This window comes from Micropterus salmoides, unplaced genomic scaffold (genome assembly GCF_014851395.1).
Source record: "Micropterus salmoides isolate LMB-PRFRI ecotype aquatic unplaced genomic scaffold, ASM1485139v1 Ms_hic_scaffold_10, whole genome shotgun sequence".
Lineage (NCBI taxonomy): Eukaryota > Metazoa > Chordata > Actinopteri > Centrarchiformes > Centrarchidae > Micropterus > Micropterus salmoides.
The window spans coordinates 12,440,967-12,566,262 of NW_024040041.1; the positions used below are offsets into that span (position 1 = coordinate 12,440,967).

General features: G+C 40.6%; 7 protein-coding genes, 2 long non-coding RNA genes and 2 other non-coding genes across 18 annotated transcripts in view; 5 read left to right on the forward strand and 6 right to left on the reverse strand.

Moving 5' to 3' along the window:
• The window catches only part of LOC119886040 (protein FAM83G-like), a 14,829-nt gene extending 1,630 nt beyond the window's left edge, over window positions 1–13,199 (forward strand). The window contains exons 2-7 of one of the 5 annotated variants that reach the window (XR_005441422.1): window positions 217–384; window positions 5,435–5,559; window positions 6,009–9,348; window positions 9,491–9,523; window positions 10,288–10,348; window positions 11,127–11,259. Coding sequence is in view for 3 of the 5 variants with exons in the window: in XM_038696517.1 (XP_038552445.1) it covers window positions 217–384; window positions 5,435–5,559; window positions 6,009–9,348; window positions 11,127–11,732 (4,239 nt within the window). In the remaining 2 variants the exon portion in view is untranslated. Of the gene's footprint in view, window positions 1–216; window positions 385–5,434; window positions 5,560–6,008; window positions 9,349–9,490; window positions 10,349–11,126 lie in introns of all 5 variants that reach the window. The other 4 variants (XR_005441421.1, XM_038696526.1, XM_038696540.1 and 1 more) reach the window with 4 other exon arrangements.
• A 14,711-nt stretch (window positions 13,200–27,910) lies between these two features.
• On the reverse strand, window positions 27,911–45,066 carry LOC119886066 (sphingosine kinase 1). Its single transcript, XM_038696566.1, has 5 exons — window positions 44,499–45,066; window positions 35,760–35,909; window positions 33,377–33,471; window positions 32,496–32,611; window positions 27,911–31,435 (listed from the first exon to the last, which is right to left on the reverse strand). Exons 1-5 carry the CDS (start codon window positions 44,923–44,925, stop codon window positions 30,538–30,540), a joined length of 1,686 nt encoding a protein of 561 aa, XP_038552494.1. The 5' UTR covers window positions 44,926–45,066; the 3' UTR covers window positions 27,911–30,537.
• A 2,359-nt stretch (window positions 45,067–47,425) lies between these two features.
• Window positions 47,426–49,095, forward strand: LOC119886074. Of its 2 annotated transcripts, none has more exons than XR_005441427.1 (5): window positions 47,426–47,712; window positions 47,907–47,978; window positions 48,162–48,224; window positions 48,413–48,461; window positions 48,650–49,095. It is a non-coding gene; the product is annotated as an uncharacterized LOC119886074 (long non-coding RNA). The 2 variants fall into 2 exon arrangements; XR_005441426.1 differs by having other exon boundaries at window positions 47,426–47,559.
• LOC119896648 lies at window positions 48,266–48,339 on the forward strand. Its single transcript, XR_005443265.1, has one exon. It is a non-coding gene; the product is annotated as a small nucleolar RNA SNORD49 (small nucleolar RNA).
• On the forward strand, window positions 48,497–48,566 carry LOC119896646. The gene has a single exon (XR_005443264.1). It is a non-coding gene; the product is annotated as a small nucleolar RNA R38 (small nucleolar RNA).
• LOC119886071 (fas-binding factor 1 homolog) lies at window positions 48,751–60,103 on the reverse strand. Its single transcript, XM_038696580.1, has 31 exons — window positions 59,585–60,103; window positions 59,356–59,386; window positions 58,998–59,045; window positions 58,866–58,911; window positions 58,721–58,790; window positions 58,573–58,623; window positions 58,133–58,274; window positions 57,924–58,004; window positions 57,763–57,810; window positions 57,063–57,206; window positions 56,835–56,967; window positions 56,421–56,581; window positions 56,222–56,315; window positions 55,677–56,132; window positions 55,380–55,450; window positions 54,755–54,961; window positions 54,620–54,672; window positions 54,473–54,520; window positions 54,251–54,382; window positions 53,989–54,089; window positions 53,623–53,829; window positions 53,047–53,154; window positions 51,929–52,068; window positions 51,733–51,851; window positions 51,454–51,576; window positions 51,186–51,362; window positions 50,905–51,081; window positions 50,681–50,818; window positions 49,820–49,919; window positions 49,594–49,724; window positions 48,751–48,917 (listed from the first exon to the last, which is right to left on the reverse strand). The coding sequence occupies exons 1-31, from the start codon at window positions 59,585–59,587 to the stop codon at window positions 48,852–48,854; spliced, it is 3,606 nt and encodes a 1,201-aa protein (XP_038552508.1). The 5' UTR covers window positions 59,588–60,103; the 3' UTR covers window positions 48,751–48,851.
• A 1,600-nt stretch (window positions 60,104–61,703) lies between these two features.
• LOC119886080 lies at window positions 61,704–64,884 on the reverse strand. The gene is made up of 4 exons (XR_005441428.1): window positions 64,620–64,884; window positions 63,828–63,909; window positions 62,552–62,591; window positions 61,704–62,428 (listed from the first exon to the last, which is right to left on the reverse strand). It is a non-coding gene; the product is annotated as an uncharacterized LOC119886080 (long non-coding RNA).
• A 2,876-nt stretch (window positions 64,885–67,760) lies between these two features.
• On the reverse strand, window positions 67,761–72,749 carry LOC119886083 (cytoglobin-1-like). Its single transcript, XM_038696614.1, has 3 exons — window positions 72,428–72,749; window positions 68,883–69,114; window positions 67,761–68,503 (listed from the first exon to the last, which is right to left on the reverse strand). The coding sequence occupies exons 1-3, from the start codon at window positions 72,568–72,570 to the stop codon at window positions 68,339–68,341; spliced, it is 540 nt and encodes a 179-aa protein (XP_038552542.1). The 5' UTR covers window positions 72,571–72,749; the 3' UTR covers window positions 67,761–68,338.
• Window positions 72,750–75,146: 2,397 nt separating this feature from the next.
• Window positions 75,147–104,468, forward strand: LOC119886089 (phosphoribosyl pyrophosphate synthase-associated protein 1). 3 transcript variants are annotated; one of them, XM_038696635.1, is made up of 12 exons: window positions 75,147–75,563; window positions 75,927–75,979; window positions 77,688–77,754; window positions 77,933–78,105; window positions 78,224–78,339; window positions 78,460–78,515; window positions 79,150–79,295; window positions 80,135–80,176; window positions 82,257–82,327; window positions 83,188–83,334; window positions 84,232–84,413; window positions 102,432–104,468. In XM_038696635.1, exons 1-11 carry the CDS (start codon window positions 75,481–75,483, stop codon window positions 84,388–84,390), a joined length of 1,113 nt encoding a protein of 370 aa, XP_038552563.1. In that variant the 5' UTR covers window positions 75,147–75,480; the 3' UTR covers window positions 84,391–84,413; window positions 102,432–104,468. The 3 variants fall into 3 exon arrangements, with proteins under 3 accessions (XP_038552563.1, XP_038552554.1, XP_038552568.1); XM_038696626.1 differs by lacking the exon at window positions 102,432–104,468 and having other exon boundaries at window positions 84,232–86,307; XM_038696640.1 differs by lacking the exons at window positions 80,135–80,176; window positions 102,432–104,468 and having other exon boundaries at window positions 75,148–75,563; window positions 84,232–86,307.
• Window positions 88,170–90,281, reverse strand: rasd4 (rasd family member 4). Its single transcript, XM_038696641.1, has one exon. It carries the CDS (start codon window positions 90,113–90,115, stop codon window positions 89,492–89,494), a length of 624 nt encoding a protein of 207 aa, XP_038552569.1. The 5' UTR covers window positions 90,116–90,281; the 3' UTR covers window positions 88,170–89,491.
• Window positions 104,469–110,742: 6,274 nt separating the features above from the next.
• Window positions 110,743–114,585, reverse strand: LOC119886112. The gene is made up of 4 exons (XM_038696645.1): window positions 114,434–114,585; window positions 114,243–114,336; window positions 112,319–112,648; window positions 110,743–112,248 (listed from the first exon to the last, which is right to left on the reverse strand). The coding sequence occupies exons 1-4, from the start codon at window positions 114,434–114,436 to the stop codon at window positions 111,884–111,886; spliced, it is 792 nt and encodes a 263-aa protein (XP_038552573.1). The 5' UTR covers window positions 114,437–114,585; the 3' UTR covers window positions 110,743–111,883.
• Window positions 114,586–125,296: the final 10,711 nt, after the last annotated feature.

A 125,296-nucleotide genomic window follows, 5' to 3' on the forward strand; every position in this document is an offset into this window, starting at 1 on the left:
TTTACTTAAACCTGTGGAACAAGTTGAATCTTAGTGGTTTTGGCAGAAATAGGGTTTACATTTTGACTTCATGCCTGAGGCTTGATCCAACTGCATTGTAATAAAGTGTGTTTATGTATTTACTTATTTGCATTCATAATCTGTGCACTGGTATGTGTGCATTTGTGAAAGAGTTTTTTCCCGTGTGTGATGTTTGTTGTCTGTATTTGTCTCCAGGTAATAGCAGTCGTAATGGATGTTTTCACTGATGTTGACATCTTTAGAGATTTGCTCGATGCGGGTTTTAAGAGGAGGGTTTCTGTCTACATCCTGTTGGACCGTACAACACTACCTCATTTCCTGTCCATGTGTCAGAGGGCCAACATGCATGCTGGACACCTCAAGGTGAGCCACTTGATCCTTTTGCATAGCAGCCTGACATTTAGCATCAAGTATCAAAGAGCAAGGCTTGGCTGTACTTCAAAAATAAAACAAGTCTAAAAAATCTAAATCCACCATTCTTCACCTGGGGAGTCAGTATATGATTAGTTACTTGCATGGCAATATTCTCATTTATTTTTATAGTTCTTTTGCACAAGTGAGCACTGTATCCCGATGGTTAAAAACATTAACATCCATCCTGTGAGAATAATACCCAAATTTCATGGCACTCTGGCCAGTAATTGCCACGATAACCAGAATAATAAGCTAGCAGAAAATGAAAGTTCGTTATCAATTGTGTCAGGATAGAATGTTATAGTTCCTTCATAGAAAGTAGATGTTTTACTGATGGAGAGGGTTCTTTGACCATTGAATAGCAGGGGTGGGGGATTTCCAGATGTTCGGAAAATGCAGAGATGATCACCTCGTTTTGAGACTGGAAAAACATCTGTAAGGCACTGTTGTGTGTAACAAAATAAGTACAGATTATCTTGTGAAAGAACGACAAGCAATTGAAGTCAAGAGATGTTTGTTATGCAGGGATGAGTGAAAGCACATGCCATCTCTCACTTTCTCTATCTGTCTCTCTCTCACTCACACACACACTTAACCCGCAAACCCTTCCAGCTGGCACTGTACCATAGATTAATCTTTTACCTCCTTGTGTTTGCAGTCAGTGTTTTATTTCATAATTGGCTGGTTACCATAACACATTTTGGACATGTAGGGACGCATACAAGTGAGTTACAGGGAAAACTATATCTTCAGTGAATTGTATTCTTAAGACATAAAGCTGCCAAGCTGCCAAGCCATGATTGTTTTTACTCAGGTCAGCCAATATGAACATCTCAGGTGAACTGCAGTTGATAGGCATTTAATGGTTCGCATCAACTGTGCATTATTTGATAGGTGGAAGTCTGACTTGTTCGCCTCAGTGCTGCATTGTTTCTACTTCCTCCGGGGAGATCATTTAGAAAATCCACCATACAGCAGAGGCAGTGTTGGAAAAGTCCCACAGTGGCTCCCAATGTGCTTAACAAATTATGTTCAAAGTGATATTTAATGTTAGGGTATACTGTGGTTTAGATCTGTAGATGAGACACTGAAGATGCAGAAAGCTGTTAAGGGCCTCAAGAGATGTTAAGAAACACAGACGGACACAAGGTGTTTGCACATGGGGTGGGCACACAAGTGCAAATTGTGTGGACAGACATATTGACACTAACACACACACACACACAGATCATACAGATATACAAGAAGAGGCACACACTCCCCTCTGCCAGTTAATGCCTTGGAGGAATTATTAAAGTGGAACACAAAGGCAGTAACAGCCTGAAGGACTTCCAATACCATCTGTATCTGGATTACAAGCAGAGAATGTCACAGTCTCATGTGGCAGTTTGCACTTTATAAATATGAACATATGACATATAACTGAGGAGGCTGTTGGATGTTTTATTTTCATTGCAACTGCATCTGGCATTTTGTTGTTTTTACTTACATTTTTAGGGATGTCTCAATCACGTTTTCTTAATGCAATACAGCTGCATACATAGATACAGCTGCGCAGCGCACACGTAGCCTCAAGTTTCCCTACATTTAGTCAAATATTATAAAGCAGAATGCCTATGCATTAAGTAAACACAGCTTTCCTTTAAGGTTGCCCAAAACTGCCTGTGATAACAGATCCTTTAAGGGATCTGTTATCACAGGCAGCTTTGGGCAGGATTTTAGTTCACATGCAGTTGTCAACACGGCACAGGTGTACCACTCAGGCATCATGCACCTGCAGAAATACATGCAAAGCCATCATTGTTTTAACCCAAACCGACTCATATCACATACTGACGCTTGTTGTTACATGCTGTGTGTTAACTAATGGATCTTTTGTTTAAGTGGAGCTAAAGGAGGTGAGTTTGATAGCTGGCACACTTAGAGCACACTTGCCAAATGTTTTATGTATCCATATCTCCGTTATAAACTGCATGTGTGCTGGGGTCTGGCCTTTAGAGCACAGGAGAGATTTATTGTGATAAATCAAACACTGACACTTTGGTTCACTGGAGAGCAGCCTGTGGAGCAGATCCTATTCTGCCAAAGAAAACTGTATAACCATTTAAGTCTCTGACAGAAGCCTGTCACTGCGGTTATTATGTAGCATCCCAGAAAATGGGACAGCCCAGTGTACAGCTGTACAAGTGGCAGTTACGATCCAGAACTGTGACGAGCAGCTAACCCAAAATCTCACAAAGTGATGAGTCTGTTGGGGGGGGGCAAGCCGAGGCCACTGAATGAGTGGATGATTGGCAAGGAGAGTAGAAGGCATGTGTGACAGCTTGAAGACAGCTTGAGGTTTTACTGTGAGTGACACAAGGGAGTGTAGGTGGAGGAGTGGATAGACAGGCAGGGAGGAGGAGCTGATGAGTGGTGAGATGAGTATGTCAGCAAAGAGGTGCCACATTCTTCTTACTCCTCAGTTGTCTGAGGGGGTTTCTGGACAGGTTGCAACTCTAAAACACCCTTCACTCAGTCAGATGTGGACTGAGAGTATTTTTATAAAATGAACAAAACCATGAGTTGGGTTGAGGCTACAGTATGCTTTGTTATTAAAGCTTGTTTGGTGGTATTGTCACATAAAATCCTTTCTACGACAGCTGAAGCGCTCATCATCCAAAGTTTGCATACACACAGTAATGCAGCTTGCTGGTTTGATCTAATCAGTTTGCCAGAAGAATGTACCGAGGGAGAGAGAAAGTTAAGGGTGGATCCAAAGGAATGAGGAAAACAAGTGTTTCTACTGTGAGTCAAGCCACGCCAGGAATAATTTTCTTCATCAAGACAACTGGTTATATTCCCAGAGTTTTGGCAGGATAGGACTGACAGTTAATCGGACCAAACAGCAGAACCACACCTCACAGAATCTCTGCCTCTAGAAGATTTGCCCATTTAACTTTATATAATAAGAAACACAAACCAAAAACAGACAATATAGCCTCACTAAAGCTGTGACTTAAAACTTATTTTCACATTTCACATTGTAGCTCTAGCAGTTTTTGTTGCGTTGTTTTCAATCCCAGATTTCTTTTCACTTTTATTAACAGAATAAATTAACCCCATAAATAAGGCATATTATTTATTAACACCAAAGAGGTACCATTGGCTGATCACCAACATAAACGAAACGCCTTGTAAAAACCTACCACATGGTATGTACTGACTTCACAAGTTTACCACTCAAACACATAAATAACTGTGGACAAACAATGGATTATGGGATACCAAGGTCTGCAGTAGATGTCCTCCAAATTCAATTAAAAATGGGCATTTGTCTATGGCAGGAGCTTTTGAAATGTGGACTGAAAATGGTATGCAGTTTTTGTATTTTTGAGAATCATTAAGGATAGATATTGGTGAGCACGGCTGTAAAGAAATAAAAGAATACACAAGAAGTGAGTCAGAGGGAGAGAACTGACAAAAACTTGAAAGAGAAAGTGCTTGAGGTACCTTTCATGTGTAATCTCTTATCTGAAACACTGTTAGAGTCTTTTATGACTACAGCACCATAAACTGTACCACCCATGTGTTACCATGAATGTTAGTTAAATGTTAGCACTGCCTCTCAATAAAGATATCGTTGTAAAGCTATACAGACACACATGTAGGAAAATTTAGGAAACATTCTAAGTGGACAGAGGATTGACCTCTGCGGGACACCAGACTTAAATCTCAGGGACGCCTGATACGGAAGTATTTTTTTACAGTATACATGGTGTTTATTTCACAGTGCAAAATATGCAAGTTCCAACAAAAACTAACACAGATAAGTCTAGTAGGAGGATGGTGTGGTCCATGGCGTTTAATGCAGCACTCGAATCAAGTAAAGACAAGACAGAGATTAGATCAGAATCCATGGCCATTAAAAATAATCACAGTACTTACATTGGATGTGGTATGGGTAATTGCTCAGCAGTTTGAAAATGTGGAGTCATTTGCTGAAATTAAGGGCGGCGACAGTTGACTACAGCTGCTTGTTTATATGGGTAGATGCGCACATGAGAAACTTCATCATAGTTCAAGAAATTTGACTTAATTTGTTGTCATTATTATCTGTTTACCTAACATGTGCTTTACAGATGATATTGGGTCTCATTTCTGATATGTGCACATGCAAGGTTACCGTCGGATACATGACACATGCTCACCGGCCATTTTTGTGTTTACCACTTTGCGTATGTTGGGGAATAAGAATCATGCATCAGTTTAGTTGAATATTTTAATTATGACTATAACTGATGAAGATTAAATGGTGTTATTTTCACAGTTATTGAATACATTTGCCCATGCATTAGTAAATTAATGGTTTTAGATATTGTTGTTTATTAAAGGTAATTAAAGGTATTTTTAACGTATGCTGTTTTAATATGATATGCATTTAATTTAAAATTGTGTGTGTGTGTGTACATTTTGTAAGACAGCTGGGTCTTAATCATTTGTGCCTATTGTCTGAGGCATTTCAAAATTTATTTGCAACAAGTACAAACAAATTCATGTAAGAAAATATTGACGAATCACAGATTTGTGCCTATTTGGGAGCTTGTAAGCACACTTTCTTTAAGAATTGAAACACATTACAGTAAAAAAGGAATGGTCACCAAATAATTTTTTTTCTTTGTACGCTTGAACCTAGAGTGTTTGTTGTGATTGTATTTTCTGTATAAGTTTCCTGTTTTCTTGACTTATATATAGAATGTCGCAATGTTACGTGAAAGTACAAGATTAAGTCATCTGACATTGTTTTACAGCCTTATATATAACACAGGTTACAGATTATAAAGTGTGTGTGTGTGTGTGTGTGTGTGTGTGTGTGTGTGTGTGTGTGTGTGTGTGTGTGTGTGTGTGTGTGTGTGTGTGTGTGTGTGTGTGTGTGTGTGTGTGTGTGTGTGTGTGTGTGTGTGTGTGTGTGTGTGTGTGTGTGTGTGTGTGTGTGTGTGTGTCCATGTGTGTGTTGCAGCACCTTCGTGTACGCTGCACAGAAGGAGTGGAGTTCTACACTCGGTCCTCCACCAAGGTCAGAGGGCGAATGGGACACAGATTCATGTTTATTGACGGAGACAAAGCTGTGTCTGGGTCGTACAGGTCAGTGCACTTTGTGTGTGTGTGTGCGCGTGCGTGTGTTTGTCAGTGAGCGTGAGAAAGAGAGTAGCCGTGAAAGAAACAGAAAATATCTTTGTGCCCCACCTATCTTTGTTTTATGTGAGCGTGGCACAGATAAATAATGCACTGTAATGTTCAGTGGCATTCTCTACATACTAGACAAACGGGTTGTAAATGTATCCAATGCACAAGAGAAATAAACGCATGTACGGAGCAGTCCCAAAGTAACTGGACAATGACACGCTCACTTTTGGCTCAGATTAATTTGAGGAAGGTACCATGCACATCAGACGAACTGTGTAGGAATTGTAGTCTAAATTGTAGTTCAGTTATTGCTGTTTACTTGGCCTATATATATTTTCAATGAAGATGTGTTTGCTTTGTAATGTCCTGGTGTACTTTAAAGTTGTTTTTTGCTGTGTTTTCTTTAGTTTCACTTGGATGTCATCGCGGCTGGAGAGAAATCTCATCACTGTGGTTACAGGCCAGGCAGTGGAGGCCTTCGACAGGCTGTTTCGTTTCCTCTATGCGACCTCCAATTTGGTGGATGTCCGGCAGGTCGCCACGGAGCCTGAACCGGAAGTGGAGCCCCCCCCACAGCCAGCCGCAGTGACCCCTCCTTCTGCTGCTCTTGCTAGGAAACTATACAACCCCAAGTATGCCCTGGTTACTTTAGGCAACCCCAGTCCCACCCCTCCCGCTGGCCAAAACAGCACCAAAGAGACTCAAAATCCAGAGGTCCCAGAAACCAAGAAAAGGGGACGGAGGAGAGCTAGTAAGGAAGCAATAAAGGAGGCTCCCCCCATCCACCCTGGACTCACCAACCTTGAGAAAGCATGTTTGATGTCATATCTGCCCATCTGGCCAGAGCCTGACCCCCCCAGTGATGTAATTGGGTTCATTAACATTCGTGATTCCAGCAAACCAACTCAGTTCCACCTACAGAGATCTGAGATGTTTGAAACCAGCCAAGCGATCAGGTTTAGCAGTCCATTCAGTATGCCTAAGGAAACCCTGCCAGAGGTCGCCAAGCCCAGGAAGCCTACTGACAAACATGAGGAAATGAATAAACTCCAACCAGCACAAGACAACACCAAGGCTGAGGAGGTGGTGGTAGACAGAGCTCAGCCATCGCAACTCAATGCAGGGCCTGGTGACATTGAAAGTAAAACAGAGGCAGGTGAACACAAATCACCTGCATCTGGGCCTAAGTGTGAATCTGACACTACTAAGACTCTCAACACTGAGAATAAACTGCATTCCAACACACCCACCAACCAAGAAGCAAGCCACAACACCACGCCTCACCTCAATGCACACGCACCTCCCCAATCCAGCAGCAAAGCATCCGGTCCTAACGCTGGGAGGCCGTCACACACCACACAAACTGTCACCACACATCCTCAGCCCGACTCCCTCACTGGACTGAACACCAAAAAAGAAGCAGAAACTAGTTTAAGATTACAGAGTGCTGTTGTGCAAACCACACGCAAGCTGAAGCCAGACAGTACACAACCTGCACTACCGCGTGGTCCCACTAACTGGAACTCAAACACAGAACAACGCGCACAAACAAAGACGATGTTGCCACATTCAGATTCACACGCAGAGGCTGTTCACGTGCAGCCACAAAACTCCTCTGAAATGACTCTTAACACCCAGAATCCCACCGTCAACCACTACGTGTCCTCCTCCTCTACCTCTGCCATGTGCCCTCAGTTTGTCAGCTCTTCCTCTCTTTCTGAAAATAACCATGGCTCCATTACTACAAGCACAGCTACCAGTGCCTGTGCTCCTTCCTCCATCAGCTCTCCTCCTTCCCTTCCTCATCTTACCTCTTCTTCTACAACTCTTAATCCTCCCCTCCCTTCCGCCTCAGCATCCCCATCTTTGACCTCAACTCCCCCAATCCCTAAACCTCGTACCATACAGCTGGTCATCAAAGACGGCGTCATCAGCAATGAACAGAAGCTGCCGGAGTTCAGTGTTGTCCGGAGGCCTGCGACCAGCACAGGGGCGCTAGGGGTCCACAATGAGTCTGCTGTAGCAAACGTGGTGCAGACATTGCCTGAAAAAGACCTTGAGACTGTCCCCGAACTGCAGAACAACAGTGACAGGTCAACAGGAGCACAAAAAGATGCAGAGAACACAGGAAATATTGGAGAAGCTCCACAACAAAAACAGAGTGGGACTTCCCACGAGACCAAGAATGAGAAAGCAGTTGGACTACATGGTGACAGAGCAGGAATGCAAGTGGTTGCTGGAACCAACCTAGAAGCCCAGTCCGATGTTTTTATTTCTGATGCACCAAAGGCAGAGAGTGTCAATATTCAAGAAATAATTCCAGAAGATGTTGAGCCCAAGACTTTGAAGTCAATAGACTGCAAATCAACCCCACAGACAGACTGTGCCACCACAGTACAGACGGGGACCAAGGCCCCGGGTAGAGCTGTAACAGGCTATGAGTTGGCTGAAGTGCCAAATGAAAACGGTAAGAGTGTGACACAATGCAAAATATATCAAGCAAGAGCCCTTGAACTTCAGAGAATATCATATAGTGAATTGACTCCACATGATATAGGTATATTAGAGACTGTGGACTCTTCAAAAGCTCCATCACACACTCCTGTTTCTGCCACACGCAACCCATTCATATCAAAAAACAGTGCTGGTGAGAGCACACACACATCTGCTGCAAACACACACGGCCAGCAAGCTAATCCAAGTCTCACACCAGCACACTGCACAGACAGTATGCCAAATACTGCAAAACGTAACACACACAACGCCTTTCAAGAACAAATTCCTAAAGCACGGGGAAGCATGCACAAACCTGAAAAAACCCTGCACTTACATCTCTCCGACACACAATTGCCCGACTTGTTTCCACCCACGCCCGATGGAGAATCGCGACCGATCCCAGCTCTCACACGCACTCCAACTCCAGACGGATTTTTTCCACGCACGCCCACCCCAGACTCACGAATCCACACTCCAGATCCACGGTCATATACTCCAGACTTTCAAACGCCTACAGCTGACGTTAGCGAAGGGTATGTCTCTCCTCTCTCCACCACTTCAGAGGAGTATTATGAATGTAGCGACTCTCCTACCCACGAGTCTGTTTTTGATCAAGTGGCTTATCCCAACCACGGGACAATAGAAGATCATTTTAGCTTCACACACACAAATACTCCCAATGCTACAACAACAACTAGTCCTGCATACAATAACCATAGCACACAAGTTGCTAAATTAGGCACTGCAGACAAGAATACCTCTTGCAGTGAAGCACAGAGTTTGTCTGGGCCTTCTAGAGTCTCCTCTTCATCTTCTTTAGTTGAGAATGAAGTGAAAATTGGAGAGGAGGAAGAAACTGCAAATGAAAGAAATGGGGGGAATTTTGATGATGGCACAGAGAGGCGAGGCAGCGAGGAAACTAAGAGAGCAGCAAATCACTTTAAACAAGGAAAAGATTCGACAGGGGAAGTAGAAAAAAACAAGGAGAGCCAACCTCAAGCCCCCAAGAGAAAGAGGGCGCTAAACCAATCAGCAGTAGAGAAGCCAGTCGACGGAGTGACTCCAGGAGAATTAACCAGTGAAGGAGCAGAGCCAAAGCGATTGACCACAGTTGACCGTAATCCAAAAAAGCTTTCTGTGGAGGGTGAGACACCAGACAAAGAGAAGACAGTGGACCGGGTGGCTTTAGGACCCAGCGGCTTGGAGAGGAAAGAAATGCCCCTGTCAACTAGAGAGACAGAGGGACAGAAGGTATGAACAGTAAGGCAACAGAAGGTTTCATATTTATTTTCATAATAATTCCCGTCATCAAACAAAAATAACAATGCACCACCATTCAGGTTAATCTAACCAAGGTCATTTGTACTTTTTTAATTTTCTAATCATTTTGCAGTATTCTGTTCAGCGTACACCAGTGACATAAAGGGTAAGAACAGTTTATCTGTTTTTTGAGGGGACATGCTGTACATCTTTAAATGGCAATTTTTGTTTTTTTTAAACCTGGGCCTTATTTTCAAATATTTTGGAGTCGAATTAACTTGTCGGTACAAAAACTTTTGGAATCCGTGGAGTAGATGACGTTAGCCGTCAGCGGGCAAATCTGTCAAAATTACGTCCAAAAAAAGTGCTTCTATTTGCCACTGAAAGGCTCTGACCGTTATTCCAGGTGTCTGACAACATCACGGAAATGATCCGAGTAATACCCACTGACGCGCCTTGTTTTTAACCAGAAACAGATGTCTCGCTCAGAGACAGTTCTCACCATCTACTGCACAGATCTCGTTGAAAATGTTTTGAACCCACTAGTCATTTCGACTGAAAATTGAGCCCAGGTGTAAAAAATACCGAAATTACCCCTTCACTATATTTCATTAACTGTAGTCAAGTGGTGAAAGTAGTTTAACTGGGTTAGATGAAGAGAAAGTATTTTATCCCTCCTATTGGTGTTTCTTTGGTTAACCTTTATAGTTAGTGAGTCTCATCACGAAAGCGAGCTTGGATCTGTGTGTCTGACTATCTGTAAAATGGTGATTTATCGTTTTTGTAACATGTTAATAAGTTCTTTTTACAGGTGCTGGTAGATGAATATTGTTACAGCTGTTTTCCCATGTTTCCAGTCTTTGTGCTAAGCTAAAGTGACTGCCTGCTATCTGCGGTAGCTTCATATTAATTTCATTTCATTTCATACAGGCATGAGAGTGTTATCAATCTTCTCATCTAACTATAAATCATCAAATTGTCCTGGTCGGAGGTGAGACCTGGTGCAAAATTTCAGCTTAAGTCTGACGTGTCAGTGAGGTGTAACCACAATTAGCTCTGATCTGTTGATGCTCAGTCAGTTCCAAAGCCTGCTCGAACAGTCAAATTTAATAAAGTCAGTGTGTGCGTGTGCCTTTTTTAAATGCAATTTAGTGTCAAATGTTTGTGCATCTATCTTTTTATTGTGCAGTGTGCTATGCAAGTTTACCACTTCTGTTCTCGTGTGTGTATATCTAGGTCTCTCAAGTATGCATCACCAGAGCGTCACTAAGTTGAAACACACAACACTTTTTCATTATTGAACAAGGAAGACTGTGTGTGAATTAAAGTGACACACTTGTAATGAAGCGCTGTGCATGTTCACACTGAGTCAATATTAATGAACTGTAAAAGATTGATAGTGTAACATTTATTGGCATAGTTTATCTGAAAAGTCTATTGAAGCCAGTATAGTGTTGTTGGCATGTTTAAACTCAGTATGGTAATGTTAACAAAAGTGAAAACAAAGCCAATCTCACATTTGCACCCAAGTACCTCTCTTTTCCGTTTGCAACAAAGATTTCATGTCACTCGGCACTACATTTGTGAGTGTAAACATTTACACTCTATAGTTGATCAGTTGCCAGCATACTAATACTAACAGAAAACAATATGAGAAATTTGTGTTAATATATAATAATAATAAACCCTAATCAAATGTATTGATGCCTCATTATAATTACATTATACAGTCCTTCTGATCTCCATTTCCTGCTCTTTCTTTCGCCTAGCTTTTGCATACTCCTCCCAGACCTCCCCGAGGACAGCAGCAAGGCAGTAGAGCGACATCCCCTTCCCGACCATCCAGATCCCCTCGGCCCCTCTCAGGCCACCAGCTTTTGGGGTCTCGTCCCTGGGCAGGCCGTCAGCTGAACCAGGCAGAGAGCAAGGTTCTCCACTCTAGTTTCCAGGTCTTAGATAACACATCATCTCCTCGCAGACCGCCATCCAGACCACCTCCTCCAGTGGCAGTGGGCGCTGTCGGGTGTGCAGCTGGCCGGAAGAAGGCCGAAATTTCCCACAGCCAGCAGAGCCTCCTCTCTCGTCAGCCTCTAACAGCGCAGGGCAGGGCGAGAGCTGGACAGTCACTCAATCCTATCTCAAAACCCCAGTCCTCTGTTTTTCACACACACTCTAACATGCAACCTCATTCCCAGAACCAGACGGTGTCAGCGAGGGAGGCATACTGCCAGGAAGAAGGAAGGGCTCCATTTAGCTTCACTTTTAGCAGGCTGTACAGCCTCAAGGGCCTGAAGGACAAGATGAGCAAGCTGCCAGCACAGAGCAAGAGAGGCAGCACCAGCTCTCCGGTACAGGGACGTAAGAGCATGAGCTAGTCTGCTTACTCTTACTGTAATTACTGTAACATGTCAAGCCAAATTATATATATGTCTTTGAAAAAAAAAATACAAATTTACAGCATCTGTCCTGTTTATACAACAGCTCCTTTCTCACCCCAGGGTTACTTTTTACTAATGGCTTTAATGGATATTTGGACTTTGAACTTGTGTTGTTGACCTGCTCCTATCTTGTCTGATTGGAGACGCACTTCCACATAGCAGTTTTCAGTTTGAAACCACTTCTATGCACTATGCATTTGCTCATTGCTGGACCAGACCAAATGTGATTGGATAAGGGTTTTTTTCTTTTGGCCTCTCATTTCTAGAGATTCTTATTCATCTCAAACATTTGAAAGTCTATTCATGTTGAAAATCCAGCTGCCTGTCTGGAGGCTGGAGTTTTGTCCCATAGGAGGTCATGGCTGCCATGCTAAATTAATTGTTTGAATTAATGGAGTTTGTTTTGTCCCACATTTTCATGTGAGAATGTGGATGTTATGTGTTTAAATTATTCATATGACCAAACAAATTAAAATTCCAGAACATAAGTAAAGCATATATAAACCCAGAAGTTTTCCTTTTATATCTGGTCTTAAATAAGCTATAGCCTACATTTACTGTGGATTATTTTATTCAGAACGATTTCAAGGGAGATGTGGGAGATCAGATCTTTGACAGTAATCTGGCATCTCAGGGTGGTGCTGTGTGAATAAGAATTCAGGATAGTAAATCTACATATATATATATATTATATCTATATAATACACTGAATGAGTGAGCGTGATTTGTAAAAATGCAGGTTTAAAATAGGTACTATCACATAAAAGCCGTGAACCTATTTTTTTTTTTTTTTACATGAAAATGCACACATATACTGTATTTACAGATGTACTGTATTTTGTGTGACACGGATCAATGCTGAAAACTGCTGGAAGCTACAGACTCACTCTTCCAACATGGTGTTACAGGGATTTGCTGTTCATTACCACCACTTTACATTCTGGGAGCCAAAAAATGAGTAAATGTTAAAATGGTTAACCTAATGACAGGTAAATAAAATGAAAAACTGTTTGTATTTTGTTTATATGAGTTGTGTGGACTGTTTGTCCGATATTTGTATTATAACAAGCCTAGGTTTTCCTCGTCTGTGCATCACAAAGTGCTCATGATACAGTTGTGATTGTTAAAACTGTTGATGTAGAATTTTATCTTATTGTTTTAGATGTCTCAAAAATAGATTTTGGTTATTTTGTTTTCTTCAATTGTGTGCTGTACACCGAAAGACTAAAGCAGTTTGGTTATTGCCTTATTCTTTGTTTACACTGAATCCTATTTACATTCAAGATGCTGTTTTGCCTTGAAGAAAAAGTCACAGCGACTGTGCCCAAACACGGCCTGAGTTATCTGTAGAGACGAGCACAATAAACACCACACAGAATAAAGTTGTTGCTCTGAAGACAGATACAGATGTCCTGCAGATTATTATTAAAGTGCACGAGATGATGCCCTTGACTTGGTGCAGGACAAATAAACTTGTCGATGACATCAGGGACATGGCTGAATACATCATTTGTAAGTTGTTAAACAAAGCTGCAAATTAGAAAAGCTCCAGTCTGACAGTGGATTTGTGCACTTGCTGAATGTTTGTTTGCGTCTTTCTGCTAACCAGCTTTATTTGACTGCAGTCAATCCCCATATCAGTGTTTGGCTCTGTGAGTGTGTTCATGATGTTTTGGGTAGGATTTCCCAGTCTGTTCTTAAGCAAGGTATTTAGATGAAAACACATTTTATGCCAGTGCAAACTAGGACTGAATTCAAGTCTTCATTTAAAAAAAATTTAAAATATAGATATTACAAATCATGGATGGCTGACGTTTGGAGCTGTGAAAGGCTGCTCTGCACGCCAACTAAGATACTTGACATCATTGAAGCAGAAAAGGCGAAGATTAACTAAGCCTGGGATTTATCTCAGCGTAGAAATAGGCGAGTAGAGTTACTGTACAGACCCACTCTGTGGTTTTAGAAGCTTCAGTCATCTTTCACAACACGTTGCAATTCTGTAAATATCAGTTGTAATCCATGTCAGACACGGTGTTCTGTTGTGTTGTGAAGAAATTTCCAATAGTAAATAGTACATTCCAGATGATCTCAAAGGATATTTTTATCTGATGTTATGTAATATTCAGAGATGGAGCACAAAGGCTCCTGAGGTTGTGTGATTTGCATGAAAATCTGCAGCGGAGGTGAGATGATTTGTTTATTTTCACAGTAAAAAGAAGTGGGAGAGTTTTAATGCGTGAAAGGACGGCTGCAGTTTATGAGAAGTTGCTTCCGTGTGCCATAAAAGCTGGTGGCATGCAAGTAGAGACAAGGGATGCATCCGACACCTGACTGACTCATCTGAATTTGCATTTTTTAGGTAACAAGAGGAAGAGATATGGAAAGAGATAGGAGTGCAAAGACACAAACTGTACATGCACACACAACTCATTTTCACACACTATCTGCGAGAATACCTGGATGTTAGCTTGTTGGCTTCACTCCAAATAATTAAAAAACTAATTATCATTTTAACCTCTCTTAGCGAAATAAAACCAAATCATTTGTTGAGAATTTGATACATGGACTGGACAAAATAATGAAACACCTCATGCTGACAAATGCTACAATCAAAAAGATTTTTTGCTTTCTGGTGGATAGTTAGACAACAGGATCAACACCAGGGGTGATTTTAGACCATTTTCAGGGGTGCTGAAGCACCCCTAAAAAAAATAATTTATTATTATTTTTTGAAAATAATTTTTTTGTCCCCTAATTTTTGATTTTGGAGAAGTAAGAGAAGGGACAATCAATTAGCCTACAGTTTCATATGTTTTTTTTTTAATTAATTAATTAATTTTTTAAATTAAACGGTTTAATGTCCCTGAATACTGGCATCTTTCTAATGTTTACCTAATGATCCGCGACCGTGCTGGCCGAGTCAGTCTAGGGCATAGGAAAGCAAAATCCAACATGAGGTCTCATAGTTGTTTCCTTCTTTTCTCCTAGACACAAATGAGTTGCTTTTAATACCAAGATGAGACCAAAGGCCTTTTCTCCCACTTCTCAAATTCATCTCAGGAGAAACAACCATATAAAATGTCATTTATGTCTGTCTCTGATCAAAACAAGAGATCTCTAACTGATCTTAAATAAGTCTAATTTAAGTCTCCTGAACATTGGACCATGAGATCAGAGAAACAGCTCAAAGAAAACTCAACTATGACTCCTGGGATCTCATGATTCTTCTCAAATATGTCTCAGTTTTCTCATATTGGCCTCAGTCGCAAAAAACTCATTCACTCTGTCTTACTCTGATCAAAGGATGAGATCTCTACAGTATCTTAAATAACTGTAATTTCAGTCCAGAATATGGATCAGAAAAAAGCTCCAAGATATTTCTCAGTTTTGTCTTAGTGAACCCACTTAGGGGTTATTTTACTCAAGTACTTTACTTACGTCAAATTTTGAGGCTGAGTATTTTCTTTTTATGGGGGTTTGTACTTTTACTCCCCTTAATTTCAAATCCTTATTGTATTTATTGTTAATTATCTGTTACAAGTTACTGAGAAAAATTAAATAAATTTTGACATTGAAAATAATGCACTTTCAAATGTCATGTTTTCCAATTGGTTAAGGTCACAGCCAGCATAACTGGAACACCCAATACTTTGACATGATGTTTAGAGATCAATTCATTAAGGACCAAATGCACGCAAGAACTGAGATACAATATGTATCTGTCATACAGAATAGCACTTTTACTTTTGATCCTCAAATCCAGCTCAGGACCTCCAGCATGGTTCTCTAAGCACAGACAGTAATGTGATACAATCAAGCTCACGAACATCTCCCTAGAGCTTCCAACTGCTCTTTAGGAGCAATAAGTAAGACATTAATGAACTCAAAAAGATACAATGATGAGATCTCATCTGTTACTTTCATTTATCCTATTGTAATCTCAATTCAGTATCCATTTATCTTACCCAAGTCTCAAAACCTAAATCTCTCTTCATCTCATCCTTTTCTCCTAAGGGGTTTTAGGAGCAACAATTCAGATTGGAGTGATCTCAAAAAGATATACTATTGAGATCTTAGTGTTTTCTCAAGAGTTAAAGAAAAGACTATTCTGAGCAAAAGATTTTTCTTCTGGGAGGGCTGGGCCGAACTACTTTCAATATTGAGGGGGGGGGTGCGAGCAGCCCAACATACATACTCCAAAATAAAGATATTCATTAACAATTAAATAATACTGACAAATTAAACTCAATCAGCAACACAAAACTACTTCCTTAAAAGAGAAAGCAAGCATGTAACAAGATTTAACTGAAAATACAACAATGAACACTTAGTTTAGGGAAACACTTTTAACACCATCCCTCCTCCAAGGGAGTAAACACGAGCGCACAGCTCCACACTGCTGTCTGGTCCTAACTGTCCACCGAACCAACAGGGGTCATTTACACTTTACACATTTTGAAATGGCTGATTTTGTCCCCATCACTTTTTGAAAGCATTTGTTAAAAGTTTTCTAAAATATAATTTACAGCAAGAAATGTTAACTAGCAAATGAAAATGCTTTAAGAAAGACATGCAATGCAATACAGTATTCCTCATATAAAAACAGACATTTCCACCATAAATTGGAGCACAAAATGTCTCCAGAATGCAGGAAATTACCAGTTTAATGCAAAAATCTTCTGGGGGAGGACACCCAGACCCCCCACACGGATACTTCAGCATCAAATATTTTACCTAAACAGAGCTAAAAATCTTCTTGTCTTGTTCTTGTGCATCGTCACGTCTCATGACCCAAATGTATCATCAGCCCCTGATCTGAGCCCTTGTCCCCACCGCTTTTCAACACAAATTGACGCCCTTAACTGACCCGCTCCGCTCTGCGCTAGCTCCTGCCTAGTAGGCCTACTTATTGTCTTCACAAATTAGTGAACACTTTTGCAAGGGATTGTATGCATGCTACATTCTCATTAGGGGCTGAGCACCCCTAAAGGTCTGATCCTAGAATCGCCCCTGATCAACACCACACTCATATCTGTCCATTACATGTGAAGCTGCCAGTCGCCAGTTAGCTTAGCACAAGGACTGGAAACAGCAAACCTGGCTCTGACCAAAAGTAACAAAATCTGCGAACCATTTATTTAAACCGTACAGAAACTCAAGTGTAAAAATTGGTGGTTTTGTCAAAGCCAAGAAATAGCACATTATAACACTCCCACAGAAAGTCACAGATTTTATTCTTTTTTTACGGATTAAACAACAACTACCAAGGCTAGTTCCTGCTTCCAGTCTTTGTGCTAAGTGAACTGGCAGCTGGCTGTCGCTTTACATTTGTCATACAGACTTAAAAGTGGTATCAATCTTCTCTTTTAAGACATGAAACAGTGCTCCAAGAGACCAAAAAACTGCAGGTCATATTTATTATTATATATTTTGCAGATGCCAAAAATTACAATATGCTACATGTACTCTGTATCAACAAAGAAATGATGTGTGAATTTGATTTAGTGGTGGAACAAAAGAAAAAAAACATTTAGTCATATAGACATACAGATGAAATATGTTTTATGAATAGTTTTCTGGGTCACACATCCAGATTTTGAATGAGTCAGACAGTCAAACACACTCACACTCATATCATGCTGGGAGGAAGCAGGGGGAGAGAAGAGCGGTGATTGAGATGCAGAGTGCAGAGAGATAGAGAAGGAGAGAGAAACCGACATCCCTCGTTCTTATCTGAAGTGACTGAGAGGCAAACGGAGAGGAACAGAAACAAGCTGCAAATAAAGTAAGAGGCAGGGATAGATGGAGAGACAGGGATAGACAGCAAGAGACACGGGAACATCAAATCTGCAAAATAGACTTCAGCATCCACGGATAGGCTTCTTTACGAGTTCACCTTTCAACTTTTTATGTATGTTTTTTTTTAAGTAATCAAAATCCAATTGGTTTGTTAGTTGGACTAAGTGTGCTATGCAACAATGTATTAGTACACCTCACAGTACAACCTTCCCTGTCTGTGGCTGCCGGTCCTAAGTCCATTGGTTCCTACCGGATGTTAAACAAAGTTGTCATAAATAAATAGTTGCATTTCTTTTAAGGCAACGTAATTTCTTAAAACAGCTGGGCACTGTGGTTTTTAGCTAAAGCTTCTTAAACAGGAGGTATTAAACATTTGTTGAGGGCTACTTTGCGCCGTGGATTAATGCAGATTTGTTGCTCCACTGAGTATTTACAGCAGCAGGATTGTGTATGTCAGACTGACTCAAAATAAACAGTGGCCACATTTATGGTAATGAAGGACCATGTCACAATTCATTACTGATTTTGGTCTTTTCATGGACTTGTTGGCAATAAGGTAAAATATGGAATATCACTAACCTAATAATGATGTGTACAGTTTTAAAAAGCTGACATGCTTGTGGACACAAAACCCTGGGTGCCATGAGATTTGACTGAATTAACTGTGACAGAAACAAAAACACTTTATGATTGTTATATCTTGTCTTATCTGAGCTACAGGGTGGAGCCTGGATGGTATTTCGATGGGGCACGCTGTAGTGTGAATGTGTGCCAGACACAGGTAAGCTGTTTTGTCAAACAAGCCCCACGACGTTAACCGGAACTCAGCAGCAACGCTTCATTACCTCACCTCTCATCTCAAACATCATGCAAATCTCTTTACCCGTGGAGCACAAACACTCACACTAGCCTTCGTGGAAGTCTTGTGATGATGATTTTGTTTTTGTAGATGATTGGACTGTATGATAGTGGGGGCTCCATCCCAGAATAGCACACCACACACATTCACACACACACATTTAAATAGAAACCGTCCCCTCTCCCTCAGGCCATTTACATGGAGATGAGAGACTTGGTTACCAGGCGGACACATCAACACACAAAGACACACACACACACACACACACACAGAGGCATGTAGGGCTCATCATAACGTCCTCTATTCCACTGAGCCCTCCAAGCTCATCATAAACAATAATGCAGACTTCCATTCAGTCAGGGGTCGCAGTACAGACAAGCATATCACAATGAACATACAAATACTCGCACACACACACAAACACACACACACACACACACAAACACACACACACGCACACAAAGCAGTGACTCAGCCCTCTTTTGGGTCTCTCTGCTTTGTGGACAGCCCTTTGGGTCCTTCAACACACACACATGTAAATATAAAACATTGGTTGCCTTGTAGATGCCCAGATATGAGAGTGGTTTGTGTGTGTGTGCATGTGTGCACCTGCAGGAAGGTGGAGGTGGATTGGGTGTTTAGTCAAGACATCCTCTGATGTAAAGAATTTCCGACACATGACATGATTCATTCTTTAATTAGCGTGTTTTCATGCTCATTTGGTCCTCTGGGTAATGAAGTGTCCCATCAGCCTTTATGGACTTGATTAAAGACACACACGTGTCTGTTCAAATTTATTGATGTGACACTGTGTGATGATGGAGGATGAAGATATTTCATATTCATTTCTGGTCTCTTTACTACAGAAGCATCATTCGTGTGACAGAAGAAGAATGAAAAGCTGTGGTTCTTTAAACAGCAAGAGACCAGTTAATCTTATGGTTTCTGGAGTTTGAGAATACAGTAAAATACAACTTTTCTCAGCAGGGATTGTGTACACTAATCTATTTTTCCTGTGGAGTCAATACAATTGAAATGTTTCTGCTTGTTTTGCACTCGGTCTGCCACTGCTGTCTGACAGTAAGAAGAAAACAGGTTTGAGTGGAGGGTTGGCAAAGTAATCACATCCATTTCTTTTTAAAGCAGTTCATATAAATAATTTTTGGGGGGAAATTTTTTAACAGCATGATGGACAAAGACGTTGGAGGAGCAGCAACTAGTTGCAACTTCAGTGACATTCTGAATATTTTTAAAGTTCGTTTTTTAGGAAGTGATGATCAAATGTGTTGGAAAATTTAATAAAATGTGTTTCTTTTGCATTACTTGATGCAAAAACGGGACTGTAGTAGTATGTCATACTGATAACGCACTTTAGGCAAGGAAAGATATGAAAGACTGAATGCATATGTGAGTTATGTGCCTTCCACCCGGAGAGTCACATCTTAAACCGATAAAATACATGAAAGATTTAAAAGAATCCACACACAGACAGCTTGCAAAATGCTGATTACTTGTAGCCAGTAAAAGAACAGCTAGAGTATAGTCACAGCTGGTCCTTGGCTGTTGTGATCTGGTGGGAAGAAAGGTGGGACAGCAGAGACAGCAGAGACGCCACTGAAGCAGCATTAAAGGAAAGCAACCAAGAAACTAAAATTGGCGGCGGCAGCTTGCAGAAGCTGCGGGGCTCGCCCTGTTCCACAATTATATTGCTGTTATAACAGTTTCATCACCTGGCTGTAGGTGCAGTTTGTATGGTTTCCTCAGGGAGCACAAAACACAGAACAGCGTGGATTCAGACATTGACTTTAGAGACTTCATGAAACCTCAGTCCTCTGGGTGCCCTATAGTTTATAATACCACCTAGCATAGTGCCCAATAGACTTAGAGAAAGAATACATACGTGGCACTGGATCAGTCTCCCTATTTGGGTAATTAAAAAAATACAATGGATTTTTAATTAGTGTGACCAAGATGTACCTCACCCAGCTGAATTGTGTGTCTGGATCTGCGAGGATGAAGAGTGTGAGAGACAGTTCACACATTTCACAGGCCAGTCAGGTGCATGGGATTGTTTAGAGCCATCAGAGTTTGGTGCCAAAATTTGTTGTTTTGCTTTAAACGTTATATCTAAGGTTTTAATGTTGTTTTATGGCAGGGGAAAATTCCATTAAACCCTTGTTTTATACTAGAAAGGTATTAAAACTGAAATAATATTCCGTAATTTTAGTAGTTAGTAGCTATAACTTGTTTCAGACCAAATGATTTACAAAAAATACTGTTTATTCATTTTACAATATTGGAGCTTACACATTCATTATCTGGTGGGAATTAATCAGCTCAGTAATGCTCGCTAATACAGTCACTGAATTCAGAGGAAATAAACCTCAACTGACAGAAAGCAGGAGCCATGGGACTCAAGTCATGGTGACATTCTGCTAAATTTAAGTTGAGTTTATTAAGCATTAGAAAATTTGCTGTACCTATGGCTGCACATTGTTACCCTGGTGAAATCAAATATTATGTAAGTCATAATCTTAATTTATCTTAACTGAGATTACAGGGTGTGCTTATTGGCTTAAAACTAAAACACATATAGATTTTGAAAAAAAAAACACCAGGAGTCTACAGTTGAGTATGTCCCCTGTATTTTTTAGGCCCTCTCACTTTGCTCCATTCACCTACAACTGTAGACCTGGCTGTAGGTCGGGGCAGGGTACTGGACTGCCAGCCAGGCAGGCAACAGGTAGCTAGACTCCATTGAGATCAGGTAGACAGTAGGAGTGCAAGAGCATTGTGAGTGGTCGCCAACAGCTGTGGCTCAGGGCAGGCAGAAAACTGAAGAGAGAAGACAGAATCAGGACGCACTTTGTGCAGAATGTTATAGAAGCTTCACCTGTAATGCAGCAGGCATATGGGCTATCTGCAGGCTCAAATGCTGATAGTCTTCAACCTTTATCCCAACTGAACTTTGTTTGACATCAGTACAGTTTTCAGTTCATTGTAGCTTTGTAATCAAGAGGTCTCTGGCAGATCAGATTCATTGCAGATGGCCTTAGAAAATCAACTATTTGAAATAAGGATATTTTTTATTTCTACAAGGCTGGTAGATTTCATTGTGCATTAGAAAAGGTGGAATAGTTGAATATAAATCTGGTGTGAAAGTGAAAGGCATGAGATGCAAACAAGTCAACAGGTTAATTTATCAAACTGTGAAAGTTATAGGCTAGTCTCCAAGTAATGCTGCTCATGGAGAAGATATTTGATAGAGCAGAAACATTATTTCTTTACTGAAATTTTTGGATATATGAAATATAAAATGGATTTGTGCTCCAGTATTGATTGGAGACATTTCCTACATAGCAGATATGGGGCACACTTCAATTTGCACAAATCCATTCACCATATCTGATTTCTGTTTTTTTGTAAAATCAAGGTAATTGGGCCCTCTGCACATTAGGGGCTGTCCTGTGCCTGGCAGCTGGCTGTGTTTTGGAGCTGCAGTTGGAGGTTTGTACAATGAAGGAAACGCTTGTGCAAAACTCATATGTATATATATGATAAAAATCATATTAGTTACATTACAAACTGTAAACAGCTACGGACAGCACACCAGATACAGATAGTGACTGGTCCATGTTAACGCTGATTTGACTTCAGCCACACAAGAAAGCCTTCTTTTTGATGTAACTATTTCACCTCTTTTTCATTTAATAAATCTTGCAACCCTTTCTTTTGGCAAATTACAAATTGCAATAGTGTCTCCCTATTTAAGCACCCCCTTCCCCCAATAATAATTGTACAGTCCCCTAGTTTTTACATGCTAATATTTGCTAATTAGCACTAAAAGCAAACTATAGTTGAGGCTTATGGGAATTTCAATAGTTTGGCTGCTAGGAGGGCTAAAAATAGCACTATAGCAGGTGAGTTTTTGACCTTAAATACTTGACTTTATCTATTTGATCAGTCAGCATGGTTTGGTTTATTATGTTGAAGACTTTTCTGTCTAGAAAAATAACACTAGCTGTTGCTAAACAGCACTAAACACCATACTTGAAAATAATGCAATATAACAGCGCAGGACATCAACACAGTGGAAGACTCATTCAGTATGTTACAGTAACGTTATTCACTACGGTCTGACTGTTATACTAAAGTGTGGCAACAATCTTCAGTCTAGCTTTCTAAGCGTTTTTCTTTATCATCCAATGCATATTAGCCATGCTGACATTGCTGAGCCTCATTGTTTTACATTAGAGCCCCAGGGTGACTTGCACATCAGGGCTATACAATGTCACACTGACACTTTGTAGAGTGGGCCACACCTGATTTTAGATGATGTGTCCATTTTACAGCAGTATCATGTGTAACAGAGTCAAATATGTCATATGTAGTATTATAATTACACAGAATCTGTGCAAATTGTTATAACCTGCCATTTTAAGCCTCCAGAGTTAATATGTGGACCGTTTGAGACTTACCTTCTGTACCCCTTTGTTACGCTAATATATTCCTGTGTCACTTAATTTGTGTAGGATCTCAAGTTGCATGATCACAGTTGACTGGAGATGTACCTCTTTTGTAAGAAAAACAGAGATCTCCTCCAAAGATTTTCAGGTCTGGGCCTCCAAACACAACACTAGACACCACCGGTTACACCTGCACTGACATCTAGAAACTAGCTTGGGGCTAACTGGCACATTTTGAAAGGCACTTGAGATTGTATTGTTGTTTTATTGAAAGTGTGATGTTGTAAGATGATATTGCAAGTCCAGTCTCACAGCAGATGGGACATCCAAGCTTTGTAGGCTGCCCTGCAACCAATCAGGGAGACACACAGACAGGCAGACAGAGAGAGAACAGTGATTTTGGATCTGTTGAGGCAGAGCAGCAGGGAGGGTCCTGGAAAAGAAAAAAAAAAAGAGCTTAAGGTCACATACACACACAAAATTCTCTGGCACACTCCCTCCTCTGGCATGCAGCTGATTGTTGGAGTGGCATTTAATTAATCCTGTCAGAAAAGGTTAAGAAAAAGAAGAGAGAAGGGAGGGAACAAAATTAAAAACATTGACGGAGGGAGAAATTCTGTGAGGCGCTCCATTTGCCACTGAAAAACAATGAATTTCTCTAAAGCAATTTAGTTTAGCTTCACCCTGCAGACAGCTACATTTGGTATACCCGAACACGTATATGGACAAATATAAACTGTGTTTGCATGCCAAAGATAAAGGCAGTGATGGAGGTGTTATAAGCTTTCAGATATGTGATAAATCTGCAGCGTGGCATGAAATATCTACAGTTTGCTTTACATCAATTTGCAGCATTCCTGCAGCCACTTCAAATTCAACTCCAGGTCGTAAGGAAATAAGTGAATCCCTTTGCAACTATTATCAAACCCTTGAGCAAGGTATTCAACCCATGCAAAGAGGTACAGGAGAAGACTTGTGCAGGTGTGAATGTACAGTATGTCACAAGCCAAGGGAAGAAAAGGTTCTGCCCAGTGAGTCACTGAGGTTCAGCTGCACATCCTCAACACAGTACAGTGTGACTGAGTTGCATGGAGGTTATAAGAGAAAATATGCATCTTTTTTCACAGAGGATTTTACTGCTGCATTTACCACAAGATGACAATAACTCTGTGCCTGCAGGGTCTAAGAATAATGTCATTGATTTTGTATTTTATTTTCATCCTCTCACTGACGAAGAGCTGCACATGCGATGTGCATATCTGAAGACATTTGAGCCTGAGTGTCAAGACAGTAGTTTGCATTGTGACAGAATACCTTCTTCTGGAGGATCTGTGCTCTAATTATCCCACTCCTCCCCGTTGTGAAAATGGGACTTCATTGTTGTCCACTGTCATCGAAGTGGGATAAAACATGTAGGAGGCGGCAGACACTGGTGAGCAGAGGTGCTAAAGGTCATAGACATCCCGTGACCAATGTGTTAAAAATGGTACCATCTTGTTTATCGCTACACATATTTGAGCAGCAAGCAAGCCAACACAAGCAGCTTGGAGGTGACCATTGTGACTCATGTTTGGGGCTGTCAGTGACAGCGAGACGCAGAGCGACACAGCCAAGACAAAGACAGGACACAAAATAGTGATCTGTGGTTTCCTGTGGAACAATACTTCTGCAGCAACTGCTCAGGGCCACAAAATTAAACACACACATACAAGCAAGTCCCTACTCTGCTCTAATCACACTGAAACCCGTTACTACAAAGGCTATGTTGCCATCTGCAGGCCAAGTATATTGGATTCTTAGACCAGTAATGTGTAATTGGTTAACAGTTAATGAGAGTCGACTTAGCTAATGCAGTCTGACACAGCAATGAATCCTACCTTCCTGAATGTTGCAGAGAGGTGTCGATTCAACTTAATGGTCAATCTGATGCCCGTCCTTTTAGCACCACAAAACCACAGCCTCTGAAATGTTTAACTTTTAAGTGAACTATAGGGTGCAAAATCTCGCAATTCTGGCACTTCAACATGTCAGTGCATAAGGTAGGAAAGTAGGTTTGATTTCAGACAAAGCCTCTGTCCCCCTCTGGCGGAGGAAGAGGTGAGGTGCACTATGGTGATCACAATCACAGCCCACTGTCCTCAGAGACGTTGTTCACACCTGTGCCGCCATCCGGCTCCCTCTTAACCTATTCTTAGCTCCACCAGTCAGTTATTTAACTGATCAGAATTTTAAATATATAATAAAAATCTGAAATTCTTTATTAATAAGGTGTTTTGATGCTTTCAGAACACAGCCTCATGTCTCTCAGTAGGTTTGTGCTCTAATTTAGCAATTCTCAACTGTAGTTTTCAACTACTTTACTTGCAAGTGTGTTATGATACTAGGCATAGTACTCACTAAAATGCCACCTGTGTACATTTCTATCATTATATTCATTTTCCAACTATTATCTTCCATCTCTGGCTCCGGTGAATACACATATTCCCCCAGCCATCAGTTTGTGGCCAGTCTGTTATGAGTCTCCTTGTGTTTGTACCCCCCCCCCGTTGCTATGGTACTATTCACACAAGTATGTGGTAATATTTCACCACTCATAGTACACCAAATGCAACAGATCATCAAAAAAGGCCTTTTTTATCACAACTATAAGTACAGCTGACATTGACTGAGTACAACAACAATGTGTAGAAATTCATGTTTCACATTGAAACACATTATGTTCATACAAAGTACATGCGTAACTCTGACTATGATTTTCTTTTGTATTGTTAAATTACCTTTTACTGCACTATGCTCATTGTCCTCGATTGATCATCGCTGAAACATTTGCCTAACATGCATGTATGTATTGTTTATATTTGCCTGATATGTTCACATCCAAAACTTCAGAATCATCACTCTAAGTCATGAGATTTTTTATGGCCTCAGTAGGATTCAAACACACAACCTTAGTGCTAGTAGCTTAGTGCTGTAACAAACAGAGCCACAAAGGACCACTGCAATGGTTACAGTACGTACAATACTGTAAAATACACTACATGATTACCATCCACAATTACTTTGCTAATTTCATGTGGTGGAAAACTCAGTTGGTAACCATATATTGTAAAAGGGGCTGTGAACACTACAAATTCCTTTCAACATGGGGCAGAATAGACAGTTCAACCTGGACAGGTCGCCAGTCCATCGCAGGGTGCCAAGTCCAAACAGACTGAGCTAATACAGCCCCAAAACATTGTGATTCTCATTACACTCTGTAATGAGCCTTTCTGGGGGTTGTAACAAATCTTAAAAACCTATGAAATGAATTGGTATTTGATGAGAGAAGCACAAAAAGAAGCAACTTTTCTATATGAATATTTTATTGGTCTTTAAAAAAAAAAAAAAAAAAATTACATGAAAATAAAAGAAGATGATTGACACCTGGTGGTCAACAGCCAGTTCAGTGAATCTAATAACAATCATAGATGGATGTTAAAACCCAGGCAACCCCTCTTCCACAAAGCTTCACAGATCATACAGAATTTAAAATAGAGAATCAGTCTAGACTCTCAGTGTTTGTATTGCACCCTGTACAGAGCTTGGAGCAGCCTCAGCGTAACACTGATCCATACTAATGAACCTGTCATTCACAATGCTAAAATGTGAGAATCATGTGGTAAAGAATTTGTTTCTTCTAAAAGTTTTTTCCCTCCCTGTGCACCACCTATCTGCTGTCTTGGGTAATGGCTAAGGCACTATCTGGACAAACTTCTTTTTTTTAGCTATTTGCACTTACTTCATAGTGAAAAGCTGCAAATACGTGGCATACCTTTTCCAAAATGGTTACATCATGATTTTAAACAAACATGGACAGTATAACACATTCAACCAAACCATGTGGATCCCCTGATCTACTGCACTAAAATATATCACTACATGAATAGAACATTCATCGCCTCTCTGAAAATCCTGTTATTTTTTCAGGCTTTTGATTAATTGTGTGGATATAATAGCAAGACACATATGTTCTTAGAGGATCATATAAACATCATTGGGATTCCCAGGCCAATAAGATTCACAGCCTCAGAGAAGTTTGTCTCATTTCAGTTCATACTCTGTGACACAGCTTTCTTAAAACTTTATAAAACGCCACAACAGTACTAACAAAGACAAATATTAACCTTTGTGTTTTATTAAAAACTGCTGTTAGATTAAAGCAGTGAGTGGAATAAATGATTTAACAGTATAGTACCTTAAGTTAACAGTAGTGTAACAAAGCCCCACAACAAGATGTTGCCAATGATTAGTATTTGCAGCTGTGTAAATGTCACTGACGATAAATTACAATAAGCTGGATGTTCCATTAATGATGTCAGCTCAGCTTTATGTAGTAAGACTAATCCATTCATCACTGTAAATATAAAAATCAGAAACGAGGTGGCAAGTTGACGAGGTGGCGTTGATTAACATAAGGAAATATTCAAGGATAAAACCTTCTCTCCGCGTCATTCAGTGAGTAATACTGTATATGAGAGGTTCCAGCAGAGGGACCCCTCACTCCAGATATCTGCAGCCATGACAAGGCTTTTGCATAGCTTATCTCTCTACTTGTGAGATGCACATTATACATTTAGTAATGAACAGTGCATGTGGGCAGCTGCTATTTCATGAGTGCAGCCTGCAGAACATCATAATGCATTCAAAGCACCTGGATAGCTTTGCTGAGGATACAGTAATGATAGAAGGTACAGTGTGTTGTACATGAGTTGTAGCTATGATGATACAGACAGCAAATGTAATATGCAAATATGTAAAATCAAGTTATAGGCAAAAAGTCGGCACTGTAGTTAAGATGGAAGAGGTCTACTTCAAGTACATTACAGTTCATTCAGGGACTGTACGAAATTGATTGAGGCTCGGTCAGAAAAGGGGTTATGTCTTTTTCATTTTGGCTTTGTGCATCATAATGGTGTGTTTTGCAATGTGTAGAGATTGAAGAACAAAATCTCTCTTTGTATCTGGGCTTTATTTTCCACCATACAATCAACTAATAGGGCCGATATGTCATTTTTGAGAAGCTGAATGAAGTAGTTTTTAGTGACTGACTGAAAGGATCTCTGCAGGGAGTGGGTCATTTTTTTCTTCCACATGTAGGCCTAAGCACCAGAACTACAGTAAAGCTAAACGTGTTGCAGGGCTTCCAGTGATGAATGTGTGGATTCTACTGGAGTCTGTCCCTCTCTGCAGGGTAGCTAATGTGAGCTAGCATGTGACTGCATATTTCAGTTCAGCAGGAGGTTAATTAGTGTGCAGACTTTTCTGCTGTATCTTTGCTGAAACTGATACGTAAAGTGGACTGTCAGGTCTCTGATTAGTTTGAAGCATACTGACAGTACTGACAGTCCATAGCTGTATGACAACCTGTATGTATGTGCACAATGAAACCGGCCTTTCAGGTGGTGCTGTTTTTTTTTTTATCATTAACGCTCAGGTATCTTGTACTACTTGTAATGGTGTGCTATCTTGGCTCCTTCGAAAAAGAGATCTTAATCTCAAGGGACTTCCGGTTTATGGTTTAGTCTGTTGCAAAAAAATTGATCAAAATGGTGAATTGGGCACAAGCTAAAACTAAATAAATCCTCCACACCACAGTCATTTTCGTACAGTCCCTAAAGAGATCTTCCCTCTGTTTGCGTTATGTGAAGAAATTGTTAATATTTATGCTCCTTCCAGCAGAAGCCAAATGCTTTCCTTCCTTCACAACCTCCAGAACAAGCAGCAGAAAAATAATGTGCGCTATCAGCTGATTGCATTCACTGTATTGTGCTCTGGATGACAGCAACATATTCTTCAAAACCTTAAAAGTTTATAATCAGCATTTCTTTGAACCCCATTAGCCTGTCAACATTCTAGTTTTCACTTTCAGCATAAGTGGTTTTGTTTTTAGCAGATGCATCAGCATGCATACAGCATGATCTCTTTTACCCTTTTGACATTGCTTTTTTTTTTCTAAATGAAGAATATGATTTGTTTTTAAGGTCAGGAAAGACAGCTCACTCTCAAAATGATGATATTGCGCTGCTACATACCTGTGGGTATAATAGTTATGGTGCGGCCATCGTGACCTGGTGTGTATGTGTGAGAGTGTGTGTATGTGTGTGTGTATATGCGTGTGTGGCACAGATGATAACGCTAACATTTGCATTCTCCTCTGCTCCGGCGCACTAATGCTCACCACAGCGCCAGCAAACCAGTGGAAAAGGCCACACAGCGGAGCAGAGCACTTGATTCCCTCCAGCTCCCATTGATCGCATGCCTCTCAATATGCAGCGCTGACTAATCCAGTCTGAAACCATGCTGCTCTCTCCACTTTAGTGAGATTCAACCAATCTTGAGCTTTGAAACTCAATTAAAAGCTTTCATATGATTAAAAAAAACAACAACTCTCCAACTCTATCTTGCACGCTTTTGCAGGCGTAAAGCTTAATATTAAGGACACATTAGGCGCGAATGGCTTATTAACTGAGGGAGGGAGCGAGAGTACAATCTCAAGATGGGAAGAGGAGAAGGGATCATGAGTACAGTAGCGGCCCATGCCCCTCCTCCTCACTAAGTGCTGCAGAGATGCAAGGGAATGTGTGTGTGTATGTGAGAGCTGTGCGTGGGATGAGGATGAGTATGGGGAAAAGAAAGCGAGAGTGTGTATTTACATGTGGGTATCTACAGTTTGTTGATGGTTGCAGATGAAGCAGGGTAAGAGAACAGCCAGGACAGGAAATGGATCGGCTGGTGGTGGAGGTATCCTAGGTAACCTCAGCTGGCAAGGTCTCTCTCTGCTCCACCAACACTTCATGCATTATCAGCTGGAGGAAGTTTTCACACACAGAAAGCAGAAAGGCGGGTTCAATTCACTGGTTACTAATGCTTAGATCTAGTGTTGTTCAGGTTTGTTTTAATATAAGCTATGCAAAGATTAAGGATTTTTCAATATTAAATCCCTGGGGGATTTATATCTCCTCAGTTAAGAAAGCTCTTCTTTACCAAGCTGAGGGGGGAGGCGATGCTGTCAGAGCAGTTGCCCAGGAGGGAGATTGCCGACCCAGCGTAATACAGTGGGACAAGGGGCGTGGTTTCACGAGGAGCCTACCAGGACGGGAAAATGTGCTTCTCTTCACGTGTCATGCTTATGAGGTCAGACAGCAGAGTGCACAATGCACTCCTCCGCTACTGCACCACGCCGCTATGTGCCAAAGCTCCTCATGCAAAATCTCACACATATACACACTTGAGTGCACACAAACATATATAAAGATCTCTATGGCATATGCACACACATACACACACACACACACACACACACACACACACACACACAATCCCACCCCATTTCTCTAAGCTGGGACCAGCCAGCAGCAAGAACCATCCATTGCTTTGACCCTGAATCAAACACAGAGAGAAAGAGGAGACCATAAAAATAGGACAAGCTGTTTCTGTAGAAAAATAGAGGAATTTCCAGAGGCTGATAAAATGTCTTTGGCACTTCTGAAAACACAGCATATATAAAGAAATCGACACTGAGTCTAAAAAGCCAAACTAGAAAGCTCTACAGTCAAAAAAGGATTAAGATAATCCATGTTCATCCGCATATGAGTCTGGCCAGTCCGGGGTGGATTTGAGCCTGAACAGGCCCGTATCCCACCATCTCGCCATCCACAGTGATCATGCCTTGTGCAGAGATGGGCTCCAGCCGCAGGGCCTTCACCTTCTCGTACACCAGGTGGGGGCAGCCGCAAGCCAAATGGGCGCCCTTCTCCATGGCAAGGAAAAGGCGAAGGAGGGCAGGACGGGAGATTCCTGCTGTCACATAGAACAGATGAATCAGCCCGTCGTCTGCCATTGCACCAGGGACTGTCCACAGGTCCTCAGCCAGGTGGGACTGGTAAATAGCTAGCACCAAGACAAAGTCCTCCTCCTTGACCACCGTCCAGCTCTCTGGGACTGGCTGGTCCAGGCCAGGAAGCAAAGAGTCCTCTGGTGCTCTGGTTTTGCCATCACTCTGGGTCTCAAGTCTCTTGGTGGTGATAGCGTTGTTGGAGGAGTTGGTGATGGTGTTGTGGTTGGAATTTGTGCTGTTGTGCTTGTGGTGGGAGTTCGGGTTTGGCGAAGTGTTGGGGATGAGCTGGCAGGGAAGGGAGGAGCAGAGTGAGGGGTGCTGAGGCGTAGAGGGAGGGTTGTTTCCTTTTGGAAGTGTTGGCTCCTCCTTAAAAGGCAGATACGCTAACCTGCCCTGATAGACTCTCAGAGAGGCCAGACGCACCAGGGTGCCCATTAGGAAGCGGATTGCTCCAACATGGCGGTACTTCTCACTCTCAATGTCAACGTCAGCCACGAAGCCCCAGGCCAGGGAGAGGAAGGAGAAGAGGCGCTGCTGAGAGGACAGGTGGATCGACACCAGGTCCAGGGAGCCAACCAGACCTTTGCAGAGCATGAAACCACAGCTCAGTAGCAGCTCCTCGTTCCACACCGGAGGCGACCTGAGAGATGGTTACACACATTAAGAGTTAGAAGCAATTATAGCATGGCACAACATCACGTGAGCGTGTTATGGATTACTGTTGCTATGCAATAAAAACAACAGTCTGTGAAGATTCTCAGTCATCCAGGTAATAGTTATTCAAGGAAGGCTACTATCAAGGATAACTGGACTTCTGGCAATCTGTCCAGTGGTTGTCAGGACATTTCAATATTGACTACAAATGTCAACTTGTTGTTGTGGTCCTGCAGTATGTCGTCCCCCCCCCCCTTTGATTAGACAAACTTATATGTTGCAATAGAGTAAAATAGTTAAAAAATAAAATAGTTTGTTTCTTTTATCAGTGATTGTAGAGGATGTCTTCATTGATCACAACTTGATTACATATCAGATAGATATTATGGAGATGATAGATTCTGTAAATGTTGGATAATGTGAGTGTTTTGCCTAATGTGAAAACTGTAATCCGTCTTTTACAGTATACTGTAGAATACTACTGTCAATACTTTGAAGGTGATTTGAAACATGTATCTTGCATTGTTTGTTATTTGATTGACTGTGTGGCTTAAATGAAAGACTGGCTGTGTGATGACATTGGAGTTTTGTAAGAGTTGTGAAATTTTACCACATACTTGCGATAATAGTACAAAAGCGATAAAAAACCCCACTATAAATGCCTGTTTTTTGTTTTGGTCATGCCCACAGCCAACCAACAGATGGAGATGATACCCTGGCCATGTGCTGGGTCAACCGGTTTCACAGCTGCACTTTGGACTATAATCACTCAAATGTGCATACTCACGTACGAGTTTCTAAATCCATTACATCATTCCCTTGAGAGTTATCAGCAGTCTGAAATGACCACTGCTGCACAGCGAAGCAGTTCTAGTCTGCTCCCCTGTCCCTCCTCCCTCCTGAAGAACGAAGCCCAGTCAGCCTTTGGCATAATTACACAGAAAGGAGATAAATCGTTCTTTTTTCGGCTGAGGAATTTTCTTCTTTGCTCTTCTTTTGTACTGTTGGTCCATGCATTTAAATGACTCATTAATGGACTGACTTACTGTGAGTAGTGGTTGACAGAGGCAGCCAGGGCGTTGCCTGAGCCACCAGGTAGAATACCCAGAGGGGTCTGGATGGCCTCTTGCCAATCCTCCCGCTCCATCAGACCATTTATCACCTGAATGAACAAGAAAAAATACAAAAACAGAAGTAGAGCATTATCTTAAATAGAAAGTAGTATGTATGGTGGTACTAGGGAACCTGAAACCACACTGGCTCAAGATTCATAGATATACATAATAAAGTTCAGCATGAAGAAAAGCATCCACACAGTGGCCAAGGTATTTTTTAATATTTGTCCGTCATCTTTAAAAACAACTAAAAACAGTGAAGCATTCACAGAACAAAAATACGGATACAGAGATTTTAGGTGCTACAATCACAGGCACTGTGCTCTTTTGTCATGTACAAAAGTACTAATTAAATTTTTGCAGGCCTAATCTGAAAACTTCTTAAAATAGAAACAGGGGTGAGAAGGTTTATATAATTTCCACCTGTGATTGTTTGACAAGTGGAATTTTTTAAATGCCCAAAAAACAGATCAAGTTAAGAAATGAAGTGAAATACAATACACATTATTATGTATTTCATTTTAATATACGTAATGACAGTGTCATCATTTATTACTATTACTTTGCATTTTATCTTTAATAATGGAATTTTATTGTGATGTGTATTCTTCTAGCCACATTAAAATCAGATGCCAGTACAGAAAACAAAGTGTATTGTATATCAGTGTTGTCCAGCAGAGAGCATCATAGTGCTGCCAAATAAAAAGCACCGTCATTAGTTTTTATGAGGAGGTGCAATGGAGCTTTGTCTTTTTAAGAAGGAGATACATCATCAATGCCAAAATTTAAATAATTGGGTTAGGTCAAAGCACCTCAAACAGCAGCCCATCTCCAGACATGATAACTAGGGCGTCCCACTGTGACAGGTCTGCGTTCCTCACCAATTCCCGTGCATGGTTCTGGTGCTCTGAAAGAGGAAGTGGAAAGAGAGAGAGAAAAATAAGAGAGATCAGAAAAATAAAAACAAGGGAAAGGGCAGAGAAAGAGAGATGCGGCCTTCATCGCCAGCCTCTGGGGTAGAATCAGGGAGATTAGCCAGAAAAAGAGAGCACATTAGCCCATCCAGTGGCTACTCAACAGCTCCAAGGCAGCTTAGCCGCCCTGCAAACATCTGTGACTGACAAATATCTGCATGTGTGTATGTGCATTCACTGGATGCATGTGCGTGTTCAGTATGTGCGTCTGTGTGTGTGTTGGTTAATGTGCTGGCGGAAACCGAGCTATTTGTTCAGCCTAGTTTTATTGGCAGCATCCTTGAGTGGGTCCCTCTGCAAGGGGCCTCTGTGGGCTCCTCCCGCCAGCATTAAAGTCTGCAGTCCTACCAGCTGAGACTCCCCAGTGTAGTGCTGTGTGTTTGTGTTTGTGCGTGTGTGTGTGGAAGAGACAGCTTTACAGAGAGAGAGAGAGAGAGAGAGAGAGAGGCAGGCAGACAACAGAGAAGTTAGTAAGTATTGATGCACTATCATCATGAAGGAAATGTTTTTCTGCCCAGCTCAAGTATTGAGCGAGGACAGTAGTGAAATAAAAACAAATACCCTCTCCTTCCCTTTCATTCGGTCCAACCTCCACCTGTCCCCCTACACTCTCCCAGGCCCCTCTCTCTCTCCCTGCGGTGCTCCCCATGTAGCTGCTGTTTGTTTGCAAGGTGCTGAGGCTGGAGGCAGTGATGCAGCGCTGTGGTGACAGACAGAGGCAGAGGGAGTAACGGCAATGCACAGCTGACTCAGCACTTTATACCTGCCGTGGCTCGGGCTGATGCTTTACTTCCCAGGCACTTCCTTATTTAAGGGGTCATAAGCAGCAATTCTGGCTGAAAACCTGTAATCACCTCTGTCAAGGCAATACATAAATACACACTTGAAATATTGGTCAAATTCTGGTTGTTTCACTTCAAAAGCAGCATTTTCCTTCTTTTGTCACACTCTTCTGACTTCTTCTGAGGTCAACCAGGGTAAAGATGAAGCTTGGTGCACTGGATGCTTCATACAGTATGTAAAAGGTACACTCTGACACAAGAGGTGCTTCTAATGGTACTTGTCCTTCCTCAGGCAGAGGCTGTGTCATACATTCATCAAGGAGCTGCGTGCTGGGTAAATAGGGTTGCGGCAGTTAATCCACTCATAGGCACTTCTGAATGGCTACCGTATCTGATCCCGACCCATATTCTCCCGGGTCAACTTCAGTAATTATGCTGTGCCTTTTTTCATCACCGTCCATCTGCTGACCTTCCTTTAAGCCCCAGGAGTCGGCACCAAGAGCTTGCATGCGCGTCAGCACTCTTTCTCAAATAAACAAACACACTCCCTCCTTTTCCTCTGACTTGGCTGTCATATTCTGTCTCACTTGGTGCTGTATCAGAGATCGAACTGATGCACTGCCAAGCTGACGCTGGAAGAGACGGCTATTTCTTACCTTTCAAATTGTTGGTCCTGTCAAATGGGGTTTGGGTTTGAGTGGAGGGCGGGTGGTAGGTTAAAGACTCACTGATTTTTGTCTTTTGACATTAAAGCTTATCCCTGTTTCCCAGCTGCTCGTTGGTATTCAGAAATAGGGCACTTGGAGTTCAGAGCCTCTGAAGACATTAACAAACGCATGACATTGTTTAAGGTCACAAAAAGCCACCGGCAACTCATACAGAATGGGAAATAGCTGGGGAGACTTAAACGAGAAAGTGTTCATGTACTCAATGTGCCTGCAGTGTGTGTGTATCTGTGCGCGTTTCTACTTATTGAACACATGGCCTGTGAATTTTTGATTACACAAATAATGCATCATAACGTGGCAAAAGTTTATGCCAAGTTAAGTGTGCTCAAGTGCCTGCAGTGTGTGTGTTTTTCATGTTTTTATATCCCTTGGGGGACTTTAACCTGAATGCACACTGACTGATGGGGACTCATGTTACTTTGGGGACAAAAATGTAGGTGCCCGTGGGTAGAGACTGCTTTTTGAGGGTTTGGTTTTAGGATTCAGACAGGGTTAGGTTTAAGAGTTAAGGTTAGGCATGTAGTTGTGATGATAAGGTTATGGTAAGGGTATATGGAATGCTTTATGTCAATGAGATGTCACCATGGGGATAGAAGAACAAACGTGTATATGTGAGTGTGTGTGCGTAAAGTGGCAGGCCTCTGTTTGATGTCAGCGTGACCTTGAGAAGAGTGAGTGCTAAATGCAACGGTCAGTATGAATGCTACTGACCTGTGATGATAAGTGTGTAGGGAACGGCGGCCTCAGTGAGCATGCCCTGTACGTGGCCGGTGAAGAGCTGCAGAGCCTGGCCGCGACCGCTGTGAGGGTTCACAAGTATCATGAATCTGCACGGCCGACGCACCTCTGCGTACACCACACCTGAGGCAGGCAGAGAGAGGTGGATGTGAGCGAAGGCAAGGATAGAGATGAAGCACGATGACAAGAGGAGCTTCTTCTCATGCATGATAAGATATTTCAAAGACAGGCTCGTCCCTCGGAGGGAAAAAAGAGAGTGAAACAGTAAAGTCACAGGCTGTGGCAGCATTCAGATAGACAATGCTTAATGTTAATGTGACATGCTACTTCCTTCAAGGAGGGAGTTGCTTCTCAGTCAGGATCATACCGATTACTGATAGCAATTCTGTGTAATTTTTTTTAACCCCCATCAGGAAATCCTCCTGTTCCTTATGACTCTCAAGGGAAGCAATGGCGTGACCACACTTTATTACCCAAGGGTTGGGAGGGATTCAGCATCTTGCCTCAGCATTTTTGCAGAAAAGATGCTTTACTACGACTTACCCAGCTTCCTGCGTTTATGAAGAGCATCATTTTAATAATTATATATATAAAAAACAAAAGGAGAGCAGGTATTAAGACAGAAATAAACCGGGGAGGAAAATTGGGTTTAGATAACTGATACCACTTTAATGTCTGTATGCTAAATATGTAGCTACAGCCAGCAGCTGGTTGGCTTAGCAGGAAACAGGGGGTAAAATGCTAGCCTGGTTCCGGCCTAAAGTAACAAAATCCACCTACCAGCACCTCTAAAGCTTACAAAGCCCCTAAGGGGACATGGGTGAAAAAAAACCACACTTCTCTTGCCCACCAGAAAGTATGTGGTGCTCATAAAAAAGTATCTGTACACAAGATATGATCTGGTGCTCACGAGAAAGTATGTGGTGCTCACGATCTTGTGCACACCAGATAGTATCTCATGTGCACCAGATACTTTGCACCAGATTTTTGTTTGTTTGTTTTGACCATGTCCTCTTAGGGTCTCTGTAAAAGGTAAAAGTTCATTAATTAACAGGTGCCAGGCAAACAGTGACTCCAGGAACAAGAAATAGTGACCCCCATAAAATAGCAAATTGTTGTTTTTACACTTTGGTTTTTGTTTGAAGATATTAAGTATTAAAAAGTGCTTAAAGGTGCTAGTAAGCAGGGTATTTATTTTTTTTTTTACCACTGTAAAGAGCCAATGCGAGCTGTTTTTCCCGTTTCCTCTCTTTTGCTAAGCTAAGATAACTGGATGTTAGCTGTACATATGCTACATATTTACCATATTTACCATACAAGAGAGAGGTATCGATCTCCTCGTCTCTCAACAAAAAGGCAAATAAGTGTAATGTAAACTATTGCTTTAAGGGAAAAGGAGAGAAATGCATATTAATTCAAATCTGTGTGTGAAGATGATGTGATATGGGGGCGGCTGTAGCTCAAGTGGTTGAGTAGTGGTTTGATAAAACATGCTAAATTGTAATGTAATGTAATGAAGATCCAGTTATCTTATTGCATTAATAGCTAGCACATTACATGATATTTGCCTTAATGAGTTATTTGTTCCATCTTATAAAGTTCTTATTCATTTTCAATAGGCTACGTAATCATGAGGGAGGATCAGGTTCAGCCACTTCACTGTACAGGCTGCTGCTGAAAGGGTTTGCAGCATTTTTAAAGTGAAGTCGGGGAGAAGCTTCCTCTAGAGGTGGACTTTTCAGCAGACGCCCTTGACCTTTAAAGCAGACACCAACTCACCAGAGACCGTATCAAATGAATTAGAGAGGACAAAAAGTAATATCCATTTTGGGGTGTGGAGGACAGAAACTTCAGTATCAGTTTACACCAGAATTATTTGGTTGAAGGTGATGCTGTCTTTGCTATCAAACAGACACAATTCCCAGAAGCATAAAATATGACAGAGGGTTAAATTGCACCACCTCTTGCTTATAATGTAAATTAATCAAAAAAGAAACCAGATGCCGTATTTTCCAGTACTGTGACCTGTGATGCTGTCGCAGCCAACCTCTACCTCATTTGGCCCGTGATGATAGGACACGGCAGAGGTACAAAAATATCTCAGAGACAGTGGTGCGAACCCACCAGGAAGAGTGAGGTGAGAGTGTGAAAACAAACAGGCACACGCCAAACTCTGCCTCCATTCAACCACACAGGGTTACCATTGTTTTATTTACGTGTATCAGACCACAATGTGGCTTTCAGATACAAAAGGTCCTTTCTACATTTCCAGAATATAGTGGAAAGAGCTTTGGATTCCAGTTTTACACTCAAGTGTGCAGAGCTGAATCACATAGCCTTACTAAACCCACAGACACAAGTGAAAATGCCAAACCTAAAGTTGCAATCCTCATTCCTCAAAACAACTACAGATCTGGAAGTCATGATCCCCAAAGCACAGGTGGTAGGGAAATATTTTTATGTCTGGTCCAGCACCTTCACTAGCCTGCATGGTTCCAGACCCCTGAATCACTGCACACATCTCAAGTTTTTGTCAGCGATTCAAACAGAATAATGAATAATGAAGTGATGAGTCTGATTACCATGCTACAGCTTCAGACCCCCTGTACTCTGAAGGGCGGCACTGAAATCACTTGTCACGCAAGGGAATCTACTTAAATAACAATAAGAACTCCTTTGCTCTTTGTGTTGTAATTAGGAAACATAATCACAATTTAAGAAATGGTTTTATTGTGATTATTTAGATAATGTCAATTAAATGATTAGTCAGCTGACAGAAAAATCTATAATTGGTTAAAGGTTAAATGTAGGTTAAACTTAGTACCTCTCACTATAATGCAATACAATTCAACAAACTAAAGCCTCTAAAATGATCATAATGTCAAATCAACTGCACTCTAAAACAGTTGGAAAAAACCCTTAACATGACTTTCATCAGGGGAGGATTTATTGCAGAACTGTTGTATTAGGCTGAAATAGTTTTAGCTAGGTGTACCTAATAAACTAAATATTGCATACACAATTTCATTTAAACTATTATTCTCACAAAGTAAGTAATAAAGGCAATTAAAATCTACCTGGAGATTATTAATGATAATTCCTTTTGCATAGGATGTTTGCTTCTTATTAGGAGACAACAACATCCCCGGCTCCTCCAGACTGCATGTCGAGTCCTTGGGCAAGATACTGAACCTCGAAATACCCCTGGTGGTTGTTGCACCAGTGTATGGATGTGTGTGAATGGTAGTTTGTGTTTGAGCAGGGTATGTATGTTTGTGATTGGTGAATGCGATGTAGGCGCTATACGGAGCATTTACATTAGTCAACTGTTGATAACTTCAGTAATCACATTACAGTTACTAATAACAAAATCATCGCGCTACTTGCGAACTGGTTATTGAACTATCCGCTTAAGGAGGAGAGATAAATAAATCAAACGTCCCTTTACACGCGTGTTTGCTTAACACTTTCCCGACCTAACTTTTGACTTCAGCGCCAGTTCATGAGGACGCAGAAATGGCAGGGCTGCTAAAGACGTCTTTCGAGGGGTGGAGGTATTAATTCATATTGTTTCGCAAAAGGACAGCGATACCCTCTAGTGCGCCTGTGGCGAGGCTCTTCAGCCTGGGCAGTCTTGTGCTGATTGTGAGGAGGAACAGGTTGTCTGACTAACGATTTGAGAGACTTCTGATCAGGGTGCGACCTACGGGGGAGCCTGGGGGAGCTTGGCACCCCTTAATAAGACATCAGCTCTCCTAAAAACACGATTTGTGATATTTTGAGGGGTCTCTAAAATATCGACAGCATGCTTTATTGACATTAATATCTATATTTCTCTATCATCATGGATCATGCGGAGCGACAGACTTCATCCAGCCAGATTACTGAGGGGTTGTGTCGCTAGTAAATGTTTCCAATATAATTCTTAGCATTTTAGTACTGTACTCTAGCCTTGTTCTTCTCTTTACAAATGTTGGGCTGATGTTTTTGGAATTTGTTGTCAGCTTTGTAGTATTAAAGAGCATAAAAGAGAGATCCTATGTATGTCCTCATTATAATAAGGATTTGTGTTGATCTGAGCATATATGAGGTGTAACTTTATATTGGTATTGTGCATCACAGGTGATGTTATGCAGTAATCCAAAAGTAATGTAACTAATAGTGTAACTAGTAACTTTCAGCAGTGAGTAATCTAGTAAAGTAAGGCATTATTTAAAAAAAAAAAAGTAACTACTAATGTGTAATCCATTACTTTTTTGAGTAACTACCCTAACACTGCTGTCATAAGACTTTATATGCAGATTATAAACGGCATATAAAGTCAAAGCGCAAGTGTTTCGTCTTCAATATGCACTGTCAAACAGTGCATGACTATAGTTTAGTGGTTCCCAAACTGCGGGCTGAGGCCACCATAAAGGCCCACAAGATTGATCTGCGGGGTCACGAGATTATTAACAGGAAAGGAAACAGGCAAAAAGGCATGTTCCTGCAACACAAAATTATATTTTTTCAAACATTCCTATAATCTTCGCCTTTTTCTTGTGAATTAATGAATATTTTTACATTTTCAGGCCACTAAAAATAGAATAAAGGGAAAAAAATCACTCTTTGCATATGGGCATATGCAAGCGCTAATGTGGGGTCACAAATACACATTGCATTGTTTTGAGGAATCAGAAGTAGGGCTGGCGCAATAACCGCAAAATTAAAATACCGTGCTTTGCTTAAGGCTACCGCAGAGGATGGCAAGCACCACAACAACCGCAATGTTCATACACTTCAGTGTGTGTTAAATTAAGAAAGTAGTGCTTCAAAAGTTCCACAACTGTAACAAGCTCTGTAACGGTTCAAGGACGGATCGCCATGGGCTGTACGTGACCCGACTTCAAACTTGGAAGCTGTAAGTCTTGCCGTGTTTTGTCTTGTTTTACTGTTTGTTTTAAAGGTTAGCTAACTTGGCGTTAGCGTTTTCCCACGGGTAATGTGGCTAGCAGGCTCGGCAATGTTGGACTAACACTGTCATCCTGAGGGACATTCAAGAGAAACTGTGAACTGTAAGCCTCATTTGAAGCTCACTAACTAACGAGCATAGTGTGTTGGATGCCTGCAGCTGTTGTTAATGTTGCCTTCTGTGGAAATTTAGTTATAACGTTACAACAGCTCAGTGGTTAACTGTGAATAGCCCATTCTGCTCTGCACCGGTGTGTACATGTGTGTTGCTGCGGTATGTAAATTGACTTGATAGACATGCCATGAAGGTAACGATATAGCTAACATTATGTGTTTACAAGACACGGTCAGACTACAAAAATGAGTTTTTTAATTGGCAATGTTGTTGAGCACCCAATAGCTAGCTTGATCCGACCATAAAGCTACTGTTAGCGGCTCGCTGTGCAGTGAGGTGAGATCCACAGACACTCTTACTATGCTATATGGCACCAAATTACTTAATTGATGAAAAATGCGATAATACCGCACTGTTGAGCCCCAACATAATACCGCGCGGGAAATTACTTCACCGCAACAGTATTATCTGAAGCCAAACGAGTTTGGTAACCACTGTTTAAATGATGAATGAAACCAAAAGACTCCCAATGTCATGGCAGCTTATTCCTTTTCATTCATTTATGATTCATTATCCTTTATTTTTCAATGCGCTGCCCCCAATTTCTGTCTCTGAAAATGGCTTTTTCCCCAGACGTTCCTGCTGAACTGTGTCTGTCTGTGTGTGTGTGTGACAGGAAGATAGATGTAGGGTATGAGGGTGAATGTAAAATCTCTCTGCGATGTGAAGTCTAACACCAGCAAGCAAACTTTGGCCTGCAATGTGTGTATTTCATAGTTACAAGTGGGTAAACTCTCTCTCTCTCACACACACACACACACACACACACACAGCATAGGCAGCCAGGCGACAGGCAGAATCAGTGCTAACAAGTGCTGAGCTGACAGATATCATCACTGTGCTGATAGTTAAAAAGTGCTAAATACTGACGCAATGTACCTTCAGTATCTTATACTGCATCACAGGTGGTACTTGTTAGACGACAACATTTAAGATAACTATCGGAGCAGAAACAAACACAGTATTCGCTGAAAGCCGTCTTGTTCTGGAGTAACTCTATCTCCAGACTGATTGCCGTGTCTGCAAGCAAGCTGCATTCCAAGGTTGGGTGACCGTTTGCCGGAGAGGGGGGGAGGAGGTCTAAAGAGTATAGACACAACTGCCCACTGAGGCTGGGGTGGGATGGTGCCCGGGGGGTGGGGGTTGGGGGTGTTGACAGGCCATCACATCTTTGTGTCACGGAGCAGGAGACGAAGGCTCCGGAGGGACCGATATGCTGGACAGGGTGAGAGGTCGCCGGTGATGCATTTTAGCTCTTCCTCGCTGAGGAAGCAACGCCGGCTTCAGCAGAGCCTTGGGGAGGAGAGATAGCATGCTGCCAGACACATACCTGACCCTGCGGCTGCTGAGAAACAGTCACTTTTGTGGCAGCTGTGCAGACCGCAGCTCTTTCCTCCCTTCCTTCTCTTTTGCATAACCCCACATGTTACCCCGAGGGATCATGCTCACATTTGCACGGGAGTAGCTTGTAGGAATTTGCTCATTTTAAGGGTGCACAGAGACACAGAAGTTTAGGGAAAAAATCAAGACAACCGAATAGAACCAACCAATCGCAAATCAAATCAAAATAATGCAAAGTTCTTGCACGTATAAATGTTAAATCTGAAACTGGCCTCCTGCTAGATGTTTGAAAAGCAAAAAAAAAAAATTCAGCCGGTAGCAATGAAGGCAGCCACTAGCAGAACAAGTCAGAACAAGTACTGTAGCAGACCATTAGCATGTGCAGGAATGTATCGCAGTGTGGGTGCTTCATACATTTCATTCATTCCAATAAACCTGCAGTGAGAATAAAAACCCTGTGAGACTATCAGAGACTTCAATACCCAAACCAAATTAGAAATTGGAGTTACAACCTCAGTGTAAACTATAGCCTACCTTCACATATTAAATTTCATGTTTATCCACTGTGTACTTCAGTGAAAGCGCCTCACAGTGATAGCTCTCTGACTGATTACCAATCTTGAGCTCGCAATTGCACTTTTAATCCAACCTTTCCATCTGCAATGCCAGATGAGATGACATGCAATTAACGCAGGGGGTAAATACACTACAAGGGATTAGCGAATCTCACTGACTTTCATACACCCTCTACGGCGAGGCAGCAAAGCGGCAATTCTGCTGCATCTGTTACCACAACATTATTCATTTAAACCACATAATATATTCAGTTAAATACTGTATTATTGGCTGGCTGGGTTTCTGGGAGGCTAAAACAAGCTTATAAATTAATGATCTCATCACATCGTCGCTGAGACGCTCTGTTCAAATGAAGTGAAGTGGCAAAAAAACATCTGGGTTGTGAACATGCTAAACTGTTAGATCTGGTTCATTAGTATGTATGATCTGAATATCTCCAAAGCTGAAGCACTTTGATGAGTCCGGTAAGAGGGCAGTGATGTGAGGGACCATCTGCCTGCCAGCCTGCCTGGCATACAGGGTTGAAACCAGAACTCCTGCTGGCTGCAGCTGGCTCCCAGTCCCTCTCTCTCTCTTTTATTCACCTCTCTGTGTTTGCAGTGTACACCTGGAGGCTGCTACCAGAGGGGCTCCTTATCCTGCTATACTAACACTTGCCTCCATCTTTGGCAACCAGCATTCCAAATTAGTCACTGTCAAGTCAAACATCTGCCTCCTCTTTGAACTGCTCCGGTTGCCCCAGGAGTGCATGCCTCCGTTGTATTATAAACAGTTCAATATTTCTATAAAGGATATTTCCGGATGTGACATGGCTGATTCAGAGTTTGCACCCTATAGTTGATAAACAGAATCATCAGTTGGGGACCCAAACAGCTTTGTCGCATCATCAGCAGGTATCACCACCTCCTCCCAAATGAGTGACAAGGGGTAATCAGTGGCATAAACACTTCACATATTATGTTCATGTTAACTCATTGATGGAGCACAGGGAACCTAATGAGATTGGAAGACAAAGGAACCCGAGGACAGTCTGCATTTTAAACAGAGCGAGACATGATGAGACCTAATTAGATGAAGCAGGACGAAAAACAGGCTTTGTTTTGATGTGATTTTTCCACTCGTCAACAAAAAATCCTCAGTGGGAATTTACCAAGCAGGAATAATGAAGCCTGTGCAGTGGCTACACTCTCTGCTGACAGAGGATCAGTGGAAAATCTAACTACTTAAGCGATCAGTTCTGTGAGTCTGTGTGTGTGTGATAACTGTAGGCTCCAGATCCCAGAATCATCAGGGCTGTTTGGATGAATGAGCAGCTGTAATTGCTGCTTGCAGGTAGATCACCTTTCAGGGGAGGTAGAGCAGGTTACTGAGAGCAGATGGAATGTGCGCGCCCTCTCTGCCAAACCTGTTTGTGGCGATATGAAGGTGTATTGCTTATAGGTTAGTCTTTGACTTTGTCATTTAAAAAAAAGGAAGTGAAAGCACTGCTATGACCATCAGAATATTCAGGTTCCACTGTGGTACTGAGCTTATTGTACACTTTTTCATATTCACATTAACATAATATTTGATATTCTTCTTTTGTTACAGGCCTGTAGTTTTTGTAGGATAAAGTTGCATGTTCATTTTTCAGGCTTCACATTGTGACCCATGTATCCCATAGTGCTCACCGTCTCTCCGGGGCGCCTGCAGCACGGAGGCGTCTCTGATGGCACAAGCCCACCTCTCAGCCTCCTGGAGGTTGGCGAGCGGGTCCTGGACCAGCGCGACCCGAAAGCACTGCTCCACTCTCTGCCGGGCCACCCCGGCGCTCATCCAGCGCCTCTTGAACGGGTAGAAATAGGCTGTAAAGTAGGCGCCGACGTCCGCGCTATCCGGCCCTCTGTACGCCCGGCAGCCGATACAGTCGGTCAAGTTAAAAACCACCTTCGTCCGGCCGGGTGACGAGGAGATCCTCTGGATGGTCAGGGCGCTCTCCGTCAAGCTCACCGAGTACCGGACCCTGTCGTTAAGCAGGTCGGTGAACTCCCCGTACAGGACACCCACGAACCCGTTCCGCTGGCGGGATGGGTCCGGTTCAGAGGCGTCTTTCTCCATCCCAGAGTGCGACGCGTCCCGCAGGCCGGTGTGCGGATGGCGGTGCGGAGCAGACTCTGATCCTCAGCCTGCTGTGGGACCCTTTGAGTGTGGAAACAGCAGCTTTCCTAGTTCAGAGTCTCTCCCTAGTGACTGAAAGGGGGAATGGCAGTGATAGAGCCAGAGGGGGGCGCAGCCGACTGTCTCCAATACTTAAGCTACTCTGCTCTCTGATTTGGGCCCTACTTAGCCTACATGTAAAACCAGATAATCTAGAATATTTTTACTAGCCTACAAAACTAGTTTGTCAATTTCAAGCCTATGCATAGAGCAATTTATTATTTCTGAATTCCTGAAAGTGCACCTATGGGCTACTTTTTTATGCAAGGTTCTTACAAAGCATGGCTCGCCATTTTGATGTAGGCTGGGCCTAACCTTAACTCAGTTGACACAAAACTATTTTTCAGTGACATTGAAGACCCAGATTCTTTAGCCAGGTCCTGCTTTCAATCCCAAATGTCCCCAAAATGTTTTTAAGTTTTTAAACAGATTTTTTTTAAACGTTATATTTCTATAGCCCACTTGATATTATGTAGGCTATTAGTCTGCACTCTCTATTGATGTGGCTGCCTGTTTCCTGTGACAATTTATTACACAATTTGGGTGGTTAGCATACAAGCTATTTGAATTTCGTTCATAAATCTTAAAAAGATCTTAACCTACTCTATACATGTGAAGTAGATTAATAGCCTACATAACAGCAAGAAAATGTCCTGTTTTAAAAAATGTTGGCTAAATTTAATTTTAAACTAAATAGGCCTATATTAATTTTGATAGGCCTACATTAGGCCTATTACATACATGTTTGTATAGCTATCATTCATATCTACAATCTAGCAGTCATTCAAATTGTAGCCTATACCCTTGTATTTAAATCAAGCTGAAGCATTTGTCATTTATCTTACCTCTTGCTTTTTGGGGTCAAATTATTGTTTGACACTGACTACAACCACACATATGATGTCACAGGAATCATGTCATGTGACTTTGGTCATGTAATTCCCCAGCATGGTCTTAGCATCAGTTGCTTGGACTTACACTTTTCAGGGTAGAAGTACAAGTACTGTTTTCTCATGCTGTCCCATGATGTCCCAATATCTGAATTCACCCTATAGAACAGTTCAACAAATATTCCATTCACTTACACATTTGATATTGAACTATAAGCTACCATCTTAAAATCTAGATTTATTTGACTTGACTCCCACAAACCTTTCCTTCTTCTTGTCAGGATGCGTTCTGCTGCAGGACACCAACCAGTAGGCCTATTTGTTAGAAAATTACGAGAGCTTAATGTCTGATGATGACATTCAGTTTTTAAAAATGCATTAGGCGTGAAAGGTCACTCTTGACCTTGAAAAATAGTAGTTTGACTAAACAATCTTAACTCAAAGTCCACTATAGCTTTATCAGGTGTATCCCCCGTTTGCAGGTGAAGACCATGAGACGTGATTGATTGTGATTGTAATTGGGCCTTGAGTTGAGACTGTTTTGTAAAACTACATTAAGAGTTGCTTCTTTGTTTATATAATAAAACTCCACGAGTTACCTCTCAGGATGTTTTCTTACACATGATGCCACAAAACAAAACTTATTGGCTATTGCCTGAGATCCCTACTTTGTCCATTTTTGATGGGGACTGCATGGTAGCTACTGGTGCTCTTGCTATATAACTGAAGAGTTATGTGTCCACAAATGTTTTTGTAATTGGCATCTCTTATTTTGTCAAATAAGTTATTTCCCTTTCATTGGTTTGTTGTATTTTGCCCAGGCTATGCGGATATCTATCACTGACAGTCTGTGTCCCCTAAACATCCTCCAGAAGACATCAGAAATTTTCAAATTATTTCTTGAATGTGATCCCAATTATTAACCTCAGTTATCATATTTTTCATCAGTTTCGAGGCTAAGTGCACATCTCAGCATACATTATTATAATTCATCCATGGATTTACATGTCACACCCTAAAGCATTGAAATAAACATGCTCTGCCCTCTTCAACTGTGTGTATCGACTGGAGCTATTTATCTTTTTGATACACACATCTGACATTGTATTTATGACACCAGACAATAGTTGAGATTGAGGTGGAATAATATAATGTTATTGATCAAACTTGATATGATTGTCTGACATCTTTATGGCTACTTGTTTATGGATAAGTCTGACATTAGCCTACAACAAAGAATTAACACACCATTCACTATTCTGCGTGTCGTTTTCCTAGGCTACAATCTAAAAGCAATTTAAACATTACATATTATTTTATATATTTTGCTGTACGTGTCGAATTGCAGTTCTTACAATCACGTATATCTTATTTGTTGTTAAATTATAGTTAAATTTGGTGTATTTTCACAATTTAATTGAAAATATAAGTTGAACTTTAACCACACCCAGTCAGCAATCACGTGGGATGTGACGTTAACAACGTTTAAAAGGGTTCTCACGCGAGATTTTCAGTCTTGATCTCTTTGGTTGGCGGTACGGTAGACGTGAGCAGGGAGGCTCCAGCTGCATCATGCCGTTTTCACATGTAGCGATGCATTCGTGTATAAATATGGACTTTACTACAGATGAGCCGCCATGAACAGGTAAGGATTGGATGACTGGTTGATGTAACGTGAGGAAACTTGGAGGCAGTAGCATGTGAACTGTACCAGCCCGCTAGCAGTTAGCTATCCTTGTTAGTCAAGCAAACACGTGGATGAAGACTACGTCGGGCAAAAGCTACAACTGGATTTTAAGTAGGTGATTTTGGAAAACTAGAGGACATGCATTAAATCCATTGCTACACAGTAACATGGGTAACGTTTAAACAAGTTCAAATTGTACTTGCGTCGTGGTTTGAGAGGGACTGACAGGAACGTGGCCTAAGTTAACTTTATTTCCGGCTGTGTTTAATTACAAATCTGTGCAACTTAATATATTTACTTTACAGGCAGATTTGGCTGTTGTGGAATGAGGATATTTTCCTGCCAAAAAAGGGCTGAGCTTTTCGTCGTAATGAAAGGTAACGTTAAAACTGACAAATGCAATAGCTTCTTTTCCCGACTCTCTGAACTGCATATGATGAGTTTGTTATCCCTGTCTGAAAACACAAATGTGGAAACCAATGATATCTGAGCCGCAGCAGACTGATGTGCGGAGTCGCAAGCTGCTGATGAACTACCACTAATGTGATGTGGCCTTGCAGGTTCACGGTTCTTCTGTGCTGCTTGACTCTTCACTGTCGAAAGGGAGGAGACATGGTGAAGAGGTTTGTACCCCCCTGCTTCTTATGATCCACGTTGCTACTGATTCAGTGACGAAAACTGCTGCATAGGAAGTGCCGTCTGATGCGACAACTGACGATGGCAATAGCTTTTCTGAGAAATGCTGTCAAACTATTTTGGCTTCTGGTGTGCATAAACGGAACTTGATGTAGATGTCAAATTCTTCCTACAGGGCTTATCTGCAATGCAAGACGGCACAAGGCTGCAGAGAAGTTGAACAGGTAAAGGTTGTAAGACTGTCAGTTGATGATTAAAGTCAAGCCATTGATGATACAAGTTATCCCTGTCTGAACATAAGTGTGGAGTCATGGTAACCTGAGGCTTGACGGGACCACTATAGCTTTAAGTGACATATCAGTTTGCATTCAAGTGGTTAAAAAGTACTAACTACTTCTTTTACTACTTGCAGATGACTTCAGTGGAGAAGTGGACACCACACAGCTTGGATCATCCAGAAGTCTGGCGCCACAGTATATTAAATACAGCACATCTGTCTGATTAAACCATGAGTGATCTAAAAAATGTTTATTAAAATTCCAGCATCATGGCACATGATAAGTAACATGAATCCTACTGGGAGCACCCAGCATGCGTTAGTCTATGCTGAAGGATCATCTGTAAGATTTCTTCTTCAAATTGTCTAAGAAGAACTGTTCTTCTTGGAGGTATTCACGGTCCTGTGGGCAGGAGAAGAAAGTGATTGGCACCAGAAAGTTGAACTGTAATATGTTCCTGAAAATATTAAATGTACTAGCAGACTTTAAGTATTGGGGGGGGGGGGTGTAATTGTGAGTGAGCCGCATGTTACTGTAATTAGCCTCTTTAAATTTTTACATTAAAGCCTCAAACAACCTCCTTGTGTTTACTATGTGAAGTGAATAACATTCATGTAAGGGCCATAATGGCTTAAAACAATTGAACATCTGGTTTCATACTTTTACTCCAGAGATGAAAATCAACCTTTAATATGAAAGAACTAATGATTTGACACTGATCAAATGTAATCACTTATCAGGATTTTTCAAACCTTTTTGGCCTTGTCTCAGTTCCATTACCATCTCAAAAGTATTGCAATTAGTCACGTGTATTTAAGAATCCAGAAAAAAATTTAACACTGCGACAGTTTATAGATGTAAGGATTATTGCAAACCACTGATGCCTGTGAAGATGGTGGTCCTGTGCTTATACAGTGTGATTCAATGTGTCTGAATTGGAGCAGGATAGTTCTCTATTGTAAAATGCATTGGTCATACACTAGTCAAAATTACTTTTGGAACTTTACTAGAAACATCACTTGTTATGTGACTTGACTATTTCCTATTGCTTCAGCATAAAGGTGTCTTCCCTGGTTACCTTTTGTGCAGTGTACTTCCACAGAGCCAGACTAGCCTGAAGAGCCATGGACTGAGAGTTGGGAAAAGAAGTAGGAGTGGGAATACTCAAGGTCGACGCCAGCTCAGGGTTTGGCAACACTGAACCTACATCTACAGATAACAAAATCTGTGATATATGCACTTTAAACAACATTAGATGAGTTTATTTTGTATGAGTAACTTTGTTGAATGATAGATTTTCTCACCTGGTAAAAGGGGTGGAATCACTTGTGGTAAAGAGGTAATTGGAGGATCTTGCCTCAGCCTCTCTGTCTCCTTCTGCAGGTGATTTAACTGCATTTGCTCCTGTAACAAGAAGTGTTTCGATATCACACTAGAGGTGCTCCGATTGGGATTTATTTTGGGCCGATTGCTGAAAGCAGTATCGGCCGATACAGATTCACTGGGTCTATTTGGAGCCTTTTATTTATCATGTAGAATTAAACAGTATACTTTATATTTATTTAATTGGTCCTAAAAACAATGTATTAAGTGTTAAAGTTAACAGATGATAAAGTATAAAGTATCATGAAATGACAGCTGTTTATTTTATTGCCAGGAAACATGGGCAACAAATTCCGCTCAATCTGTGTTAGACTTAAACCATAGCAGCCTTTGCCTGGTTACTGTGAACATCTTATAGCGTAACAAATATAGCTTTACTGAGGAATAAATTACAAAAACACAACAAACAGCATCTTTATAAATTTACTACAACTATAGACTGCAATAAAACTATTTAGGAGATAAAGGAGCACAGGCATCATGAGTCGATGATAAACCCTTGTTAATCCCTTCTTGTCTGAGAAGGACTTTAGTGCTAGCTAGCTTTGAAACCCTAACAGACCGCGTAGTGAAACATTTTAGCTGCCGTTGAAAATTTGTCTGGTGAGTATTGCATCATCTGATCGGCTTTTCTTATCGGCCTTTTTAGCGACCACCGGTCAAACTAATTAAAGCTATTATCGGCCGATTATGATCGGTGACCGATGGATCATAGCACCCTTACATCAAACAGTTACTATTTCTGTAATGTCTTGTCAGGTAGAAGCAATACACACACGCACCTGGAGGAGTCGTTGTTCCTGCTGCCTCAGACGCTCTGTCTGCATATGGATATTTCTGAGCCTCGTCTCATGCTCAGCCTCCACACGCTTTGCCTCGTGCAACGCTCGTTCTCCTTCTTCGTGCTTCTCTGCAGCAAGCTGCGAAGAACATGGCGTGGTCAAAACCCACATATTACACATTGTTTACTCCACAACATGCAGGGATCTGTGTGGTTTGGATTTACCTTGCTGAAGGCCTCCACCTCCTGGGCTCGTGTCTTGAGTCTCATGGCTGTGCTGCTGATTCTCTCTTTCTCTCTCTCCAGATCGTCTCTCAGTCTTTCCAGAGTCTCTCTCTCCTGTGCCACAGCCATCTCCTTTTGTTTCAGCTCTGCAGTATGAAGCTTTAGGTCAGCTTGTTCCTACAACAGAAACAGATAGAAAAATACATTTATTTTGGGGTCATAGTAGCATTTAAAACAAAGCAAGACTATCAGAATCGCTCTTTTTCAGTAGTGAAGGTCACCTGTGCCAGACTGATGATTGATCCCTCTCTCTTCTCCAAGAGGCTGCTGACTTCCCGTTCAGCCCTCTCATGCCTCTGCTTCTCCAGAGTGTGGAAGTGGGCCCACTCAGCTGCCAGCTTCCTCCTCTCCTCTGCACAATGCTGCATCACTGACTTCTGCTCCTCCAGTAATGCGCTCTGATGGGAACACAGGCAGGAGAGGTGAGAAGCGGGGGTGGGGGGTGGGGGTGGAATCGAGATGGAGCACTTGGACATTCATCAGCCTCACCTTCGCCCTTTCCAGCTCCTCTCTTTCCACAGTGATCTGCATGCTGAGGGCACGCCGCTCTTCCTCCAGGCCTCTTTGGGTGGATTCTGCCTTGGCCTGCTCGGCCGTCATCTTCCAGCGTTCCTGTGGCATAGAAAAAAGAATTTGTATTTTCAATCTTTGAGGGGAAAAGCATCAGTTTTTATTTCAGGTGTTTGTATGTATGCACGTGTGCTGTACTGCTATGTCAAAGCAAATGCTGCTATCCAAAAAACATGTCATCTTTATTTTTACCCCGACCTTCTCAAGCTGTCTCTGTTGCTCATTGAGCTGAGTGTCCATCCTGGAAATTATTTCCTTGAGGTAAGCTCTCTCCTCTGCCATGGCTTTCTGCTGCTGGGCCAGACGGTCCTGCATCACTGAAACGTACATTTAGTTAATGACCTTAACCCACTTATAACGTGTGTGTGTGTGTGTGTGTGTGTTTTGGAGGTACTTCGAAGTTGCTCGTCTCTGTGCCGTGCCCCCTGCTCCAGGCCGTGAGCTGTGTGTTCATGTGTGCTCTCCACCCGAGAAGAAAGCTCCCCCAGCTGAGAGGAGAACTGCTCCATCTGCTCAATCACCACAGTGAGAGACCTGTACAAAAAACACAGACAAACTAGTTGGTATTTCAAAAATCTCTGAAACCTGACCAAGACTGGTCTGTTGAAAACATTGAAAATCTGTTTGGATACAGAAAATCAGCAATAAAAAAAGAACAACTCCAGGCTGACTTTTAAAGTTGGGAGTGCGGGACATTTACATATAAATGAACGTCCTCAAGTTCACACAATGCTGATTAAGCCAGGTAAATCTCTCTTTATTTCGCAGTATTCCAGAGATTTAAAAAAATCTTGTGTCTGTGGCGACATTCCCTCACTGGTGCACTGGTAGTGATGTGTTTAACACATACACTGTATGGTTTAACATCAACCAGCAATGACTGGTTTGCCAGAGCGAAGAGATGAGCAACTGTAGTGACGGAGACGGCTACAGCAACTAGGGGAATGGCACAGCCTATGGCAGAAAAACCCAAGAAGTGTCCAAAAAAGCTTCTGATGCTCCACATAAAAAGTTGAGTTGAAGGATAACAGTCAAAAACAGTGAGGACAAACACAGATAACCATTGCTGTAGCTGTTCCTCGTGCTGGGGAAGAGGAAGGACTGAGGACAGACACTGATGTCGAGTTACTGCTCCAAGACAGGTTGGCATTTGTAACATATTTGGAGTAGGCTACGTAGCTATCACATTTACTCTACCTAAATAATGGATTATTGTCGTGGAAATGTGGACAGTTATCTGTATTTTTGTAACTATTTCTGAAGACGAGCCTGAGGCAAGCACTCGTCGACCGTATTTGTGTAATTACTGTCGCTGCCAGAAGGGGAGCCAAAAGTTCAGAACTGCAGGTTTAAATAGAATAAAAACATTAAGCTACTTTCTGCCTTTGCAGTGTATCATGGTAATATCAGCACTGAAACTGGTATTTCACACAAAAACACAGTACAGTTTACAGGAATATAATTTACTCGTATAATTGTAAACAGGACTGGTGCTCTTTGAAAACAACTTACCTGGTCTGAGATGTTGCGCTGGTAACTGCATCAATCTCTTCATCTTTTAATTTCTTCAGCCTCCGGACCTGGTCCTCGTGGTCTTTCTTCATCTCCAAGATAGATTTCCTTGAAGGCAAAATACACCAAATATATGATAAGCCTTATTACTTATCATAACATTTAATGTGCTCATTCTGAGACTTCCTGAGTTATTTTATTAACTTATCTGAATACTGTAGTTTAGTAAAACCCAGAGCAGGTCTTTTGACATCGCTCCATGTTCCAGATTTGAGGGGATTTTGTGTATTACTCAGATAAATAACTGTAAACCTGATGTGCGGAAACAAACTGCATTTTATAATATAAAAGAATAAGCCGGGTGATCTGATTGGTCTAAAACATGTTTGGATACGTTTTGTTAACTCATTGTTGTGTTGCTGTGTCTTGTGGTGCCTATGGAACTATTATTTTGTATGTAAATTACTTTAATGATTACCTTTCAGTCAGTACATGCGTTTGCAACTGATGCGGTATCTGCTATTGCGATTGTTACACAATCAATCTCTTACTACAGAAAAGGCCTCCCTGGCGTACCTCTGGAGGTCTCTGAGTCTCTCCACCTCGCGGTCTCTGTCTTGCTGGGCCTGGGCCAGTTTACGCTGGTACTGAGCCTGCAGCTCTGCGCATTCCTGCTCAGCTGATCGTGTTACTGCGGCCAGGCGTTCTGTTAGGTCTTCACACTCCTTCCGCGCTTGTGTGTCCCTCTGTGCTGCAGATTCCTCAAGCAGCTTCACACGAGCTCTGGGCGTGCACAGAAAACACTTATAGTGAGTGTGTTAAGCAAACAGACACACACATGCTGCTTTCAGTGCAGGGAATTGTGCATAATGTATGTTCAACATGATGCACGTGTGCACTACACATATATATGTATGTGTGTGTTGTCTATGAATGAACTACTTGTGTGCGTTCTCCATAAGCTCCATATCCTCTTTATGCCTCTGCTTGACATTCTCTAGCAACGTTTGGCTTTGGTCTCGCTCCAGCTGCAGGGTCTTCACCTGTGCAAAAACATATAGGAGTTTCGGGCTGCGCAGGTACATGGAGGTAACACAGGAAGGAAAGTTGAGGCAGCAGGTAAGGCTACTATTCCTTACTGAAAATACAGCCGATGTCCGGTTCTTATGTTTCCCCTTTCGTCTCTAATACAACATTAATGTACCTGTCCCTCCAGCTGGATGATGCGAGCCTGTAAAGCTTGATAGTCTCCAGGTTGCTGCTCTATCTGTTTGAGTCTCTGCAGGACCCCTGCATCCCCGACGCCCCCGATGCCCAGCAACTGAGCCTGCATCATCTTTGGGGGAAAAGTGAGCAAGTCAAGAGCAAACAAGGTGATAATGTGTTCTTTTATTTTGAATAAATCTGCAAGTAGAGACTTCCTTACCTGCTGTTGCAAAAGCAGCTGCTGCAGACTGTCTGCTGAAAGTGTCACCTTTTCAGAGGATATGGAAGGGATTTAAAAACAACAAAAAAAGGCATATTATGATATCTGACCGATCATGACAACCGTATTACAGAAAAGCACATATACCTGTTGTGGGACAGCAGTTGATGTACTTTGCGTTTGGTTTTGCTGTGGAACTGCTGGAAAGAAAACAACCCATGAGTAACAGTCATTTTAGAAAATGCAACTGTATCTAAATTGACATCAGATAGGATTACCTACACCACACTGAGCCAGACAGTATAGTAGACATAGGGTTGAGCAATGGCAGCTGTTGGGGGGTTTCATCCGGAGCCTGACTGGGCTCTCGTAGCATGCTGGATCCCTTATTGGATGGTAAGTGGTGGGGTTGGGACTGAGCCTGGGGCTGGGTGTGGCTAACGCTAGCAGCAGAGGCAGGCAATGGGTCGGTAACTTGAGGAGTGCAATCTGAGGGATGAGAGGAACTTTCAACAGTTTGTTCAAGGTCTACTTTAGCAGGGAGAGCAGTTGGTGAGGAGGATGCAGAGGTGGAGGGGAGGTAAGGGTGGTGGGTGGTGGACGTGTACTCGGAAACAACAGAAGGGGATTGTGGTGGAGTTGAGTGGTAGATGGGAATGGTATCTGTACCAGAGCAGGGGTAGAATGTGAGTTAATGATTTGCTAAGATTATGAGCACGGCGTAAGTCTTGTAAGTGCATACCATCCTGCATGGTGTGTTTAATCTGTTGAGAGGCTAAAAGAAAGGAAGGCTTCTACTGTAAATGGGCCAGGGAGGGATGTGGCTTTGAACAAGCATGGTTGTGCTATATGAATTCAAATATAACTGAAGAGTAGTTATTTGGATGGATCATTGTGTGTTAAATACCTTGCATGGTCCTCTTCTCGATGACAGGAGTGGAGTGTGCAGTGGGGCTGGGCTGTCCAAGAAAAGTGTTGCTACACAAAACAGAAGGAGTGAAGTCACTTAGAGTACGTGGGTTTAATGGATTTACACAACACCTTACCAAGTGTCCTTAACAAACATAACAGTGTCCTTTCTGTCCCCAGGAGCTTGTGAAGTGACTTGTGTACTGAAAACAAGAGCAAGGTATTATTCAATACTGAGAAGTGTCTGTCAGTGTGTCATTGTATTTCTTTCTGCTTTGTGTAGCTTGCACAGTACCTAATATTGGACTCCAGGTCCACTTCTTCTCCCAGGCCTAAAGAGTCTTCCTGCTTGGACCTTTTTGCCTCCGTGTTCGACACCGACAGAGCCTTCCTCCTGCTCAGAGCTCCTGCTAACCAGTCACCCTTCTCTTCCTCTTCTCTCTTCTGGCTTTTAGAGACGTCTGGCTTGGTTTGTTTGGTAATATTATCAGTTGGCGCAGGGGTGTTTGCTGCCACTTTTAAAGCAGATGTGCCCTGACTAGTCAGAGAGAGTCTTCTCTCTAATGAAGGAGAGGACGAAGCCTTTGGGGACTCTGCTGAAGTCTTGGTCTCTTTGGTATTACCCTCTAGCAAGGTATGGTCGTCGTTTGTCTTGAGGCCTAGCCAGTCAGCAGAGTTGTGACGTCGAGTAGGGGTGGTGGGTTTTGGTTTCTTCTCTGGGGTAGAGGAACTGACATCCTCTGTAGAAAATCTGATGTCAAGAAAATAAATCTAGTGTTCAATTTACAATGGTAGGCAAAAAGCTTGCTGTAAAACACCAAGATTGGTCTTTACACACACCTGACAGACTGTCTGCGGGACTGGCGCCCTTCAGGCGTAGATACCAGAGTGGGCTGATAGGAGCCAAATGTAAGGTCATCTTCTACCAGTGGTTCTGATAAATATGAATGGGAACACAATTAGTTTTTAAATATATTACACTCTTTTAAAATGGTACTTGCTCATACTTGCTGAGCAGAAAACCATGATGCGCTGTTACCTTTCACACTAGAGGTCTTCTCTTGTTGCTGCTTCTCTTGAGACTGAGGCCGCTCCTTCCTCTCGCCCGTCGGAGGTCGCTCCAGAAGACGAGGCGAAGTCAAACTCTCCAGAATCTCATCTAGTCTAGTACGAGCTCTCTGAGGGGGCTCACTCCTGAGGCTACACATAACAGAGGAAAAGGGAACAGGGACAGGGTGTTCTGCATGTCATGGAAAGTTTTGCAAAAAAAGGCAAAGAGAAAAATGAATAGATAGAAAAAAATCGCTTTGTAAAACATTGCCCAAGTCTGGCTTTGTTTGTAGCTGCATCCCAAAACTCAAAGGCACTAAGGTAGTAATTATTTATCATTTGAGCACTATAAATAAGGACAACAATATGAATGGGGCGGTAAAAGTGAAGACAGAGCTGTTACCTTTCCTTGTTGGACCAAAGCATAGTCTCTTTTTTCTTGGGGTTGTTTTTATCACTGTCAAATCCGAGTGCATCCATTAGGTCATCCTTATCATCATCAAATGTAAGATCACCTCGTGTCTTTGCTGCCTTAGCTGATGAACAAGGAATAAACACACACACACACACACATTACCTAAGTGTTTTTTTAAGTTTGAAAATAAAGACTTGTGGATAATTTAACGCTCACGTGTTTCAGTCTTTAGGACAGGAGATGCGGAGGGAGATAGCGCTGATTTTTCAGGTTTAGCCCGCTGTGTGCTGGATTTAGATTCGGGCTTGGTTTCATCTGGAAGCAAGTCATCAAGTAGATCAGCCAGTGGGTCGCCTAGATCTGCAGAGGAAATTATATTCTTTACTCTACTTATACTGTTTTTGGACACGAGACAGTGAAGCAGTAAATGATTAAGAGGCATCTTACACGGTCTGACTACATGTTTAAAATAACGCATACAAACATTTTTTACACATCTTCAAATACATTACAATTATTTATGTTTATACACTAAGAATTCAGTGACAGGCATTTTTATATCCTGTATGTAAATGGAGTGGACAAAATATTTTATTATATATAATATTAGATAAATTTAGGACAGTGAGCTCTACAAATACAGGATTTATTGGAGGGCTGTTGAATTGTGTTGCATTAGATTGCACAAGTGTAGCAAGGACTGAGTAACTCCATATATGGTAATACACTGACTGGATAGTTATCATTAGGTGTTGGGGTCTCTAAAAAGCAAATCTACCTCTAGATTTGTACATTTGTGTGGGTTTTCCAACTATTGTCACTTTTTGTAGTGCACGCCTCTCCTGTTCAAACTACTCACAGACCCGCATTGAAACCACCCACTGCGATTATTTGACTACAAGTAAAAGTAATATACCTTTAGTGTGAGGTGTCTGACCAACACCTTCCTCATCACCACCACTGTCTAAATCAATGCAGCAGATTGAGGAAAAACAAAACAAAGCTATCAGTAAACCACTGTTGAGTTGGATAAAGCTACTGTGTCAGAGAGGGGTGGGAAAAGGAGGGCTCACTCACCAGAGACGGTGAACTTCCTGTAGTTAGGTGCAGTGGACGAAGGTGCAGAGTTTGGCTTCTTTCCTCCAGTGGTGGGTTCATCTGAGTGAAGTGGTGGGAGACACAGCTCTCTCTGAATGCTGCTGTTTTTGTAAACTTCAAAAGCCGAAAACAACGTGAAGCTAATAATGAGAAAAAAACTTATGCAAGAACACTCTGCGCTGAATTACCTGCTCCCTCTGGATTTACATTACTTTCTAACAAGGAACAGTTTCTCTTTTGCCCCTCATTACCAACTGGCTTTGTTTGTGCAGGAGCGGAACTAGGCTTTTTCTTTGATGCAAAAAGGTCAGCATCCATATCATCCATGTCCTGTACACGGACAGACAGAAAAACAACAGGCACTGTGAGTGGATCCATGAACATTTACAGAACACTACAAAGCTGAACTTTGTCTAGTGGGTGGCGATGGCGCAATGGATAAGACACATGCCTTTGGGTTCAATTCCCCACTGTGACCCATCTACCAATGTGTCCCTGAGCAAGACACACCCCTAGTTGCTCCAGAGGCGTGCGACCTCTGACGTATATAGCAATTGTAAGTTGCTTTGGATAAAAGCATCTGCTAAATTAATAAATGTATACATTTCCACAGTTTATAGTGACCTACCTTCATGTTCTTCAGTATGTCACTGGGATCTGCTGCTGAGACATCAGAGTCCTTGGACAGAAAAGAAAATATCAGACACAAATTACGCTAAGAAATATGAAGTTAAGCATGTATCTTTGTGCCCCTTTCCAAACGTCTGTCTACATACCTCAGTGTCTCCACCATCCCTATTTACCTCCTCTGCCAGCATACTGAAGATGTTATCAGTTGCAGAAGAGCTGGAGAGGAAAATGTAATGTAACTCACAACATTTATAGTTGGTGGCATGTAACTCTTGAAGTCCTCACACTCACCGATTCAGTGGCCCACCCCGAGTTGCTTTCCCTCTTACTGGGTGTTCTGGTGAGTAAATTGTTGAGAGAAACTTTCAAAGTGACACCATATTGATAATTATAATAGTTGTTGGTTTAAAACTGCACACTTACTTTTATCATCAAATAAGCTGTCCAGCAAATCTTCATCTCCGAATGAACCTGAGGAAAACCACACTTTTACACAAGCTTGGCACTCTTCCACTTATTACACTTTAAGTTGCCTTGGCTCCATTCTGAATATACTGCTACCAGGTCTTCTGCCAAATTATGTTTTTCTGTATTACTTGTATTTGTAGCATTACTACATTGCATATCTTGGTTGTAAATTTAAATCTGTTTCTCTGCTATTGTCTCTCTGCTCTGGTGGAGGGACCTAATGCTGTACAGACTGTAAGAGACAAACTTAACTAAATACTGCAGTATGTGAAACTATGGCGTACAGAATCCATATAACACTTGAGGAGCTTACTTTTTGATGGTTTGCCCTTCAGCTTTGAAGCCTGTAAATAACAGTGAAATATAATAAGTTCTTTTACAGCTGGAGGAGAATAATAATGAGTCAGATACTGGGTCCACTGCAAAGAGCAAACCAGCGGTTCAATGTCACACATAACTAACATGACTCATCCATGCCTTTAAATTTTTCTAGAATCCTGTTAAAAACATGAAATATTGATACTGGCACCAGTTCGACTCACCATGTTGATTCTCTCCTGGGCGCGTTAGTAGCTAGCTAACTTAGCTAACGTTAAATCTTATTAACGTTAGGCGTCCCCAGTCTCCAATGGTAACCACTCTGTTCACCAGGTGAGCGCTCATGTTAAGGACACAACACACGGTTGTAATTACTTAATATAGCTACAGAATCTATTGTTTCATGCTTTAATACAGTCATGTGTAGTCGCGACGTTTAGCAAATTGTTTACTTGAAGTAGGTTAACAATGAAACGAATCACACCGCCTCTAACTTAATCTAACTAACGTTACACGGTTAAGGCAGCGCACACCGACATGGCTGTTCGTTAGCCATGTTGCACAGCTAAGCTATTTCAATCTTCTAACACAAACTGTGTGGTTATCATTATAAAGTATAAAAGCTTTAAGCTCCACATAAAGCAAAAGGCAAATGAGACGCATATATCTTTGGGAGATTCACTGCAGCACTAACGTTAACACACAGTACCAACAGGCGCGAGACAGACGTTTCCTATTTACATCCCGCAGTGCATTGTGGGTGATGTAGTTCTTTTAGGTTTTTTTTTCCGGATTGCAATTATGATTTATAAAGGTATGAGTGGAGTAGTTTTGTTTTAGCGTACCCTTTAATGAAATATGTTTCAGAAAAGGAGTTTGTTTTGGGTTAATTATGAAATTCCTTATGTTTGACTTCCCTTGACATATGCTGACTGGCCACTTTATTAGGTACATCTGTTCAATTGCTTGTTAACACAAATAGCTCACCAGCCAATCACATGGCAGCAACTCAATGCATTTAGGCAGGAAGACGTGGTCAAGACAACTTGCTGAAGTTCAAACCAAGCATCAGAATGCGGAATAAAGGGGATTTAAGTGACTTTGAACGTGGCATGGTTGTCAGAGCCAGACGGGCTGGTCTTAGGATTTCAGAACCTGCTGATCTACTCGGATTTTCACACACAACCATCTCTAGTGTTTACAGAGAATGATCTGAAAAAGAGAAAATATCCAGTGAGAGGCAGTTGTGTGGGACAATGCCTTGTTGATGTTAGAAGTCAGAAGAGAATGGGCCGACTGGTTTGAGATGGCAGAAAGGTAATAGTAACTCAAATAACCTAGTTATGCAGAATACTATCTCTGAATGCACAACACGTTGAATCTTGAAGCAGATGGGCGACAGCAGCAGAAGACCACACCGGGTGCCATTCCTGTCAGCAAAGAACAGGAAACTGAGGCTACAATTCAGATGGTAGGGTCAGAATTTGGCGTAAACAACATGAAAGCATGGATCCATCCTGCCTTGTATCTATGGTTCAGGATGGTGGTGTGTGGGGGAGGTTTTTTTTCTGGCACACTTTTGGCCCGTTAGTACCAACTGAGCATCGTGTAAATGCGACAGCCAACCTGAGTATTGTTGCTGACCGTGGCCATCCCTTACTGACCACAATGACTCTCACTGACTTTCACTCTCTACTCCAGTGGCCTCCACCGTCTCAATCCAATAGAGAACCTTTGGGATGTGGTTGCTGCGTGATGCTATCATGTTAATATGGAAGAAAGTCTCGGAGAAATGTTTCCAACACCTTGTTGTTTGTCATTAGGTAGTATGTCATTAAGAATTGAGGCAGTTCTGAAGGCAAAAGGGGGTGCAAACCTGGCACTAGCAAGGTGTACCTAATAAAGTGGCCGGTGAGCATATACCTGGTTGCTCTGGTTACCAAATGGTTTTACCACCAGGTGGCATCAGAGCCTAGAACATTGGCCGAAGCAAATCAGTTACAACAAATAATCTGATGAGCTGAATAATTTATCTTCTGAGGTCTATGTTTAATTCAGTCAGGTCTAGGTCTGATGTTGCACATTTAATCAGCACAGTAAGCACATTGCTCAAAGTTAGGTTTATAACACAGACAAGCCTTTCCCTGCTCCTCCATCATCAGAAAATATAGCTTTGTTCCACGACCACAATGAACAAGCAAACAACCTCTGTTTAAAACCTGTGGAATATTTTGTTCCCTTGTTGGTGTATTGGTTCAATGGGGAGTTGTTAGGATCTTTATGCATTCTCTGTCATGACAAATTTGTGCAGACAAGAAAATAAATGCTTCACTGATGTTATTATAAGAAAAACGAACACCCTTTTAATAAGTCATCAGCAAATCAAACAGTTAATATTCGTCGACATTCAGAAGCACACAAATGCATTTAATTGCTTTATTTAATCAGTATGCTTCCCCTAAAAACAAAACATTTTAAGGGGTAATGGTTCTACCTGCCACATACAGTACACTGCTTGACTTTAGCCCCTTTTCCAAGAGAAATTAGGTCACTTATGAGATATTAAGGGAAGCAACTCTTTAAAATACACCCAGTCATAGCTCATCTTGTCCTCATACATACATTTAACATAAATCCTTACATATTTCAAAAGTGAGCAAAACAGAAAATCAAAGAATTGATTGTGGCTGTTACTTTATGTGGAGGCACAGAACATGTTTTATCACTTTAAACCCTGATCGTTTCTGTTCTGAAACAGAAAAAATATTCAGTTTCCAACATGAATACACAGCATTTGTCAGGTGTCATCTTCCAAACTGGAGTTCACTCAGTTGCTGTTTCCCTTTAATGAGAACATCTGCAGGACAGATAGCGGAGCCATGATCAAAACAGGCCTCATTGTTTTTATAGCTCGTTTAAAAAAAAAAAAGAGAAGCTGGTGGGAGTCTTGGGGTAAGCTGTGACGTGTAGATAAATCAGAATCTGATCAATGAAAGAAAACAACAAACAGATGTCTGGAAATCTCTCCTGTAGTATCCGAGGGAAATAAGTCTTGTCAGCTGAGGCCACTGAAAAAAAAGAAGACAAAACAGATCAGGGTTTGATGCTTTAACGTTGTGAAGGAAATACACATTTGTGGTCCTTTTGTTTTGTTTTGTTGTGGCTCTTACAGGTCAAACGACAGAGCTCACCATATTTGAGATGGGGGCCTCCTTGGGTCTTTGTTGGTGTCTGCAGGGGAGGGGGGGAGCACAAAGGGAAGTAAAAGCTGACATGCAAAGTCATGAATGATGTAGGGAAATAATCATTAAAAAAAGAACAAATCACCCTGACTCAGCTGAAAACACTTGCCTCCGTTAAAATGGTTCAAATAAAAAGTGAAAGATAACACATTAAAGACCTGTGACCACCTCCATGCAGCGTCTAGGTGTTAGTTTATTACTCATTAAATTTTTTTTTACTGCTGCATTAAACAGTACAGTTAGTAGGGAGGTAATGTATTTATAATAACCCTCCAAAGTGATGATGGATTGTTGTTCTGCCTCTGAATCATTTAGTATTAGCAGTGTACCAGTGAATACCTAAAAGCTAAATGTGGGGCATGCATCTTAGCTTTTAATGCCTCTGTGGGTCTGTAACATGCTCCACTGCTCCACTTTCTCCCCTTGTCTGGAGCCCCCTCTGTAAAGCGCACACACACACACACCACCTCCACATAACTGTCAATGTCTCTTTGTTAGCTGTTTTCCTGTTTCTTTTTCACCCACTGTGATGCTCAGTTTTTTTGTTTATAAGCTGTATTTTGAATTTACAACTTGACAATTGATGATACATATATACTTTTCTATGCTATTGCTTTTCAGAACTTGTAAATTTAGCATTAGCCTAAATGTTTTCTAAAATATTGCCAAAAATACAAACACTGCTAGCATCAATTACGTTTTACGTTCAAGGTGAATGGTAAAGTTTGCATTCTTAAAGGTGTACTCCACTGATTAATCAGTTTATTCGTCATCAGGAGTATCACTGTAAAAACAGCTGTATAATGTCCTCTATGGCTCTGTAGGAGCTTTGTAAAGTCTGAGAAAAAGACCATGATGTTGGCATCAGGGTTATCTCACCTCAGCCCAGTGTCCCTGGAAGTTATCTCAGTGTTGGACAATTTTGCAATTTTTGCTATTTTGCTGGCTGTTACATCATCCTTTCAGGAACCTTTCTAAGAATGTACAGTTACATATCAATTCTATTTTAAAACTGAGTGCATGGAGTTGGGAAGACATGTGTTTTCCAGGCAGGGAGCTCTTACATAAAGTTGCACCAATAGAATTAAAAAGTGCCACCGTTTTGGAGCTAACTAGCTAGCTAGCTAATACAAAATTACAGGAGTACCCCTTTACGGCCATATTGCAGGCTCCATCCACTCAGCCGGTTTTCATAGACATGACATGATTGTTTGTGTGTCTTTACCCTGCAGTGTTGTCATTTTGGGGTTTCTGCTGCTCCATTGCTCTTCATGTGTGGCACGTCTTTCTCAGTAGCCACTTTCTGCCTGTGATGGTGATAAAGAACAAAACACTCCATTTTAAATGGCCCTTTTATCACCACAGTGCCTTTGTGAACACATAGTCATCTGGAAACGGTTTGGTAAATGATGTGAACTCATTCAATATAAATTGAGCTTTTGCTGTTTATTGGCTCATAATTGTGTACGCTAACTGTTGCCATGCTTGTGGTGCTGTAGCCACACGGTATTGTTTGCCATTGCAGTGTGAGTGGCTAAGCAGGGCCAGGGGGGCTGAGAAAATTGCACTTTGCATCAATTAGCAGCCATGAACTTAAGAGCTCTGATGCTTTGGCCTCCTTTTATCTCTCCGTAAAAAAACTGGAATGCAATGTTGTTATGTATCGAGCCACTTAATACACACACTGCTGTTCAGGGCAAACCTACTCACAAGAAACGATTTCAAATCACTGGTCCGCATGTGTCCCACCCTACCTCCCTCACTCCCTCACTCTCCCACTCATGAATTAGACATTCTGTGTTTGTGCGTGTTCATATTTGTTGTCTGAGTATTTTATGTGTTTTTAATTCTTTTCCCATGAGCCTCAAGCTGTTAAATGTGTCTTTTTTTGTCAGGCACTGGAAAGAGTAGCCTGAATCTCTTATTTCTGTTTCATGACTGAAAATACAGACAGATTCTCTACTGACCACTATTCTGTGCCTGCTAAAAATCACAAGAGTTGATGATCAGTACTCACGGTTTGATTTTGTTGGAGAATCTCTGCCACAGGATGAAAGCGATGGTGGTGAGGACCATCATAGTGGTACACATGGTCCTACCCCCTGCCTTTGGGACTGATGATAGTTTAGAGCACTGAGAATTCTCGTCCCATTGAAAGGCTTGAATGGTAAAAGGCAGAGTTTGTGGTGTAACAATCTGACTATTCCCGTCTTTCCTCTTGGCTCTCACTCATGATTGGGGAGATTAGCTCAGAGGATTAGCTAGGATCAAGGAGGGGGGTGGATCTCGCTGGCAGGACTAGTAGGTAAACAGAGCATGCTGTGTGTTTCTATTCCGAAAACAACCCACCTCGCCACCATGTCGTAAACACAGGAAGCCAAATCAACCTCGATGTTTTTACTGCATTGGTTTACAGGATTAACACATACCAATCAAATTACCGTATTTGGATAAAACGAATTCACAGAAGTGAAATATAATATATATATACATATATACATGTATGTATTATATACAATATTTTATGAAAATAGAGTGCAGAGTGGATCACTGGTATAAATAGGGACTTTCAGCAGCTGAGCCACTTACTTACACTATCTCACAAAAGTGAGAACACCCTCACATATTTGCAAATATTTAATTACGGTATGTCTTTTCATGTGACAACACTGAAGAAATGACACATTGCTACAATGTAAAGTAGTGAGTGTACAGCTTGTATAACAGTGTAAATTTGCTGTACCCTCAAAATAACACATCACAAAGCCATTAAAACTGCTGGCAACAAAAGTGAGTACACCCCTAAGTGAAAATGACCAAATTGTGCTCAGTTAGCCATTTTCCCTTCTCAGTCTCATGTGACTTGTTAGTGTTACAAGGTCTTGGGTGTGAATGGGGAGCAGGTGTGTTAAATTTGGTGTTATCGCTCTCATGGTGCTTTCAGACCAAAAGCAAAGCGAGTGTTTGGGGCGGTGAATTTACATACAAAGACAATGCAAAGCGATTTCCTGTCGGGCGGCGTGAAGCGACGCGAAGGTGGCAGGGCCGGCAACGTGTGAGTTGAAAATATTCAACTCAAGCGAGAAAGTCGCATGACGCTGAGTCGTGATAGCTTGTCAGTGTTGAGATTGTCGTACGTCACCAACGGCTTCAGAGCGATGTGTGGAAAGGGCCGGGCAGGGCGGGCGATTGAAAATCTGCTGGCCGGCTGAGAGCTGCTAAACTTGGGGGAGAGTAGCAGGGAGCAACGCTGCAACCTTTGGACAAATAAACAGCCCTAGTCGGACTTGATTATGCTCAAACAACTACACCATTTACTTGCAGGAGGAGCTAAATTAGCTTTTTACTTAACTTTTTGGGATTACAACGTTGATTTATCTTCACTGGAGCTTCTCAGCAGCTAGCTTCCGTGCACCTCCGGTTCCAGTGTTGTTGTTAGCGTCGTTAGCTCTGTCGGACTACGACTTCATATTTATATAAAAAACGGACAAAACTGGACATTGCTGGGAGAAAAGAAAGCGAGGAGGTTGAACTACCTGGTGAGTTCAGAAAACATGTGTCTGTAACTTTATTCCAGCTATCATTGTACTTTACTGTGACCAAGTTAGCATAGAATAGCCCTGATCGATCCAAACTCCATTCAGACAACAAACATTTTAGAAGTTGTTGTCCTGCTGTCTTGCTGACAGACCTGACAAAGCATGAATTCATGTTTAACAAATCTGCATGATGTTGTAGTTATTTCGGCATCAGTTTAATCCGTTTATTGCTATTTAATCACAGCAAAATGTTTGCTTTGGGTTCATACAGCTGTAGTAATGGCAAGTTGTGTTTATTCACATTATCACGTTAAAATCGCCTTCTCGTGCTGTGTGTGAACACTTGCAGCGAATGTAGTCACGCGAGGAAAGTGTTGCGAGGAGAAGATTTGCGTTTGGTCTGAATGCCGCATCACACTCCTCATACTGGTCACTGGAAGTTCAACATGGCACCTCATGCCAAGACTATACAGCGGTTCAACAGGACAGGTTCCACTCAGAACAGGCCTCGCTATGGTCGACCAAAGAAGTTGAGTGCACATGCTCAGTCTCAAATCCAGAGGTTGTCTTTGGGAAATAGACATATGAGTGCTGCCAGCATTGCTGCAGGGGTTGAAGGGGTGAGGGGTCAGCCTGTCAGTGCTCAGACCATACGCTGCACACTGCATCAAATTGGTCTGCATGGCTGTCCTCCCAGAAGCAAGCCTCTTCAAAAGATGATGCACATGAAAGCCCGCAAACAGTTTGCTGAAGACAAGCAGACATGGATTACTGGAACCATGTCCTGTGGTCTGACGAGACCAAGATAAACTTATTTGGTTCAGATGGCGTCAATCGTGTGTGGCGGCAACCAGGTGAGGAGTACAAAGACAAGTGTGTCTTGCCTACACTCAAGCATGGTGGTGTGAGTGTCCTGGTCTGGGGCTGCATGAGTGCTGCCGGCACTGGGGAGCTACATTTACTGTGACATACTGAAGCAGACATACTGGAGACTGGCTGCAGGGCAGTATTCCAACCTTGATAACAACCCCAAACACACCTCTAAGACAACCACTGCCTTGCTAAAGAAGCTGAGGGTAAAGGTGATGGACTGGCCACGCTTCTCTGCAGACCTAAACCCTATTGAGCATTTGGCATCTTCAAACGGAAGGTGGAGGAGCGCTAGCTCTCTAACATCCATCCGGCTTCTGATGTCGTCATGGAGGAGTGGAAGAGGACTCCAGTGGCAACCTGTGAAGCTCTGGTGAACTCCATACCCAAGAGGGTTAAGGCAGTGCTGGAAAATATTGACAAATTTGGAGATTTTCACTTATGGGTATACTCACTTTTGTTGCCAGCAGTTTAGACATTAATGGCTTTGTGATGTGTTATTTTGAGGGTACAGCAAATTTACACTGTTATACAAGCTGTACACTCACTACTTTACATTGTAGCAAAGTGTCATTTCTTCCAAAAAAGATTTAATCAAATATTTACAAACATGTGAGGGGTGTACTCACTTTTGTGAGACATTGTACATACCACTGCTGACTCAAGAAGAGAATAAGGAGCAGTAGGCCAAGGGAGAGAAAAGAAAGGTCTAACGTGGAAACACGTTCATAGCAGAAATGCAGCGGAAGCAGATTTGATTATTATTTTTATTTCAAAATGTTGTTAAATGCAGATACAAAGGTAAGTGTCATAATGGAAAAAATGTAAAACCATCACAATTAACAGCTTAAAACCTAAACATGCCTTGTTTAATATCATAAACGGGGACACAATGGATACAGACTGATACAAGGAAATATCAGAAAAACACATCTCGAAAGATTTATTTTTACTTGGCAGTTTTCAGATATAGCCTATACATTCGGTAGAAGGCACATCCAAGTCATGTGTGACCTCTCTGTGATTTTTGGGTTTACTTTTGCATTTTATTCCTCTTTGCTCTCTCCTTTAAATGGTTTACAAGAGTGTAAAAAACAAGGGTAGCTTTGTTTTTTCTGTCCCCCTCTTTCTCACAAACACACACGCACACACACCCACACATACCCACACAATTAACCCTAAAAAGGGTGAGGTACCTGTTCTTATTTAGAGTGTATGTTCCATGGCCCATGATTACATTAAACTGTATTCCCTCTCCTGGAAGGCCATGGCCTAAAAATGAGAACTCTCTGGGTGTTCATGGTCCACTAAACCCAGACTAAAAGCTTCACACAGCTGAGGTTGAGAGCTTAGTCCAGCCCACTTCCTCATAGACAGCCGTGATGCTGCAGTAGACTGTAGCCAAGAGTTTGGTCCACGCCGCGGCCACCTCTGCGGTCACAACCTCTGGAAACTCTTCTCCTAGGACTTCCAGTATCACACCACTAAGGATCTGATCAAGACACAACAAAACACAATATTAAAGACACCTATGTCCATTAAAGGAATACTTATTTATTATAATACTTTTTTACTTATTATGGGAATTTTTTTGCACAGAGTTAGATGAGAAGATAGATACCACTCCCATTTCTGTACGGTAAATATGAAGTCAGCTTAGCTTAGCTAAAGACTGGAAAAAAGGGGGAAACAGCCCGGCTAGCGCTGCCCAAAGATAACAGAATCTGCCTAACAGCACCTCTGAAGTGACATTGTTTCTTGTTTGACGTGTCTCAGCTTCCAACAGTTTCCAGCCTGTGCCCAGGCTTCCTCCCTTTTTTACTGGATTGTCTGGATCCAGTAACTGAGTGAGTTATTCACAGACACTTTACCTTAAAGTACACAGGCTCCACCTTGTGTCGGAGTGCATGGGCCTTGCCCACCAGCTTCAGCACTGAGGCCACCTTGTCTGAGTTGTCAAGGTTCTCCACCAGTGTATTTATGGCATTCATGACTCTGTGAGCATGATTCCTAAGCTGAACACTCCTTTCCAGATCTTCCGGGTCCTCGATATGCTTGAACTTGCTGAAGTACTGCTTGGATGAGGGGAAGTTCACAAACAGCCTGCAAAGGAGGAGAGTTAGACTAAATGAAAGGTATGAGTATGAGCAGCTTCTGAGAAGCTCCGATAATCTTGTGGCCCTTCAGCCTGCACAAGGTTCGATCCTGCAAACCCACGTTAATTTTGGTAAGATACCATAAGTAAATATCTGGGGGGCAAATATATTTGGGACAAAGTGGTCAAAGGATTTTCATTAGATTTTACTGCTGATTCTATTCATGTAGTTTTTATGTCCCGGCGACCAGTGAAAGTGCAATTCTGGCTCTCTCCCCATTCATTCATAGGAGCCTGGTCTTGTTAGTCTGAAATAGCTGCCCGGAGGCGTTGCCAAGATGGCGGCCGAGTGGCATGACTTGCCCAGAAGGACTTTGGATACATGTACACAGAGTTACTTACTACCATTATTATTGTAACATGGAGGTTGTGATGTTACCAAATTGCCATGACTTTTTGTACTTACTCTTTTCTCTGTCTTTTTATCTGGCCAACAACACAAAGTGTTGAAACTTTCCCTCCCTCCGGAGAGTTGTGTGTGGGTCAGTCACTAAAGGGGGAAAGCAGGCAGTGGATCAAACCACTATGAAGCAAGGGAAAATGTTTCTATACTTAAAACACACTTTCAGTGCCCCATTTGCGTTTGTATTGTTATTTACTACTTACATAGACATAGTTATTTTAAGTATAAATCATTATATTATTTAATGATTTTTTAAGGGGGGGGGGGGGGGGGGTCCCCCACGATTTCTGCCAATGGTGCTGACATGAGAGGACTGCATATTTTACCTTTAAATGTTTGCTTTAATCTAACATCTAGGCACTGTGTGGCTGTGTGTACTCCAAATATTTGAAAATAATTTTAAAAGTGAAGGAAAAAACATCTATCAGCAGAAAAAACATGATGCAAAATGGCTGAATAACTCGACGTACATTTAAAATGTAAAAGTGTGATAGTTTTGTGGTCCACTTATCATTTCATTTCACTTGGGCATTATTGGCATGGGAAACCGACATTCACATAACTTATCTTTGCCATTGTTGTTATGTTGAAAAGATATGGCATAAATAATATCTTCTATGTGGTTTCCTTTGGCACAAATATTATATTATTCACTTTTTTGTTAAAGTTTCAGGTCTAGATTTTGATGTTTCTTTGCACATCCTGACTCACACTGTGCTCTTTCTAAAAGCAAATAATCATCTCAAAGACATTTTCTTTGATTTCTATCCCTGTTCACCCCCAGAGAGGTGTCATAGAGAATTAGCAACCGCCACCCAACCCACCCCACCCCCACATCCCAACCTCTCACACAGTCTGGGAAGAGGGCCAAAGCATCTGCTTGCTGGCTATCTGATCCTGATATCCCATCTCCCTTTTTTCTGCAACAACTAACACAAAAAGGAATATTTTCCTGTTAGCTCTGAAGCATATGGGTAGATATTAGAGTTTCAATTGTAAATTTAGATATCTGAAAAAGAATGAGGATAGAAGGTGCTGTCTTAATCTCTCAGCTCTGGATGGAGTGCCTTGGCAAATACAGGGAAAAAAAGTATTCCTAGTTTCATTGCAAACTAATGAGGAACCGTGGTGTTTAATCTTTCTCTCTTATAATTGCATGACCTGTGGTTGCATATAAATAGCCTCATTAGTATTTTATATGGTCATTGGACTTAATCCTTCCTTATCTTTTCTTCAAGACTTACTGAAGAGGATAGAAAGTTTCTAATTTTAGAGACAGTGCCATAATTTGTTACTATGGATCTTATCTGTTGCCCCAAAGACAGTTAGTTTAGAGGATTAAATTTGACGGTGAGGTTCAGCAGCATGGCAGGACTGGCTTTTACTGCTAAAAGAAGAATTTATCATGGCCATGCTTATCAATCAATCCCCATTCCTAAAATTCCTGAAGCTTATGGGGTATTTGTGAAGGAATGTAGAGGAAATAAATAAGGGGAAATGAAATGAAATTCAGTTAAGTTTCAACATGTTTATCATAGAAGTAAATCCTACTAGTAATAATATTATGTGAAAGTATAGATTATTTTACTGACGGTTACTACAAAAGTATATTGCCCTGTGTGTTTTCACCTCCTGCAATCACACCGGATTATAAAGGCAGTGAATCTCATCAAACTTGAAAGACCGTCAAAGCCTTCATACCTTTTGGAACACTCTGTTTCAGAGAGATAACAACAGTGACTATAACAACTATAGGAATCCAACAGGACTGCATTCTCACCATAAATGTTTAAATGACTAATGAAAAATATTAAACCCCCATAGTAATTCACTTTGCGATAAAACTCTCTCATCCCTTGATTTCAGAGAAAAGAGGGTCTCTTTAAAGGTCTCACAGCCAATGATGGAGTCAAGCTGCGATAGGTTGCCCGGCTCTCTATACAGGCATTCAAAACATGACCTGCCCTAGGGGAGGAAACCCTCTGAGTGCCAAATGTGTCTGACTGATGGATTATAATGTTTATTCTCTTCCTCTAACTATCTGATAAACAGGATTTAGAAAAAGGAGGAGAGGTGAGAATATCACATGCAAACACATGACTGTCTTTGCTCCTTTGGACAGACTGGAAACTTGTAAAGTCAACCAGATCATTAAAACGAAACATCTACTGCGTTCTGAGAGAGGTTAATCCCACAGTCTGGAATCTGACTTAAGTTTGGTTAGATCAGTGGTTCTCAAACTTTTTTTTTAAGCCAAAAAAAGGTTCAAGCCCCTGACTTCAGCAAAATTGGATTTCATTTTATTAATCATTAACATTGGTTATTGATATAAAACAAAAGATTCAGGTTAGACTACCCTTGCTTGCATCAGAGCCCTTTTATTCTTCCACATCAATCACATTCTTGCAACTTTAGATCTGCTCACGGTGGCCCAGCCCCCAGTTTAAGAACCTTGGGGGTTAGATAAATAGCATCAGAAAGCATTATGGGCCCAGCAGGTGCAGTTATATTACTGAGGGGAAAAAGACAAAATGCAAATGTGACCTTGTCAGCAATGAACTAATGGAAGATACGGAAATCAGGAGAAAATTGATGAAAAGTCTTGAAACAGGAATTATGTACTATGCATACAGTTTTGTGTGACTAATAAAAAGAGAGCTGTGTGCAATACATAGGTTAACTAATGGTGATAAATATTAAAATACATCAGATACACGTCTTCGCCCTTCTAATTATACATTTGTCACCTCTCTAGCACTGCTTTTCTGTCAGAATGATATAAATATCTTCTCAATTGTATGCTCAACCTGCGTTTAACACTTTAAACATAAAACAGGAGTACTACTAAAAAGATATACCTTACTAGTATGGTCACCCCAACATCATCACAGTTCTGGTAGACTTTTGCCCAGGAGTCCTGAATCATCACCCTCTCCTTGTCAGTCAGAGGGCTTGGTCGCTCCAGGAGGTCCACCTCTCCCTCTCCCTGCATCCTCTCCATTTGGGAACACAGTTGTGCAAAGCTGAGAACGTGCAGAAGTCGAGGCCGGTGAGAGTATCCCCTCCTTCAAAATAAAAACACTTTATTTATGTCTTTGAGAGCCAAAAATTCGGTTTCCTTTCCACTCTTTGCCCAGTGAGAATCTTTGGTCTTCACCTCTCTGTGTGAGTGTGAGTGAAGAACAGGCTGAAAAAAACACAAGAAACTCACGCACTGAATGAGGAGGAGCCTCTGTCCTCTCTTTTTTACGCTCTCCCTTCCCTCCCTCCCTCTCTTTCTTTTCCCCTCTACCCACCTCACCTTTGTAGGTGGCATTTGATGAAAACATGATGAGATAGGAAACAAATCCTTATTAAGAGAGTCAGGTGCAACGTGTGAGCATGGATGTGATGTAAGATTATGATGTTAAAATAAGATAAAGGAGCCCACTCTGACCTTTTACCTCCATCGTCACCATTTAAGACTATCCAAGAGATTAACCTGTGATGATATTGAGTTTCTCACAAAGCCCTGCCGACATAAATGTAAAAACACTTTGCTGGCTGAAAATTAAACAACATGACGTCCATCAGAAATAGGGCAGCCCATCTATTCATTTACAAACCTGTCCTTCTAACAAGATAAAGGTTATATCAGGTTATATCACTGTTTTCAGTCTATTTTTCATTACTTCACTTTTTTCATTACATGCACACACTTTCAAGAGACCTACACAGCTCTCACTGCACTTTTTCAAATGCATACATCTCCCACCTTTGTTAAGGCAGGGAGTTATCAGCAAGAAGCCACCTCCTGCTGGTGTTGGGACAGCTGAACACAAGAATGTTCCAATTCAAGTTCCATATGGGTTGGGTGAACAGGGCCAATTAGCCAGGAATCTGTGACCTGGCTGTGAAAGGAGGGGGGCATAGGAGCATTGGAAAGATATCAGATAACAGCAACTGAGATTAGGGGTTGTTTACTGCTTTACCTGAGAAGTACAATGTACATTAGGTGCCGAGAATGTACAAACCATGTTAAACATTGACAGAGTCCTTTACAGTATACCATTGACAATGAAGTTGGTGAAAAGTAGGCCTACTTAAGATAGACAGATCTCTTACTGTGTCTCTACAGCAGTACAGCAGAGTTATAGCCAGTTATTATACCAGCTGGTGACATTTTAAATAATATTAATACTTTGGTTAAAGGTATTATTCAAGTCCATCTCAGGCACAATTAAAAACAACAGAATCAGAGTTCATTGCACAGCTTTACGATTATCAAACAAACTGCTCAAGGATTAGATAGGTAGGGTCAGATTTGGTTGTAGTGGATCAGACAAACCATAGCTTGGTCAATGATTGTAGAGCTACATCTTGTGCTCTACTTGCTTCTACAGAGGAACCCAGATACATTTTGTAACGTTTCATGATTATTTCTGCTATCCAAACCCACACTGGAAAACTCAGACTCTAGCTCATATGAATAATGTTATACCTTTATAACCCACTCTCTTCAGAAAAAACATGATCTCATGATGTTACCTCCAAAGCATAGACTGTAAAGACATGTAACTTCTGCTCAACTCCAGGGCTAATGAGTAACGACATCTAGTGGACTGTTGGAGTAATACTGCTTTTCAGGTTTCAGAATCCGTTCTACGCATGCGCATAACTGCCGCCTGATCTGTACCACTCATTTTTACATTTCATAATAAAGTCCAGTAGAAAAAAATTGAATGATGAAAGGAACCACTGATTAAACGGTCAAACAGAAAGAAATTTTAGGTGAATGACATGTGGGCGGTTTATGTAAATTATTTATAGAATGTCATTTATTAACTAGCCTACCTATAAGAAAGCTGCTCTGCCAAAAACTGAAAGCAAACACCATGCATAGCTACAATTGCCTAACACAGTGGTTCTCAAAAAAACATTTTTTGTCACTTCAGAAGCCAAAAAAAGTTCATGTCCGCCAACCCCAACAAAAGTGGATTCAATTTTTATCAATCATTTAACAATTTTAGGCGATTGAAATAAACTACATTCAATTTAGCAAAATAGCCCTGCTAACATCAGACAACTTTTGTTTCTTTATGTCACCATATGAATCATATTCATGCTACTTTAGCTCTGCTCAACATCTAAGACCCCCTGAAGTAGCCCTCCCCAGGAGGGGCCTGCCCCCCAGTTTGAGAACCACTGGACATCAGATTGGCTGATTAATCCACCAGATTTTATCTCATCTAATCACACTTAAAAAAAACATTAATCCACGAAACTCCTGCGAAGATTTAGATGACAGTATATCAGGTTATAAACAAATGTCGTTATTTCACATAAACGCCATTTCTCAAGTTCATGCCTTTTTATATACAGTCTATGGTTAATGTTTATTATTCGGTGTTTTAGGGCAGCTAGTTCCATTCAGTTTTATCGCAACGGATGTATAGCACGTTATGTGTCATTATGATAGGACTTACAAGCTGTGTATTATTTTCAGCCCTGACCATAGACTGCATATAAGATCCTGACCGCACGCTCACTATCATTGCTCTCAGCCATATGTTCCGCAAAGCGTAGCCAGTAAGATTGACCAAAGCTGGATTCCGTAGTGTAGACAGTGTTTAGGCTTTAGTGCAAGCCTAAATGACAGATGTCAGCAATTTGTCCGAGAACAATAGGATAAATTGGTAAAATAAAGACAGTAATAACGGTTTGTTTTGTAGTTCTGCTGTAGCTAAGTTTATTTCGCACACTTAATAAGGTCATTTCGTGCAAGCACACCTAGCAGGTTAGTGTGTGCTAGGTAGCTAGCTTGCTTGCTTGTTAGCTAAAGACAACGTCACAAGAAGAAAATCAGAAACAAACGCAGTGATCGGTTGATAAAAAGGTGCCGTCTGGGAAATAAACCACCGAGAGTGCCAGAATGAATGTCGCTAAAAGTGGTTATCGCGTCTTTTCAGCAAACTCCTCCGTAGCATGCACAGAACTGGCCAAGAAGATAACAGAGTAAGCACAATGTTGCGTTTCTGTCATTGTTGAAGTTCACGTCTATGTTGTTCTCATATACGGGGCCAAGCACAAAGATGCATGCATAGAAAGCATATTAGACAGTCAATGACCAGCAACTATTTTTACCACTACGACAAATAATAATTGGTTATTATGTAACATAGGACATAAACATTTGTTTTGTGACTGCTATCAACACCACGGACACTGAGCACCGAGGAAAGCTTGTAGCTATTTGTGCCAACGAGAGTCTTTCTGTTATGAATGAATGACTGAATGAATGAGTGATGTGCTAAATGTCTCATATGGTTTGTGTGTTTGGAACAATCCTAGCTGTAATTTTGTGCTCTTGTTTCACAGACGGCTGGGAGTTGAACTGGGGAAGTCTGTGGTCTTTCAGGAGTCTAACAGAGGTGAGGAGAATATTATGGCTTTTTAGGTAAAAGTATTAATGTTACCAACAAAGGGGAATTTTAATTTTTGCTTTGGCTTATTCTAAATGAACATGTCTGACATTTCACTGGCTACCCTTCAAAACAATCTTTATGACATGACTCATTTTTATAAAGAAATGTTCTCCTGTGTTGGGTTAAAGTAAACAACCCAACGGCTGTTCAGCTGTGAATGAACCCCACACAACCAGTTTGAACCAGCATGAGCAACCCAACAGTGTGTTTACAGAAACAACCCATCACTTTGTGAGTGATTTTTGACATTATTGCCTAGGTTACAGCCCCCATCCTTTGCACAAGGACTGTTTGAGTCACACCGAACTTCTGCGCCGAACTGTTCACATCTTATGTTGACGAAATGGAGTTCATTAAAAGAAAGTTCATTTAAAAAGACAAATTCAGGATTTTGTTGGTGGATTTTATTAGGGCGCTGAGGCCATAAAATATGATGACAGACATTTGAAGCTTTGTTCGAAAAGCTCAACAGAAGCTTCGAATGTATAAACAGAAAGACATTTGGTACAGCCCTACAATTTATTAAACTAGTTGTCAGGACATATTATTAAGATGTGCTTAGTGGACACTGCATTATAAACAGCATGACTTGTAACATTTAATTAATTTACTTTAATTGTAGTTGTCAGATCACTTCACTATTTTGGGGATTTTGAAATTTAAAGGGGCAAACAGGCACTGTATTGGCTCACATGTGCCCATCCATCCCATAACCCTCCAAGGCAGAGCATAGCTTATTTGTTATGTTGAGATACCTGAGATTGTACCTTCCATATGCATAATAATAAAAAAATTCTATATATAGTTCCCTCAATATTGTATATCTACAGTACCGGAGGCTGCAGTTTCAGGACCCCCACAATCCTTGGCTGCAGTTCTAGGGCTGTAGTTCTTTTTTGACAGTGCCATCTAGTGGATTAGTGGTGGTACCACACAGCAACATGTAGGAGGTTAACCCTGTCTGCTAGCACATCAGCTGTGGGGTTAACCGGTCAACATGCATATAATCAATGACTTAGGTTAAGGCACACACCCTGTGATGGTTAGGGTAAGGGTAATTGGCTTTGTGGGGCTGTCAAAAGTAACATAGCTATCTAGCCAGCCAGCCAGCCAGCTAGCTGGCAGTATCACAGTAAACAAGGGTCCTACAAATGCTGTTCCAGTCCTAGGATTGCGGTCCTGAAAGTGCAGCCTCCGGTACTGCAGCTACATACTAAGTTTCCTGGTCCACCATGACCTTTTCATCCGTAGCTCTAAGCCAGCAGAGGGTAGAAAAGAGAGCATGCGTCATTTATATGGGGGTGATGCTGGTACTGCAGCCACTTTGCAATAGTGTCTTCCATGAAAACTGACTGACATGACTGAGGGAAATAAGTAATTTTATTTGCTATTTGAAGTGGGAGACTTCTAACTGTACATATGGAAAGATCACTTTCTCAAATACAGGGTGGAGGCTTTTAAGTAATCTTGCTAAGAGCCAGTGTTGGTTATTGTATCAGTCAACGTCAGTATTTAATGAGGAGTGGTGTGTGCACTGTGAAGGTTTACAGTGACCGAAAAGGTGGGGATTGTCATTAAAATAAGAAAGCAATGAAATTAAGATGCAGCTTTGCTAAGTTTGCTGATTGTGTCCACATATTTTCCTTCACAATAGAAACTAGAGTTGATGTGAAGGAGTCAGTTCGTGGACAAACTATCTTCATCATCCAGACTATACCACGGTGAGTAAAAAAAGGCATTTGTCATTTGCATTTCAACAGGAATTAAAATAACAGTATAATGAGTGAGTTCAGTGGAAATTCACCACCTGCAGGTAAGCTGTTGTTACACACTTTTTTAATATTATCACTAACTAAAGTGTACATGTCCTTTTTTATTCTCTTTTTTTAATGCAAAAAGAGATGTCAACACAGCCATCATGGAGCTTCTGGTTATGGCCTACGCCCTCAAGACGTCTTGTGCAAAGAACATCATTGGAGTCATCCCTTACTTTCCATACAGCAAACAGTGCAAGATGAGAAAGAGGGGCTCGATAGTGAGCAAGTTGTTAGCTTCAATGTTAGCAAAAGCAGGTAAATAGTACAAAATTAATTTCACACTGTGTTTAACTTAACTGATTTGTTAAGTCCCTTTATCCGTCAATTGTTCAGTGTTAAGTGCATGCTACTTATCTGTCTTTTAACCCAAAAGGATTAACACACATCATCACCATGGACCTGCATCAGAAGGAGATCCAGGGCTTCTTCAGCTTTCCAGTGGACAACTTGCGTGCCTCCCCTTTCTTAATTCAGTACATCCAAGAAGAGGTGATAGTTGCATTTGAATGTCTGCTATATGTGTTTTTAGTAAAAGTGCTAGTAACCCCACAAATCCAAAAATCTCAATCTGATAGACACGTTGACATCTGTTTTCCTTCATCCTGTCAGATTCCTGATTACAGAAATGCCATCATTGTGGCAAAGTCTCCATCAGCAGCTAAGAGGTAACTGATGGATAAAAAAACAACTCTGCTAGTCTTGAAAGAAATACATTATGCCAGGACTATTCTATCATACAAATGCTTTGATAAAGCAGTGGCAAGAGTCAGTGCAGACATAAGAGAAGAGGTGGAGCTTTCAGGCAGTTGGTACTGCAACAAAGCCACTTAAAACAGTCATATCTTAGTCATATATAATAGTCTGCAATTCTTTCCCAATTAATTTATTTGGGTCTTTGAACAGATGGAAATATCTCATAATACTGGTTGGTGAAAGTAGCTTATATATGACAGCTGTTGTTATTAACATCTGCATGCCCTGCTTTTACAGAGCCTTTAAAAACACAAGTACATCTGAAAAATAGTTTTCAAATTTCAAAGTTTATTTTTTGTGACTTTTATTATCTCAGAGAGAAGTTTTTTTTTTCTTGTAAATTTACCACTTTAATCTCAGACACTGAGTTTTTACCCCTCTGAATACTACCCCCTCCCTTTGCTCCGTATTTGTTTTTGGTTTTTTTTTACCTACAATGGCCCTAATACATGGTTGTACATTTGCAATGTATGTGACTAAATATGGGTGCACAGGAAAATGTAAATGATAAAGGCTCTTTCTTTTTTTTTCTCCTTTATTTTCTAGGGCTCAGTCCTACGCAGAACGCCTGCGTTTGGGTCTAGCTGTTATTCACGGCGAGGCTCAGTGTTCAGAGTCTGACATGGCTGATGGAAGACACTCCCCACCATGTGTACGTAACACCACAGGACACACAGGGCTGGAGCTTCCTTGTAAGAACACCCGTTTTTGTTGTGCTGTGTTGATGTTTTTCAGGTTTTCTTTGCAGATTTGTAGGTCCAATGTTTCTGTCAGTTGGATTATTATTTGTCACACCATGGTCAGTTTCAGCAAGACATTTCCTATTATTTCTGCTAGTTTAAGTACTTGCCTACATTCATAATATAAATCCTGCCAACAACCTAATACAGCTCTTATTTGTGTTGACCTGTTTCGAGCTCATGATTCTGCTGTTTCTCACTCATACCATCAACCATTCTCCAGGAGATAGATTTTTGTGTTACTGCATGTTTTAATTCCACAGATACACTACTTCTGTTCATGTGCATCCTCTGCAAGCTGTAACTCCTAATGTACAAAGAGTCACGTGCTTAACAAACATAGTCATACTCCCTGCCTGTTCCTTGATTAGAGAATAATTATTGTTTGTGAAAAATCCTATGTGACTCTGGCATATAGTTTTCAACAGTGTTAATTCCTGGTAAGGGCGTTTCAAAGGTTCACTCTGAGAAAATATCAAATGATTGTGTCATTGGCAAATGACTCCTATTTGCGTCCAGTATTCACTTTATGATTTAGTAAAAATATTTATATTATTGTGTTTCTACTCTCACCCTTGACTTAAAAAATCCTCCATTGGACAAGAACTCAAACGGCTTCAGCTGTGAGAAGACTTGGTTTTAAATTTTAACACAATGAGTCTGATTTGTTGATGTGAAATTTAAAAATTTCTGTCAACTTGGCGAGAGGATTTTCCAAGTCTTGGCATCATGTGTGTCATGTCAAATATTTGTGCATTTGTGTTAACGTGGTGTTTATTTGTTGGTAATAGCAGGCAAACAACAAGCTCCGTTCCCTGGCATAGAGCTCCCAAGTACGACCGTAAAAACATAACTTACATCTGACTATAAAATGATTCCTCTTCAAATAGCTCCTCGATTCGTGCATGTGTAGATAAAGGGTTTGTGTTGCATCTTGTGAAAATACAGTCTGGATTCGGGGGGGCGGTGGAGTTGGACAATGGGCAAACTGATTGTTAGTGCACAAACAATCTGCATTGACAAAAACCTTTTCAGGCCAATCAGCTGCATTGTGCTCTATACTATATGATATTTGCATGGCATGTTTGACTTTGAAAAAGCAGCTCTAGTGTTTAATGCACCTTTCTAAGATTCCAGACAGCTAGTATTACAAGATGGCCAAACCTTTGTTTTGATGTGTTTCTTATTTAATTTTGAAATTCATACATCAAACCCAGAACCATGGCATTTTTTCCCACATTTTATTTCTTCCTTAAATATCTGGACTCATCTTGCCAATCTACACATGGTGCACCCATATTAAACCCGCTCTTAGAAACCTGATGAACATTTGGTCATAAGTGCATGCGACGATGAGAGTATAGCATGCTTTTGAAAGATAACATGTAATGATGGGAAGAAACATTACAAATGGAATGGTTGGCATGTTTAGGCATTAAATTCAAACAACCCAAATCAAAGTTTTAGTTTGCTACTTAAGTGATAAAACCATGCTTAAAAGCAGAACTTCTTTTATCAACAATAATCTTTAGTGTAGTATTACGCTTTTATCTCTACCCTTTAAGCTAATCATCATCATCATGATTATTGGGTTTTATTGACAACTTTCATCATTAATACATTTCTAATTAATGTCTGACCCAACATTTCACATGTAGCTTGTTGCAGTACCTCAGCAAGCTGTGAAAACAACACATTTTTGAGAAGTGTGTGTGTCCTGCTAACAACATGGCTTTTGCTGTTTCTGGTTGATAGTGATAAAAGTCTGAATGCGACTCTGCCAGGTTTTCTGATGCTGTGGGACTTACGGTATTCAGCAAAGTGTTCTGCAAGGCATGCTCCATCTTTCTTTGCTTCTTTATATTTTTTCCCTCACAATCGGCTTGGCTAGCCGATTGTTCACCAGTTGATTGTTTCTTTATACCCTTTGAATGACTACATTTACATGCACAACAATACCTAAAATGCAGCTGTGTTTTTTCTTAAAATAATTATGTCAGACAATGTATTTAATGGGTAGTCATTTAAAAACGCTACATGGAATCTAATCCCAGTCTAATTTTAATGCTTAATAACACATCATTCACACCACGCACTACACATTTAACACATTATGTCTGACACAAGGTAGCACACTTTCATGTTGCCTTTAACATGTTTTCATGTTTCTCTGTAACCTTTTGTTGTAACAGTGATGGACAACAGCCTACCTCAGAAGTACACACAGTGACAAATGAAATCGCTTAGATGTGAATAATTAAATTATGTATTATTTGCTGTGTGATAAAGGTTTGAAAAATGCAGCTGTTGCATCTCCTCCGAGATGTATTCTGATTATTGTGCGCATGTAAAAGTAGTCGCTGGCAGCAGTGATGTTCGACTGAGGAATGACCCCAGAACATTGGCAAGTGTGAATGAAGGAACCCTCATCAGTGCTTGTCAGCCACTGTTGTCCTGTGTGAAATAAGATTGTGTGGTGCATATTGGTTCATATGCAGACTGCTGCTGTATGCCTGCCACAGCCTGGGCCTGAGGTTGTGTCCAGGCAGTTGTGCGTTGCCTTCTGATTGGGTATCCTGGGCAGAAAACCCTAGGAATTTGATTTTGCATGGCATGTGCTGTACTAAGTTTGGTGTTTCAGTTTAATCTCATAGGTAGGGGTAGGTGGTGTACAATGGGGGGGAAAATCTGACTTTTAATCACCATGTCAAATTTAACACTGCATTTTATTACTCAATTTCTACACATCATCCAATAACAACCCCATAATTCTGGTTGCAGATTTGTCTAAAAAACATTTTCTCAACCCATTTTGCCCAATCTACTGAGATTTGTTTTTGATTAGGTCAAATGCAGTGCACATAACCACCTCGAAGTGCCCTGTCATGTAACCAGTTCCACTTTCCTTTGCAGTAATGATGGCCAAGGAGAAACCTCCCATCACTGTAGTCGGAGACGTGGGAGGGAGAATAGCCATTATTGTGGTATGATGCTCTGGATGCTCTTTCTGCAGCCTATATAGCTGCTATTGATAATTACTCTTTCATGGCTCTCATTTACAGCGTGTCAAGTTTATTTATATAGCACATTTCATATGACAAGCGTCTAATCAGTGTGTTTAAATAAAAAGGTCATAAATATGTAAAACCACAAGATAAGAAGGTATTGCAATAAAAAGGAATAAGATCTTATTAAGAAATTATTATTATTATTATTATTATTAAAAAGGTAATAATACTGATTCTAAAATAAGTTGTCAGTTACTTAATACTCTGGCTGGTTTCGAAGCATTTCAAGTTGTCTGCAATTTTAAGTGTTAAATAATTTACTGTACTACCCATGTAAATGCCTCATGGTTTTAAAAATATAACTGGCAAATGTGAACTGAAGTATTCATGCTTTCTGAGTTACATGTTCACTCCTTAAAAGTGAAACCTTTTCAGTCTTATGTGTTAAAAGTGTAATTCATGAGCAATAAAACAAACCGATGCTTCGTTCAGTGAACAGAGAGGATTTGCTGCTACAGCCTAATTACTTATACAGCCTGGTATAGCCAGTAGCTCATGGTGGCTAATGTTGGCTAACATAGGCACACTTTAGATGGATATTCCTGTGTAACAGACATTATTGACTCAATTCACTGACTTGTTGTTTTGGCATTATTTTTTATCCCATAATTCACATTTGTGTTCATATGTCCATCCTGCCATTATCCTAAGCTCCTGAATTATACTGTAAGGGCAGCCAACACATTAGCTACACCGTGACAGAGAAATTAATTATTATTAAGAGAAGGAGAGGGGGTGTAATTGTTACAGATTGTATTTTTATTTTCTTCTTCCAGGATGACATTATAGATGATGTAGGAGACTTTGTTGCAGCTGCAGAGATCCTGAAAGAAAGAGGAGCCTATAAAATCTACATCATGGCCACACACGGCCTACTGTCTGCTGATGCTCCACGCCTCATAGAGGAATCTGCCATTGATGAGGTGAGGACACCTAAACTTGTTGTTTTCATGAATGCCGGTCTCTTCTCGTATTTCAGTTTGGTCAGTAAAACTAGGCATTGTTGAGTAGGAATGAATGTCAAACCTATCAAATATCAATCTGCTGAAGGAGAAGTAACAAGGGAAGACCTGCCAAATTGAAGAACTTATTTGAAGCCAGCATGAAACAAGTTTTATTCATTAGTTCTCATACATTCTTTATAAGCAAAATGTAAAGGAGAGTACTTCCTCCTAATGGAAGGTTTTTTAGCTGAATTTCTATGGCATCAAAGTTGTAACTGGAACAAAAAAAGGATCATTATATCCAGCGAGTTGCATTTCTGTAAACTGTTGGTTTCAATTTTCATTTCCTCATTGCTTTTCAGGGTTCAGAAAACAATGGAAACAGTCTAGTCTATATATAGTTTTATTGTAGAACATTTGTAAGTTTATACTATTTGTTTTATTTTGAACATATTAACATATTTCTTGCAACCCCAGTTTGTTTCTGATACGTACCGGGGCAGGCATTGGGTGGCTTAATTTAGCTCTTCTCTGCCAAATCTGGTGTGTTGGAGCTCACTCAGTGTGGATTAAAAAGGTCTAACATCAGTTTTAAGCCATCTGAGGTTTCTAGACAATTTGGAAGCCATGAGCAACAGTAGCCACTGAGAGTTCACAGGTCAACCAGGTGAAGGAGGCAGAAAATACATGTTGCCCAAAGAAAAGTGTGCACGTTTACGCACTAGTTTTAATAAAGCAGCACTGTCTTGAGTTCCCTTACGTCCAAATCTTCGGTGACTGTCTGAGAAGAAACTGCACTGGTAAACTGCTTTTTCTTTTAAGTAGAAAATGTCTCATTAAATTTAGTAACAGTCTTTGTGGTTATTCGACCCTCAGGTGGTGGTGACTAACACAGTTCCCCATGAAGTACAGAAGCTACAGTGTCCCAAAATCAAGACTGTGGATGTCAGCATGATATTGGCCGAAGCCATCCGCCGCATCCATAATGGAGAGTCCATGGCCTACTTGTTCCGCAACATCACCGTGGACGACTAGACAGTCAGATAGTGAGAGCTGAGGTGGGTGTGACAGTGACTGAGGGCAGGTGCACTTCTTCCCAGTGCTGTAAAAACATGCAGATGTCATGTTCCATATCTTGTGTATGTCAGGATTACATCCTAATTAATTTAAAGAAACTCTTAAGAATAACTCTTAAGTTATTTAACGTGTTATCAACAGTTGTAAAAATGTATTTCTTCTGTTAATGGGTTGTGTTGTTTCTAACCGCATTGACAAGACTGGACAAACTCTTTATATGGTGCCCAAACAAGCAGCTTTTTTTTGCACCATTTGTGGTAGTGTTTGGTAAAATGTCCTATTCTTCTTCTGGGTGTCACACAAGAAGTTTCTCAACATCTGCAACACCAGAAATTAAGGGATTTTTCTAATGCATATATCAGGGGGTCAGTTAAACAACATTATGTATTTTCCTACTTATCTTTAGTATTGTCTAGACGAGAAGAGGATGGAGGCATTTAGGTTGCTAAATGAATGGATTGAAAAACTGAAATGTGGGGTTCAGAATATTGACAAATAAAACTTGAAATGTTCACAGTGAAGTCTGTGGATTATCCTGAGTATATAAAAGATTTGAATGCCACAAATAAAATTCCACTCACTTCCACTCTATTGCACCTGTAGCAGACGCCTAAGCTTTATTATGATTTTTTTAACTTGTTATTTGGCTGAACTGACCCTTTTAAGATACTATAATTCTCTAGCAGTAGACAGAACATACCTAGACATATACCTAGGCTGATGGTGACTGTTATTGACAGTTACATCTAGTGTATGAATGACAGACCATCATAGTTTTAGCTAATTAACTACAAACCATGAATACTAAACACTGCTGGTGACTGTTTTTCAAGGCGGAGCATAGCTTTTCTTCATGTATTTGTTTTTCTAAGCAGTCAGTGGTTTTTGTTCATTTCAGTTTGCTGTGTTTGCAGGAACCTACCTTTTGTTACATTTATAATCACAGCGAAACCTCCTGCTGGGTTTTCCATTTTGTCAGCTACAGTATTATCTGGGGATGTGACCGAGCTTATGTGTTGTAGTTGTCGAGTTATTCACATTTTGCTCAAGTTGCCCCTCTGAGTTAGGATTTTGGACAGTATGGATGCATGTATGCAATTCTTTAGATCAACTAACATTGAAGTCTTGAAACTTGAGTAGTGTACCAGCGCTTGAATGTACCAGATAAGTGGACTTTGAATTGATCCATGCTTTAGATGCATTATTTTACAATGACAACTTTGACATAATCCAATATGGCAGGCTACTTCAGTTGTTTTTTTGTACGGGTGGCGGCCTGGAAGGTAGGACAGGTGCACTGGAAAGAAATGGCCAGCATTAATGTGAAATGTACGCATTTCATAGTAAATTGGCAAAAACACCAGTTTGTGATGTTGGTCTATGAATTGCTGTGTTGTCATTGGAACATGTGCATCCTTTGGTGCTTTGAGCAAAAGTGTTGCTTGAGGGAAAGTAGTGTATTTCTATGCTGATTGAGCCTTTTGCTCAGGGAAATATACTTAATAATAAGCCAATGCACAATTATTTGTTCTCGTGTTTTTGATGCTTTGTTCCTGTTTCACATGTTGAGAAAAGTTTGTCGAGAATGTCTTCCATGCAGCAGGTTTGTACTTCTTTCCGTTTTACCATTTAGTTGTGTTTGTCCTGATGGATGGGCATTTGACAGCTAGATGCACACGCTAGTGTTGTACCAAATGCTGTTGCTGTGCTGGCTAAAACTGTATCTGTCTGTAAGCGTATTTCATGATGTCTTCTCTGTATTCACTGATTTGTCTGTGACGTTGAGGGCGTGTCATTTAGAAACTTAAACCCTGCTGTCAAGCTCTATGGCATTTGTCAATGTGTGTGAAAATAAAGCAGTTTCATCCTCTTGTGCCTTGTCTCTACAAAATGAGGAATCATATTGAGCTTTGGTTATGGACTTATGGGAACAAGACTGCAGTAAAGTCAGATTTTATGAAGTTTTAATATGAATTAGGGACCTTTTTCTGTCTTAAATTATTCTCTCCTAAACCAGTCTAAATTAAATTGTATATATTTTGCATGAACTTGAAAACAGACATTTTAAATGTTAAATGCACTGAGTGGACATGCTGTACTGTATTATATGATCATATGTCTTTATTTTTGACACCCACATAATAAGAATACAGCCTAATATAAAATATAGATATAGAATATTTAAGATTTCAGAACAATTCACGGTCGAAATGTTTCATTTCAGTGCATTTGTGGATCTTTTCCTCTTCCTGTTGGCTGCTGTGAATCAAGTTGCTCTGCTTGTTGTGTCAAGCTCTCTATGCACACTGGTATCTGCAGATACTTGATAAAGTGATAAGCTGGCAATTATCAATGACAGTCAAAGGCAAAAGAAACAGTAAAATACTGAATTGGTGTATGAAAAGGCTTACCTTTAACTCTGATGTGCAGCACTACAGTAAATCTGGTTTAAAATGCAGTGTAAAACAGAATCATTCAGCTGTTTTTTAGTTGTTTGCCTGTCTTAAGCCAGTCCGTACATGAAGCACTTGATGTAGTGACAGTCAGAGATCCTATACTTGTTCAAAACTTCTCAGGTATCTGTAGAACACTGAGGAGCTTTGACCAAGTCTAGGAGCAGAGACAAACACAGAATTGTAAGCTGTCATTTGGTTTCAATAAGTCTGTGAAACAAATCTGTTGACTACATTTGTACGCGTGGTATCAAATAGTTATTTGAAAGCCTGTCTGCAAGTGATACCCGTCCTCACTACAGCCTGAACGGAAAGCACCTGAGCTTTCCAAAAAAAAAAAAAAAAGATGGTCTGATGTCTCTCTTCGTTATCCGTGTGCCACAAAGACGAGATTGCATGTCGCTGTGGACCGGCTCTGATGACCGCTGTGAGTTTAAACAGTACACAAAGAGGAACCAGAGATCTGATAATCATAGGTCACTTCCTCGTCTGATTCTGGGGAAACAATGCACCGTCTCTGAACATGTTTGGAAAGGGGAAGCATACCTTTTTCTCTCTGGGCCTTAACAGTCAGGATTTCTTGTTAACAATACATATGAAGGGCTATTAGGGAATCAAAATGAACCCAGAGGCCTGAATACTTTAATTGTGCGATTGTAAGTGCTTCAATCTGCAGCCCTACTACAACTTCCCACACTGCGGTTTCACATAGGATCCAGAAGGCCAACATTTTGCAGTGTATTGCTGAGGTTGCACTAGGATGTAGCCTGTTGATCAGAAAATGTCGTCAGCATTGGTTAACGTGGTTTTTAACTGTTTGTAATTCCGACTTAAATCTTGCCTCGCCTGCTTGGTTGGAATAAAAACCTGCAGACTCTCTTCCCTCATTAAACTGTGTTGTGGTTGTGTCTGCACTGAACAGACATAAGTCACAAGACTTGAAAAACTGCTGAAACACACTGCAAATGAGGTACATTACACAGCATACGTCCAACATTTTCAGTTGCTAATTTCACTATAAATTAACTTTTAGGGCCACATAGCCTGTGTTTTTTTTCTTTTCTTTGTGTATTGTCGCAGGCAGTGGAGACAGAAGTTGATAAGGCATTTACAGGTTGTTATGTTCCATTATAATGTCACTGTTGAAACCCTCGTTTGAAAAGACCTGCTTTCTCATATTGACCGACAGAGAGGATTCAGCAAACATTGACCACCAGAGGGCAGTGCAACACAGAACAGAGAGATCACGGCATTTATTTTGTGTGGGCGCGACACAGCAAAGCGTTAAGTCCATATCTTTATTTCACTAGGATAAAGATGCAGCTTTCCAGGGAGTGTTTGGTACATTTAGTAGAATCAACACCAATCACTTAAAATGCAGACAGGTCATCCAAGTTCTTCTTTTTCAGTCTTTTGAAAACTTACATTTCTGGTTAGACCAGCACTGTTCTCAAGAACAGATTTTGACAATTAGTCAACACAATACAGTTTTGGAGTGGAAAATACAGTCATTTAATATTACATTCAAATAACAGATGTCTCCAATTGCTGTGACAGAAGAACTAAAAATTTAAAAACTCTTTCTAAAGTTTTCTAAATACCTACTAGAAGTTTACAACGTTAGTTCCACATGTAATATTGTCATTATTTCTTTAGCGGAAGCTTCTCTTTTTAACTTAGATGAATACATTATGTATGTAAATCTGACGAATATCATAACTGCTCCATGAGACAACACTTCATTCTTGTCTCTTCTTTCATGTATCAGTCAGATCAGTAAAAATGACAAAATAACCTGAAGAGATTGATAATGAATGTGTGGAGAGTGAATGAGAAAAGCAGTGGGACTATAGGAGTATAAGTATAGGAAAATGGCTTTATTTACCTTGAAAAAAGCACTGAATAAGATCACCAGACATCACCTTGGTCTGTTATGGTAAAAAGAAAATACCATTTGAATTGAATTACAAAATAAAGTTGGTTATAAACTAAAGCTTACTCGCATAAAAAAAGAGAATGTATTAGCCAAAGACAGAAAGAGAAAGAAACACCTACAGTTTCCAATTTAAGTTCTGCTTCTATTGTTCACTTTATTCATATTATGTAAACAGTCTTTTTGCATAAATAATCATCACAAACTTATTGCACTTTTTCAAGACCATCAACGCAAATAACCTAAAAAGAAATATCACATATACATTTGACTGAAAACTGAGCTTGTAGTGGATAAAGATACATAAAGCTGCTTCTACGCTGTCACAACTTATTACATCTTTTTTTTTTTGACATTCCCAGAAAGTCGTTTTCCCCCCGTCTGTTCCACAAACACTTGTTCAACAACATTCTTTCACGTGTTGAAGGTGGTGTCCTTCTTCATTTCAGCGTCTTTTTGCTTCCAGTGTTGTTGTGGGGTTTGATGTTTTCAAGCCCGATGAGGAAATACAACTCTTAGTCTTTCATTAGAGTCTTGACACATTTAACACTGTCTCTTGGTTTGTGTCTCCGCATCACCAAAGTCCTTTCAGTCTCTTTCTCCCTGTCTCTTGTGGGCATGTCTTCATGTTTTGTTTTTTTGGTGGCGTTGCCTTCTGAGCAGCTCCACATCATTATGAGATGAGGCAGCTGTTGGTCTTGTTCAAAGGGGGTCTTTTTTTGATCTCCTTGGGGAAGGTCTCTCGTCTCCGGTACAGCACAGGACTGAGCCAACTGGGCAGGTTGGCCTGCTTGAGCAGCTCCCTGAAAGCTTCAAGCACGTTGATGTTTTCTTTGGCGGAGGACTCCAGGTAGCTTTGGTTCCAGTCCATCTCCACAGTGGACAGCACGTCCTCGCTGGACACCCGACGCTCACTTAGACGGTCTATCTTGTTGCCTATCACCACAATTGGCGTGTACTTGTCCTCTTTGACCTCCAGGATCTCCTCTCGCAGACTCTTGACCGCCTCCAGGGATTCCGGGTCATCCACGGCGTAGACCAGGGCAAAGGCATCGCTGTTCTGAATGGACAGCTTACGCATGGCAGGGAAGGAGTAGCTGCCACTGGTGTCCATGATGTTGATGGTGACTTTGACACCCCCCACCTCGTACTCCTTCCTGTGGAGCTCCTCCACTGTGCGCCGGTGCTTGGGCTCAAAGGTGTTTTTGAGGAAGCGCTGGATGAGGGCTGTCTTCCCCACTCCAGCTGCTCCCAAAAACACGAGACGCACGTCTGTCTTCTTCACTTGAAGAGACATGATGACTTTCTGCTCAAATAATCTGTCTTCTGTTTCTGCTGCTTTTCTGTAATTCTCTTCTCCTTTGCCTGCGGATCCTTGACTAAAACCAGTTTTGATGTCAGTGGTGGAGCTGGATGTGTTGAAGAGGACGATGACAGCAGATGCATGTTCAGTGTCAGGCTGCACTCTGTATTTATGTTCACACACGGTAACCTGCCCTTCCCCCTCCTGCTCCCAGCCTATCCGGAGTATCTCCCTCTCTCTGTCTCTGAACTTACAGAAGCCAATTGCAGACACTCATGCAAATCAAGCAGAGTCAGAGAGTTTATGTAAAAAAACAAAACAAAAATCAACTGAGGAAAAGACAGTTCATTGTAAAAAGAGGTTTGGAGATACACATCTTATTAGAAGTATTTCAGTTTAAACACTTATGCACAATCAATCGTGTTTGTGTTGAGTCCAGTCATTTTGTTTGAAAGACATAAATGCTCTTGCAGTCATTTTGGTAGTCATCCCAGACTGTTTTTTTTTTTTTTTTAAATATATAATCGATACCAACGTAGTCACTTTAAAGCACGATTATAAATACTTATATTACTACACTTTGCAAGAGATAGAAAATAAAATCTAATTCATTATTACAAATTATGTCTTATTGTTTCTGCACACACGTCAGGTGTTCTGTTGAAGAATTGCACAGTTTTGAACATGTTTAACAGAACGGTTTTCATTAGCATGGGTTGATTACAATAAAGGTGTAGGTTTGCTGCAATAGCCTCAGGAAGGCTGAATAACAACAACAACATAAGGTTATGGGTCCATATAGCGTTCTTTTTCTCTGGCAGAAAAGCACTGGCAGCCCACTGGGGAGAGCTGGGATGAAGTGATTGTGTGGTGAGAGATAGTAAACCTAAGGCCACTGTTTAAAAATCAAAGAATACATGTAATAATCAGAACACTCACATAAGAATGTAGCACTAGCAGAGCGCTTAACATCTTTTGACTTTATGAGCGATTCTCTGTTAAAATCAGCAGGGGGAGGTTTGCAGCTCTCTCTCTATCTCAATTCAATTTAGAGGGCTTTATAGGCACGAAAGGTGCAAGGTTGCCAAAGCATCAAAATATAATTTGTCCAAATGTATGGACAGCACACAATAACAGCTTTGGTGTCTGATTGAACAACACCCTCTCTCTCTCAGAGCTGTCCATTGTTCTGAAACAACAGCCAAGCAATAGTCACATGTATAATTTGACGTAGCGCCTTGAGGCCACATCTTAATGATCTAATATGACTTCACTCCCACAGGTGATGCAAATGAGTTTGCTCAAATATTGGTACAGAGAGTTCTGTACTCCCAAAATTTTGGTAGGGACCGTCCATAGCCTAAGGACAAACCTACACCCTTGGATAACAACCTATTTTAACAAAACAAACACATAGTACGTAGTGCATGTGTTACTGACTCTTCTATTGCGTTAAAATCATGTAATGTCTGAAAAAGAGTGTGTTCACTTCCATTGTCTTCACTGTGCTGCTAAGATTCAGATGTCCATTGTGTGGGAGGCATCATGGTTTTCACTCAGACAAAGTAGAAAAATCATATGTAAAATTACAGTAATCATTTTCATACTCGGATCTCTCACATGCTCTGTGGGCCCAGACTTTGTCACTTGTTGCTATGATACCACAGCATCCGTTACAGGTTTATGAGTAGAGATGTGCACCTTATTAGTGCTGTCAAACGTTAGTCCAACTGTTCACACTAGACAGCGGTAATGGCCAGTAACAAGGGAATAATAGGCTAATTAGGCAAATTTAAAGCACATTGCGTGTCAGCATATTTGATTGGCTTAACACAGAGTATGTTATTTAGAATAATGAACACATTTTATTGTCGCTATCTCAAAGGTTTTTCTTGTACCTCATGTACATTATATATAATATTCAACTGCAGGCCAACCAACGTTTTTTCTCTCTTGGCCTGGTCACTTTAGATTGGACCATATTTGTGCCAGGATTGTTTGTTTAAACTGATGACATACCCATGTGTGAGTATCTGTGTTTGTTATGTTAGATGTGTGTAAATCGTATTTTCTGCTGAGGAAAAAATCATTCTTCTTTTGCAGCAATGCAGCAGAGAATAAATGTATGCTCTAATCACAAAGAGGGGATTTCCTGGCCTCTTTCGCTCTGTAGAGACAAAATGGTCTGAAGCTAAAGCTCAAGGCCCCTAAGCAATTCAAATTCATTAAACGCAGGAGGAAGACAGTGCCAGCATGGGAGCGTATATATAGTATATTTAATTTTGCACAAACTGCTCATTCTTATTGGTGTAGTTTACAGGTTATTACAAATAAAATGTAGACTGAGAATGAGAGAAGCATGAATGTAATGTGTTTTTAAAGCAGCTATAATTGATTTCTTTAGGCCAGAACAATCTGTGAACACTACACTGCCATTTGGTGCTTGGCAGCCATAGACTATAGTAGTACAGTTTGTATTTAGAGAGGTTCTTTTTCTGGAAACAGCTGCCTGCTGTGGCTGAAAACAAGGCTGATGTGAGACTGAACCAAAACATTAAACTTGCAGGCCGTAATATCAGTGAGCTGAACTTGCGACTGTAAACGACAGCACGACGCAGTAAAGAATCTCTAACCCTCTGAAATGAAATGAGCGCTCATAAATAACTGTAATTGTATTCTCAAATTTGCTTTCAGAAAGCTATCGTAGGGGAAGCACTGATGTCTCTTAATGACCAATGCCAGTTCAGTTGTTTTGCATACAATCTAACTATTTAAGTTCATACACCGGAAACAAACCGAACCCTATTCTCTCTTACTATATTAATGTAGTCTCGGTGAGAGATTATCATGTCCTGATAGTTTCATGAATAAATTTTATTTATACATGTGTGTTTAGAGAGTTTTTTCAACAGCAGGCTTTATCCTGTGTTGGGCTGCTGGTCACTCTCTCTGGCTCAGAGGTGTTAGTCTGTGATGATGACTGGCTGTGTTAAAGGGAGGAACAAGCTGTTCTCAAAGCACACAGTCTTTTATTTGGTTACAGAGGAGGGAAACCTGGCACTTTGCTGATCCAGTACGATTTTTGCACACTGCTTAATGTGGATTTATTATGCTCATTTTTAGCTTTATATCTTTATTCTGGGATTCCACTAGAGTAGCTTTGCATGATTCACAGCTCATAAAAAATCTTATTTATATTATAATTGATTAGCCACTTTCCGTGAGATTTACTGAACAAACATCCAAAAACTGTAAGAGTATTCCTGAGCAGAGTAGTCACGCATAGTCAGACCTATCTCCACACTTTGCTAGCTGTGCTAGCTCTGGGAGAAAGTCTTATGAGCAGAGCTGTCGAATACTGTGACAGACTGAGAGGGTGGATGGACACATCCATGTACTTTTACTTGTGGATGTGTTGTGCCTGGAGAGACGACTGTATATGGTCATCCCTGCCTAGCTAATTAGAATAAACACGTTGGAAACCTAATATTCAGAGCTGTCTGAAGCCGGAGCCCTTTTCACATTGATTACCGTTACATAGGTTTACCTCATTATTTCAAACTTTGGCCACATTTAGTATGAACATCTGACATTGTGACAAAATATATATGATAGACGATAAGGAAAAACATAATGTCCTCTTTAAGTTACAACAGTCTTTGATATGCCATAGGAGTAGTATTATAGTTGGTGGAATGCCAATAATAACATGCAGTCGGTGGATAAGAAAGTCATATATTATGAGTACAGCATGTGTTTATTTAGCAGGGTGTGTTTGTTCGAGCTGCAGCCCGGCCTGTCAGTCACACAGTCATGTCATGTTTCATTAAGTGTGACAAGGAGAACATTTAGCCCTGTCACACTGTTGTGTGACAGCAACAGTGCCAGCGATGTGATCTCAGGACAAAAGGTCATGGGTCTATCCTTGGGAATTTGAAAGTTTACATTGCAAGCACGAACTTAGAGTACAAAACAAACAATGTCATAATAGTCATTAATATGAGAGTCTGGGACTGTTTCTTCTGTTGCATAAGTAAACAAGGATGTACTATAAGCTGTAATACAGGCTGACCTAGAAACACTGCACCATGCTGTAAAGTCTTTTGATCTTTACAGCTGAGCTAGGTGGACAATTTAGTTCTGCACTCCTGTGGAGGGTGTGATGAAGTCTGATCAGACACAGAATCTGTACACTGTGTATGCCCATGGAGTAAATGTGTTGCCTCTGTAGGCTAATCCCATTAAATTGAGATATAAAGCAGAATGGCCTGCGACCCTGTACGCAGGATAAGCGGTTGACGATGGATGGATGGATGGATGGAAAGCAGAATGGAAGTTTTTTGCTTTTGAGTGCAATTTGTTCTTATTTATCGTTCTTGCAATTATGTCTAACATCTTACAACCAGTGATCTACTTTGGCAGGTTTGGCAAGTGTGGATACACATTGGGTTTGTATTATTTCAGAATTTTAGCCTTAAGTCACAACTCCACTGCACATGTGGCTATTGTCTACTTTTGTCAGTGTCTCTCCACAGAGAGGTATATGCAAACTGAAAATTAGTCCTAATAAATCCAGAACATTTCTGTTAATGTCTCAACTTGTTCTCATATTTTTATTCAACTACTTCTTCTTCTTCTTCTTCTTCTTCTTCTTCTTGTTATTGTTATTACAGACACCTTTTTACATGCATGTCAAAAAGCACAGACCTGAAAACTCACCTCAGCCTGCTAACACCAGCCCACTCATTTCTTATCCTTCCTCTTAATCCCTCCTTTTCATTCAGTGGATTTGTGACTTTAGACGGTGCACACGCAGACCGCTCACACAAGTGTGTATTCAAACCTCCTTCCTTCTGTAGTTTGGCTACAGGTCCCCTGAAATTGTACTTTGGATCTGGAACATCATGTCCTGGATAATGACAGGTGTGGTGGTGGTGGTGGGGGCAGGAACAACAGCAGCAGTGGTAACTGGTCTCATTACACCTCGCTGCAATAGAAGGTGTTCTCTCTGTTTGAGGAACCATTAGTCATTGTGAGTTAAAAGGCTCTACCTGTGTGTGTATAGTTTAAGAAACAAACACCAGCTCTTTCACACACTTATCCAGTGTTTTGTGCCTGAATCCTTTTTTTAAATTCTCTTTTATGTATTTTTACCCAGAATATTTCTTAAAGTATTGAATCAGCAGCAACCAATAGAGCATAGTCTCCTCTTTCATCTTTCTTTTTCTGGGTCAACAGATATCTAACAAAACCACATTGGCAGTTTCTTTTCTGTGAAAAGTGACTGAAGCAGAATCTTTGTATACATCAGAGGTCCGCAGTGCCGAATGGCCCAGCGAGAACATTCATTCTGAACATCCCATGATGAAGCTAAAAACATTTTGGACTGGTTGTATGCAGCCTTTGTTATGCAACCTGTGGCCATGGAAGGGGGAGGGCTGCTAAGTTCACTTCATTGGCTCCCAGTGCATGTCAGATCAGACTTCTCAGTTGGCTAACCATTTCATTAAACCTTATGTCTCATCCCATGCTCTATTGTCAGTCCCCAGAGTTAAAAAGAAGTCAGCTTGCTGCATGGATTTTTACTATCGAGCCCTTTTCTCTGGAATAATCTTCCTGCTGACATCAGACAGTCTGACTCTGTTCTTTAAATCCAAACTGAAATCCAATATTTTTGCCATTAGTACTTTTCCTTCATACTTCAGGCCTTGTACCTGTTCCCAATTTACTACTTGCGGGTCGGTCACAGTCGCAATGAATCAATTAACATTAGTTCTTATAGTCCAAGTTAAACAGTCTGCAATGTATTTTGTATGTATGTATGTATGTATGTATGTATAAATGTCCTCAGTCATGCTTTGACACAGAATTAACAATATGCCACGCCCCTGACACACTGGGCAGGGTGCACTTGATTGCAATCTGGGCCCCGCCAAAATATAGCACCAAGAGAGTTTTCCACTTCCTCAAAGAGCACTACAGAGTTTATGTGCTCCTTTGTGCTCATTACTACAAGGTTAATAGATCCCATGCCTTCTCAGTTGTCAAAAACATCAGGGAGCAGTCTGCAGCAAGCATCTTTTTTCATTTGAACAGTAGTTTGCTGGTTTCTGTCTGAAAGCTAGATGGTTCACTGCTTGGTTTTTTAGTAAAAGGGGTTGTGTACGCAGGAGTTGCTATAATAAACCTATAAAAGAAGACAAGGCCTGCTTCTCTGCACACAAACGACACCTCCAGCGTCATTATCTTTTTAAATAAATGTTATTATATAGTAGAGTACAGCTAACTCTCCCCCAGTGAATGGACATTATTATGCTGTAACTGAATGTTAGAGACGGAGACCCAGAGGGCAGCAAATACAACTCAAAATTGAGAATATCATATCAGAGTGACTGCAAAGACTTTTTCCTCTGCAAAAATTCCCTGGAGTGTGAACTCAGAGTTGTTGCTGCTGATATTTATATATAAATTTTTTTTTTTTACTTGACCCAATTTCACATTTCAAACTTTTCCACATTTCCACACAGAAGTTTACACAGAACCTTTTTGCCCTCCAGTTTTTCATATGGCTTACCAGTGTTAGTAATTTAGTATGTCTGTGTACGGGCTAACTGCAGACTGTGGGGTTGTGTTAGGTGAAGTCCACGTAACCTAATAGACAGCCAAGTTACACTCACATGTTAAGATTAAATAAAACAAGGCAAACATCCTCATGAAAGCTACACCTCCGCTCATTTAGTTATAATGGGGTGATAAATTGACCGTGCGCTAAACTCTGTCCCCCTCACACATTGCCCACCTCTACCTGTGTGTTAGGGCTACCTCGCTTGCATGTGTGGTGTCCACAGACGGCGCTGCTGCTGCGGCACTGCTGCTGCCAGCCCTATCTTGCTACATTGAGTTTGCCTTTGATAAATACAATAAAAACCTTGTTAACAAATGAAGGGATTCTGTCCGCAGAAACACTAGAGGCCTTTTAATCTGAAACGGATCCTGGAGGTACTTTTTTATAGCTTTGATGTCTGTGTCTGTGATATTTCACAGACAACTGCGCACTTTCAACTGCGCGCTTCACAGAAAAAATAGACGAGACTAAGGGGGCTACGCTAGGCTAGTGATATTGGTCCTTGAATCTGGACCACCATTACCGGAAACACATAAACTGACATAATGTTTTAAAATTAATTTAAATGTTAATTTATTCTGAAGCGTAAATGTTCCGTACTTGTACAGCGCATTTCTAGTCTTTTCGACCACTCAAAGCGTTTTTTACACTACATCTGCATTCATCATTCACACACTGAGCCTAAGGGCTCAAACAGAAACTAACATTCACACAGATTCATACACTGGCAGAACAGCCAGTTCAGAACAGGGGCAATTCAGGGTTCAGTATCTTGCCCAAGGACACTTCGACATGCAGCCTGGGGGAGCCAGGATTGAACCAACCTTCCGATTAACAGCCAACCCGCTCTACCTCCTGAGCCACAGCCGCCCCGATAAGTGGCTGTGGCTGTGCGATAAGGCAGCACTAAGCTGCATATCATGCCTGGTAGTTTACCCTGCCTTTTGATTACCACCTCCAGTCAAACAATAGTGTCCATTTTAATTATTATGATAAAGTTAAACTTAATTTTCACTCTACACCAGACTGAAATTAAATTATCTCCAGGTGTCCCAAGAAAATAGTCATTTATCCTTGCATGTACTGTAGTTCACAGTGAAAATAAGCTGTTGAATCCATAAGTTTTCTTTTCAGCTTCGTCTCTGCACATGGACATGTATGAAACGGTGTGACAGCGCATGTAAATGAAATCAGCATAGAATTAGCATAAAATAAGCTGCTAGGAGGGAAGCTGGAGATCGGGGAGAACAACCTCTGCTGCTGTGACATATAGATGACCTACCCCTGCCGCTTTGTGTTGCTTATCGGACTCTCGCAAATGTTTCACATCCACAGAGATGAAATAACAGAGAGAGAGAGAGAGTCACATTATTTATATTCATAATGTTTTCTGGACACTAAATTATAGCTTTGTACGTGTTCAGGGGAGCAGGTGTGGGACTGACTGATATGTGTTGTTTACAAAGCCATGGATGTTCTGCTCCCCTGAACACATAAAAAACCAAAAATTTTGTGTCCATAAAACATTCTAAACATAAATAATTAAAATTGAAAATATGAATTTGAGATTTTGAATGTTTTTCTGGCTGGCACATTTTTTTGACAATCAAACCACTTTTGTACTTTTCTTGTGATTGTCATTGTTCTGAATGTGAATAAATTAGTTATTGATTCCATAAACTGACAAATCTCTGCTTTGATAACAACTATTACTGTATATATCATACAGATAGTGATCAAATAGCTCATCACTATGGAGATTTGGTCCATTCCTTGGTATAATGATGGCTTTGCTGTTTCATCTTACTGACAGCGATACTTTTTTATGGGAATGGCAGCTCTGCACCCTTCTGCATCTAAGGCAGTGAATTCAGTCATACATACAGATGCTCACCGTGAACAGTATAGGGGAAGGTACTTCATATGCTTGGTCTGAAACATGCATCAAATATGATCTCATAGGGGCTTCATCTCTTCCTTTCAAGAGAAAAACATCCCTGTAGGCCTAGCTTAATGCATGTGTTATTCTTGTGATAAATCAGGCTGTCTGTCTGCTGTTAACAAAGGCTTGTTAAGATTCAACCTTCAGCAGTATGAATTTGACAAAATCTGATGGTGTTTTAAGATAACCCACAAAGAACCATCTGACCTTCAACTCTGTCAGGATTCCCTGTCCTGGGTTCCTGTGTTGGTACTGTATCTAGGTCCCCAAGAGAGAACTGTATTGATCAGTGCGCTGCATTGGATGTGTGCCGCTAACGCTTGAGAATGTTAAAAGCTGACTTTGTATAGTGTGTTACGAGGCCAAGCTCTCTCAAAGTCACTGTCTACATCCTGCCATTTGAGACTTTTTTTTTCATATCCTTATGTTTTTGTTGAGCGTATGCAAACACATTTTCCATCTGGTTCAAACGCAGTGTCTTTCCGTGAATGAGTGTCCCAGTGATTGTGAGTTATGACTTAGATTGTGAGTTATGACTTAGAATGTTTTTGTGCTGCACATTCATAGTGCAGAATCAGAATTAGAAGGAGCTTTATTGCCAAGTAGTGTATTACACATATGAGGAACTTGCTTTGGTGATAAGGTGCTACACACAGACAAACATACAGTTGACATAAATAAATGTAGAAATAGAGAAAGAACAAAAATATATAAATTGACAATATAAAAATATACAACAACAAAGATTTACAATTAACAGCAAATATGTGCAATGTGCCAGGTTTGTGCATGATATGAAATTAAATAATATTTACAAGTGCATAGACAATTGTATTATTTGAAAGGGGGGAGTGTCAGTGAGGGACCCGGGCCTTGTTAATGAGCTGCAGACGGGAAGAAGCTGCTTTTGTGGCGAGAGGTTTTGGTCCTGATGGACCGCAGCCTCCTGCCAGAGGGGAGAGTCTGAAACAGTTTGTGTCCAGGGTGGGAGGAGTCAGCTGCAATCTTTCCTGCTCTCCTCAGAGTCCTGGAGGCGTGCAGGTCCTGAAGAGAAGGAAGATTGCAGCCAGTCACCTTCTCTGCAGAGCGAATGATACACTGCAGCCGGCCCTTGTCCCTGGCAGTGGCAGCAGCGTACCAGATGGTGATGGAGGAGGTGAGATGGACTCAGTGATGGTGGTGTAGAAGTGCACCATCATTGTCTTTGGCAGGCTGAACTTCTTCAGCTGCAGCAGGAAGTACATCCTCTGCTGGGCCTTCTTGGTGAGGGAGGTGATGTTCAGCTCCCATCCTGAGTCACAGGATGATGGGGGAGGGTGGGGCTGTGCTTTTTCTGAAGTCCACGACCATCTCCATGGTCTTCAGAGCGTTGAGCTCCAGACTGTTCTGACTGCACCAGGACACCAGATGGTCGATCTCCCGCCTGCAGGCGGACTCATCCCCACCTGAGATGAGCCCATTGAGGGTGGTGTTGTCCGCAAACTTCAGGAGCTTGTCGGACTGGTGCCTGGAGGTGCAGCTGTTGGTGTAATTTTAGTGTTGCACTTTGCAGACTCTTGTAAGCCAGGCTGTGTGCATCATGGTAGGTGCCCTGTTCTACATTTCTGGCCCCCACCTCCACTCCTGTTTCTACGGTAATGTTTTCCGGCTGCATTTCTGTTCTACAGTACAGTTGCGAGTGGTTTAAGTATTTATCGTCTGTTGCACTGCAGTTTGTTCGGCTCCGCAGCTCTGTTTGTGCACACTATAGCCGAGAGTGAAATGAAGTATTCTTGTGTTTGTATTTTTTTTCTTCTTTCAAAGATTTTCTCCTTCGTCCAACTGGGTGTCAATGGATGTTTGTGTGTGTTTAAGTGTCCTCTGCATCAATTAGGTCCACTGTTAAGCCTATTTCACACTACACGATGTGCTGCTTGGCGAGCTCGGTGACCGCTGTGATCGGGAGTAAATCAATGGTTGATCGGCAGTCACCAGTCATTATGTGTGAACTACTCAACGACGCATCGAAACAGCTCCCCGACACATTTCTGATACATCGCCGACGTCTGCCAGATATCCAGCATGCCAAATATCTGACAGAGTCAGCCAACTCGACATCCACATCCAGCCAATGAGAGCAGGCAGCTACTTTTTCACTGCAAAACACTTCTCACCTCCAGCTCTCTCTGTAGCTCAGACAATCCCTGCTACCTGCATGTGCTAATCCATCCTTTCACCCATATTCTTTGTCTTTATAATTGCTATCTTTATAATAACAAACAACAGCAGTTTCATGTGTGCGCATTTCCTGTTTCACATTTCCCGTGTGTTTTCTTGACAAAACGTGGTTTGGAGACCGGCATCAGAGACCGGCATCAGGTGACAGAGCCGCTGTCAGCTCGTGTAGTGTGTGACCCCCTGTCACTGATCAGTCACATAGTGTGAACGCCACAACGACTTCAAGACTCCCGTCAAGTTGTTTAGTGTGAACGGCACGGCCATCGGCCGATGCTGACAGTCGTGTAGTCTGCACGAGCTTTTAGTCAATACCTTACTGTAAAGCACTTAGGGTGCCATTTGGATGGTGTGCAGTGTTCATGTGTGGTGTGTAGCATTAGGATCCTTTTCTTTTTGAATTTTATTGAGTATTAAAGTGGTTAAATTTTCTTTAATTTAACCACTTTAATTTCATAGGGGACAAAATTTGCCCAGGTGGCATTGTTGCAAGTAGGGATGTCACAAAACCAGAAATTTAGTAGTCGTTACCAATACCAGTGAAATTCCAAGATTCTTGATACCCAATCTGGTACCACAGTAAAAAACAAAACTGTAAATTGGATGCACTTCAACATACACCACTTTAATTAAAACATTTAAAAGTACATAAAAACAACAATAGCGACATGTAGCCTTCAACTAAGCTAATAAATAAAAAGGATATGGGTGAAAGGAAAATTATGAGATTTAATTTTATCGGGTATAGCTCAACATCTGTAAGAAACAAGAGGGTACACACACACACACACACACTCTACACACACTCTACTCAGAGTGCAAGCAGTAGTTTCTATGTACTGACGTGATGATAGACCATTAGTCTGGACAGTCATTTAAAAATGTTAACGTTATGTTTTGATGACAGATGACACAATGCTAATGTTATGTTTTAATGACAGATGGCAGACTGAACGGTAAGGATGGCAGTTATGGATGCGTTACGTTACGTAGCCTACACACGGTAGCCTTTATTTTAACCATTTCAAACGTCATATGTCTCATACAAAAATAATGGTTATGTTTATTTCAAGATCAGGATATAACAAGGGTTGTTAAAGTCACGTGAATTGAAACTCACACAATCTGGATGTCTGTCTGAGGTGCTTCAAGTGTTTGCTCCTTTAGTCTGAAAAGTTCTATGGCGCCGTTTGCATACTGGTTTTTGCGAATTGAGTATTACTCCCTTTCTTTTCGACGAGGCAAGATGGTACTGTCACTGCAGCTTCCCTCTTTCACGTGTTGGATCCACCGTACCTAAAAAAATAAATAATTAGTAACCTACTGACATGTTTTCAGAATTTTGCTATCGATTTGTTACTGAAGTATCACTTCCTTTGACATCCCTACAAGCTATTCCCTGCTCCTGCTACATTTGGGAGTATTGAGTAATAAATTTCATGGAAACCTACTGAGAATTACTAAACACATCTGTATGCACATTCTGCCCTGTGCAAGATAAACATATCCTCTCATCTCTTGTCTTGAAGGGCCTGGATTTGCATTGTGCCTCTGCAAGACCTTCTTCAAGGTGAACTCATTCTTCAAGCACTGTAGAGGACTTCAGGCGTTCAACAGCCTTGGTGAAATTTACATCAAAATGTGGCTGAAATGGAGAAAAACACTGCCAATAAAGAAATTTTAAACCTCACCTCATAATGGTTTTATTGAATGATATTTTTAAATAAATGTAATTAATATATACATTAGGGTGAAACTAAATATTTTTATATTTCCCTCTACTTTGGGAAACTGAGAAACAGCTGAAAAACAGGTTACTGTTTAGCTTTGTTAATACTTGAACAATAAGGGTTTTCACTGTTGTAATTAGTACTACTAGTATTTGGAGTATTGATTGTATTGATTTATATTAACTCAAAGAGCTAAAAGCTAGAAAACGTCAACAGCAGCAAAAAAATGTGCAAAAAAACACATGAATTGGGGCTGTGTTTAACTTTGCAGTCAGACCAGTACTGTAAATCCTCCTACATTCTTCATTTATTTGAAGAATTTACCTACATAAAGGGTCAGTACTGGAAAAGATGTTTTAATAATCAATAATTACACTCAATAATAATATCTCACTAAAATATCAACAAAATAAATAATATTTATTTATTAATGAAAACTTAATGAAAAACTCAGTATCAGTCATTATCATTCCCTTCCTCCTCCCTGCTGCTGATGTGATCCATTGCCTGCAGATACCGCTGGTAGAGAGGGGGTGGCTGGTTTGTCTCAGCCAGATTCACAGAAAACTACGTTACACAGTGGGACTACATACAGACACCTTTTGGTTTAGCTTCTTTGTAGTTTTTCATTATTATCTGTAGATAAAGGTTTTTTTGCAGTAACGAGCTTAGTTGTTGTCAACTCGAGTAATCTTGGCTTTAGCACATAGTCTCTGCTCCGCTCTGCTATTCGCTGACTTCGCTCAGTGTGTGTATTTGTGTAGGAGTTCAACACCAACACAGAAAGCAGGATTCCTGTATGATTTCAATGTGGATTTGTTGGCCACAATAAAACTTTTGCATAATAACAGAAAAAATAGGTATCATCAAAAGTGAGTTTTTTTTAATTTTTAATCAGAGATGCTACCTAGCAACTTCACTGCAGCTTCCAGCATGCTGGTAGCGATGACAACGCAGAAACCAGAGACTATATATTTACAAACTATAGTCATAAGATTATTTATTTTGTAATGTCTTGAACTAAACATCAAGTAGAGGTTCATACACAGAGCTGATTTTGTAGAATCAGCAATGACATGTTCCTCCTCAGCAATTAACGAGTTCTATACTACTATGCTAATCTCTTGCCTGATTTTCCAGCGTGGGTCCTACTGTTAGTGGGCTGCCAGCTGTAGACTGCAAACACACAGGGATGCACACACACAGACTCTGTCTCTGAGAGGTGAGAACTCTTAGGTGTCAAGGAGGCGCCGTGGTTGGTTTCTGTCTATGGGATCCAATGCACGTGACCTGAGGCCTTGTTTGACTGTGTAATGCAGCGAGATAATGGATAGTAATGTGACCAGTGGGATGACTGTTGACCTCAGTGGACCCTGCACACCTGCTGTTGCACTGATGGTGTTACTCAGGGTGAAGCAGATGTTTTGTCTTTCTGGGAATATTCAAAAATAAAGGGCAAGTACGACGGCAGCAGATGTTTTAATTCTATGCAATATTTTAAGGCCATTCTTTAAAACAAGTCTGACCTGTCATGTTATTGCCTTTCTGTGTTGCTATCACCCTATCAACATATATTAATTTTCCTCTCATTGCCACTACTCAACTGATGTTAGCTCTGTGCAGGAGGAAAATTCATTAAATTGTCTGACAGCCCACTTCACAAGCCAGATGGAAAACAAGTGTTGAAATAAGCACATGTGGATCTATTATATCCATATACAACAATGTTACTCAACAATCAGACAGGATCCTAAACTGTTGTTTATGCTCATGGAAAGACCTTTCTGTTTATAATTTTTTAATGCACCACTCCACTGCATTAAAATACAGAATTCATGACGTGCCCATGAAGTCATTTGATTAAAATTTGAGCTTGAATGGTTCGATCCCCTGTATGTTCAAGAATTTGTGATGTTCTTCTTATTTGTCTTCTGTATCCTTGTCTTCACTGAATGTGAAGTTTCACCTCAGCAGACCATGAGATGAAATAAAGATTGAATGGATTTTCATAGATGTATAATTGTTTATTAAGGTCCCCATTAGTTGTTACCTTGGCAACAGCTACCCTTTTTTGCTACTGTACCAAATATATACAATCAACATTTGTTTGTACTTATACTACATAGTAAGCACAGTTAAAAATACTGTAGGCCTAGTTACAATCACCATAACACCAAACATATTAAAAATACATGTGGAAAATGATGAATATACTATACTGTATATATAGTATACTCCAAAGCAAGTTAAAGAACACCTAGATGTTTCATAATCAAACAGTAATATTTAGGAATATTATTGTAGTTGTAGATTTTGAAAAGTAATATGATGTGGTGAAGACGAACAGAACCATTTTCATCTTCTAATTGTGTTTTTAAAACAGTTTTCTAACTATTAGTGATTGCCTTCTTTATTACTTTTAGTGTAGTGTAGTGTAGCTGTGGATGTTTGTGGGCTCCTGTGTGAGGTGACGGTGCTCAGTATCCACGGATGGAAGAGAGTGAGGAGCAGCCATAACAACGACAGTTACAGATAATTGGAAGCTTAAATAACTGTTCAATGTTTGATGTTAGACTTTTTTTTTCTTTTGGAGCTCCTGCAACAGAGTTCCACTTTTGCTGACTATTAAAAACGCTAACTGATTACAGGTTACATTTCGTCTTCCCACGTAAACGTCTAAACTGTCACTGTGATTAATAAAATAGTGCCTAATATCATTGTCTCATTGTCACATTTATTCAGGTAGCAGATGACTGTGTATAAGAACGCAGCCACTGTAACATCACCCTTTGGTTTATGGACCACTGTTTTCAAGTTTATTGGCACGTTGGCCGTCGCCATCTTGTTTATTTGGAACCAGTTGTGACAATATTTGGACTAGAGGGTGGAGCAGGGGGAGGGATACTCACTGTCACGTCTGGCAGGTCGCCATGGCAGCGACTTCACTTTTTAGTGAAGCAACCTGTTTGGCAGTCAGCTGAAGTCAAATGATGAGTTTCTTCAGTTGAATGGGGATACATTAGGGGGGCATTATGCATAAACAGGGTGAGAAAAAGTTTCACCAGGTCAGACATTTGCATTAGGGGTTTTTCACAGCAGACATTTTGACCCATTTAGAGTGAAGACCTGAAACTTGAAAAATGTTGTTTAAATAAACCTTTTTTTTGTTTTTAGATTACATTTCTAAAAAATAACACAACATACTTCAAACATCTCATACATATCAATAACATTTAAATTTAGATTTAAAGTTAAAAATCATTTAGGTTAGTACAGCCTGATATATCCTACTCATTATAAACTGTGTGAATGCTACTTACTCTGAAACTCTGAAACTCATTTCCACTATCAACGCAGGCATAAATAAAATAAATAACTACATTTGCAAACGAATTATGTTTTGTCCTTCGAAAACACAATACATAAATCATTCATTTTTGGAGGTTACGCCAGCTTGTGGGTCTGCAGTGACTTCCTGTTTGCATTGCTTTTGATTGGATGGCATCAGATTCCTGGTAACCGATTATCACATTATTAAAGTCTTTACTAGCTAAGACATTTCTTACGTTTTGATGGTGCAACCCGATTTAGTAAATCACAAGATTGAAACTAGCTTGTCGTAATTAGTTACTACTAGCCATCATTGATATTATTTATGCTTGTGTTTTTTCTAATGTGACATGTTAAAATGACTTCTGAACTGCTGACCTAGTCCTCGTACATACAGTACAGTCAGCAAAAATCAACATGGGTTCACCTGCTATAACAGAGGCCATTTCCTTTGCTAGCAAGCTAACAGCTAATGTACAGTTACTAAGTGGCTGTTTGCAGCAAATAAATAGAAATGGATTCAACCAGGGAGCAAAATTTGCACTAGCCACCACCCAAATGCTGGTAAAATATTTATTTCTCTCACTGGTCAAAAAACAATGGTAATCTATTGAGTGGCTGGTACACTTTGAACATTTACTAGCCATTGGCTGGAGGACAAAAAAGTTGAGTTTGCACCCAAACTATAAAATTTACGCTAATGATAGACGACAAATTTTCTTTCTGTCTGAACACACCTTTTATTTCATGAGTGGCACTACCTGTGTCAGGTGTAAAGCTTTTTATATACAGTCTATGGTGTCAAAACAATCATAGCCATTCATTGTGTTCAAAATTAGAAACAGATGTATCCAATACAGTATGTACTCCTATTTTGGAACCCATGTTTCTTCATCATGGCAATTTCTTTTTTGCTGCAAATGTTTTCACTTATTAAATATATCTGATTGATCACAGCTGATAAGCTAAGGCAGAGACAGACAGCTTTACAAAAAAATACAGAGAAAATACAGAGCTTTAACAATAGCTGTCACTTTTAATCTCAAGTCATGGTCACATCTGAGAGTCAGAGTGATGTTTGCGGATGATGATGATTCTAATACTTAAGAAGAAGAGTCACGTTTCCTAGAACATGTATAGGCTAGTCTGTGTGAAAGAGAAAATGAAGGCACAGGTAACTGCTCCACTGAAGGATGCAGAGAAATGCATTATTCTGAGAATCCACTTTCCACTCGTGTGAGAATAAGGCTAAGGAGGAGCTGTGAACTCATGTCTGGGTTCATCCAGTCCTTAAACCATTATCATGGCATCAGTTCTTGACACATCAGCAGCCACGTGCACCTCTGAGGAGCCTGTATTGTGCATATAAATCATCAAAGTAAGTTGAAAGAATATCTGGCTAACAGGGTGATGTAGGAAGTAATAGCAGCCGATAATTAATAATTTATTGCACATGAAAACAGATTCAGTCTGCAACAAAAAGCAGCTTCTGAGAGGTTCATGATCAACAAAATATATGAAGTTTTACTGTAGGAAACACCAATATTTTTTCTCCTCATGAGTAGGCTTACAGGACATGAACTGATGGGGAACATCAACTCAGTCAAGGTTGAGGTACAGCAAAGCCTGGAAACATCTTGTGGACGGATGTATGGTGCTACACAGTCAGTGGAAATAGTAATGTGTAAGATGTGCAAAATGTTCCACCAATGAATTGAGTTTTGCAAACATACATCTACACATGGCTCTTGGAATTGAGAGCATATGGACACATCAGGAGATAAAGCTTAGGTAGGTTAACAGTTTGCATATTAATATTACTGATCATGTTTTTAATAACAGTGGGTGACTGTTAAAGCATTAAGATATAACACTATTTCACACACTAACACTATTTTCAATACAAAACATTCTGTTCACAACAGCACATGAATATTGTTGCTGTTACAAAAAGCAAAGTTCAACATTTTTGGAAATGTAGATATTCAGTTTCTTGCAGCGATTTAGATGAGATACACTTATGTTCAGTATGCAGCGCCTAGGTAACTTAGCATAAAGACGGGAAACGGGGGAAAACAGCTAGTCTGGCTCGGTCCACAAAATTCACTTACCAGCACCACCTTACCAGCAAGTATAAAACGACAAGTTGTTTCCTGTTAACTGCCTCTCCTGCTCCAGTTGCTTGGCTTACAAAAGGTCAAAGGTGTTAGGGACAGATGTCTTTGCCTTTCTGAATCTCTGGAGCAGAAGCACGTTAGAGAAGGGCATTTCTTTTCTTATATAAAACAGGTGGTCATCACTGTCATCATTCAACTCAACATCCACACATTTAATTTAAATGCAGGAGAACAGCTGCCTCTAATGCACTGATGCATTGCTTTTTACTTTCTTCAGTTTGAGGCTTGATGTTTATCTTAGTTCCTGTTTGTATAACTGTCTCTGCAACGATGAAAACCACAGGTGAGAACATAATCGTGCAACACAATACCTGCAATACCTGGCTTACGGACTGTTGATTTTCATGGCAATTTTATCTCAACGGATCATAGTTGTGACTGTGGAGACTCATTTCCTTCTTCTAGCTAAATGTAAACTATCCATTGGATAGGTGCAGGTGTTTTGTCACTCGTGCAAGAGGTAAAACATCAGGTCTTCTGAATATGGATTCCATAAGAGATGATCCGCTATCGAGCAAAACCTGGGTGTACTTTGAAACTTGCACCATAGAGCAGAGAAATTGCTAAAAAATAAAAAATAAAAACCAGTTTAACAGAGAAAACCAAACTAAAACAGAAACCATTCCTCCTTCCCACTGTCTCTGAAAAATACATTTCTGTATTTTTCCAGCCTGGGGACACACTGAGGCAACAGTTAATGTAGTTCGCTTGAAGGACTGCATACCTTAACATCTTTGAATCAACTACATTTGCAGTGAAGCGCAGTGAGGAGTGTCCGGATGTCTAAACTTGCACAACCCAAACAAACTTTCCACAGACACACTGGCACACCATGGATAAGCAAACACCTCAGGTCAGGACAGCAGGTGTTCACCAATTCACAGTGAAAAGAGATCTGAACAAGGTGTAAAAGAGGAAACGTTCACTGATGTACAATGACATATTGTCACAAAACTTACACACTGTAAAAATTATCTAGGTGGTTCAACTTAAAAACTGAAGTTCAATTGCTGCCTTAAAAATGTGAGTAAACCCAACTTTAAGAAAAGCTTTGTTTCAACTTATGATGTTACGTTATACAATTTGTTTAATTAATGATCATTTATTGTTTGAACTTAATACTGTGAGTTAAAACAACTATATATATTACATTGTCCATTCAAGGAAACTTACTTTCTCTTGTCAAACAAACATACAATTCTACACCCTTTCAACTCACATTTTTAAGTTCAGATAACTAAATATAAGACATTTCAAGTTAGTTTTACTTGGAAATGCAAGTTCACCTGCTGCCTTGAAAAAGGTAAAATGGAAAGTATGTTTCAACTCATAATTTCAAGTTCATAAAGTTGATATAACTACAGTGTTCTAGTTGTCTCAATTCGTTAAATGATCTTTTTATGAGTTTGAGTTATTCTAACTCATATTTTCAAGTTAAAGCAACTTATCCAAATTAATACTACTGTCCATTTCAAGTTAAGGAATTTAAATTTATCTCAATATACATCTAAAGGGCCTTGAATACAGACCACAACATCAGCACCACTGTGCTATTATATTATCTTCAATGATGCAACAGGGCAGGGCAGTTTGTTGGTGCACCTGTGCAGGCCACAGTCAAAGTTGAAAATAGCAGTAGATGTCACTTCCTTTCTGAAAGGGCCTTAAGGCTGTTGTCAGGAACCCTTTCCACCGGTGGCACTAGTCTTGTTTACCATAGATATTCTATAGATATTCTATATAGACTATATTTCGGTTGGAATTTGAATATATGACTTATCTGCAGTGTATAATTAGCTAATTAGCAGGGGTGAGCAAGAACACCACTATCTCTATCTGTATCTGTTAACAAATAAAAATGTCTGTATCTGTACTCAGAATGGGCGTGGCTTAATATATAAGTGGGCAATTAACTCAACATTTATTCATTTTATCCAAAGCTACTTACAATTGCTATATATGTCAGAGGCCGCACACCTCTGGAGCAACGAGGGGGTAAGTGTTTTTCTCAGGGACACAATGGCAGTTGTGTCACAGTCGGGGATTGAATCCCGGTCTCTCACGCCAAAGGCATAGTCTTAGCCATTGCGCCATCGCCAAGCTGTTTAAGCCTGAAATTTGTACCAGAACTTGCTATATTTATTAGAAAACTATTTACAGAACAGCCTCAGAATTGAGCTTCAGAGCAATGTTTTTGGTCACAATAGTAATTGATTTTTTTTTTTTTTTTTTTTAAGTTTCCTATATTTATAGTTTATAACAAAACAGATATTGACACATTTTACTCTGATGATACTGAAAAAGTCGCTACTCGCTAAACCCTAATAATTAGTTGATTATGTATATGTTTTCTCAAACTCAAAAGATGCAGCACTTAGGCAATTTATTTTCTCTTTCTCCAATCCTCGCACTCGCCTTTTTTTCAACTTATAACTTACATACGTAAGTTCAATCAACAAGACAAAAGTGTCAAATAGTCAACACAATGAATTAATGCAAGTTTAACTTTCTAACTCATACAGTTGAGTTCAAACTCCAAAACTTGTCAGAGCTATTTGAGTTAAAAAGAAGTAGTAAGTTGACATAACTAAATGGGTCTATGATTTTTTTCAATGCATACATGAAATTTATTACATTACATTTTATGTAACATAAACACAAAGCATTTAAAAAAAATCATCAATACACAATATCCACTACACTTTGTGTAGACAAGATTTATATAATCAGTAGCTGTATTTCAGATTAGTGTCCACACACGAGCTAAATGTGAATGAAAAACACATCTTACAAACACATTTGTAATGTGCTTACATATCACATTTTGCCTTATATGACCCTAACCCATTCATTCTAATCCCTGTATTGTAGTTTTTCAGATGTTTTATTGCCATTTAGGTACCTGCCAAGCCATTTACATTAAGGATCTTTGCAATTTTTCTACTAGTAAGAGAGGCCAGATTTCCTTTCCTCCAGTGTTCATGTATTTGCAATAATTTCAGAATACTGAGCAACAATATTTTACAATATGCAAGAGGTGTGCAGAGACATTAAATCAGTTGTCCTCACCCTTCTTGCATGGGAAGACTGCCTCCTTCTGGCCATCGGGATGAAGTGAAGGTTAAAAAGTAATTTTCCTGGTTACAGTGTGCAAAAAACTACCAGTAAAACAAGACTTAGTATATACTCTCAAAGTTACTTATGAATGATAACAAATAATCAGTGAGATTCTGTAGAAAAGAATGCACTACCCAATCAAACATACACTCTCTTAGAAAGCTTTGTTAAAACATGATGAATGCTGTGCTGCTGTCAAGTGGGGAAGTTTGTATTTAAAGTGCCTTTGCGTCAAAATACACTTTCAGATTTATAGTCAAACCAAACAATTAGTCGGCTGACTTCCTCCTCTCCAGTTACGAATCAGTGACACATTCTGTTTTTTAGGAGCATGAAAACACAAACTCCTGTCTTCCCAGAGAAGACACTTTCCCATTGGCTCTCAAATGCAAGAAAATAGACAGACATGTTAAAAACCGAACTTACCCACTCAACAGCAGCTTTCTACAACAACTCATACAAACAGCATGCATTAGGTTGGATAAAACATAGTCTAACGCATCTAAACCATAAAAATATCTTGCCTCGATCATTGGCTGATTTCTGTTTTTGTTTTTTCACATTTCAACATTTCCAAATACAATCTGGAAACAAACCAGAAATCAAAACCTGACCTGTTTGTTTCATTTATGTCATAAATTTCACAATCATGATTTCCAAAATCATACAGAACCACTGCAGTTTGACCATGCTTCCCGATGACCCTGGTCCCTCAAACGTAGGTATCTCTAGGTATTGAGTGGAGATATACTTTGTGGCAGAAGGCATCCACAGTGAGCAGTTATAAGGCTTGCTCGGGTTTCCTTCCTGTACATCTATTGTACTCAGGATATTGTACAATCCATGCTGGTCCTGCTCTTCCTGTGTGCTGGCAGAGTCCGTTAAGTCAACATCTTCCTGGAACCAGTGGACGGTGCCAATGGGGTAAACTCCCTTGAACCAGCACTCAGCATGAGAGTTATTGATGGAGGAACCAGAACTCCCAAAGCAGTCTGTAAAGATCCAGACGTTTAGAAAGCTTTTAAAAGATTCGTATTTTTTAAATAATAAAATTTAACTCACCTTCTACTGTAACATCTGTTTTGTCAGATTTAACTCCCTGAGTGGTTCTTAGTTTGCAGAGGTATCTTCCCTGGTTGGTCGGCATCACGTTGCGGAGAGTCAGACTGAGTCTATGGTGGGTAGTCTCAGCCATGCTTTCACACAGAACTTGGGGGTCATGTTGTTTGTGTTGATATTGACATCTGCTGAATTGTGTTTTGTTTATAGCCAGCCAGGAAAATAATTGAATATCCAATTTTTCTGATGATGTGGCCTCACAGGTCAGTGTCACATTTTTTCCACACTGTGCAGCCACTTGGGAAATGGTCTTTAGCTCCAAACCATTACTGACTGAAATATCGGGGAGAGGGGTTAAAGAACATAACTGATGACTGATTGCTGCAAATAACATCATTTATATATTTTGCTTACAATGTATTATTATTTATCACTCTAGTGTGAATATTCTAAAGTTTCTTTTTTTCCTTAAAGTAGTCTGTAGATATTCAGTCTCTGGGTTACAGTGGATTTGAGTGTGCTGTTCGGTAAAGTAGTTTTAGGATTGACTTAAAGGAATAGTTAGACATTTTGGGAAAATATGCTAATTCGACAGCTAGAAAAAAGACAGATACCACTCTCATGTCTGTACGATAAACGTGTAGCTGAAGCCAGCATCCAATTAGCTTAGCTAAGCACAAACACCAGAAACAGGCTGAAACAGTTTTCCTGGCTCTGTCCAAACGTAACAGAATCCACCCACCAGCACGCCTAAAACTCACTATGTAACCAGTAACACTTAACAATAAGGGACACAACATTTTGAGTAATTACCAGGGAACAAATAAGGAACTAACTGCTAGTGAATCATTACCTAAAGCCATTGAATGGCAATTTATTTGTGAAGCATTTTTTGTTATATTTGGTGAAATTCTCTTTACATCCTGACAGCAATCAATAAATCAAATGCTCTAACACAAAAATGAATATAATGAGAATGGCCAATGGTTTCATTCAGTCGATTGGATACTTTCAAAATCTAGCTCTCTTGCTAGTTCTCCAATGTTGCCTTCCCCAGCTTTAATGAGTTTTTGTTAATGATTAATTAATTAAAAAACGAGTGAGGAACAAATCAGGAACAAATAGATTTTTGATGAATCATTAATTATACATTTCTAATGGAAGACTGGATAGTAGATAATGATGAGTTACTAGAGAACAGAGTGGGATGTATTAATGAATCATTAGGTAATGATTAGTTCATGAATATATACTGATCCCTTTTTTCATGAGTTGTTCCTGATCAACATAACTAGTAACAACTTATTCATTACTAATTACTCAAACGTGTTTTTGTGCAGCCCAAGTAAAGTAGTGCATAATACTGAGTAGTTACTAAGTAGTCTCTCATTACTTCATCATTATCTTATGATTACTATCTCTTTTTGCATTCCTTCAAGTAAAGTGGTGCACCATACTGAGTAGTTACTGAGTGCTGAATCATTACTTCATGCAGAGTTACCGTAATCAGGAACGACTCATGAAGAAAGTGGCCAGTATGAGCGATTTACAGATAATCATTAACTAAACATTACCTAATGATTCATTAATATGGGATCTTCCAGTCTGTTTTCAAGTAACTCATCATTATTTACTATATAGTCCTCCATAAGGAATTATTAGGGAAGTACTTATTAACGATTGATCAATAATCATCTCATTCAAGATTCATTTCTCATTCATTTCTTAATTAACTAATCAGTTACTATAAGTTAATATCAGTAACTATCAGTTACTTTCTCATTCGTTTCTTATTTGTTCCTTATTTGTTCCCTGGTAACTACTTACAATGTTGTGTCCCATATTGTAAAGTGTTACCTTGTAACCTTTAAAATCAGTTTACAAAAGCACTTCTAGTGAACATGTCTCTTTGTGCACAAAGCCTCACCAGCAATGCTGACTGCTGAAGTGAACCAGATGATGGAAACCCAGCCAAAAACATGCCGCGTCCTCACACCAGAGGAAAAACTCATCACTTTGATCTGTATTAAAATCAATATTTATCTCATTAGATGAACCAGATAAAAGCTGTACACGTAGAGCCTCTGCATGAGGTGAAATAAGTTTCTCTGCACTCACCATGGTGTTGCTCCTGAACACACGTCTAAGAAAGGTCTTTTCTATGGTGCTAAAGTTTAGGTCCACTTCATTCAGTGTGTTAGCGCTCAAGAGGATATGCTTTATGAAAGAACATTCTTCAAGTCATCCTCAGTATTTCACAAGAGAGGTGTTCACTTGAGCATGATCAGACGTGCCCTGGAATGAAATTAGGACACAGCACTTAGAGTGAAAGTTACTACTAGGGGAGCAAAGCAAAAGTGATGAGTGAATGGCATGAGGTTGACTGAACTGAGGTAAGAAAGTATGATAAATTAGAGAACAAAGAAGACAAGAAGCCTTTGTCGGGCCCCTTGAGCAGCCCGAACAAGAGACATACATCGATAAGTGTTTATAGTTTGGAGAAGGTTCCTTTTTTGACAGGTTTGTGTGATACTTCTTCTCACTCACAACACTGGAAAAAGGTGTGACCTTACATCAGAGCAGTGCTGGGAGAATTTAATTTTAACTTAATAGCAGCTTTGGCAACATTGAGGCATTTGAGTTTGTTAGATTACGAATTTACAACTCTAAATTTTCTCTGTTCTCTAGGGATCGGCTGTTTATTCGAGAATAAGTTTTGCTGGGTCCTGACTTTTCCTTCAGGCAGCAGACACTAAAACTCTGTTCAATGCAGCTCACTTTTACGGAGCTGTCACAGCTTGGCCTGGAATGTGGCTGTAGTGCCAAAACACTGTAGGCAGTAATTACATGAATAAAAAACAAGAATAAAAGGCTCATTTTCAACATCCTGCTTCTACAGTAGCTACAAGTTTTTTGTGTCCTAAAAGTCTTGTGAATGGCAAATCAGAGAGAAACCGTGCCATTTTTTTAATTTAATATAACTTTTAAAAATCAAATTCAGTACTTTTGTAGCATCTGCTGTTTGGTGTTGGGTTCTTTTGCTCCTTTTCTTACTTTAATTTAACAGATTTTAGCCTCACTGAGAACCCGGAGGTTCAAACGTAATTATGATTGACAGCTACTAAGCACCATACCAGATCATCAAAGTGTTATACAGGACCTAAAATGTATCATGTATTGATCATACAGCCTGCCAAACATTATACAACAACAAACATGCAGCCATAAACATAAACACACAGCAAGACTGAACTGTCTTACCTTGAACCAGGTGATTTGTACTGCACAAAAACATCCACATCATTAAAATCCAAGGCTAATCTGTTTATTTCATTGTCCTGGCTCTAAGACTCTCTATTTATATGTCCCAACTTGAAAACTAGCAATGTGTTTGAGTGTCCAGAATTTTAAAACTCACTGGATGAGAAAAATACTGTAACAGCACCTTAAATGATCAACTCTATATTTGACTGGTATCCAGTAAAGAGAGGAACATATGGTGCCTCTTCCTCGTACCAGTCCGTAATCTAGCAGCCACATTCTGAACAAGCTGCAAGCGTGATAATGATGAGTGACAAATTCCAGAGTACAAAGAATTGCAATAATCAATTCAGGACAATAAGGTGCATGTTTAACAATCTCCAGGTCTTAAAGAGAGAGGGAGGATTTAGTTCTGCAATAGTCCTCAGAGCTACCTTGGACAACAGAATTCATTTGTTTGGTAAATGTTAATGCTGAATCAAAGATAACACAGATTTCTTGCAAAGGGGTGCACATTCATGGACAAGGGTGCCAGATTTTTAGATCTAGTTTAGATTTAGTTCCTCAATTGACTTTGGGGTGCGAAATAGTATAGACTTTAATCTTTAAGACACCTGGTTTTAGTGGTAAGTACAGATGTGTATCATCAGCAGAACAAGTTAAACTACTTTTGCTGGAGGCAATCCAGGAGGATGACATTATCAGCAGTATCAAAAGCAGCACTAAGGTCAAGCAAGAGTAAAATAGAACAATTTCCAGAATCACTGAACAGAAACAAATCATTCAGTACCTTAACAAGTGCTGTTTCTGTGCTACGGTGTACTTAAAAATAAAGAGAGCCGAGAAAGAATGACCTTGGTCTAGATTGTGTTTTTTAATAAGAGGAAGAACCTTGTTGATAAAGACACTCAGAGTCTTTCATAATTTCTAAAGTAACATTAGGGAGTCACTTTAATGATGGGTCTGACTGTTTGCAGTGGTATTGGAGCTGTTAATGCTGGAGCACTTACTGGAAATGCAAACTGCTGCTCTTTCACATTAAAAGCATTTCATTGACAAAACTGGTTGGCTCTTATTGTGAAGCAGACACTGGAAAGGCAAACTTTAGTAAAAAGCAAGTAAAAAAGAAGCAACTCCAGATGGGCCTCATTTACACCTGATATTAACATGTGAACTGTATCTGGATAGGTCACCTGGATAACGACATCCGATCCATAGGCCTTTGCAATCACACCTGGTATTAAAATACATTCTCGCTATCTTTGTGATCGGATCTCAATATGCAAATTAGTTTAGCAAGGTTACTGGCTAGGTAACGTTACTGCTATTACCACCTGTACCTTTTGCCAGGTTTGCACGAGGCAGAGCTATGTGACCTTTCAACTTATGGATTTTATTCTGCAAGAATGTGATCACACTGTGCAGATTGCACATATGCTTGGCTGACATCTGATCTCATAGCGAACCTGACCACCTCCAAATGTGGTCTGGCCGTCCATTCACATCCAGTCACATTCCTATATCAGTGCACTCTGCATGCATTTCCACCTGGCATTAACATGCGTTTTTCATGTTAATGCCAATTAGAAAAGATTGCCCCCGAGATTTTCCTAGTGGACTAGTAGTTGTTAGTTCAAGCCATTAGTTGACTACTGTCTCATGTTTATGATATTAATTTAATTATTTAAATATATACTTTTGGAGCGTCAATAAGTTGTTTGAGTTCCAAGGCTGAAAAAGAAACTGTGCTACATTGCAGAGAAATACAAAACCAAAATAATGAGCCTTTAAAATACCTCAGCACTGTATACCCTGTCGTCAAACTTGCCTTCATCTACATCAGAGGCTGTTCCATCCTGGTGCATATTCACTGGGAAGTCTATGAAGATTCTCAGTCATCCAGGTCATAGTTATCCAACGAAGGTTAAAGTCAAGGGCAACTGGACTTGGTTGAAGATACTGGAAGACGTTTCGTCCCTCATCCAAAGGACTTCTTCAGTTCTGACTGACTGGCAGGGAAACTCAGCTATTTAACCTCACTGGGGTCGTTTGCCAGGGTCATCGATACCGCTGGTTCGTTAGTGTTCCTGGTTGCTGTAACGACAGTCATTACAGTCGTTAGGACTCCCGGTGGCCAAGACTGAACGACCATCGTCCTGGGAGGTGATGAAAGGACAGCATTGTAAGTGAGGGATACTAAGTGGTGGCGTAGTCCCTCTCCCCTGTTCAATGACGGCTTCTCAACCCTGGTGTAGATGGCTTCCTTGACATCTCTTTCAAACCATCCATCTTCTCTGTCTAAAATGTGCACCTGGTGGTCCTCAAACGAGTGTCCTCTGTCCTTCAGATGTAAGTAGACTGCAGAGTCTTGACCTGAGGAGTTGGCCCTTCTGTGTTGAGCCATGCGTTTGTGTAGTGGTTGTTTAGTCTCCCCAATATACAGGTCTGTGCATTCCTCACTGCATTGGACCGCATACACTAGATTGCTTTTCTTGTGTTTGGGTGTGCGGTCTATGGGGTGTACCAGCATCTGTCTTAGTGTGTTCTTGGGTTTAAAAAACACAGGGATGTTATGTTTGTTGAAAATCCTCTTGAGTTTCTCTGATACTCCAGACACGTATGGAATCACAATGTTTTTGCGTTTGACCTTCTTTTCCAGCCCCTGTAGTTTTGTTCTTCTTGGATCTTGTGGCTGTTCACTGGGAAGCTACTGAGCCTGGTTCCGTTGCCTCTTCGCCCGGTCCAGTTCTGGTGCTCATTCTGGCACTGCTTGCCGGTGTTGTGCCGAATTCTGCATGCCTGCCAAGAATTGCATGCACCTCGCGGGTGATAACAGTTATTGATGTTGAGAAAAGAGGTGGATCCACCTCTTTAGGTCCTTTTCAGACACTCCAAACACGGTTATCACCAAATATATTTACTGAATGTTAAGAAATAGTACTTCTACTAAGTGTATTAAAATATTCGTTCAAAAAATATATACTTTCAATCATTTATCACCATTGATGAACCCCACAAAGAATATTATAGCATTTAAAAGCAGTATTTGGAGGTGCATTCAATTCTCGGCAGGAAGACAAAACTCGGCATAACACCGGCAGCATTCCCCACTGGTACCTTCGCCTCAGGCCTGAAAACCTCTTCCTCTCAGCCGTCCAAAGGTCCTGTGCTAGCAGTGTAATGTAAATGTGTAAAGCTAATGGCACAGAATGGCGTGGATGAATAATAAGTTTTTCTAAACAACCAATTCTGGGTTCCAATACTACATCCAGGCAGTGCCTGCAGTTAGCAGCAGGTGATTTTTTCCCCCTAGGATGGCGGAGGCATGACCCATCCGACTCTACCTCTGATTGGCTAGTACTCGTTGCCTTTGTTGGTTAGATTGGTTAGATTTATGCAAGAGGAGTGAGATTGGTTAGGGTATGAACATCAAGGTAAGCCAATCAGAGGCAGGGTAAAGGTTATGGTAGGCTAGTAGGGCGGGTCATGCCTTTACCATCCCAGGAAAAAAATGTTGCGACTACATGGATGCTTAACAAGAGCTGAAAACAGCATTGTAGGGGGTCTCCATTCATTACTATGACAGCTGCTCAGTAGCACATAAAGCCAAAAATATAAATTTCCTGGACATTTTTGTGTAGCCCCATAGGCGCAAGTGCACTAGTGTTTCCATGAACCCCGACTCATAGAGCAAGTGCACCAGAGACTTCTGTTAACTTCAGGTTTCGCCCTTCAGTAACTTCAATGAGGATAAAATTATTTAATCATTCCAAATGGTTTTGGACCAAGTAGATCAAATTCAGATAGTGAAACTAGTCACTTTGGGGGGTTGTCACTTAAAAAAATGTATCTGTATGTTATACAGGCCCTTCTTTCACAATGTAAATCTTTGGGAAAATGTCTCCTGGGTTCAGTGTGCATCACGTGATGGAGCTGAAAGTTATAATTCCAAGGTTTGTCTTCAGGTTTTTGCTGGTGATTACCTAAAGATACAGTGCATTTACATACACAAACATGAAAACATTTCCAGTTAGAGACAAGCCCTCATTCTGTTACACAGTACCCAGAGGGGAAACATATTCGGTTGAAGACAAGTTGGCAAGAATCGGCAGACTAACATGTTGAGGCAGGCAATCAGGACAAATATTAAGGCTTGAAACATATACTGGTAAATAACAGTGTCTGGGTTTGGCACAGTCAGGTATGGGATCTGTTGAGCGGTTGGGAAATCAGGCAGCAGGTCACGACTGATTATTAATGAGCCACAAGTGTGCAGGGCAGAGGAGGGCACTGAGGATGCCTGGTGGACAGGTGAGGACTGGCTGAACAAGAACAGCTGAAGTAAGGACAGTCAGAGATGTAAAGAGTGTTAAAGATTTGTACAGCTCAGTGTGAAACTGGCAGTTTTAAAAGAATGGCACAAGGTACTTTCACCACCAGAAACATGTTGATTGATGTGGACAACTTAGAGGGCCGAAAGCCAAAGTCAAAGCAGGGTGTGCCTGTTTAAGCAGGTAATGGAGTCAGACTTTGTTTTCAGTTTTGCTTTTATTGTGTAGTGAAGTGTGAATGTATGCTCATTTGAAGAGAAAAAAAAGCTCAATGTAGCAGCATAGTCCCCAGGTAGGCCTATAAATGTTTCTAGAAAGTAAACCAATAACCATCTGATTCTTTTTTGAGGGAATTTAGTTGAGCCAAAACAAACGGTAAAGTTTAACTATTTTTCAGATATGTGTGAGTTGAAAGCAGGGCTGCTCAGTTTTGTTAGTGTTCAGTGTGCGGGGGTTACTGTCAATCTGTTTCTCTCAGATGAAAGACAGACAAGAGGAGTAAAACACAAAGTCTGTAGTGGAAGGAGAAGAGTAATCAGCTCTGAACCCCCAGGAGAAGCTTTCTTTGATGTGTCAGGATCCTATCTGTTCAAAAGAACTCATGAGCACCATTTCCGTCTGCCAGCACTGGTCTGCAAAATGAATGTTATACAGCACAGCATGAAGGCTGAACAAACACAGGTGCAGTCTTACGAACCTCATATTTCTGTAAGTGCTTTTCATTTTTTATGAGAAGAAAAAGTTCAGGGCTACGGTCTAGTTTTTACTTTGAAAGTCTTTTAAACCAGAGGAAATGAGTTGGCATTCACAGTTTTCTGCAGTTTTATACCTCCCTACTTGAATATGATGTTGTATAAATCAGACCATGAGGTGTTTAATATTTCCTTATCTTAAATTTGAGACTAAACACTATGAGATAGCAGAAAAACACAGTTTCAAGAGTTCAGGGCAGGCCCATCAGGTGGGTGGTAACTTTGAAGATTTTTTCCTCAGGACATCATCCTCACTCAATACTTGGAGACAGATGCTGCACAACCCCATTGGCTGTGAGGCTCCAGCTTCTCTCATCACTTGTCACTTTGCTTCTGGTGACAATGCATTGCAAAAAATGTTATACTGCACTGCAGGGATATACTAAGATGGCTGCCCATGTCTGAAAAGGATGTCCTCAACTAAGAATTTCTTTACATTGCTAATGCAAACATGTACATTTACAGAAGAATTGTGCCAGGGCAGGCAGGGTCAAAATACCAAGTTAGCAGTCAGAGAGAAAGGCAAACAAATCCAAATCTGAGAACAGGCAGAACAACCTGGGGAATGCTAGACAGAAGACTCTACATAATCTGGTAAGGAACCAGCCAGATATGAGGTGGGTATAAGTGCACAGATTAATGAAGATGATGAGCTGCAGGTGAGGAGCTAGGTGGGGACAACCATGTGAAGGGAGTGAGGTGATGATCAAGCAGGTGTAGGAAGTGGAGTCTCAAATGACAGGATAGAGAGTGAACCAGATCAAAATAACCTGACCAAGTAAAATAAAGTTTAAGAGCTGGGGAGATTTGTGACAGAACGGGGATTTCTCAAAAGATTCTTCCAAAAAGTAAATGTATCCACCTTCTCTTGGAATTGTGCCTTTCACACAACTTTGATCTGTTAGTACAAACCTCTGAAAAATGTGACCTGTATATGTATATAATAAGTCCCACATTCTGACATTTTGACAGATTCACCTCTTTTCATGCAGTGTGGTGTGAAATGACAAAGAATATCTCTGAAAGCTGCTTGTGAGGTGCTGCTCTGCAGGTAGTCACTCACAGGATGTATACACACATGTAGGTACACTTGCTGTGAAACTGTGCGTATTTATGCCACCATATATTTTAGTAGATTATTATCTGTGTGAAAGCCTCTGCAGAGGGAGGAGAGAGGGGAGAAAGACTCCTAAAGATTCATGGAGCCTCTCTGTCAGTTAGCCACATCTTTTAGTTGCTCTGACATGCACAGCCATTTAGACTTTAATGGATCTGAATCTTGATGGAGCTGCATAAATGAACATTAAGGCCATTGCTACATTTCAGCACCAATATTAGAGCATCACAAGTGCCGAGCTATCACTCTCGGTTACATTAATGGCTGTTAAGGACATTTATGGCATGTAAAGCAGGTGATCTATCTGTGAGCGGTCAGATATCTGCTGAGAGCTCCTCTGTGGGAAATGACTCACCATAGATGGTGAATGCGGCATGCTGGAGAGAGGGAAATGAAGAATTTAAATAAAATCTTATCTTTCAAGTGTCGGTTGTTGGAGTCAGTGTTTCAAAGAATGGCGCAAGGCCCTTTCTCCACCTGAAACATATTGATCGATGTGGCTCATTGAATGCTTAGAGGAATGAAAGCCATAGTCAAAGCAGGGTGTGCCTGTATATGGTAAGCAGGTAATGGAGTAAGACTTTGTTTCACTTCTTTTCAGTTCAGCTTTATTGTGTAGTAAAGTGTGAATGTATGCTCATTTGAAAAAAAACGCTTAATGTAGAAGCTTTTGAAACAGTTAAATCAACCTTGCTGTAGCATGGCTAAAACTTAGCTATGAATTTTGATAAATTTATGAGAATTAATGCCCAGTTATTAATTTTAATATTCAGAAAATATCCCAAAAAAATCTCTCTCGTTTCGGGGCACCACCGGAGTTGTTATTATCCTAGAGCCTCCGGACCTCTAGGTAGCTTTTAATAATTATACAATTATTACTAGTGATCAGTTAGTTAATAATCACTAAATTATCTTAAATCAATCAGTCAGTCTCATATCTAAAGGGTCAATTCTCTTGGCAGGGACGTGGAGATAGTCAACACACACAATTCCTTGATTACAGTGAATTTATTAAATAACTAAAGCGATACAAAAGGGTGGTTAAATACAGGGAAAATAAACAGTGGCTGAACAATGAGAAATGGAGGTTCGATTGTGGGAAGCATTTGACTCATACGGCTGAGGAGAACTAATGAAAGTAAACTATGAGTTTAGGAGTTAAAGGAAAATGTGAACTTTACGGGACATCCCTGACCACAGAATGTTTGTTAGGTCTTACGGCTTGTCAGCCTGCTTTGGCCTGTTGCCCGATTAAATTAAATCTTAAATTCAAGCCGGATAATTAATAGGGTATAGTATGACATTTCTTTATCATCATTTCTAAAGGAATTGTGTGAGAAAGTATTGTGAAAAAGCATTGGTTACACATAAGCTGAAGGAGTGTCCTTAATCTTGCTGAAAATAAAAACACTGCAAAAGTAACTTATTTAGATTCTTTTCAGCACTAATATCAACAACAGATAGCAACAACATGGTAACATAACTACTCAAATAGAGGCAAACGTAATCAAGTAACTAAAAGATTTAATTAAACTTAATTAAATGCTTTGAGTCTTTGGAGACTGCAGTCTTTGTTTATTTAAAGTTCAGGACGGTCTGTGGTTTATGTCACACTTAGGCGTAAAAGGGGGTATCCCTTTGATGGGGTAATGAAACACAGAGCAAGGACAGTTGCCACGGTTGTGTGTGTGTGTGTGGGGGGGGAAGTTTAGGATTTCCTGTCTTTCCGATAGGCTGTTTGTAATCTCTGGTTAATTTCCCTTTTGTCAGTTTAACGGTCAGGCACTGCGTTATCAGCTTCGGAATCAAAAAGGTGCCAGTTTTATGATGGTTGCTCAGGGATAGCACTTAGAGAAAGCAACTTTTCCACCCCCTTTCTGTTGGGGTCTCTTTAGCAGTCTGTTGAAGTTGATCTTTAACCCCCCTGCTCCTCTCTGGGAGAGGAAAAGAGGAATTTGGAGTAGCTTACACTTAAATTTACTCAATATAAAATGCACAAATCCACACCGTTGTCCCACTACATTGCCCCCAGGTAAGCCTATGTGTTTCTAGAAATTTAACCACTAACCATCTGATTTCACTAAGATTGGATTCATTTCTCCACTGAGATTACCACATCAACAGGAAGGACTACTGTAACATCTTATATCAACAATCTACAGCAGGGATTCCCAAAGAAAGGGAGCTACTTGTACCCCAGTGGATATTCTACTTCCACAGTTGCCAGGAGGTAAGTGTTCAAAAATGATCTTATCTGATTTTTTAAAATGCTACCCAGACATAGAGTTGATGGTTGAAATAGCTAGCTAAAGGTTAAGTAATACTGTTTGTCTTCTGGTGGTCTCATCCAGCCAAACAGTATTGATATGTTTACCTGCTCTCTCTGTTCATGCTGTTTTCAGGTTTTTAGACATATCCAATTTTTCTGAGGCAAAGTGATAGATATTTTTTTATTGATTGAGTCTGTCGAGCCTCATTCCCACTCCATTGAACACTTTAATTATTATTGTTCTCCACTAATCCACCAGATACCCTCTGAGTCTCCCCACTTTCCCCAACTGCACACCTGCTCTCACATCCTTCCCACTCTCTCACCTGTTTCCACTTTCCCTCATCAGCCCTGCAGACCTGGACTATTCCCGTTCAGTCTTGCCAGATTATTAGTTATGTTGCTGTGTGCTTGTGTCTTGGTCCCATGATTCTGTTTGCCTTACGCACGTGTGTGTGTGTGTGTATGTGTGTTAGACTTAGTCTGTTTTTTTTTTTTTTTACTTTTGATTCTTGCCTTCTCTGACCTGTTTGCCTGTTTGGACTACCTTCTTTGGTTTTGAACATTCCCTGCCTCACCATTCTGCAAGCCTTTGTACCTTTTTTTTTTGCCTCAATTTGCATTTTAACCCTGTATTCCTGTTATTGTACTTGCACCAGCCATGACAGAGTCTCGGAGAACTCTGTAGAAATCACCAATCATCAAACTTGCACTAACTTCAATGTCGCTAAAATAAATTCCCAAACACTTATTTAAATAAATTTTTGCCATCCCTTGTTTGTATCATTAAAGTTTAAGAAAGGGGATCTTTCCCCTAAAAAAAGATGCCCTGCTTTTTGTCCCACATTCCTGTACAGTACAGTACATGTGCTAAAGATCAGGATGACTGGGGTTTTTAAACTGTGATCAAAGCTACGATGCTCAGTGCCTTGCGTTTTCCTCCCCATTTTGTAACACACAAGCCTGCATTTTTCCGCTTCTGCTTTGCCCAGGTGTAGCCTATATTTCCTTGTTAAATACAAATACGGTCTTCAATATAAAGGCAATACTTTGTACAGTTCTTTGTCCTTGGGCGTCTGCTCCTGTGGCCTTAAAGCAGAGGGAGTCCAAAGCAGCAGTGGGAGGGAGAGAGAAAATGCAGGAGGACATATACTCAAGAGAAAAGTAGACAGGCAGAGAGAAAGATAGACTAAGACAGAGGAAGCAGTATGTGTCAGTCAGCTAACAAATATTATGGATAATGCTGTGGTG

Bases quoted from the DNA above. Each gene is read 5' to 3' on its own strand.
- LOC119886089 (XM_038696635.1), top strand. From the start codon at position 75,481: ATGAATGTCGCTAAAAGTGGTTATCGCGTCTTTTCAGCAAACTCCTCC. The intron at 75,564-75,926 runs GTAAGCACAATG...CTTGTTTCACAG, and splicing joins CTGGCCAAGAAGATAACAGA to ACGGCTGGGAGTTGAACTGG. The intron at 83,335-84,231 runs GTGAGGACACCT...TTCGACCCTCAG, and splicing joins AGGAATCTGCCATTGATGAG to GTGGTGGTGACTAACACAGT.
- LOC119886071 (XM_038696580.1), bottom strand. The intron at 58,275-58,572 runs GTAGGTCACTAT...GTCCGTGTACAG, and splicing joins ACATACTGAAGAACATGAAG to GACATGGATGATATGGATGC. The intron at 58,005-58,132 runs GTAATTCAGCGC...CACTTCACTCAG, and splicing joins TGTAAATCCAGAGGGAGCAG to ATGAACCCACCACTGGAGGA.
- LOC119886083 (XM_038696614.1), bottom strand. From the start codon at position 72,570: ATGGAGAGGATGCAGGGAGAGGGAGAGGTGGACCTCCTGGAGCGACCA. The intron at 69,115-72,427 runs GTATATCTTTTT...CCTCCTTTGCAG, and splicing joins GGGGTGACCATACTAGTAAG to GCTGTTTGTGAACTTCCCCT. The intron at 68,504-68,882 runs GTAAAGTGTCTG...TGTCTTGATCAG, and splicing joins TGGAGCCTGTGTACTTTAAG to ATCCTTAGTGGTGTGATACT.
- LOC119886066 (XM_038696566.1), bottom strand. From the start codon at position 44,925: ATGGAGAAAGACGCCTCTGAACCGGACCCATCCCGCCAGCGGAACGGG. The intron at 33,472-35,759 runs GTCAGTAGCATT...TTCCTCTTTCAG, and splicing joins CTACACACTTATCATCACAG to AGCACCAGAACCATGCACGG. The intron at 31,436-32,495 runs GTAAGTCAGTCC...ACCATCTCTCAG, and splicing joins TCTGTCAACCACTACTCACA to GTCGCCTCCGGTGTGGAACG.
- LOC119886112 (XM_038696645.1), bottom strand. The intron at 112,649-114,242 runs GTGAGGCTTTGT...CCGATATTTCAG, and splicing joins TTCAGCAGTCAGCATTGCTG to TCAGTAATGGTTTGGAGCTA. The intron at 112,249-112,318 runs GTGAGTTAAATT...GGATCTTTACAG, and splicing joins AACAGATGTTACAGTAGAAG to ACTGCTTTGGGAGTTCTGGT.
- rasd4 (XM_038696641.1), bottom strand. From the start codon at position 90,115: ATGTCTCTTCAAGTGAAGAAGACAGACGTGCGTCTCGTGTTTTTGGGA.